The sequence below is a fragment of the Bombina bombina genome, chromosome 6 (genome assembly GCF_027579735.1).
Source record: "Bombina bombina isolate aBomBom1 chromosome 6, aBomBom1.pri, whole genome shotgun sequence".
Lineage (NCBI taxonomy): Eukaryota > Metazoa > Chordata > Amphibia > Anura > Bombinatoridae > Bombina > Bombina bombina.
The window spans coordinates 1057216496-1057360674 of record NC_069504.1 but is presented as its reverse complement, the minus strand read 5'-3'; the positions used below and the strand labels follow the sequence as shown (position 1 = coordinate 1057360674).

The window sequence follows — 144179 nt, the reverse complement described above, 5'->3', positions numbered from 1 at the left end:
TTAATATTTTTATCAATTTTTAAAAAATTAATCTTTAACAATATTTCAAAATATCAATATCAATCTCGAAATATGAACATCAATATTTCAATCTTCAAAAAAAAAATTATTTTCAAAATATTAATTTTGAAATATGAAATTTTTTCTCTTTTATAATTTCTATTTACTAAAAATATATGATATCAATATGATAAATATTAATAAATCTCATGCAAGTGCCTCCATACAATGTCAGTATATTTATAAAAATCTTCAGTAGTGCTCTCCAAATAATATATCAGCCTATGGCAGGGTTATAATACAATGTATTTAATAATTATCCTTTAAAAATATCAACCCTCAGGAAGCTCTAGACATTGCTATAGAGGGTGTAGGGTTAGGGGATCATACCTCCACATGTGGTGGGATTGCCCTAAAGTCCAAAACATATGGCGAGAGTTATCTTTACTGCTGAGCACATTATTAGATGAACAGATCTCGCTCAGCTCGGCTCAAGCATTATTGCATGAGACCGTTCCGAGACTAAACCCACATATAAATACTTTTATCCGAATTCTCTGTACTACCACAAGAATAGCCATAGCTAAATACTGGAAAAAAGAGATACCGACGTGGACAGAGGTTTTTACTAGAATACAGATTGTGTACTCGACGTACTCGACAGCAGCATTTGTACAAGACACAGAGCCTACGTTCCAGAAGATCTGGTTTTATTGGATAATTAAGGGTAGTACAAGAACAAGATAGAAGGGGGGTAGGGAATCCTTAGAGGATGGAGTTTGAGGGTTGATATGATAGTCTAGTCGATAAAGGGAAAAAAGCTGATGAGTGAGCTACTATTAGCCATTTAGACAGAAATTAGGGCAGTATGTACCCTTGATTCCATTAGTTCTATAATTTGTGATTCTTGGTTTGTTGAGTTTTGTTTAGTTGTTTTACTTAAATTAATAATATTGTTAAATCTACAAGAATACTACCCCCCAGGATTAGGTATCTCCGATTTAGACTGTTGTATTCACTGATATATAAAAGGAGTAACCAAGGGAAAAGTATTGAAAATGAGAGGAACCTCCATATATCTAGAGATGGACTGCAACAACTTTAGCAGTTCAGACAGACTGTTGACATCTCAAAGAAAAGAAAGACAAGGAGGACTGTGGGCGGTTTCCCGGAAAACCTTGCTCAGAGAACTGCTCTTAGATGTGAACCATCATCTCTTTAGAATACACTTATGTGAAGAGCACTATGTGTTTAATATTTGATGTTTTTTTCATTGTAAGCTATACGCATTTTTCCTGATGTATACGGAGGAGGTTTGTGGTTAATAAAAGTTATTTTATCTAAAAATATCAACCCTCAATCAATATGCATCTACTAGAAACCATTAAATTAATATAAATATCTGAATTCTTTTTATTAGTTAATATCTATGAGCATATTGGAATATATTTGTAATACTAGAATATGAAACAATATTATACACGTTAAAAAAAAACTATTTAGATATGCTATACTTCTTACAACTCTCATAAGAGTTTACCTTTAAAACCAGCCTAATTTACAAATAGCCTTTCATTCAATATTGCATTTAAAATATCACAATGAGACTTAAGATGGCAGCTACTAATATTCAGCAAAATAATTACAATACTAATTTAAACAATAGTACAATATACACTTCTATTAAAATATCAGAAATTGTAAATATGATTTGTGCCAATAACCTTTGTTTAAAATATTAATAGTTAGAAATCATACATCACCAGTTTGAACCAAATTGTAATTCAATCTTTTCCAAATATCTTTAGATCTCCTCATTTGAAGGAAAGTTATTTTGCATAGATCAAGGTTAGTTTCAGCTCCTTGCTTAAGTGACTGTGTTCCAAGTATGGCCGCCAGTTATCAATCACCAGTCTAAGCAAATCACAAAAAACTGTCTTCTTTTACATTTAACTTTCCTGTTATATAATCATTGGAGATCTGGTTTGGTTACGCCCACGTGCTGGTCCCTTCTCATTGGTTCACCCTGTGAATGTATGTTGCCAAGGAGATGCATCCTTGCAACAACCAATCATTTCTTGGTTGCAATTTTCACATCATAACACCGGGGGCAGCGTGACAAAACAACACAGCTTCATTCTTAACCTTTCTAGCATTTAAAATATTTCTTTAAAATGTGTAATAACTGTCATAATTTCCTTACATTAATAAGTTATATGTTTATATGTATTGTATTATATCACATTATTTATTCTGATCAATTTGACATGAAACACAGTATGCTCTCAAATTATTTTTAATATTACTTTTTAATATTACTTTAAATTAAAAGAATTATGCTGCTAATTATTAGCTTAAAGTCCATTACAATTTTTATCAGTATCCTGGCATTTATACATCTGTTATATGTATGTATCTACACAGATACAGCCTGTTCTACATCTCCAACAAGTTCTGCCTGCATGAATTCCTCTATGGTCCATCTGAAAAATAGAAAAATTATGTTATATATATGCACATACATGTATTAATTTCTATGCTGTCTTTAACAATGGGTTTATTGTAATTTCCATTTAATCTATTACAGATTTGAATTTATTTATTCATATATCTATTCACTGCAGCAATTATTCATTTAATATAATATGTATATATATATATATATATATATATATATATATATATATATATATATATATATATATATATATATATATATATACATATTATATTAAATGAATATATATGGGTTATTTGAATTATTTCAAACACACATGAAATTACTGGCATTATTTCTTTTTCAAAATGTATTTAATTTTACTTATGCCATATAGGGACAGCAAATGTTGACTTGTTTGCTTCCTGCACATAGAGACTTCACAGGAGATAATTTACACATAGCTGTGAACAGTTATTTCTTCGCCCGACATTGCTCCTTCCCCCAAATCTCATCCAACCTTAAAGAAAGTTCCCAGACACTTTGTCTTCATTCACTGAATGGGGTAAAGAGTGCTATGAAATTTGCACTTCCAACTAAAGAGCAAATGCTTTAGTGTCAAAGTCTCTGGAGACATCCTGACTGCAATTTAGTCCTGAAATGTTTATTCAACTCATGGGGCCCTGAATCAATCCTGACATCAGAATTGCAGCCCTTACTTTAGTAATATCTGACAAAAAGATGGTTTCATACATAAACACATTCCCTTGTCCTATTTACATATATATATATAATATATATGTCATTTACCTGTACCCTGACAAGGCTCTGTGGGGAGCAGCAGAGTATGGGCCTTGAATTTAGCAACCGTAGGGAAAACCATGAGCCAGGGTTGTTGGTAGGCACGGCGGCACTCACATTAAGTGTGTGTCCCTTTATTAATGCCCCAGCCCTCCTGAGCCCTACATGTTCTGAGTCCACCTACGTCTGCTCCTTCCCTCAAGGTAGGATCTGTGGTTGCAGTTCCTATCCGGGGAGGCAACAGTGGAGCACAGTAACACTTGTTTGGAGTCTGTAGTGGACCATATACTGTAACTCTGCAACCAGCACTATATGCAAATGCCGCCTGTGACTCTGGGGACAGCACAGCTTCCTGTGAGTGCCAGTGAGCACCCAGGGCTGAGCATGTCGCAGGGTCATTGGATGTGTAACAGACGTGGACTCCTTGCTCAGTGTGCTTAGAGGAATATGGCTACATCTCACTGACGAGGCCCAATGAAGGTCAAAACGATCGTCTGGGGTTGCTGTGTTCCTTGCTCAGAGAGGAATTGCCTGGTATTTCGGCGCTGGACTTACCGTAATAGTTGGGATCAGACTGATATACTACAGGAAAGTTCTACTCTGTGAAAAGCATTACTGGGCTAAAAGAAGTTGCACGCAAGTGGTAAATCGCCAGAGAATAGGCTAACAATGGTATTGAGCTGGTTGTTCGTTCCTGTGAGTGTGCTTCTCTCTGTATGTATATATATATATATATATATATATATATATATATATATATATATATATATATATATATATATATATATATATAAAAAACACCTGAGACCTCATATCATTGAGCCCTTATAACTTTTTTGTGCAATTTTTTAAATTTTGTTATTATGAGTGTAACTGTACTTTGTCATGTATTTTTGATGTGTTTTATGACACTTATGTTTCACGTTTACTTTCCAAATATATAAATAGGGGGCACCCTTGAATAGTGTTTAACCCCTTAACGACTGAGGACGTGCAGGGTACGTCCTCTAAAGGATGTCAGTTAACGACCAAGGACGTACCCTGCACGTCCTCAGTCTGGAAAGCAGCTGGAAGCGATCCTGCTCGTTTCCAGCTGCTTTCCGGTTATTGCAGTGATGCCTCGACATCGAGGCATCCTGCAATAACACTTTCTGGCCATCCGATGCAGAGAGAGCCACTCTGTGGCCCTCTCTGCACCGGACATCGATGGCCGGTATCGTTGGTGGGTGGGAGCCGACTTGGGAGGCGGTGGGCGGCCATCGGTGAGATCTGGAAGGTGGAGGGGGCGGGATCGGGGGCGGAGCCTTCGGGGGCACGCACGGGCGCGCGCGCGTGCACGGGGGTGGCGGGCGGGCGCGTGCACGGGGCGGGAGCGGGTGGGAACCGCTACACTACAGAAAAAAAGTTAAAAGTAAAATGTCAAATAAAATTAAATACACTTATTTTTTCAAAAGCATCTAAGGGATCTGGAAGGGGTGGGGGGTTGGTATTGGGGGGGGGAAGCTACACTACAGAAAAGGGACATTTTTTAATAAAAAAAAGCATATTATTCACTAAAATGGGTACTGGCAGACAGCTGCCAGTACCCAAGATGGCGCACATTAAGTCAGAGGGGGAGGGTTAGAGAGCTGTTTGGTGGGGGATCAGTGAGGTTGGGGGCTAAGGGGGATCCTACACAGAAGCATATGTAAATATGCACACAAAAAATGCACAAAAAAGCCCAAATTTTCCTTTTATTTTAGTACTGGCAGAGTTTCTGCCAGTACTTAAGATGGCGGGGACATTTGTGGGATAGGGGAGGGAAGAGAGATGTTTGGGAGGGATCAGGGGGTCTGATGTTTCAGGTGGGAGGCTGATCTTTACACTAAAGCTAAAATTAACCCTGCAAGCTCCCTACAAGCTACCTAATTAACCCCTTCACTGCTAGCCATAATACACGTGTGATGCGCAGCGCCATTTAGCAGCATTCTAATTACCAAAAAGCAACGCCAAAGTCATATATGTCTGCTATTTCTGAACAAAGGGGATCCCAGAGAAGCATTTACAACCATTTGTGCCATAATTGCACAAGCTGTTTGTAAATGATTTCAGTGAGAAACCTAAAATTGTGAAAAATTTAACGTTTTTTTTTAATTTGATCGCATTTGGCGGTGAAATGGTTGCATGAAATATACCAAAATGGGCCTAGATCAATACTTGGGGTTGTCTACTACACTACACTAAAGCTAAAATTAACCCTAGAAGCTCCCTACATGCTCCCTAATTAACCCCTTCACTGCTGGGCATAATACACGCGTGGTGCGCAGTGGCATTTAGCGGCCTTCTAATTACCAAAAAGCAATGCCAAAGCCATATATGTCTAATATTTCTGAACAAAGGGGATCCCAGAGAAGAATTTACAACCATTTATGCCATAATTGCACAAGCAGTTTGTAAATAATTTCAGTGAGAAACTGAAAGTTTGTGAAAAAATTTGTGAAAAAGTGAACGATTTTTTGTATTTGATCGCATTTGGCGGTGAAATGGTGGCATGAAATATACCAAAATGGGCCTAGATCAATACTTTGGGATGTCTTCTAAAAAAAAATATATACATGTCAATGGATATTCATGGATTCCTGAAAGATATCAGTGTCCCAATGTAACTAGCGCTAATTTTGAAAAAAAAAAATGGTTTGAAAATAGCAAAGTGCTACTTGTATTTATGGCCCTATAAGTTACAAAAAAGCAAAGAACATGTTAACATTTGGTATTTCTAAACTCAGGACAAAATTTAGAAACTATTTAGCATGGGTGTTTTTTGGTGGTTGTAGATATGTAACAGATTTTGGGGTTCAAAGTTAGAAAAAGTGTGTTTTTTTTCCATTTTTCCTCATATTTTATAATTTTTTTATAGTAAATGATAAGATATGATGAAAATAATGGTATTTTTAGAAAGTCCATTTAATGGCGAGAAAAACGGTATATAATATGTGTGGGTACAGTAAATGAGGAAGAGGAAAATTTCAGCTAAACACAAACACCGCAGAAATGTAAAAATAGCCTTGGTCGCAAACGGACAGAAAATGGAAAAGTGCTCTGGTCACTAAGGGGTTAAAGGGACACTGAACCCAAATTTTTTCTTTCATGATTCAGATAGAGCATGCAATTTTAAGTAACTTTATAATTTACTCCTATGATCAATTTTTCTTTGTTCTCTTGGTATCTTAATTTGAAAAAGAAGACATCTAAGCTTTTTTTTGGTACAGAACTATGGACAGCACTTTTTTATTGGTGGATTCATTTATCCACCAATCAGCATGAACAACCCCATGTTGTTCACCAAAAATGGGCCAGCATCTAAACTTACATTCTTGCATTTCAAATAAAGATACCAAGAGAATGAAGAAAATTTGATAATTGGAGTCAATTATAAGATTGCTTAAAATTTCATGCTCTATCTGAATCACGAAAGAAAAAAATTTGGGTTCAAGTGTCCCTTTAACCAATATATAATGGGCAATAATTATTATATCATGTAGGAAAATATCAAAGATATAAATAGGAAATAAATGCAAATCTGAGAACAGTAATTGTGTGACCAAAGAAAATGCAAATAATTTATGGTATATAGTTACACCGTTATATTAAAGTCCCGCATGATGATAATATCGATATTCGTGGGTATGTGAATACTCCTAAGGCACAGTATGTAGTTGTAGGTCCAGGCAGCTATCTGTGAAGGATCAGGTCACGATCCAGGTTCAGCAATCTGTGAATGATATAGGAGAACAGAAGCACCACATGGTCTAGTATTGTCTAACTGAATGGCAAATACTAATGTGATACATTACACTCACATTTGATGAAGCACCTTGGTAGTGCAAATAAAGCAGGCTGGAATCAAACAGTCACCCAGCAGACTAGCCACTGGCAAATATTCAGTGGTCTTTAGATGAGGTTAAAGCAAAAATAGTGCCGATATGGCCTAGTATTGTTTGGCTCAATGATTAATAATAATACAAATAGAGTTGCACTCATGTGTAACAAAGCACCTCCCTTGGTGCAATTGTAGCAGACTGGGATTAAAAACAGTCACCCAGCAGACTGTCCTCCGGTCTATCGGGTTACCAAAACACACCATGTCTGTTTTAGTAGCTGTACTGGCGATCGTAATAGCTGGGTGACAACAAGGCATCATTATGTACCTTATAGTGTGGAAGTCGTGGCAGCGTTTCAGGCCCTGATTACATATGACATATGCTACAGTGAAGTTTGTGCGGTGAACGTCTCAATAGGTGTTCAGTACGTATGGAGCTAAAAGAAGGCGGGGTCTAATAATGTGATAAGTCCGTATGATAGGAGGAATTAACCGACGCATCATTATCGTTAGATGTGAAGACGCCCACCAAAGGTCTGTCACAGTGACGAGAATGGCATAGGCGATAGGGGAGGTAATTGTAAACTACAATATACGCCCAAAAACAAATGTCAATTTGACGAAAATTGTATAATATAAAAGAGGAAATAAAATTATTAACAACCTATCAAAAATTATGACAGTAATCATGCTAGCCTAATCGGTCACTATGAAAGAGAGTTAACCAGTATAATAATAGAGGCGCTAATGATAAAAGAGAGCATGCCGATAATATAGGTACTTTAACAGACATAACAATGTTTAATGTGTGAATCAAATGCTCACATGAAATAATGAATGTGTACTATACAATAGTGGCGATTGACACTGTACTAAGTGAAAGGAGTTCAAATAACTAATAAGGTTTACTTTTATCAAATACTAAACGCAATCGTTAAGGATATATATATATATGTGTGCTCTGTGGGTACTATAAAGGATGCAATACTAGGTAAAGTAGTAGAATAGACCTAGTGGGACAAGACACCTAAGTGACAAAATATATATGAAATCATAATTAATTAGTGATTGTGCTATTCAGTAGTAACGAATAACATAGAAATATGACGGGTTACAATGATGGAGCATATTCCTTTATCTTGTACAATACCCAAAATACTAAGGGTATATATATATATATATATATATATATATATATATATATATATATATATATATATATATATATATATATACACTGTGGGTACTAAAGAGAGGCCACTAGAAAATAAGTGAGTAGGAGAAGAAATACAATGATGTGAAATCTAAGTGGAGTGGAGATGATATGTAATGTTAGAACCCTAACTCGTATTAATATCTAAGTTACTAAATTAAAAAATGTGAGGTTAACAAAATCTTTACCTGCCAGCAAGTACAGCCCATCATTAAGCATATCACTAAGTAATAATACATGTGAATATGTGGATAGTGTATATAATAATAATAATAATAATAATAATAATAATAATAATAATAATAATAAAAAATATAATATAGATTATAATAGATCTAATAACTAAACAAAAAATAAAAAATATCAGAGATCAAATGCTGCTAAATCCACACAGTCATTAAGACCTTCAGGGGTTAGTGTGTGTAGTTTGTGGATCCAATATGTTTCCCTACGTCTGAGTTGTAGCATGTGTGTGTTCCTTGGGATTTGCTCAATAGTGAATATGGACAATGTTTTAGTGCTCCCTTTATAGACATGAGTACAGTGTCTTGATACACTATGTTTTGGGAATTTCTTTTTCGCATTACGGACATGTTCACTCCAGCGTCTTTTTTCATTTTGCAACACGTGTGCCCAACATATTGGGTTCCACAGATACATTAGATTAAATATATAACATAAGTTGATTTGCATGTTAGGCACTTTTTTTTTTTTTTTTTGAGTTTTAAATTTCTTTTATTGAAATAACAAATACTATACAGAAAAAAGTTACTCCACATTGTGATACATTAAACAATGAATATTTCGGTTATAGCCATATTAGATGTGAGTCCAGTCTGTCATCTGCTCCCCGTCCTAAAAAAGTTAAGGTCCATGAATCCGGACAAGGCAAGGAGTTTGCCTCAAGCCTCCCTTATCGGTTGATCCTGTTTGGGGGAGTCTATATGTTATGACAATAAGGGGAGACGGATGTATGGCATCTTTAGGTCTTCAAATACATGGGTAATTATATTAATGTTCAGCACTGATGAAAGTGTGTGTCAGGGTGGTTGGAACCTCTCAATTTCTTCCATATGGAGAGGTCTTGTTGGCATACTCATACACTTCAACACCCAGTCTGACTTATCAATGTTGTCATCGTTGTCGGGCGCGAGCGGGCAGAGGAGTGAAGGGGTTTGTGAACAGGGGAAGTGTAGATCAGGCATGAGGTAGGAGGTCAGAGATTTTTGTGATAAGGGTTACTGCACTGGTCTGTCAGTCAGTCTTTATGGTTTTGGAGGCGTTCCATCTCATAAGCATTAATTCATGTGTAGTTATCTTTCCTATCCTAAGGTAATGGTATCTTTCGAGTGCTAATAACGTGTTTACTTGGTCCATCCACATATTCAAGGTAGGCATATTTTGTGTTTTCCATCTTTGTGGAATTAAATTTTTTGCACTGCTTATCATTATGTACAATAGGGACGTTTTAGCGTCGTCCTTGAGGTTTGGCAAATCAAGTAAGAGTAGGATGCACGGATCCTGTGGGATTTGTGAGGAAAGTGTTTTGTTCATGTGTGTAATGACCTGGATCCAGAAGGAGTCTAGTCTGGGACATGCCCACCATATATGTAGAAGGTCAGCAGTCTCCCCACATTTTCGCCAACACTTATTGCTGGCGTGTTTGAATATTTTGTGTAGCCTCTGTAGTGTAAGGTACTATCTGGACAGGAACTTATGGTTCATTTCCAGAATTTTTGCCAAAACTGAGGATCTTTTGTGGTGCCTGAATGCCTTTCCCCAATCTTTATTATCTATTTCAGTACCCAAATCCCTGTGCCATTTATGACAGTATGCAGGAAGGTCATCCGGCCCTGTATTTGATAGCATTCTGTATATGGAGGAAATTGTGTGGCGAGGTATGAAAGGAAGTACACACAAGGATTCAAACTCTGTGAGAGGCCTAATAAGATTGCTTTTTTGCTAATGGGAGCTAAAATAATGGGATAGTTGTGTGTAGGAGTACCAAGAAGAGGGAAACCAGGGTTCTCTTTCATTTAGTTCATGCCTTGAATTGAGTTTTCCATTCTTAGTAATATTTTTCCAGGTGTGTATAGGGATTTTAGGAGCGTAAAGCGATGTGTGTTGGATAGGGGGAAGGAATGGAAGCTCAGGGTTATTAAATAGTGGAGTCAGTGGTGACGGTTTGGATGTAACATGGGTACTGGTTGCCATCAGTTTGTCCCATTGAGAAAAGAATTCTAGGAGGAGAGGGTAACTATGTATCACCTTAGGTCTGTCAGCGGCCTGAAGCCAGCACAACCAGCCTGCGTTAGAAACTTTAAGTATCTCTCTGTCTAATTGTATCCATTGTTTGTGATTAGAATTGTGGCACTAGTCTGTGAGTCTTTGTTTTATTGTTGTAAGTCTATATCTCTCTAGATTTGGTACGCCTAGCCCTCCCTTGTCTCTAGACATATATAAGGTCTTTCTAGGGATTCTCGGTTTAATAGGACCCCATATAAACTGTTCTATGTTTCCTTGCAGTTGTGATATGTAGTTTTTGGGTAGAGGATTTGGTAGAGTTTGCAAAAGATATAGAATTCTAGGTAAAATGTTTATTTTTACTACGTGGATTCTACCAATCCACAAAAGTGTCTTATTTTTCAAGCAGGAAAGGTCCCTAGTGATATCTGTTAGTAGTAGTTTATAATTTGTTGAGAATGAGGCCTGTGCATCTGCCGTCAAATAAATACCTAAATATTTTAGTTGAGAACTCTGAACGCGAAGGGGGCATGATTCTTTCAGTTTTTCCATGGCGTGGGCTGGGGTATTTATGTTTAATATTTCTGATTTGCTCAGATTGAGGTGGAAATTAAGAGTGCTGACCATAATCCCTAAACTCTTCCATCAGAGGGGGTAACAAGCTTTCTAATTCTGTGATAGTGAGGAGGATATCGTCAGCATACATTGCCAATTTGTAATCTGTATGTGTCGTGTGGATACCTTTCATAAGAGGATTTGATCTAATTTTATGTGCTAAGATCTCAATCGACAATGCAAATAGGAAAGGTGATAATGGGCAACCCTGGCGAGTGCCATTTCTAATGTTAAAGGGTTCTGACAAGATTGAATTAACTTTAATTCTAGCCGTGGGATCCGAATATAAAGAAAATATTTAGTTTATGAATATCTGGCCGACATTAAATTTGGACAGGGTGGCCCTGAGAAAATCCCAGTCAAATGCTTTTTCAGTGTCAGTGGAAATTAGAGAAATTGGGATATGATTGGCTTGGGCATATGCTCCGAGCTGAGTAACCTTCAAGGTGTTGTCCCTAGCCTCTCTATTGGGAATGAAGCCTACTTGATCTGGGGATATAATTTGGTTAAGAATTGGGTTTAGTCTATCAGCTAGGATTTTGGCGAAAATTTTGATGTTGTGTTCAGGAGGGAGATGGGACGGAAATTCTGTGGAGCATTTGGGGATTTTCCCGGTTTTGGTATTACGGTAATGTGGGCTTCTAGCATGGTTTTTGGGAAGCCACCACCTCCCTCTAAAGCACCGAATGTTTGAGTTGTTTCCTACGGATTGTTCTAGCTAAGAGTTTACTGATCTATTCCCTTGTTCAAAGTATTTTTGCTGGAGAGTGAACGCTTGTTTCTGATATTCATATTGCATGTACTCATTAAGTTCTAACCTAGTTGCTTTTAACTCCATCAGTAGTATGTAATTTTTAGGGGAATGTTTATGTGCCAGTTCCAATGTGCGTGTTTTGTCCAATAGGCATTCAAGTCTGAGCCTATGTTGTTTAGCAAGGTTGGCTTTGTGCTTTATGAACGCGCCTCTCAGGACGCACTTATGCGTTTCCAATATATTAAAGTAGGGAGTGTCAGTGTCATCATTATGGAGGAAATATTCTTTTATAGCTTTTTCTATTTCTTGGCTAATAATCGGATGATCTAGGAGGGTATCATCCAGTTTCCATTGAAAAGGAGTTACTGGTTTTTCAGGCCAATTGATTGTGCAGGAGACTGGGGCATGGTCTGACCATGTGATTGAGTGTATGCGGACACTTTTAACCAGGGATAATGCAAGTGCATCCGTTAGTATATAATCGATGCGCGAGTATGAGTTATGTGGGTGCGAATAAAAAGTATAGTCAGATGTGGTGGGGTGGAAGGTGCGCCAGACGTCATGTAGAGCTAGAGTATGTAGTTGATTGTTGATATTTTTAATGTCTCTTTGTGGAATGTGTGAGTAGCCTATCTGTGTATCTATGTTTGGGTCTAATGGAATATTTAGGTCGCCCCCAACAAGTAGCATCCCTTTTTTGTGATCAAGGATTTTGTTAGATAAGTGTCTCATAAAGGTTTTTTGTGTCCGATTAGGGAAATAGGCATTGACTATTGTGAGAGGTCTATTGTATAATAGTCCCGTCAGGATCATTAACCTACCGCCTGTGTCTTGTTCTAGCTGCAGTTTTTGGAAAGGTATATCTTTTCTGAAGAGAATGTCTACTCCGTTTCTTTTTGTTGGACCGGAGGTGATAAATGTGATAGAATATTTATGGTGGAGCCAGCGCGGCTCTTTACCTTTTTTAAAATGAGTTTCTTGGAGGAGTATAATTGCGCAATTTTGTTTATGTAAATCTGTGAGTACTATGCTTCTTTTTGTGGGGAATTAAATCCTTTGACATTAAAAGTGGTGAAGGTGATGGATTGAGCTCTGCTTGTATTAGGCATTTTGTAAGCCCAGGTATGCAATATTAGATTAATACCAATAAATGTCCAGATGGGGTATAGGATATACTTAGCGGTCATGCCTGTCGTATTAATAGGGGAGAGGGGGAGGGAGAAAGGGTGTGAAGGGTAAGTAAGGGGATAGAGTTCCGCTCGCGCCCAACTCAGCCAACAATGCTATACTAGTAAGGTATACGTACAATGCAGTGGTGAGGTTAAAACGTCAGAAGCAGAGGGTCTTTTCACTCTCTGATGAAAGATATTTAGTTAACAGGCCCAACCGGGCTAGAAAGGTACAATAACAACAGTATAACAATTAAATTGCTAACAATAAGTTGTGGGAAATGAGACCTTGTGTTGCCTATTTGTTCAGTAGTATAGTGTCATGTGGTCGTTTAATATGATATTATATTGTATTTTAGGTATATCCATTTGCTAATATAGGGGGGAGGGGGTCGTGTGTGTCACGAGGGGGGATTGTAGCTAGTAGTAGGGGCAAGTCAGTAAAGAGGTCCTAGTCTGTCCTGGCGTTACCCGTAGGCACAGAATGCAGTGTCTTAATGTTGGGTTGTTTGATTCCTGTTAGAATCTTTATGGAGTGGTCTGAGCTAAGACCTGGGTTTACTATATGTCTTGAGATTTTGGTTTCAGACTTGTGAGTTGCAGTTTTGGGGTCATTTGCCAGCCCTATTAGTTCTTTGTCCTGCAGGAGTGTAATGGAACTAAATGATTGTTATTTAAGTGTCATAGATAAGTGTAATCCGTTTAGCATGTAGATAATGAGGTATATGGTCATTCAGTTTCGGAACACATGTGTCTCCTTGTCTGAGTAATGGAACACTCAATGCATAGTAAAACAGTAACCTAACATGCGGGATACATAACAATATAAACAAGTTAAACTAATATATTATACTCATCTGATTGCTGCTATCTCCCGTATGTCCCATAGAATTGACATATTTATTCAATAGAGTCTTCTCTTAATGTTCTCCCGGGAGTACATAGGCTGGAAATGTCACAATATACAATACTAAAGATACTGCAAGTGTTCATTCTGTACAGTAGCTATCAGAGTTTGGAGAACTCCAGGTCACTTTCATTGCATTATTTTCCTTCCGCCGAGTCTTGTCCTGTTAGATCTTCTGACCATCGCATAGAGCCGACACCTGCGGCAGGGGTAATTTCTCCTTCTGGATTGGGGTTCTCAGGATGATGCTGGTTGTTGTCTTGAAGTGATCGGGTCTGGGATGGTGGTTCTGGGTTAGGTGCTCTGTTCTGTGTGATGCCCAATGCTTTAAAGAAGCTTGGGAGGTCTTGTTCCGTTCTGTAGACAGCCGTTTGTCCGTTGTGATTCACTATTATACTTAGAAGAAACCCCCAGCGGTATGATATTTTATGGGTTCTGAGAGCTTCTGTAATGTGTCTAAGTTCTCTTCTTTTTTGTAATGTTGCAGGCGATAGGTCTGAGAAGATATGAAGTTATATTCCCGCATGTGTTAGTGGACCTTTGGTTCTAGCTCCTCTAGTGATGTCTTCCTTGTCCACATAACTTAGGAAGCGAATTATCACATCCCTAGGGGGTGCTTTGGCGTTGGGTTTGGGACGAAGTGATCTGTGGGCTCTCTCTATTGGGATATCTGGAGAGGAGGGGGTGTTTTTAATTGCTCAAAATAGGTTTTGAAGATAGCTAGTTAGTGCCACAGAGGTTACGGATTCAGGGATGCCTCTAATATGTAGGTTGTTCCTCCTGTTGCGATTATCTAGATCTTCAATTTTATCCAAGAGGAAATTGATAGCATCATTTTGCTGTGTTATGGTCTGGGAGTTGCTTCTCACTTCCAAATGTATTGTGGTTTGTGATTGTTCTATTGAATATACTCTGGTATTAAGCTGAGATACATCCTTTTTAAGTTCTCCAAAAAGACCCCTAACCTCAGATAGAACTTCTTTAATATCTTCCTTAGAAGAAAGTAGTTTCAAATCTTCTCTGGTGATAATTGAGGCTCCTGCTTGCTCCATATCTTGATGTGTATTCCTATTATTTGGTTCAGAGGACTGTGTACTCTGATCAGTTGGCTGATCTGTTGTAGGTGTATGGGGTTTCAAGTATTGGCTCATAAGTAGTGAGGAAGCCTGTTTATCTGTTTTTAGGGCACTTTTTCAGGGCATGCCCGTGGGTATATCACCTCAAGTAGTGCCTTTTACTATGAGTAGCCGGTAACCCTGTGTCCTCAGCAGAGAGTATATCGTTAGGGCTTAAAAAGTGAGTCTCTTATGCCTAGTCAGCTAGTGCTGGCCAATAGATGTCTTGGGCCTAAAGGGAGGTGTGATAGTTGGATCGCTATTGCTACCGGTTCTGCTAGTATGAACAGGGAAGATTCCTGCAGGAACCCACGTGGTTGGCTTATTGGGGCCTTTAATGTATCGCCTTTAGCGTGTGCTCTTACCCCCTCAGGCTGTTTGCGCTCCGCTGTTTTGTCGCCTTGCCCTCTGGTTGCATCCAGCAGAGTCTGCAGGCCGTAGTAGGTATAACACTCCTGGGACGCTGCAACACCAGGGTCCGGCGTGTATATGCCACGGCTTGTGACCGGCCCCTGTAGACCTGGAATTCTCTGTGCTGTTCTCACTTACGCATTTATGTGTCAGCAGGTTTATATCTGACTGTAGTGTGTTCCGGTCCTATATGTGTAGCTCCGGTTCTACGATGCTCTGTGGAAGTAGCGTTTAGTTTCCTCTTCTTTAGTGCGCAGTAGTAATAACGCAGTTCCGTGAGGTTTCTTGATTAGCTTAGTTTTGTTCAGGTCACGCTGGTATCAAGGCTCCAAGATATTGCCAATCTGTTTTATACCGTTTCCCCCTCCAACCCCAAGCGAATGTCAGCTAGCAATATATCATATATCTCAGCAGCTTTTGTGTGCCATTAACCTGGGCTGCTAGACTCCGCCCCCCGTTAGGCACTTTTTAATAACAAATTGTTCTCCTGTCACATTAGACTGGAATGTCTTAGTACCATTTTTTACAGCTTTACACATATTGCATCTAGATTTAAGACATTTGTAAATGCCATATTTGGGTATCAAATTACCCCAAAAAAATCTTATTAATGGCTACATTTGTGTTGTTAGGAAGTACTTTATCTCTGACTATAGTTTAATCACTGCTTAGTGTTACCAGTATGTTTTAATACATTTACAAGCTGATTACTGATTTTTGTTATTACAATTAATTCATAATAAGCACTGTTATTATTCTACTGCATTTGTACGTCAGTTCCCTTTTTCATTACTATAGTGATATCTAGTTTGCGCTTTCTCCAGTGCCAGGATAAAACACCAGCTAACTAATTTTAGGGAATTTCAGAAGTGTGGTGCACAGATGCAATTAGTAGCCTTCTAATTAACAAAAAAAAAAATGGCACAGTCACTCAGCAGACTAGCCTCTGGCAAATATTCAGTGGTCTTTAGATGAGGTTAAAGCAAAAATAGTGCCAATATGGCCTAGTATTGTTTGGCTCAATGATTAACAATGATACAAATAGAGTTGCACTCACGTGTAACAAAGGACCTCCCTTGGTGCAATTGTAGCAGACTGGGATTAAAAACAGTCACCCAGCAGACTGGCCTCCGGTCTATCGGGTTACCCAAACATACCATGTCTGTTTTAGTAGCTGTACTGGTGATCGTAATAGCTGGGTGACAACAAGGCATCATCATGTACCTTATAGTGTGGAATTCGTGGCAGCATTTCAGGCCCTGATTGTTTACATATGCTACAGTGAAGTTTGTGCGGTGAACGTCTCAATAAGTGTTCAGTATGTACGGAGCTAAAAGAAGGCGGGGTCTAATAATGTGATAAGTCCGTATGATAGGAGGAATTAACCGAAGCATCATTATCGTCAGATGTGAAGACGCCCACCAAAGTCCTGTCACAGTGACGAGAACGGCATAGGCGATAAGGGAGGTAATTGTAAACTACAATATACGCCCAAAAACTCATCAATTTGATGAAAATTGTGTAATATAAAAGAGGAAATAAAATTATTAACAACCTATCAAAAAAATAAACAATGGCACAGTCACCCAGCAGAACTGACGTACAAATGCAGTAGAATAATAACAGTGCTTATTATGAAGCCATATATGTCTGCTATTTCTGAACAAAGGGGACCCCAGAGAAACTTTTACAACCATTTGTGTCATGATTGCACAAGCTGTTTGTAAATAACTTCAGTTAGAAACTCAAAGTTTGTGAAAAAGTTAGCAATGCTTTTTATATGATCTCATTTGGTGGCGAAATGATGGTCTAAAATATACTAAAAGGGGCCTAGATCAATACCTTGGGTTGTCTACTAAAAATAAAAACAGAAATAGAGCCTTGTTTTGTTTTTTTATTGAGTGATAGCAAAAATGCTAAAAATTCTCTGGTACTTTTAGCAAGTTTTTCTCTGAAACTCTTTTAACGGATTTATGTTGTATACAGTTCTTTGACGATGTAGTATTTAACTGCTTATAAATATTATGCATACATAAAAAATACTTTACTCTCCCTTTACATACACTCCTTTGAAACTGAGCATTTGAGATTTGTTCTGTCCTACACTGAAATTAATAGTTACAGTTAGGGTTGCCTACTGTGTGCCATAAAAATACCAGATGACTGACACTGGTGGCAGATGAGATCACACAACGTACACTCAAAACCTTGACCCCCCACCCCCACCCCTTGATCCTACATGTATATTGTTCACAACTGAACAGTCATTTTATACCCCTGGTTGACATTAACACACATACACAGTAGTGATTTGACTGCCCGGAGTATACACACAGCAATGATTTTACACCTCCACGGCTGCCTGTACACATATAATAGTTAACGCATATCGTTACTTCTTATTGGGCAGTATTTTTAATGCATAGAGGCAAAGGAAGCCCTTTAGCTGACACTTATGGGACTTTAAAAATACTGGACATTTAAGTGCCCATTATATTGGTATAGATTCTCTGGACAGCCTGCTAAAATACTGGACTATCCAGTTGAATACTGGACACAAGTTAACCCTAGTTAAAGTATATTGCAGCTCTCTAACTTGGCCCTAGCAGTGCAAAAAGTTCTGTCTTTGCCTCCCTCTGCTGGTAGATTTAGGAAGCTCACTCAAGACAGCTCAGTAATCTAGGAACTGTTTGCTTTTTATAGGTTGGTCAAGAAGATGCAGGAAACTCCCTATACCAACTAAAGGATGCGCTTAACATTCCCAGCACATTGGGGACCAAGCTGCCATACTTTTTTCATGCTGGAGAGACCAGTAAGTGGGAAGGAGTGTTTTGGAGTAAAATGTGTGTTGATTTAATATAGTTGCTTTCCTTACAGCTTTTCACAATGTAACACTGAAGCGAGGATTATGCAGACAAACACAGGCCTAGTTTCCATTGAGGTGGTAAAGTTTGGAAACCGGTGGTAACATAGACTCTAATGGAGATAAATGTTTTTACCACCAGTTTCCACAATACAAGCTCAGTGGAAACTAAGCCTTGGGGTCAAGCAATCATTTATATAAAAGAGTATCTAATTATTTATCTATAAAAAGAATCCCCATAGAGTTTAGTGGTGAATTTTGTAGGATTGTAATTGACCCCTGGAAAAGTAATGCATAATTTGTATCATACATAATTGGGAAGTTGCTTTTCAGGACACCTCAGGTGACACCAGACAATAATACAGGAGGTTCCCTGTTTCTCCAAGATGATGTCACATTTAAATCGCTGTATTGATTGAATGTGGATCTGTGACTCCTGCTGCTCTGGTCCCTATGATCAGACCGATAAGGAGCTACTGATCCCAGGTGCCATAACGCTGGTATTTAGGTAACAATGTTAAAGAGTTGTAGTCAATGTGGCTCACCCAGCAGGCCAGTGTAAACAGTTTCATTATTGTAATAAAAAGCACTAAGCAGTGAGTTATACTTACTTGAAACCATTGAAATATGTATCATTCATAACTTTAAATGGATTTTACCTTTTATTTTATTTTTTAACTTAATTTGTGCAGGGTCTGTTACTTCCTGTCACAGCCTCACAAGGGGGCTGTGGTCTCTAACATATTTTTTGTTACTAAAGGAACATTGTTTCATATCCCTTCACATGTGTCCTATCCCTTAAAGGGACACTGAACCCAATTTTTTTCTTTCGTGATTCAGATAGAGCATGCAATTTTAAGCAACTTTCTAATTTACTCCTATTATAAAATGTTCTTCATTCTCTTGGTATCTTTATTTGAAAAGCAAGAATGTAAGTTTAGATGCCGGCCCATTTTTGGTGAACCACCTGGGTTGTTCTTGCTGATTGGTGGATTAATTTAACCGACCAATAAACAAGTGCTGTACAATGTCTGAACCAAAAATTGCTTAGATGCCTTCTTTTTCAAATAAATATAGTAAGAGAATGAAGAAAAATTGATAAGAGGAGTAAATTAGAAAGTTGCTTAAAATTGCATGCTCTATCTGAATCACAAAAGAAAAAAATTGGGTTCAGTGTCCCTTTAACCCCTTAACAACGCATGTCGAACAGGGTACGTCGCACACAACCTGGTCTTTAAAGACCAGCGACGTACCCTGTACGACATTAGGGTTTAAAGCAGGTTTTAACCCTAGAAGCTCCCTACATGCTCCCTAATTAACCCCTTCACTGCTGGGCATAATACACGTGTGGTGCGTAGCTGCATTTAGCGGACTTCTAATTACCAAGAAGCAACGCCAAAGCCATATATGTCTGCTATTTCTGAACAAAGGGGATCACAGAGAAGCTTTTACAACCATTTGTGCCATAATTGAACAAGCTGTTTGTAAATAATTTCAGTGAGAAACCTAAAATTGTGAAAAATTTAACGTTTCTTTTCCATTTGATCGCATTTGGAGGTGAAATGGTGGCATGAAATATACCAAGATGGGCCTAGATCAATACTTGGGGTTGTCTACTACACTACACTAAAGCTAAAATTAACCCTAGAAGCTCCCTACATGCGCCCTAATTAACCCCTTCACTGCTGGGCATAATACACGTGTGGTGCGCAGCAGTATTTAGCGGCCTTCTAATTACCAAAAAGCAACGCCAAAGCCATATATGTCTGCTATTTCTGAACAAAGGGGATCCCAGAGAAGTGTTTACAACCATTTATACCATAATTGCACAAGTTGTTTGAAAATAATTTCAGTGAGAAACCTAAAGTTTGTGAAACAAATTGTGAAAAAGTGAACAATTTTTTTTTTTAAATCTCATTTGGAGATGAAAGGGTGTGATGAAATATACCAAAATGGGCCTAGATCAATACTTTGGGATGTCTCCTAAAAAAAAATATATACCTGTCAAGGGATATTCAGAGATTCCTGAAAGATATCAGTGTCCCAATGTAACTAGCGCTAATTTTGAAAAAAAGTGGTTTGGAAATAGCAAAGTGCTACTTGTATTTATTGCCCTATAACTTGCAAAAAAAGCAAAGAACATGTGAACATTGGGTATTTCCAAACTCAGGACAAAATTTAGAAACTATTTAGCATGGGTGTTTTTTGGTGGTTGTAGATTTGTAACAGATTTTGGGGGTCAAAGTTAGAAAAAGTGTGTTTTTTTCCATTTTTACCTCATATTTTATAATTTTTTTATAGTAAATTATAAGATATGATGAAAATAATGGTATCTCTAGAAAGTCCATTTAATGGCGAGAAAAACGGTATATAATATGTATGGGTACAGTAAATGAGTAAGAGGAAAATTACAGCTAAACACAAACACAGCAGAAATGTAAAAATAGCCCTGGTCCTTAAAGGGACACTGTACCCACATTTTTTCTTTTGTAATTCAGAAAGAGCATGCAATTTTAAGCAACTTTCTAATTTACTCCTATTATCAATTTTTCTTCGTTCTCTTGCTATCATTATTTGAAAAAGAAGGCATCTAAACTTTTTTTTGGTTTCAGTACTCTGGACAGCACTTTTTTATTGGTGGATGGATTTATCCACCAATCAGCAAGGACAACCTAGGTTGTTCACATAAAATGGGCCGGCATCTAAACTTACATTCTTGCATTTCAAATAAAGATACCAAGAGAATGAAGAAAATTTGATAATAGGAGTAAATTAGAAAGTTGCTTAAAATTTAATGCTCAATCTGAATCACGAAAGAAATTTTTTGGGTACAGTGTCCCTTTAAGGGAAAGAAATTGAAAAATGGCCTTGTCCTTAAGGGGTTAAGGGATAGGACAAATGTGAAAGGATATGAAACAATGTTCAAATTTTTTTTTGGGTTCAGTGTCCCTTTAATTCTTTAAACTCCTTCTACATGATCCTACATTACAAATTCTCCCACTTAAATTAAATCCCATCTTTGAAATTGACCCCCATAGCAAACTGATTAAACACCCAACCTCACCAAGATACTAAACGTACCTTTAACTAAATAGGACCTTAAAAAATAAACGGCTAAATTACGAGTTGTGCGTTAGGGTTAAAAAGCAGTGTTAAGGGGTCCTAACGCTGCTTTTAAAGCCCGCTGGTATTACGAGTCAGGCAGGTACAGGTGTAACGCTCACTTTTTTCCCCGCGATTTTAGCATACCGCAAATCCCCTTACGTCAATTGCGTATCCTATCTTTTTAATGGGATTTGCCTAACGCTGGTATTACAATCGCTTTAAAACGTGAGCGGTACACCCTCTACCTCCAAGACTCCTACCGCATTTTAAAGTCAGTAGTTAAGAGTTTTATGGTCTAACGCCGTAACATAAAACTCCTAATTAAAGTGCTATAAAGTACACTAACACCCATAAACTATCTATTAACCCCTAAACTGAGCCCCCCCCACATCGCAAACACTATAATAAAATTATTTAACCCCTAATCTGCCGACCAGACATCGCCGCCACTGTAATAAATGTATTAACTCCTAAACTGCCGCAAACACTAGTTAAGTTTTATTAACCCCTAATCTGCCCCCCCCAGCGTTGCCGCAACTATATTAAATTTATTAACCCCTAATCTGCCTCCGCCAACGTCGCCGCCACTATAATAAATTTATTAACCCTTAAACCTAAGTCTAACCTTAACCCCCCCAACTTAAATATAATTTAAATACATCTAAATAAATTATTCCTATTTAAAACTAAATACTTACCTGTAAAATAAACCCTAAGATAGCTACAATATAACTAATAATTACATTGTAGCTATCTCAGGATTTATTTTTATTTTACAGGCAACTTTGTATTTATTTTAACTAGGTACAATAGTTATTAATAGTTATTAACTATTTAATAACTACCTTGCTAAAATAAGTACAAATTTACCTGTAAAATAAACCCTAACCTAAGTTACAATTACACCTAACACTACACTAACATTAAATTAATTACATAAAATACCTACAATTAATTACAATTAAATTAAATAAACTAAATTACGAAAAACAACAAACACTAAATTACAGGAAAAAAAAAAGAAATTACAGATATTTTAAACTAATTACAACCTTATCTAATCCCCCTAACAAAATAAAAAAGCCCCCCAAAATAAAAAAAAATCCCTACCCTATACTAAATTACAAATAGCCCTTAAAAGGGCCTTTTTGCGGGGCATTGCCTCAAAGTAATCAGCTCTTTTACCTGTAAAAAAAATACAACCCCCCAACATTAAAACCCACCACCCAACCTAATCTAAAACCTACCCAATCCCCCCTTAATAAAACCTAACACTAACCCCCTGAAGATCACCCTACCTTGAGCCGTCTTCACCCAGCCGGGCACAAGTGTACCTCCAGACCGGCAGAAGTCTTCATCCGATCTGGCCAGAAGAGGACATCCAGACCAGGCGGCATCTTCTATCTTCTTCCATCCGGAGCGGAGCGGGTCCATCTTGAAGACATCCGACGCTGAGCATACTCTTCCATCCGACGGCGACTGAAGAATGAAGGTTCCTTTAAGTGACGTCATCCAAGATGGCGTCCCTTCAATTCCGATTGGCTGATAGAATCCTATCAGCCAATCGGAATTAAGGTAGGAAAAATCCTATTGGCTGATGCAATCAGCCAATAGAATTGAGCTCGTATTCTATTGGCTGATTGGAACAGCCAATAGAATGCGAGCTCAATCCTATTGGCTGATTGGATCAGCCAATAGGATTGAACTTCAATTCTATTAGCTGATTGCATCAGCCAATAGGATTTTTCCTACCTTAATTCCGATTGGCTGATAGGATTCTATCAGCCAATCGGAATTGAAGGGACGCCATCTTGGATGACGTCACTTAAAGGAACCTTCATTCTTCAGTCGCCGTCGGATGGAAGAGGATGCTCCGCGTCGGATGTCTTCAAGATGGACCCGCTCCGCTCCGGATGGAAGAAGATAGAAGATGCCGCCTGGATGAAGACTTCTGCTGGTCTGGATGTCCTCTTCTGGCCGGATCGGATGAAGACTTCTGCCGGTCTGGAGGTCCACTTGTGCCCGGCTGGGTGAAGACGGCTCAAGGTAGGGTGATCTTCAGGGGGTTAGTGTTAGGTTTTATTAAGGGGGATTGGGTGGGTTTTAGAGTAGGGTTGGGTGTGTGGGTGGTGGGTTTTAATGTTGGGGGGGGTATTGTATTTTTTTTTACAGGTAAAAGAGCTGATTACTTTGGGGCAATGCCCCGCAAAAGACCTTTTTAAGGGCTATTTGTAATTTAGTATAGGGTTAGTTAAAATAAATACAAAATTGCCTGTAAAATAAAAATAAATCCTGCGATAGCTACAATGTAATTATTAGTTATATTGTAGCTATCTTAGGGTTTATTTTACAGGTAAGTATTTAGTTTTAAATAGGAATAATTTATTTAGATGTATTTAAATTATATTTAAGTTAGGGGGGGTTAGGGTTAGACTTAGGTTTAAGGGTTAATAAATTTATTATAGTGGTGGCGGCGGCAGATTAGGGGTTAATAAATTTAATATAGTTGCGGTGAAGTTGGGGGGGCAGATTAGGGGTTAATAAATATAATGTAGGGTTTGGCGATGTTGGGGGCAGTAGATTAGGGGTTCATAAGTATAATGTAGGTGGAGGCGGTGTCCGGAGCGGCAGATTAGGGGTTAATATTATTATGCAGGTGGCAACGATGTCGGGGGCGGCAGATTAGGGGTTAATAAGTGTAAGATTAGGGGTGTTTAGACTCGGGGTTCATGTTAGGGTGTTAGGTGCAGACGTAAAAAGTATTTCCCCATAGGAAACAATGGGGCTGCATTAGGAGCTGAACGCTGCTTTTTTGCAGGTGTTTTTTTCAGCCGGCTCAGCCTCATTGTTTCCTATGGGGAAATCGTGCACGTTCAGCCAGCTTACCGCTGACTTAAGCAACGCTGGTATTGAGGTGAGATGTGGAGCTAAATTTTGCTCAACGCTCACTTTTCTGAGGCTAACGACAGGTTGCAGAAAACTCGTAATACCAGCGTTGTCTTAAGTGAGCGGTGAGAAAAAAAGGAGCGTTAGCACCGCACACCATTACCGACAAAAACTCGTAATCTAGCCGAGTGTCTGTCTGAATAATTGTCTTTCCTCATCTACTTTATTGCCATCAGCTACAAATCCTTCAGTCCTTCACCATGTGTGTTACAATTAATTATGATTAGCTAATATATTTAGCCATGTACAGGGCATGTGCATTATCTCTTCCCTGACCGTAATGGCTAGGGAGCTACAACCTCTGATTAGCTATTGTACCCACAGCCCTTTTTAAAAAATAAATAAAAAAATGTTGCATAACTAGAGGCAGGCTAGACACTGCAAAACAGGGTGAGATTAATGTGAAATATACACATTTTATTCATTCTTCTTCAAATATGATGGGAGTGATAAAGGTGATAAAAAACTGTATAACTTTTTTTATCATTTCTAGCTAAGTTGGATTAATACTATAAGCTGTCATTTAACCTGAAGAAAGTTATCTTATTATCAAGCCCTTTATATATACAGTGTTTGTATTTAATTCAATAGTATGGATAAATATGAGATCCGTTAAATGGACAGTAAACAAGGATTTTATTTTGTTTAAAGGGACAGTAAATTCATAATTAGACATTCATGATTTAGACAAAACATACATTTATAAACAACTTTCCAGTTTACTTATTTTATTTAATTTGCTTCCTTCTCTTGTTATCCTTTGCTGAAAGGTTTATCTAGATAAGCTCAGGAGCAGCAAAGAACCTAGGTTCTAGCTGCTGATTGGTGGCTTCATATATATATATGCCTATTGTTATTGGCTCACCCATGTGTTCAGTTAGTAACCAGTAGTTCATTGCTGCTCCTTCAACAAATAACACCAAGAGAATTAAACAAATTTGCTAATAGAAGTAAACTGGAAAGTTGTTTAAAATTGTATGTTCTACCTAAATCATGAGAGAAAATTTTTGGGTTTCTTGTCTCTTTAATTACATAGTCTGCACATTTAAGTTTTTGCTAAACAAAGGAACACTAAGCAGAATGATGATTTTATTAATTACATTTATCTTAACCCCTTAACAACCACGATATACCCTGTATTTAGCTGTTTCTTGGTTATAATAGCATGGGTCCCACTGTGAGTGGCCGGACCACAGTATTATAGCCGCCTACCTGCTGGCCATTGAAAATAGCTGCTGGCTGCAAGACCACACTATAAAAAATGCAGTCCCCATAGAAAAAACAGTCATTCAGGGGTTAATCTCACTGCCAACTTCAACCATTGAGAAATCCACACTATCTGTGCTATACATTTACTATTGAAAGCACTGAGTACTGTCTGCCTAGCTGACACTGCGCTCATGTTCAATCCTTATGTCCCACCTTGCACCTGGGAATGCAAACAATAGCAAGTGAATGGTGTGGGCAGTATTGCTCCTAATTGGCTGTACCACAGAAAATTAAAAAAAATGTCCAGAGGCAGAGTCCAGAGACAGACAAGTTTAAAGGTAAATTAAAAACATTGCTCTGCTTAGTTGTCCTCTGTTCAGGAACAACTTAAAGACATCCTATGTAATTAACCTTGTTAACAAATCCACATTACTGTCCCTTTAATTTGTGGAAAATGGATGCTTTTGAATAAAATCCTGTATCATTCACTGAACTAATTATTGCACTTTCTCGTGCAGGCTGGCAGGGTATAGATGTGGATCAAAATGTAATGGATGCTCTGCTCCTGAATACCTCACGGATAGGTCATGGATATGCCCTACTAAAGCATCCTGTGGCCCGGGAATTGTCCTTAAAAATGGATGTCCCTTTAGAGATCTGTCCTGTGTCCAACCAGGTAACATAAAAAAGTGCTTGAAGATTAAGAGTATTGCACACTATTTTGGTATATATATATATATATATATATATATATATATATATATATATATATATATATATATATATATATATATATATATATATATATATATATATATATATATATATATATATATATATATCTATATCTATATCTATATATATATATATATATATATATATATATATATATATACAAAACACGGAAGGGGACTGCATTCCTAGACCGCACCGGGTACACATCCCATGACCCTGCAACATGCTCAGCCCTGGATGCTTAGTGGCACTTACAAGAAGCTGTGCTGTCACCAGAGTCACAGGCAGTTATCCCCAGACAGGTCTGGGTGCAAGAACCATAGGGAAATTACAAAACAAATTAATACAACACACAGAGAAAGTCCAGCACTCACTAGCAAGCTCTCAGCTAAGATTTAAAAGCATTTTTGCTTTTGTTTTTAAATATTAGCTGTGAGCTTGCTAGTGAGTGCAGGGTTTACTCTGTGTGTTGTATTTATTTGTTTTGTAATTCCCCTATGGTTCTTGCACCCAGACCTGTCTGGGGTTAACTGCCTGTGACTCTGGTGACAGCACAGCTTCTTGCGAGTGCCACTAAGCACCTAGGGCTGAGCATGTTGCAGGGTCATGGGATGTGTACCCGGTCCGGTCTAGGAGTGCAGTCCCCTTCCGTGTTTTGCATAATCATTTATAGTTGACTATATTTAAAGTAACCATAAAGTCAAATTAAACTTTCATGGTTCAGAAAGATAAACAACCTTCCAATTTACTTCTATAAACAAAACAGTTTTGTTATCTTGGAATCTTTTTAGCAGAGTATACCCAGGGTCCCAGGTAGGCCCAGAAGCATCTGTGCACTAAAGGAAGCTTTATGGTGATTTTTGGATTCACATATATGCCTTTTGTCATTGGCTTATCATATGTGTTTAGCTAATAGGAATGCATTGTGGCAACTGAGCCTAGTCATCAACGTTTAATAATAAAAGTAAATTAAAAAGTTCTTTAAAGTTGCATACTCTATCTGAATCAGGAAAGTTTAATTGTGACTGTACTGTCCCTTCAATATTTTAGTACGCATGTTGCATTCCTCTCAGTGGTGGTATTTATTTATTTATTTATTTATTTATTTATTTATTTTTTAAAGGTTTTGTTGCTTGTGTCTGACCTCCGGAATCACCCTGCAGCTGCCCTGCTAGCTGATGGGCATCCCATGGTAGTCAGCTCGGATGACCCATCTATTTTTGGAGCTCAAGGAGTGTCTTATGACTTTTATGAGGTATTCATGGGAATTGGAGGAATAAAGGCTGATTTGAGGACTTTAAAACAGCTGGTACTGAATTCTATCAGGTAAGACCATTTTATAGGGCAACTAGCTGAGGCAGCTTGTGCCCAATAAATTATTGAATATGTTCCATTAATATAAAAGCCCCCCAGGCATCATATATCAATACATCCTATTTCATAACAAGAGAGAGAGGGGGAGACAGAGAGAGGGGGGGACAGAGAGAGGGGGGAGGGGGGGAGAGGGAGAGAGAGGGGAGTGAGGGGGGAGAGGGAGAGAGAGGGAAGGGAGGGGGGGAGAGGGAGGGGAGGGGGGGGAGGGAGGAGGGGAGAGGGAGGGAGAGTGGGGGGAGGGAGAGCGGGGGGAGAGGGAGAGTGGGGGGAGAGGGAGAGTGGGGGGAGAGAGGGGGGAGAGGGAAACTAGGGATGGGCGAATGTTTCGCAACATTCGAAAAATGAAGCATATTTTAACACATTCGTTCATTTGAATCGAATTTTGAATGCTTACATAATATTCTAATATTCGATTTTCGAATGTTGGGTTTCAAATTTTATGATTACATTCGAAATTATTTGTTTTGAAAAATTTGAATGTATATATTTGTAATAGTATTTCTAATGCTTTCTTTAAATGTAATATTCAAATTATGCAATATTCGATCGAAATAGAAACATTCAAATTGATATATTTGTATCTATTTGAATTTCGGTAATAACATTCGTTCTAACATTCGAATTTGGAAATTTACACATTCGCCCATCCCTAGCTGAAACCACTATCTATACTAATAATTTTAGTACAGCAGTCTGAAGAAAAGCTTTGTAAACAAGATAAATCACACCCCCACTAGGGGTGGAAGAAATGGGTACTAAATGTTCATTTTCAATTGCTCTAATTACTGAGAGATAAGATAATGAGGCTTGTGCAAAGAGAAAAAAGATAAGAGGTCAGGTCTCACTGAGAGCACCCCCCTCAGATAGTTCATATACAAAAATAAACCTATTTGGAAACACATTAAAGGACCAGTAAACACAGTAGATTTGCATAATCAAAAAAGCAAGGTAACAAGACAATACAATAGCATTTACTCTGAATTTAAAATAAGTAGTAGATTTTTTTTCTAACAAATTTCAGTTATGTATATTTCCATTCCTCCTGTAGCATGTGATATCAATCAGCCAATCACAAATGCATATACGTATAGTCTGTGAATTGTTGCACATGCTCAGTAGTAGCTGGTGACTCAAAAAGTGTAAATATAAAAGACTGTGCACATTTTTTTTAATGGAACTAAATTGGAAAGTTGTTTAAAATTACATGCTGTATCTGAGTCATGAAAATTTAATTTGACCTGAGTGTCCCTTTAAGAGGAAACAAATTTTACAGTACACTGTCTCTTTAAGTAGGTAATATAACAGCTGTAAATATTTCTAAACAATCACTATATGAGTACATGAATTTATTAGCACACTAACATTTCTTTGTGACTTTTCTGTTCAGTTACAGTGCTTTTTGTCCAGACGGGAAAGCCAAAGCCATTACAATCTGGCAGAAGAAATGGGACAAGTTCATAGAAGACTTAGCCAATGAGACGGAGCCATAGGTGATGAAGATTGGAAACTGCTCGCACAGGGCCCTTATTCCCTATAATATGAAGCTGTTGGAGGGCACTAAATGGTCACATCAAGTTTAACAGCTTCACATAATAGTGAATAAGGGCCAGCAAGAGACAGACTGAAACTTTGTAAATGAATGGGAAAAGTGTGCATGTTTTAGGAGTGAAAGGGAAATGTGGCCATAAAAAGATAGGATTGAAAAGCAAAAAAAAAGGAGGGGTAAACAGAAGGAACAAAATTACAGCAGGCAAAAAAGAGAAGGGAAAGAGAGGAGGAGAAATAGATATAGTGAAGGAAGTGCTGAGTATGCTGTAAATAGAGAAGGCATTGCGCAGACAAAAAAACAGGAAGGAATAATGGAACAATACAAATATAGTTTCAGATGCAATGAGCTAAAGCGATTTAGTATAGAACTTAAAGGGATCCTAAACCCAATTTTTTTTCTTTCATAATTCAGATAGAGCATGCAATTTTAAGCAACTTTCTAATTTACTCCTGTTATCAATTTTTCTTTGTTCTTTTGCTATCTTTATTTAAAAAGCAGGAATGTGATGCATAGGAGCCGGCCCATTTTTGGTTGAGAACCTGAGTTATGCTTGCTTATTGGTGGGTAAATGTAGGCCTCCAATAAGCAAGCGCTATCCATGGAGCTGAACCTAAAATGGACTGGCTGCTAGGATTTACATTCCTGCTTTTAAAATAAAGATAGCAAGAGAACGAAGAAAAATTGATAATAGGAGAAAATTAAAAAGTTGCTTAAAATGTCATGCTCTATCTGAATCATGAAAGAAAAAATATGGGTTCAGTGTCCCTTTAAGGGGGGGGGGAACAGAAACTGTGAGACAGAGTTCCCTCTTCAATATGTTGAGTAGACACTGCACTTAAAGGGATGTTAAACACTTTGAGATTGTAATTAAAATTGTTTAGTTACTGTATATGTAGTTAAACTACTTTGCAATATGCTTTAATTATTTAGTTTGTCCCCTTTTATCGTAATTTAATTATGTAAATGGTGGGCTATCCATTTCCAGTTAAAAGTGGAAACTCATACATAACACTGCTTTATTCCACACAGTCATTGGCTGCACACTCTAGTGACCTAATTATAACTGACCCTAATTGGCCTCAGCAGAGAAGAAAACCTAGGTTACAACATGGCAACGCCCATTGCTTTATGGTCAATAAAACGTTATACTTTACTTTTCTCCAATATGTAAACTACTAATATAAATTTTAAAAGTATATCTACATATTATCATCAGACTAATCTATACTTTAAATACATCATTTTATTTAGCATTTATAAGTGTTTAATATTCCTTTAACAATGGGTCTTTTCCAAGTTATAAATGAGTTAATTTGTCAAATTTGTAATTAATATTTTACTACAATAAAGATTAGACTGCTATTGTAGACATTAAAAGGGATAATCAGCTACCTCAGAAACTAGAAGTGATACAGAGTGCAGGGTCACAGTCTAAAAAGCCAAGTGAGAACCTACTCATTTTGCCAAGAAGAAACTTTAATTTTTCCCACTGTATGGGTATCAACCCTGTACTTTCTATGCCACTCCAAGGCTATTCAGACAGTCTTGTGAGAAGAGGATATTGAGAGGTTACAGTATAGATAAATCTTACTTGTACCACTGTGGAAATCAACTGCATAAAATTGTGACATTTAAAAGTAGATTTGAGAAAATAAAATGTATTTACTGGAGTATAGCTACATGCAGTGCTGAAGCCAATAGCATAGCAGTAAAGAGAATGCATATATATTCCTTACTCCAGTTAAAAAATGCTTTTATCACAAAAATCCTCACATGAATAATTATGCTGATAAGCTTTTCAGCTGGAGGCTGGAGTAAAACTTACCTATATAGCAAATGATAGCCACAACATAGAATATAAGCATATAGGGAAGTCCAGCAAGGTATGACATAGACTTGATATTTATGTAAAAGAAACCACTATGTACATATTAAGGGCAATTTGTTTTCAAGCTCACTAAAAACAAACTGCTTTACAGAGTGGTTTGTTTGAATAAGATGGCAATCAGATCAGATACCATTTGTACCCAATCTGAATGTAAGAAAAGTAGGGCTAGATTTCAAGTTGCAAACTAACTAAATGTTTCGCTTGCACGCTGTGCTCAAAGTAAAATTTGAACACGTGGGAGTGGAAGTCTGATGCACACTAACTTCAAGACTTCGGATATTGCAATCGCGCTAACTTCTTCTTCCCATAGACTTTTATAGGGCACGCTGTTAAAAAAAACCTAATACTTATCACTTGCTCACTAAACCAACACCGCGCTAGACCAACTGCGCTAAACCTTGAAGATATTTATGAATACTTTAAATGTCAATGTTCTTTACATAGAAGAAAATGTTCTTTTTATTTAAAAAATAAATAAATAAAACAAATATATATATAAAAAATTAATTATAGATCTATATGAATAAATATGTATATATATATATATATATATATATATATATATATATATATATTGTATATACACATATATATTTACATATATTAAAATAAAAAAGATTTTTTCTATATTAAGAACATTGGAATTTCAAGTATTTCTATTCAAAACACATTAAAAATTAATAAAAACTGATATTGCATGTTTAAAGGTATTTGCCTGGAAAGGGCTCAAAAGTGTATAAATGTGTATACATTTTATTTTATTATTATTACTATCAGGTATTTGTAGAGCGCCAACAGATTCCGCAGCGCTACATGTGTATTTATATGTTTGTTTGTTTCCTATTGTGAGGACAAAATAAATAATACCTATATACCAAGTATCAAATATTCAGATAGATTATATCCACTAGTAGTGGAGCATCGGCTTGCCTCTGCATATAATGACCTCAATCGCTAGCCCAAAATTTAAAAGACTGTGGCTTACCTTGTTCTCCCAAAATGCTGTCCTGTGGCGTGTCTGGAATTTTTGCAGCGGTAACTCAGCCTTGCCAAGCCTACTCATGGATCTGCATCCATTAGATTCTGGCATCCATTTAGAGTATTCCGTCCACTGCTACCACACGCTAACACCATGCAGCTTCCTTGATCGTCACTACTTCTGGTGACTGAGAGGTCACATGCAGCCTGGGCTCCAATTGGAGGCAGGCCAGCTATCCCTTTAAACAGACCAATCACTGGTTAATAGCATAGAATGAATAATGATGAAAAGCGAAAAAGGTCCGTGAATAAAACAAAATCCGTTGTTCCAATTCTTTAAAAGAGTCCATAAAGGTGCAAAGGGGTGCTGTGTGTCAGATTGGCTATATATATATGTGTGTGCATATACATATTTACACATATAAACACTTAAATAAACATGTATTATACACTTATACATATACACACACATATATATATAAATATTTAAAAATAAAAAGAACATTTTCTTCTATGTGAAGAACATAGGAATTTGAAGTATTCCTAACACATCTTTGGCTTTAGAGCTGTTGGTCTATTGTATTTCCGGGTTAACACGCGAGCGATAAAAAGAAAAGGCCTTTTTAATATGCCCCAAAGAAGTCTATAGGAATATGGAGTTAGCGTTGTCACGATATCCGTCCTCCAGAAATTAGCCCACCTGAGTCTTTTGCTCATGCGCTAATTTCTTACTTTCAACTTGTAATACCAGCGCAAACTTAGAACCTCTATTGTTTTACCTTGAGCACAGTTAGTACTCAAGAGCCATAAAAAAATATCGCTCCACTTGCAATCTAGCCCTTAGTAATTACTTAACTGTTCGAAAACAGTTACTCCGATGGATAGGCTTGATGAAATAATATCAGTTTTTCCAATCTCTGGTATTATGTCTCTAAGCAGTGGTCTTGATTCATTTTAGTCGAAGATCTGGAGTTGATTTGTTTGCTTGGAGCAAAGGTGTACTACTGCAACAATAAATCAACTTTATAGTAAGTGTATTCTACTTACCAAACTCTTATGTAGTGCACCACCAGTTTATTTCTGATGACATAAGACTTAAAATCCTTATATGGTTGACTGTGTACAAAGCTACTCAAATTAGCATAACAGACTTTGATGTGTTTCCTGCTACTACACAATGATTCTAAACTGTGCATTTAATGTTAACAATCCTCGCTATACAACACAAAGAATGCAAGCCTACACTACAGGTGGCTGCAATTTATCGTTGTAAAGGAAAGTGTAAGTTGCTGATAAACCTGAACTATCATATAAGAAAAAGCCTTGGCAAAGCCTTGGCAAATAGCAGTAATACTTCAAATACAAAGAGAGAAAGTTGTTTTGCTTTGCTTAACTAGAATAAGCACAACAAATTATGAAAATTATACTTAAAGGGGGCTACTAGCTTCCTCTTCCACCCCTTTCCTACTATTGCCTCCATGGTAATCCCAGTGCCACTTCTTATGCCTATTAGTAGGTATCACTCATTGTGGGAACCATTAATGTCAAGTATGCTTCAAAGGGGAGTGCACCTTCTATTACGTATCTAAAAGCTGTTACACAGTTTGCTTAGAATTTTAGAATGATGAGCCACATTTATTTACAGTTATCCTACAGAAGATTACTGTCTGGAAGGATTATGTTGCCAAGGTGATCTTTCAAAATCAGTGAAAACTATTTTCATGTTTACTTTCACATTTAAATAAACACAATCATTTCCGGGTTTACCACACTTTTAAATTATGAATGTTGTACACAACTAAAATGTGACTATAAAAAAAGTTAATTCTTGGTGGCAATTATGTATGTGAATTGAATTAAAGGGACACTGAACCCAAATTTTTTCTTCCGTGATTCAGATAGAGCATGCAATTTTAAGCAACTTTCTAATTTACTCCTATTATCAAATTTTCTTCATTCTCTAGCTTTTTTTATTTGAAAAAGAAGGCATCTAAGCTATTTTTTGGTTCGGACCCATGGAAAGCACTTGTTTATTGGTGGGTGAATTTATCCACCAATCAGCAAGAACAACACAGTGTGTTCACCAAAAAATGGGCCGGCATCTAAACTTACATTCTTGTATTTCAAATAAAGATACCAAGAGAATGAAGAGAATTTGATAATAGGAGTAAATTAGAAAGTTGCTTATAATTGCATGATCTATCTGAATCACGAAAGGAAAGAAATTGGGTTCAGTGTCCCTTTAAAAAAAATGTTAATGATAAAATTGCATATTAAATTAATTGCACATGTAATACATTTATATTATTGGTTAATTGATAAACCTGCAGTCAAATGCATTATACAGAGAATCAGCTAAATCCAATTGTTTCTTCTTTTGCTTATGTGAAGGTCTTTGAAAAAAGAAAAAACTGTGAAAACTATCAACAACAACAAAAACATTTTTCTAATAGTTTTTAACATTTGTACCCAATCTGAAAGCAAAAATAATAATAATCATAATTAAAAAAATTAAAAAGTACAAACAAAAATAAATAGGTGTTCTGCATATCTGCATATATAGCCTACATAATTTGGATGGTTTACCTAATATGTTTATAATGGATTGGAATGGCACAGAAGCTATTAGACAGCCCTTTCAAGATTGAGTTCTTGTGTTCATGAATGCAGTCAGCATAGTGTGATTATTGGCAGGCAAATTAACACTCCATCCCTTGCCAAACTCAAGACAATTGTTCCTATTTACTGTTAAATTGTGTGTGTGTGTGTGTGTGTGTGTATGTGCATGAGTGTGCATGCTCCCCAAGACTGCTCATGCCTCAAGTGATACTGAATAGAAATGAGAGGAAACTTTTATTTTCATTAAATAGTAATTAAACCCTAATATTTTCTTTCATGCATATGAAAGTGCAGCTATTAAACCTGGGGTATCTTTTTCCATGTAAACGCTTAATCTATCTCTGTTTAAACTGATATTGAAACGGGCAGAACAAGTCATCTCTTGGGACTATTTGTTCACTGTCTTTTATGTATGAATCTTACATTTCTATTGGTGGACAGGAGCAAGTCACCTGACTCATGAAAACAAAATGTGGTTCCAAAGCACAGGAACATCTTGGTACCCTGCAGTGGCATTCAGAGCTCACCTGTTATAAAAGGGGTTTGACTTCAAATGGCATCAGCCCTACTGGGAAAAAGTGTCTTTTGCCAAATAATGACAAAGTGAATCTCCCTCTGTTATGAAAGAGGATAGTGACAGATATTGCACCAACCAATGATTTTTCTTGATGCTCTATTTTCATGTTATGTATATTTTGTTGCATCAGCTTATTGCAATACTAGTTTGCAAATTACTACTCTCTCTGCCTTGCTGCATTATAAATAGATAGCACTTCCCACGCTAATTATCTTCTCCATAAACTGTAAACTCTTTGTTTAAGGGGCTATAAAAACAGATTTGTATAATGTAAACTTTTAAAACCAAATGAATATAATATATGATTTTAACTGTTATTTATTTTATATTGTTTAGTTGTGTAAATAAATATAATCAAACACAATAATAAGAGTAACCTGATAGTAAAATATATGTATCTTCTTATATATTTTGTGTTTTTTCTATTTTCTATTAATTCTGATCATAGTGACTAAAAGATAAATAGTTGTGGTTTCCTAGAGCAATGTTTCTCAATTCCAGTCTTTAGGGCACACCAACAGGGCAGATTTTCAGTATTACCTTGGATGAGAGCAGGTAAATAAGCATGGTTACGGATGAGCTGATTATTTTACCTGTTCTCTAGTTCAGATATCCTAAAACCTGACTTGTTAGTATGCCCTGAGGACTGGGATTGAGAAAAACTGTCCTAAAATATGAACTGACTGACTTCCTATAGGAAAATTATTGAATATTGTAAAATTTTCTGTGTACACAGCAAATGAGATAATAAACAATGCTAAAGAGAATCTTCAAGAGTTATGTCCCTGGAATGCAAAACATTGAACATTTTGTAACAAAATAACAGTTTTAAATGCTTTTTAACAAACATTTATCTTATATGTTGACTTTTTGCTATGCAATACCGTGATATACTCTGCATAAATAACAATGACTTTAGCCTACAGGTTTTTAGTGACATAATGTAATAATAATTCTTTTTAATTCTATAGCTTTGTATTACCCCACGGACACCCTTCAGGTATAATACAAATATAAAAAATAAAATTAAATAAGCTTTGCCACGTAAGAGGGCAAAAGAGGTTCAGAAACACTGCTATAGGGCTCTCATGCAGAAAACAATCTATTTGCACTTTACTATTTGATAAAATATTTGTTTAGTGTATAATTTCTGTGCTCAAATAAAAAATGATTAAAACAGATACACAGATCGAGTTGCAAATGTTACATATAGTATATATATAACCAGTCCTGTAGACTGTAAGCTCCTCAGAGCAGGGTGCCAATCTATATTGTCAAGTCTCATGTAATTATTTTTTACTGTGTATAAGTGTTATGTATTGTCTATGCCCCTTGGTCATATGTTGCGGAATATGGAATAAATGATGATAAACATAATTTGGAACCTTTGCTATTTTTTAAATCAATTTAATGTTAAATCTAATAATGAATGTGTAAGATGTAGCAAATGTAATTAAATCATGTATTATACACAAGAAAAAAAACAGGATATGCTCACTGGACCCCAAACTATTATTACACTAGCTCAAAGAGGCTAATAACCCTAGGTATACTGCCCCATGCAACTGCTATTAAACATAAGCACTATAAATTCTGCCTTCCCAAGCTCTATTAACCATATTCTGCCCACACTCCCACCTCAGTTAACCCATTATCACCAGATCCATTTACCACTATTAACCCTATACCGTCCAGACCTATACTTTAATTAAACCTCCAGTAATTAAAAGGATGTTATTTTGTTTTAAAAACATTAAGACTTTGCTGATGTTATTCTATAGTAACAAAACAAAAATGTCTTGTAACTACAAGGTGTTTATTGTCCCTTTAAAGGGACATAATACTTATATGGTAAATCACTTGAAAGTGATGCAGCATAACTGTAAAAAGCTGACAGGAAAATATCACCTGAACATCTCTATGTAAAAAAAGGAAGATATTTTACCTCACATTTTCCTCAGCTCCCCAGAGTAAGTGCTCTATAAACAGTTATACTTCAGCTGCTGTCCAGCTGCAGGTAAAAAAATAAAAAAAGGAAGAAATGAATAAATGAACAGCAGCCAATCAGCATCAGCAGTGCTGAGGTCATGAACTCTTTTACTGTGATCTCATGAGATTTCATAGTAAACTTAATTAAACTGAATAGGGAAATAACATGAGGGTGCATGAGGCATGCTCCCCTGCAAGTCCCAGGACAAGCATACTGATTTGCTGCTTAAAGTCCTTTACAATGGGGTGTGAATACTTAGGACATTTTGAGGTCTTTCTTTTTTACATAGAGATGTTCAGGTGATATTTTCTAGTCAGCTTTTTACAGCTTTGCTGCATCACTTTCAAGTGTTTCAACATTTGGGTATTGTGTCCTGTTTCTGTACATAGTTCCATAACACATAAATTATACCATGAGAACAGAAATCATATGTATTTCTTATTTACAAGATGCTGAGGATGTGCTTAGCCGTTTCAAGTTCCCTTTTCAAATGAGGAATCCCAGTTTTGTAAAAGACAAGCCACCCTTTTTCTAGTAAGGGGTATTATGTCTGTCATTCTTAAGTGATTGTAAGGAATCATCTATTTAATGTATTTTTTATATGGGGAGTTAATTGAAAAGAAAATTCTACTCTTTCAAATACCAGGTTGTGTGTACAGCTACCCAATCACCCCTTTCTTTCATATGAGGTGTATTTTGTATGTGGGGTGTATGCTCTGTTCAGAAGATAGGGTTTCCTTAGGAGGTGCTATTTCCTAACAGATTCAATATATTAGGTAGGTGTCTGATTGTTCCCATGCAAGGTATAGGAAGGGTTATCGATTTACAAATAGTAGCTGTTCTACTAAGCAAGGGGTGGCAAACCCAGAGTTCCCAGCATTTTGTGGCATTGTCATGCTGTTCCCATATGTCTCCACGTCCATTTAAAAGCCCTGGGTTGCTGAAGATATGCCCACAATCTGCCCATACTTCACACAATGCCCACGCAAATTTGCTCAGTTTTCTGCACAACTCTGCCCCCTGATGTGTCTACAGCCATTGTTGTGTCCTACAGAATGTTTTCTTAAACAATACAACAAACGTATTAGTTCAGCACTCATTGAAGGTATTATTGATAATACAGAGTTTAAATTCCTGGAGACTAAACAACCTAAAATAGCAACTCTATACCTATTACCCAAGATTCACAAAAACTTGGCATGTCCTCCGGGACGACCAATTGTCTCGGGAATAGGGTCTTTAACAGAGAAGGCAAGCAAGTACATTGATGCCAGACTCCGTTATGTGGTTGAATCGTTGCCATCATACACTCGAGACACCATGCACGTATTAAATAAAATTGATAAAATCTCTATGACCCCCAATTCGATCTTGGTCACCTGTGATGTAGAATCACTCTACACCAGTATAGACACTGTATGGGGATGCAAGGCAGTATCACACTTCCTGTTAAAAAATGAGTCCATGTCCAATGAAACTAAAAACTTCATAATTGAACTATTGGAATTCATATTAAGACACAACTATTTTGTCTTTGATGAGAGGTTTTATTTACAGACGTGTGGAACAGTGATGGGGACGTCCTGTGCCCCAACGTATGCTAATATATACCTGGGCTGGTGGGAGGAAACCATAGTATTTCATGATACATGTAAATGGTTTACCCAACACATCTCCCACTGGTCCAGGTATATTGACGATATCTTCTTTGTATGGGAAGGAACGAATGAACTCTTACAGGAATTTATCTCTAATTTGAACACTAATCCTCTAGGATTATATCTCACTATGACAACTGATAAACATAAGGTGGAATTTTTGGATTTAACTATCAGAAAAGTTGATGATTATTTAGAAACTGACACATACAGGAAACCTACATCAACAAATAATATACTAAGAGCTGATAGTTATCATCATCCAAATACCATACATAGTTTGTCTGTAGGTGAATATTTGAGGATCCGTAGAAATTGTTCTACTGTAGAATCGTTCAATTTAGCAGCACAAGAGCAAGATTACTTCAGAGAGGATATTCTAAAAAAGCTTTAGCTAGAGCCTATATCAAGGCCCTTAGCAGAAACAGATCTGAACTTTTAATGCCTAAAAGTACCCAATCGACTAATCCCTTAAGGTTTATTTCCACATATACAAGTCAAAGTCATTCGGTTTCTAACATAATCCAGAAACACTGGCACGTCTTGAAAGCTGATGATGTATTACAAACAGTTATTCCTGAGAAACCACTATTCACATACAGAAGGGCCAATAATCTTAGTGACAGCCTTACATCAAGCCACTTCAACAGAAATGCTCATAAGACTCCTCTATACAAAGGATCTATTGCATGTGGCAACTGTAATGTGTGTACACATATGATTAAAGAAGACCATATTGGATAGGTTTAACAAGAAATGGGTTATTAAGAACCATATAAACTGTAAGAGTACCAACGTGATTTACTGTGTTTCTTGTGAATGTAATTTAATCTACGTAGGAATGACTACCAGGTGTCTGGGTACTAGAATGACCGAGCACCTAAGCAACATCAGGTTAGCTAAAAGAGATGTTGAGAAAGGTAGGAAAATAACAAGTGTAGCGAGACACTTCCTACTAAACCACAATGGGAAAACTCAAGGCTTCAAATGTTGGGGCCTTGAGTCTATTAAACCAGGGATTAGAGGTGGTGAGACTGAACAGGCTCTATTAAAAAAGGAAGCCAGGTGGATTTTCAGATTAAATTCTGTAATGCCATTTGGTATGAATGAGAATAACAATTTTTGGGTATATCTTTAAAATTGCTGATCATCTTATCAATGGGAATTTTCATATATAGTATGGTTAAGATTACAGACTAAATTTGCATCAAATAAAACAGATATAGTTCTTTGAATTTTATGCCAACTATATTAAACTGTTAGGGACCCACAATGAACAAACTGTGGGGTATATGGCCTAAATCAGATTATAATTATTATTCCCTCAATATTATACAGTGGGGCAAAAAAGTATTTAGTCAGCCACCAATTGTGCAAGTTCTCCCACTTAAGAAGATGAGAGAGGCCTGTAATTTTCATCATAGGTATACCTCAATTATGAGAGACAAAATGTGGAAACAAATCCAGACAATCACATTGTCTGATTTGGAAAGAATTTATTTGCAAATTATGGTGGAAAATAAGTATTTGGTCAATATCAAAAGTTAATCTCAATACTTTGTTATATATCCTTTTTTGGCAATGACAGAGGTCAAACGTTTTCTGTAAGTCTTCACAAGGTTGTCACACACTGCTACTGATATGTTGGCCCATTCCTGCATGCAGATCTCCAATAGAGCAGTGATGTTTTGGGGCTGTCGCTGGGCAACACGGACTTTCAACTCCCTCCAAAGGTTTTCTATGGGGTTGAGATCTGGAGACTGGCTAGGCCACTCCAGGACCTTGAAATGCTTCTTACGAAGCCATTCCTTCGTTGCCCGGGCGGTGTGTTTGGGATCATTGTCATGCTGAAAGACCCAGCCACGTTTCATCTTCAATGCCCTTGCTGATGGAAGGAGGTTTGCACTCAAAATCTCACGATACATGGCCCCATTCATTCTTTCATGTACATGGATCAGTCGTCCTGTTCCCTTTGCAGAGAAACAATCCCAAAGCATGATGTTGCCACCCCCATGCTTCACAGTAGGTATAGTGTTCTTTGGTTGCAACTCAGCATTCTCTCTCCTCCAAACACAACGAGTTGTGTTTCTACCAAACAGTCCTACTTTCAGTGGCGACTCTAGGAACAATATATAGGGGGGGCACATAAGATACCACAGTCAAAACTGGGGGGGCACTGATAATTTTCACCACTTAATCATACCACTGAAAAAACACACACACCCAAATACATACATAGACAGACACACACATATACATACGCTCACACAGACAGACACATACACACACACACAAATACACACACGCGCATACATACACACATATGTACATACACACATACGTATATACACACAAAGATGACAACAAAACAATTACAACAGTCTATATTTTTTTCATAAGAAGATAAAACACAGATATAAATGGAAAAGGAACGCAAGTATTAAAAATACAACAGTAATGCATCTTATGTCTTCCTTTATAACATAAAATGCATGGACATATATAGAAGATAGACATACCTACACACACAGACAACACACACACAGACACATATACATACCTACACACACACAAACATACATACACACACAAACACACACACAGACACATATACATACCTACACACACACAAACATACAACACATACACAGACACATATACATACCTACACACACACAAACATACATACACACAAATACATACACAGACACATACACACACAGACACATACATACACAGACACATACATACACATATACATAACTACACACACAAACATACATAAATACACACATACATACACACAGACACACACAAATACATACACACAGACGCACACACACACACAAACATACATACACACAAATATATACATAAATACACACATACATACATACACACACACACACACACAAAGATGATAAAACAATTACAACAGTACACACACATATACATACACAGTTACAGACGCAGACATACATAAGCTTTAGTTATCTAACCTTTTCAGCTGAAGACAATTAAGAATAAAGTGTGCATAGAAAACTATAATGAAGACATCTAATAATCAATTGTCCACTTATCTCCCCATTTGTTTGATTTTTCTCAATTTCTTTTACTGCACATTTGATGCACTATATCCTTTTGGAAAGCTGAGTAACTGGAAAAAAACAGATATACACATACAAGAACTGAGAAGCAACTTTACTATTCCACCTTAAGGAGAACAAAAGGGTGAAGGCTGTGATTTAGGGTAAGGGCAGGAGGTTGAAGGTGAATTCTGGTGCTAGAGAAAGGAACATCTGCTAGAGAAACAAATTTCCAAGATTTTAAAATAAATGTTTGCCCTGCATTTGCCTGTACATACAGATCACATAAACAAAGCAAAAAAAGTACTACACTTTAAACCCTCACTTCTCTGAGAACTTAACACTATTTGCTGTGCACACAGATTAATAAATGTATAGGGTTAAGTTCTCAGAGCAGTGTGTAAATGTCAGCTGCCAGTGTCTCTGCAGCTCCTAATTTATTACTGAGGCAAACCAACCCGTGCAGGAAGTTCTAATAACGGCTGTTGTGCTAATGGGGCAGCCGTGCTGGCTGACCTCATTGCAGGCTGTGTGTGACCATAAACAGTATAAATTAACCCTGTGACTTACATTTACCACAAATCTTCATCTTTGCTGCTAGTGTCACTGCCTGCTGGTGCTCTTCCTTCCCGCGCTCTGTAGCTCATCTGTTCTGCACACTGGTGCTGAGTCTGACTCCTCCCTCTTCCTCTCCAGTCTCCGGTCATGTTCCTTGTACTGTGTAGGAACATGACCTGGCTGGAACTGAAGTAGAGGAGGCTAGAATATAGCAGCAGCCAGCATGGGTATTGGAGTGGTGCTGCAGCACCTCAAACAGTAAAACTAATATTTACATAACATAAATATCAGTTTATGCTGCATGATTGCGCCTCCCTGCTGGGGCACATAGCTAGGATTATGCAAGTGCCGGCGCTGGTGGGGGGGCCACAGGGGGGGCAAAGAAAAATTTTGGAGGGGCGTTTGCCCCCCCTAGCCCCCCTGTAGTGACGCCTATGCCTACTTTGGTTTCATCTGACCATATGACATTCTCCCAATCCACTTCTGGATCATCCAAATGCTCTCTAGCATACTTCAGATGGGCCCGGACATGTACTGGCTTAAGCAGGGGAACACGTCTGGCACTGCAGGATCTGAGTCCCTGGCGGCGTAGTGTGTTACTGATGGTAGCCTTTGTTACGTTGGTCCCAGCTCTCTGCAGGTCATTCACTAGGTCCCCCTGTGTGGTTCTGGGATGTTTGCTCACCGTTCTTGTGATCATTTTGACCCCACGGGTGAGATCTTGCTTGGAGCCCCAGATTGAGGGAGATTATCAGTGGTCTTGTATGTCTTCCATTTTCTAATTATTGCTCCCACAGTTGATTTCTTCACACCAAGCTGCTTGCCTATTGCAGATTCAGTCTTCCCAGCCTGGTGCAGGTCTACAATTTTGTTTCTGGTGTCCTTCTACAGCTCTTTGGTCTTCACCATAGTGGAGTTTAGAGTGTGACTGTTTGAGGTTGTGGACAGGTGTCTTTTATACTGATAACAAGTTTAAACAGGTGCCATTAATACAGGTAATGAGTGGAGGACAGAGGAGCCTCTTAAAGAAGAAGATACAGGTCTTTGAGAGCCAGAAATCTTGCTTGTTTGAGGTGACCAAATACTTATTTTCCACCATAATATGCAAATAAATTCTTTCCAAATCAGACAATGTGATTGTCTGGATTTGTTTCCACATTTGTCTCTCATAGTTGAGGTATACCTATGATGAAAATTACAGGCCGCTCTCATCTTCTTAAGTGGGAGAACTTGCACAACTGGTGGCTGACTTAATACTTTTTTGCCCCACTGTAGATGTAGCAATATATTTTACCCAATTTAAGATATGCACCCCGAATATGGTGATCTTACTGTATATTTCTACCAGGTTTCCATGACAAATATGATATAGTTATGATTTAAATCTAAAACTGTTTGGAATCTGGGGATTATGTAAGACCCCCTGTATGTGTTAGAAATAGGTGTTATACCAAACTCTATATCACAAATATACTGGCTATTTAATAAGATGTGAACAGTATTAATATGTGAATATCATTACTAATACATAATAGTTTTATTTGGGAGGTGCACGTCTTATAACAAATTGTGTGAACCATTCTACATATAATTATTTTCCTTTATTTTGTCTTCTATTTGCTGTCCTCATTACCTACGATATCACAATTTCCTTTTGTGTTAAATATAAGCAACCCCTTGATCATGTTGGCTGTATGTTAATAAACAACCATAATACATGTCACAGTGATAATGCTGTGATGACAGGCTAATCGGATGCAATAACATCTGGTGTTTCCTGTATGTATGTGCAATTATACGATACATAGTTAAAAGTTGAGACCGCATTGAAGTATAGATGTGTCATGTCATTATATTCCAAGTATAACTACTGACATTTTAGTCGCTCGCAGTAGTGTATTTTCTAAGAACGTAGCTGAGGGGTTTGTCTCCCAAAACGTGTCTGATTGGACAACCGGCTTTCTCACTCCAACCAATCCGCAGTTACATTACACCGTTCTACAATGAGTATCACTGCAACTTTGCACTATTGGCTAAAATAGGGGATTGCTGAATTAAACGCTCAGGATTGGTGTTACCATTTTATGACAGGTATAAAAAGAACCTGCAGCAAACATTTGGCTTGTCATTTTTGAACCATATTCACATTTAGAAAGGCTGTATAACGGCCGAAACTCGTTTGTGTGGTTAGAATAATTTTTAGCACCTTAGTTATCACCTTAGTAGCTGCGTGTAAATTAGCACCTTGTGTTACCCCTGACACCTGAAGTCGAGGAATCCTGTTATCGGCCAGGAATACAGGGGGGTGTCACTTTGTGTACTTGTGCAGCTTCCTTGGTGGTTGGTGTTTGTTCTTAGTTAGTTCTATTAGTGGAGTATGATTTAGTGATTTTTATCACAATTATTTAACTTTATAATTTTTAAATGTAGAAATAAAGTTTATGAATTTTAATACCTACATGATTGCTTACACTTAGCTGTTTGGATACAGCTTTTTCCAATCATAGGAGTAAGAGTGCTACTAATCCCCTCTTAGTCTCTTCTTATCCCCCATCCTGTTTTATACAGCCATTGTTTGTCACAATGTCACCCCAGAATTTTCCTAAGCTATCGGTCTCTCCATTCCAGATTGTCTCCAGGAAATGTTTGGAGGTAAAACTTTTAAAAATTCTTAGATAGGTTTTATGGTGCTAGTAGTGAGCAGTATGGCAGAAGCCCAGCAAAAGTAATGCAACATTTATTTTTAGAAGACAATTTTGCATTCCTGCAACATACACATGTGTCAACAGCCATGGTCGTGTGTGATTAAAGTAATTATACTATCAGTGATAAGCAGTGGCGACTCTAGGAAAAATATATAGGGGGGGCACATAGGATACCACAGTCAAACTGGGGGGGCACTAATAATTTTTACCACTAAGTCATACCACTGAAAATAAACTAAATAAAAATACATAAATGGGATTCCAAAATACCAGAGTAATGCGGTATGCAATGATACCTTTTTATTGTACTAACCTAATACTTCTGGGGGTTTTTTAATGATTTTTTTAATGATTTTTTTTATGCTATTGCTTTTGTTTTAATGATTGTTGACCTGACCTGTTTCTGAAGTCAACTTGCAGACAGACCCAATTACCAAGCAGGAAGTAGCTAGATAAAAAAAAAGTTGGTGATTCATATCATGGTATGGTATTACTAAATAATCCCTTAATTACCCATTTCCTAATTTTGCATAACCAACACAGTTATAATAATACACATTTTACCTCTGTAATTACTTTGTATCTAAGCCTCTGCAGACTGTCCCCTTATCTCAGTGCTTTTGACAGGCATGCAGTTTAGCCAACCAGTGCAGACTCCTAAATAATTCCACGGGAATCGCAACCCAGGTTCTGAACCAAAAATAGGCTAGCTCCTAAGCTTACATTCCTTTTTCAAATAAAAATACCAAGAGAACAAAGAAAAATTGATAATAGGAGTAAATTAGAAAGTTGCTTAAAATTGCATGCTCTATCTGAATTATGAAAGTTTAATTTTGACTTTAGTGTCCCTTTTAATTAGTCATGAAACCCCTGGTTCCTAGCATTTATATGAATACAAGAATATCTGTCTCCTAATTTTCATATACATTTGTCAAGCCTTATAAACATCAGATGTATATGGATATGCATTAAAACGGTACAGCAAACTAATGACAGCTAGAGATAACATGTTACCCCTCAGTCAAAGGAGATTCTTAAAAAAACATGTTTCAGACACACACACACACACTCATACATATAGACACACACACAGACATACATATATACACACACAGACATATACACACACACACACACACACACACACGCAGACATATACACACACAGACATACATACACACACACAGACATACACACACACAGACATACACACACACACACATTAACACACAAACAGATAGACACATACATAACATATCTACACACACACACATACACATACATAGATAAACACACACACACAAACACACATATCTATGATGGGTGTCAAAAGGTTCTATTTTTTAGGAAATGTGCTGTGGTTTAGCAGTGAGGGGAGAGGACAGAATAGTATGTTACTCTCTAAGGTCAAATTACAGTTTTTTTATGAGGGGGGATAGGGGGCTGTGTGCAGAGATCTGGATTGTGCAAGCCCCTCAAGGTATTTAGTAAGATTTATGAAAAGGGCACAAGTTACATATGTATTTTAAAATAGCAAGTACATTAATTAATAATTTTGCATCTTATTCTACAAACTTTGTGTGCAACATCAAGACCTCTGAAGAGAATGGGTTAACTAATGACTGCACTAGCAATACCCGTTTAAATCATTTTAACGGTGCAGTCAGCTATCTGCATTCCAATCTATCCTAACATCATTTACAGCCCATAAACATTAGGAACTCCCCACAGCAAGTAAGAGGGAAATGTTTAACTAAACACTCTGCTGGTGTTACCCTCCTGATTCCAGCAAGGACTGTAACTGTCAGAGGTCTTTCCCGGGCTCACATTTCTGATAGAGAGCGAGGCAGATCAGGCAGTTACAGATCAATGAGCATGCTGGCTGCTCAAACATGCTATTTACTCAGATTTATTTGCAGAGGTGCTGGAATCAGGAGGGTTAACTCACTAGTCTGACAGAGGTCGTTCCCGGGCTCACAGTTCTGTTAGGAGAGTGAGGCAGCTCAGACAGGCACAGATCCATGCACACGCTGCTCAAACATGCTACTTAGATTTATTTGCAGAGGTGCTGGAATCGGAGGGTTAACTCACTAGTCTGACAGAGGTCGTTCCCAGGCTCACAGTTCTGTTAGGAGACTAAGGAGAGTGAGGCAGCTCAGACAGGCACAGATCCATGCACACGCTGCTCAAACATGCTACCTAGATTTATTTGCCGATGTGTCAGCAGCTTTGTTTTGCTGTTTCGCCACCAGTCACTCAGTCTCACTGCCGGCTGCCATTGGCTGTGTCACAGTCCAGAGACTCACAGTTGCTGCTTGTCACCTCCACCTCACAAATTGACTGTTGTTGTCAATGTCACACTCACCACCCACGAGCACTGAGTCACCGACCATGCATATTTTCTGCCGTGCCAGCCAGGCTGCCCTCAGAGAGACTCCCGCCATGTCACCATTCCTCCTAAGTTTGTTACCTACCTCACGCTCTCTGTGTACTTAACTCGTGTGCGGTCTCGCCATCTATTATCTCCTCCATTTCGCTGGGTGGGCATCCTCACTCTCCTCTCCTCTCCCACCTAATGTAGCATGGCTAATTTTCACAGTGGTGTCAAATGTGAGTCTCAATCACGCGGTGGAGCCAGGAAATTCATACCGCATTCCCTCTCAGGCCAGGCAGCGCAGCTGCGCAAGTGTGCTCCGCCTCCTCACCGACATACATTCCCATAGGCTAACTAACACTTCTCCTCCTGACTGTCATCCTCCTGGTCCTCCAGAATTAAAAAGTGCCGGGGCTGGCGGGGGGGGGGGGGCATGCAGGGGGGCAAGCCATTTTTTTAGGGGGCAAATGCCCCCCCTAGCCCCCCTGTAGTGACGCCACTGGTGATAAGTGTAGTGTAAAATTCAAACAAAATGTATTTTAATTTCACTGCTGTTCATTTCTAATACGTCTTTTATGCCCCTTTATATTCAATGTAGAGAATTTTCTTTAACCACACCCTTTGGATTTTAAATACAGGTAGAAAACCCTTTAGCCAAACTGCTTGGGACTGGAAAAGGTTTGGATTTTGGAATACTTTAATTTTTAAAATAGGACAGTTTGGAGAGGGGATGGGACCAAGTGTAAACAATAATATCTTATGTCCTTTAGTCAATATTTGCATGCCATTATACAGCTTATACATGTAACTTAAAGGTAGTTTTATATCATTTTTAATACGTTTGTATACATAGTATCATCAGAAAGATAAAGTACTGTAATACGAAAGGAAATATTTGTTGTTTTAAATAAATATAGACTATTCTTTGCATTTTACACAAAAAAACAAACAAACCAAAAACACAGGCAGAGAAGATTGTGTCTTACAGGCAGGGAAAATAGTCATTTTTGATCATTTTATTATTTAAACAATATTAACTAAAACTTTTGGATTTTGGAATTTCATATTTGGGAATTTGTACCTGTATTTTGAATTTCCAAGTGTATGAAGTAATTAGCATTTCAAATAAATGAATATTGTGACTGTAAAGTTGAAATGGTTACATTTTATATGCCAATCATCACAGCCTCGAAAACAGAAAGATTTAGTTTATAATAAGAGATTTTGTTATACTGGTATTTAAACTTTACAAGTTCTAACAGTAAGAAGACTGGTGATGTAAGGAAGAAAAAACACCAACAGTAAATAATGCCATCTTTTGGACTTACCTAATGATATCCAATTTTCTGAAGTTTTGATGAGCCCACGTGATCTCTACAAGATATTACATAATTGTGAAAATAAGGGATGATAAAGGACACCCTTGCTGAGTATCAATAGTGATTAGAAACTGGTTCAAAGAAAATCTAACTCTCACCACTTATGTTAAAACTACACAATTAGTTATTTTCATTATATTTTGTGCTTAGTGGAGGATTTTAAACTCACTTTTCACCGCCCCATTATTTAAAAAGTTCATGTAATTTCGCCCAGAAATCAACTTCACCCAGCAGTGATACACCTACTTTCAACTGATGAGAGGCAAAAACCACGAAACAGCTGTCCTGGGATGGTCTGGATCACTGCACTAACCCTAGCTAAGCTTAAAAGATGTGTATACAGTGATGCTATGGTGTAAAGGGAGTCTGCGTAAAAGCAGACTAAAGTAAAAAAGTGAGTCATTGTGAACCTCATTTGCATATCTTATCCAGAGTCCTTTGCTGCATTGGAAACAGTGTATCCAGAGGTTTTCTGGGAAAACCAAGCCTCCTAACTTGTTTAGATTTGTTAAATGAACTACACAATGAGTTATTTTCTTTATATTTTGTGCTTAGTGGAGGATTTTAAACTCCCTTTTCACCTCCCCATAATTTAAAAAGTTGTATTTCACCACTTATGTTGAAAGATAAAAAGTTCTACTATGCCTGTCAAATAAGGTACTATAAATCCATCACTTCAGACAAAAAACTCTATAGCAAGAGTTCCTAATCTTTAGCTGAACAAAAAACAGATGGTTCAGCAGCCAAAATATAACTTGAATAGTCAAAGTTTCCAAAGTTAAAATAAGTAGGTAACCTCCAGCGGCTACCGTGTTTTGGTGTTAGCCGTATTCATAGACAATTACTAGTGGCTAAAATTGCCAGTTAAATACATCCTCAGGTTAACCTCTGCAATGGCTACATCTTAAAGTGCCCCCACACATAATTTAGTCCAGTGTGTCATATTGTCAGTATGGGAAGTTATTAAATCTGTTGAAAAGGCTAGAATATGCCTTAAATAAACATAAATGAATAATCCAAAATATATACATTTCTTTAAATTAACTCACTACAAAAACCTCATCATATATATCAATATGTACATATGCATACATTGTATCACAACATCATCAAATATTGGACACAGAAGTCATAATGGATCCCAACTTACAGAAAATGCTCAGGAGTCAGATTTATATATTAGTTAAAAATAATTAAGCACAGAGGACAAAGTGTGCACCCACCGGCGTCAGGTGGGAGTATGTCTGGAAACAAGGCAAGAAATATGTCACATGGAACATATACTGTACAGTAACAGGAGACATGATTAAAGGGACACTGTACACTAGATTTTTCTTTGCATGTTTTGTAGATGATCTTAAGGCTTAGATGGTCCATTTAACTTCCCTTGACCAACACTTTCACCCAGTACCTTAGTCACCATATCCCTTACCCTTTGTTCCCCCTTAATACCTGAAATAAATACACAACAACAGGGTTTGCCAATAAAAAATGGAAAGGTCACTTTATTTAAGCTGATTTTGCATTGTAGCCAAAATCAGACAAGAGAGCCATAAATCAATTATTGCCATTTCAATACCATCAATCAACATAAATGCCCGAGCATTTCAACTGAACATGGGTCTACGTTTCCGGTGGGGGGGGGGTGACCACAAAACACCCCCCTGTGGCGCGGCACGAGGAATTGCCCGACAGAACCCACTGCACAGCCTGCCCAGCAGCTAGACCACCGGATCACGGCCCCAAGCCGAATGTGCAGCGGGATCCTCCCGCGTCCTCGATGCCCCGCCCACGTGTGAGACCCGTTTTCACCGCTCTGCACCTTATCTCTTTTCCGGCTCCTAGTAGCTGCTGAATCTTAATGCCTCTGGTTAGCATAGACCGATTTGCGTCACCCGCTTAACCTCAGCTGCAGCTATCTCTTTCCTTAAGGGAACACAGGCGGTCTTATAAAGATCCAACCAATTGGTCAGCATCCTGCCCATATCTGCGTCTGATTGCTCTCTTCTTCCTTTTGTGACCTCTCCGATTATGATTCGATCTCTCTTAATGAACCTAATGCAGGGTGGGTGGGAGGGAAACAAGAAAAAGGTTAGTGTGGCTTACTTCCTGTTCTATTCCTTATGTTACCTATCTTTTCTCAGTACCTCCCCTTTTCCTAATCTCCCTTTCCTTTGTCTCCCCTCTCACCTCCCCCTATCTTTCTAACCTAAACCTGTATCCTCCTTCCCCCTACCTAGGAACAACACCCAGTTAACCCCTTGCGCTCTGTTTTCAGGAGCCCCTAGCCTTAATTGCGCTCCTGTCGCATCCGCTCATTCCGCTATGCATAAGGCTTAGATGGTCCATTTAACTTCCCTTGACCAACACTTTCACCCAGTACCTTAGTCACCATATCCCTTACCCTTTGTTCCCCCTTAATACCTGAAATAAATACACAACAACAGGGTTTGCCAATAAAAAATGGAAAGGTCACTTTATTTAAGCTGATTTTGCATTGTAGCCAAAATCAGACAAGAGAGCCATAAATCAATTATTGCCATTTCAATACCATCAATCAACATAAATGCCCAAGCATTTCAACTGAACATGGGTCTACGTTTCCGGGGGGGATGACCACAAAACACCCCCCCCATGGTGCGGCACGAGGAATTGCCCGAGAGAACCCGCTGCACAGTCTGCCCAGCAGCTAGACCACTGGATCACGGCCCCAAGCCGAATGTGCAGCGGGATCCTCCCGCATCCTCGATGCCCCGCCCACGTGTGAGACCCGTTTTCACCGCCACTAAAAAGGCTCCCTTTTCCGCCACCCCCACCTAGTGACCTTTCCTCACCTGTACCAGCTCTGCTACCAATATCCTTATGTCCTCCAGAAACTGATCATTCCCAACCTCATTCAGGTGCACTCCATCCGCCCGAAACAGCTCTTCACGTTTTGCTGCGATCAAGGGGTGCTCCAGCACCCTTTCTCCTGTCTCCCTAACTATCTTCGCTGCTACCTGATTAACTCGCCTCCGTGACCTATATCCTGCCCTTTGCGTATCTGTGTTGCGCCATCGTATCCTGGATATTATATTTGACCATATAACCTGCACCTGTGGCCAAGCAACTTTTAACCAGCTAATTACCTCCTTTATGCTGTCCTCCAATTCTTTTAAAGGGGATGTGCCTATATCGTTACCTCCCAAGTGTATCAGCAGCGCGTCGGGTGGGCCCCACCTTTTTCTTGCCTGCTGTATGGTAGCTAACTCGCTCCAGCGCATTCCCCTTTTCCCTATCCATCTTATGCTTGCTACTCTGTGCGCAAAGCCTAAATGCTCTCCTAACCCTGACGCCATCACCCTTGCCCGGGCCCAGTGTACGTACGAGTGGCCAACCACTCATACCTGTAATGCTCTGCCTGAAATGAAAAAACAAATAGTCATTAACCTCAAATCAACTCAACACAATCCTTTGACATCACTCTACTTCAAGTACCTGCCGTCTCCACCCCCCCCCCTCCTCTGCTTCTATTCCCCTTTTATCCGAATGCATGTTCTAAAAGCTCGCGATTTCCATCTACCCAAATTTTTTGTCCTCTCTTCAGAATACCCTTTTTCGGCCGCGCTAATTGCAGCCCCAATCCGGAAAGAATGTGGCGCGAACCGCAGGTGCCCCCACCCCATTTTTTTCGTGACCATTTCCAATACCCTTTTAAATTGATACACAGTTAAGTTAGACCCGTCTATGTGCCTTAAAAACAACCTGCCTTCCTTGCGCCTTCCCCCTAACGACTCTTTTACCCCCCGCTACTGGGCATGTGCTGCTCCCCATTTCCTTCATTGACACCCATACTCCTTTTCATTGTCTGTCCGTTTTTGATTTTCTTAACAGCACCATTATGTTATTATCATAAACTTTCACATTGGTTACCCCTAACCGATTTACCTTATCCGTTTTATTTCCTGCTATTAATTGCCCTATCCTGAATGCCCCCCAGAAAGCCATAACAAATGCTGTTTTAAACAAAATAGCTTCCTCCCTGTTCTTGCAGACCTCACCCAATACTGGTACCATCTTCTCTAACCGATCTTCCGTAATCGGTTCCCTGTCGTCCAACTCCTTGACTTCGCCCGCCTGCCATGCTTTTAAAACCTTTCTAACTATGAATGATTTGTTACGTCCTCCCTATCTCTTAATTTTTCAAAGAAAGACACCCCTGCTACCGCTATGCCGACCTGCCCTTTCTTCATGCCTTTCATTTTTAATGACCAAGCCATTCCAGGAACCTACTCCTCTCTCCCCTTATTGCATCACCCTTAAACTGCAGCCACTGCTTCCAATAGGTGTTGTATGCCCTCCACGTTCTTGGCGCCAATGATTTTTCCACCATTTTCTTTATCCCCTCTATACGCTCCCAATCTGCCAAAGAAAGATGGGGCACCTTTCACTTTCCTTTCTAGCTGCAGGCGCGGCCTCCCTAAATACCTCCCACTTAAATCTAGACAGGGCGTCCGCTATGACATTTTTGTATCCTGGGATATGTTTCACTTTAAAACAGATGTTTAATTGCAGGCATTTCAGAACCAGGTATCGCAAATATTTTATTACTGGCATTGAGGACGCTGTAAGGTTATTAACTGCGTCTACTATTCCTTGATTATCTGACCAGAATGTAATACTTTTATTTGCTAGCAAATTGCCCCACAGTTCTACTACTACCACTATTGGGAATAACTCCAGCAACGCTATGTTTTTCCACCCAACCGCTGGTTTCCCATACCACTGGCCACTTGCCCGCGCACCATCTACCTTGCATGTACGCACCGAAACCCGCACTCCCAGCTGCATCTGTGTAAAGCTCTAATTCACTTGCTGCCGTTACTTTAGGCCATATTCTTACCCCATTGAAGTCCACTAAAAAAGTATCCCATACCCTCATATCCTCTTTCATCTCCCCTGTCAGCCTAATCAGGTGCTCCGGTTTTTTTACTCCTGCTGTTCCCAACTCTAACCTTCTCTTAAATATTCTTCCTACCGGTATTACCCTACATGCGAAATTAAGCACGCCCAGCAACTTCTGCATTTCTCTTAGCGCTACTTTCTTTCTCCCTAGCATTTCCTTTATTAACTGTCGCACCTTCTCTATCTTTTCTTCTGGCAGCTCGCACTGTTCTCTCACTGTATCTATTGTTATACCTAAAAATGACAACCGCTGACTAGGTCCCTCTGATTTTTCGGCTGCTACTGGGACTCCAAGTTCCCCCAGCATATTGACTAGCGAGTTCTTTAGCCTTGCGCATGCTCTGTCCCCTGCTGGGCCCACTACCATAAAATCGTCCAAGTAATGCACGATTCTATCTGAGCCTGTCCTTGCTACCAACAACCAATGGAGGAATGCACTAAATTTCTCAAATATGGAGCATGATACCGAGCAGCCCATCGGCAAGCATTTATCCACATAAAATTTCTTGTTAAATCTACACCCCATTAGCCTGAAACTGGCCGGATTTAATGGTAACAGCCTAAACGCGGATTCTATGTCTATTTTTGACATTAATGCGCCCTTCCCTGCCTCTTTCACCATCTTTACTGCTGAATTAAATGACTGATACTGTACTGACGCGTCTGCCTTATCTATTGCATCATTTACCGACCTCCCTCTCGGATATGACAGGTGTTGTATCATGCAAAATTTACCTTTTTCTTTCTTGGGTACCACCCCTAACAGTGAAATGACTAAACCCTGTATAGGTATTTCCTTAAATGGTCCCGCCATCCTCCCCAATTTTAACTCTTTGTTTCATTTTTCCTGCAGTACCGCCGGGTACTCTGTTGCAGATTTTAAATTCTTAAATTTGCCCGCCCCACTCACCTCATTTCTTACCGGTACTACAAATCCCTCCGTTAACCCTTTTTCCAGCAGTGTCCTATCGTCTTTATTATCATAATTTGCTAATTCCTTTATCAACCTATCTACCTTCAACAGTGTTCTGGCCATTCCCCATTGCTCCTCCGCTACCGCTTCCCCCTGAACCACGAAAAAACTGCTTGTTATTTCTCCCGCCATTTTTCCTACAGTCCGCCCCCGCATGGAAACCCCCACAATACCTGCATATGTGCCTAAATTTACACCCATTACCCCTATCACACCGCTTCTCATTATAGGCCCAACATTCCTTCCCTTCTGCTTTCCCCGGCCTCGCTGATCCTAATGCTAGCGGTCTTTGCCCCATGCTATCTGCTGGCTTTATTAAGCGCGTCCACATATCCAATATTTTTATACCGAATTCTTTCCTCCCTTTTTACCCTAACTGCATGTTCCCTCTTCTAAATTTGCCATCATAATCCTTCCACCCAAAACCCCCATAAGTTGTATAGCATTCTGCTATCAGGTGTATATATCTCAGCATCCCTTTTACCTTTCCCGGGTTTTCAGATAAAAAACACTCAGCGTATATCACCATCCATTTCACCCATTCTGGAAATGATTGCTTCAGTTTCTTACCTTTCCCCTCATCACTTCTAGATTTTAACGCCACTGCTTCCCTTGTAATCTCAAACACATCTACATACCTTCCTTTCTGCGCTTTCACTATAACTTTTGCTTTTAAATGAGTCGTTAATGGCATTAGCTTTGTCCCTGTAACCTCGTCATCCGCGTCAAATTCTCCTTCGCTACCATCCCCACCTGCTGGGGCTTCACTCATCACCTTTTTTCCCTGCTTAGCGTATATCTTCTTTATAAACTTCAAAATTCAACTATTACCTTCACCTTGCACTTTATCATCATCTGAGTCCCATTCAGATGAACTGTCTGACCCCTTATCTATGCAATACATTATTTTCTTACCTTGTTTTGGTTGAACGTTCTGCTCCCTCCTCTTGTCCTTTGTGCTCCCCTCTCTTCTCTCATTTGCTCTGACGGGGTTTCCATCCCTTCAGTCTTTTCCCATTGCGCATCTTGCTGTGCCGCTCTCCAATTCCTTCTGAAATGTATTCAAATTTGTATTAGTATATGTGTATGCCTCTTCTTCTGATCCCTCCTTTTTCCCTCTTCCCCGCCAGCTATGCCTCCCTGCTACTTGTCCCAGCACATACCTTGTCATGTCCGACCACATCAGCTGGCTTCACCTGCTCCACCAGCCCTTCCAACTGCAGCAGTCCATTCTCCTTTCTTTCTTTTAATCCCTCCGTCTGTTTCTTCTCTTTTTCCAGCTTCTTCAACCTCCGCTGAGCCTGGATCGCCCTGGTCCTCCATATCGTGTCGTCGCCATCAAGAAATTTCCTTGGTATCCTACGATTCCTGGTTGACATATTCTGCTCGATACAAACACGTCCTCCTGTGGAAACAAGAAAAAAGGTTAGTGTGGCTTACTTCCTGTTCTATTCCTTATATTACCTATCTTTTCTCAGTACCTCCCCTTTTCCTAATCTCCCTTTACTTTGTCTCCCCTCTCACCTCCCCCTATCTTTCTAACCTAAACCTGTCCCCTCCTTCCCCCTACCTAGGAACAACACCCAGTTAACCCCTTGCTCTCTGTTTTCAGGAGCCCCTAGCATTAATTGCGCTCCTGTTGCATCCGCTCATTCCGCTATGCAATATATATATATATAGTGTCAAAAAACAAGAAGATGCACTATACACAGCTAAACGGTTAACAGTATGTAAAATCAAATTATATTACATTAATAAATTAGTTACATAAAATGTTTATTCCACATATGCATTCAATATTACAATCGCCACCGCTGGTATTAAAAACACAAACAATAACGATACAAAACACCAAAGAAACAACATATATACTTAAAAGCAATAGTCCCACTTTATAAGTACAGTATTGATAACAAACCCACGTTATGCTTAAGAGGATGTTTTTATTGTCAACATACTCTGGTGTATGAAATTCCCAAGGGGCAACTATGGAGATCTAGTAGCCAACCCATGGATCACATGCAGACACTCACACCCACTACCTTGTATTCTTCTGCTGGGCCGCCCGGTATACCTCACCACTCAGGACCTTAACGGTTGCACTTATGCGCTGGTATGCTTAGCTGGTATTCCCTGCTATCCTTTCCGTGCTTTGATTAGGGTAATGCTTAAACTATCCTCGGTCACGGTCACGTGTATACTCTCCTCCAATCAGGTGTGGTATTTTTTGCGTGTCTTTCAGACTCCTTCAGAGCTGATCCGTGTCTTCACAGCTGTTATAGCAGAGTGCTCTGCATCTCCTTACTAGATACTCATCTACACGTTTCCGCCTAAGATTGGCCTTTATCAAGATGTATCCTTTTCACAGAGATTGCCTTTTTATACTGATCTCAATAGTTGTCTCCATTAATCCCAAGCTCCACATTTTAAAGGGATTTAGTAGTAAAAATACATGTTATGGTACAATTACAATTCAATTCAGTAATAAATAAGTAACAATATACATATTCAGATTAAGATACATAAAAACAAACACTAATTATGATCTATTTGTATAGCCCATATGGGAGTGTTTTTGTAACAATGTAAAGTTTTGCTTATTTTTTAATAAGATTGTGTTGATTTTCAGACTCCCAATCAAGCCTCAAAGAATCGGATGTAGACCCCAAGTCTACAGACTCCTGCTGCTCTTGTTTGTGTAATGGGTCTTTTCATATGCAGGAGAAGGTCTGCTCTTCCTGCTTTCTCAGCCCTTTTCAGTGGGTGTCTCAGCCTAACCTCCTCAACAGTGCTAAACAGGGAGCTTCTAAGTAAGTTTTTCAAAGGTTTTATACTGGATTTTTAGATCAGTATCCGTGCATATTCTTCTTTATAGTAGTGTTTGTTACATGCAGTTATATGGAAATTGGTCTATACTGTCCCTTTAAAGGGACACTGAACCCACATTTTTTTCTTTCGTGATTCAGATAGAGCATGACATTTTAAGCAACTTTCTAATTTAATCCTATTATCAAATTTTCTTCATTCTCTTGGTATCTTTATTAGAAATGCAAGAATGTAAGTTTAGATGCCGGCCCATTTTTGGTGAACAGCCTGGGTTCTTCTTGCTGATTGGTGGATAAATTCATCCACCAATAAAAAAGTGCTGTCCAGAGTTCTGAACCCAAAAAAACAGCTTAGATGCATTCTTTTTCAAATAAAGCTAGCAAGAGAACGAAGAAAAATTGATAATAGGAGTAAATTAGAAAGTTGCTTAAAATTGCATGCTCTCTCTGAATCACAAAAGAAAAAAATTTGGGTTCAGTGTCTCTTTAAGCTTGCATTCATACAATTTTAGGAAATACATTCTGAAAAGTATGGCGATTTTACATTTTGTCTATGCACCCCCATCAAAACAGAGCTGAGTGTATGTTAATGGATGTAAATAAACAGTATTAACAAACAATATTAATGAAAGTCACATAAATAGACCTGTCTGACATTATGTTTTTGTAAATATTGTTTATGAATATTATGTGAAAATAAGCCAAATTATACCGTACCATTTTGAACAAATTTGTTTAACCTACTGAAACACAAATTCTTCTGTGTATAAACAGCCAACCTGTCAAGCTTATTCTGGCTCTCAAATCAGTTAGGACATACAGGAATAAGAGGAGAAAATGACATAATGGACATAATGGAAAGCCTTTAGACTTTAAAGAAAGGGAAATTAAAAGTGGTATGAAGGCAAAATTACAAGCCATATCCCAAAGATCTCTGGCAAATGTACTCACCAAGTAAAGTTGTAGGTTCTAAATGTGAGATTAAATTGATATGAAACTCAAAATATTTATGTCTTACAATTTAGAAAAAAAAAAAGTTTTCTGTTTAGTTCTTTTTAAAATTTGATTCGCTCTCATGGTATTCTTACAAGGATTTTTGTTTTTAATTGTATGCTCCTCTATATGAATTATGAAAAAGGTTGGTTTTATGTCCCTTTAAGTGGGGTTATAGTTTTTTTTTTATGTTTTATGGAATGATAATAAAGTATTGCAGAATGGGATTTGATTTTCTTACACTTTATTACTTTAGAAGGGCAAATTGAGGGAGGATTAAATTGGATCATTGCTGTGTTGTATTGGACCAAAAGGGTGAATAACATAATGATATAAGTCTTTTGAGTTCCATACAGTAAAAACATTTGTAATCCCATTTATCCCCACTTGCAAACAATGGTAAGGTGTCTGGGGAAACATTTATATAATAAAGCTTAGAGTACTGTCAGCAAATATTTTCCCTCTACTATTAATCTGCAGACAATTCTCTTGTCATATGATAAATCCCAAATTAAAACCCAAATGTTGTGTTATATGGTTCAGATAGAGCTTACAACTTTAAGCAACTTTCATGATAAAGTGATGGTAAAGTTTCACGTATTACACTTTTTCCCCTGTAAATACTATTAAAATAAATGGGAGTTTAAGTCATCAAAATTTTACAATCGCTATATTTATTGATTTATTACCGTTTCTTGATCCGAATCCGAACACTTTTAAAACAACCCGTTTTTTTTTTTTTTCATAAGCCCGGTCACGTTTTTTGACTATCCAATTGAAACACTGGCCGTTAGGCGGCCGTCATATTACGTCACCGCCTTATTGTTCTATATGCGCATGCGTGGCCTTCATTTCCTTTCCTTTCTTCTCACTGCTCGTTCCAGTTTAGCGCATGCGCTTTTTTGATTTCATAAGGCGACGTCTTGTCTATTTATAAGTATTGACGCCTGCGCTTTAGGTCTAAGATTTTTTCTGTCACGCAGGCGCAAATCGAATGTGCGGCATATGCTGAGCATGCGCAAGTGAGCCGTCAATCGTTTTTGAAGTACGTACAGAGCGGGTGGGACCGCTCTGTATGTAATATAGTGAAAAATCAGGAAATGAAAGGAGGGAGGAGCTAAGAACGGCAGAGACTGTAAATATAAACGGTTAAAAATACAATAATATATATACAATTATGAACATAAAAAATTAGCGATCAGAGTATATACTAGATGACTAATAGAATACAGGCTACAAAAACGCAAAACTTTACCTTCACTTTAAATTCTATTATCTAATTTGTTTAATTCTCTTGCTATCCTTTGTTGAAGGAGCAGCTACGTACTACTGGGAGCTAGCTGAACACATTGGGTGAGCCAAAGACAACAGGCATATAGTGCAGCCACCAATCAGCAGCTAGCTGCCAGTAGTGCCTTGTTGCTCCCGAGCCTACCTAGATATGCTTTTCAACAAATGATACCAAGAGAATAAAACAAATTAGATAATATAAGTAAATTAGAAAGCTGTTTACTATTACATGCTATATCTGAATCCCAAGATTTTAATTTTAAATTTAAAGGGACAGTCAACACAAGAATGTTTGTTGTTTAAAAAGAAAGATAATCCCTTTATTACCCATTCCCCAGTTTTGCATATCCAACACAGTTATAATAATACATGTTTTACCTCTGTAATTATATTGTATCTAAGCCTCTGCTGACTGCCCCCTTATTTCAGTTCTTTTGACAGACATGCAGTTTAGCCAATCAGTGCTCACTCCTAGGTCACTTTACGTGCATGAGCTCAATGTTATCTATATGAAAAATGTGAACTAATGCCCTCTAGTGGTCAAAATGTATTCAGATTAGAGGCAGTCTTCAAGGTCTAAGAAATTAGCATATGAACCTCCTAGGTTTAGCTTTCAACTAAGAATACCAATGGAACAAAGCAAAATTGGTGATAAAAGTAAATTGGGAAGTTGTTTAAAATTGCATGCCCTATTTAAATCATTAAAGTTTTTTTGGACTTGACTGTTCCTTTAAGATCACTGGGGTATTTGGCACAAGTTGGTACTACCTAAATACGGTTGCAATTTCAATGTAATATGCCTGTATTAGGTAAAAAGATAACATACAATAAAACACACACAAAGCAGAGGTCCCTGTGCAATGCAATCTAACAATACCTCAAAAGCATTGTTAAAAATAATTTGTATTGCATACTTGCCAACTGTCCCGTTTTTGCCGGGACAGTCCCGGAATTTGAGACCCAGTCCCGGCCATTTAAATGTCCCGGGCTGTCCCGGGAAGTACTAGAAGTAGAGGCTGCACTGAGTTAAGATAGCTGCGCTGCTAGCGTGTTCATGTGTCACTCCTCCTCCCAATCTGACAATGAACATGCTAGTAGCTTTAGAGGTTGCACTGCCACTAGCTAGGTTAGCGCGATTATGTGTCACTGAGTCCTCCTCCCTATCTAACAACCTCTATCTTGCGATCCGGTCGCACGGTCAGGCAGTGACGTCAGCACGGACGTCACCATCACGTGACCCCGCGTTGCCGCTCAGGCCCTTCTCACACGCTGCAAGTGCGACAGGAGGACACACACCCTAAACTAACTCTGCAGAGCCGATCAGTGAGAGCCAGAGGTGAGAGTCAGATGCGGGTGTTTCCATCCAGGAGGCAAGGTAGGACAATCATTGGTTGTTCTAATCTTTCAATATTACTGAACCGGCTCTGCTGCAAAATATGTGCTGCTCAGGTGACCGAAGGAATCATTAAAGAAAAAAAAAAACTGTGACTTTCTTGACTTTTTTGCTGCTAGTGTGAGAAGCATTTCTAATTAACAAAATACTTATTGCTTCTATCTTATCAACCATAAACTATAGATGCATGTGACTTCCAAATAGCTTCAAAATAAATAGCTTTACTTTTAAAGGGACAGTAAAGCATGTGAGGCTTATCACATCATTTATGCTTCAAGCATTAAACACCATTTACTAAATTGTAATAATGTATTCACACTAAAGAAAAGCCTGAGGATAATGGGCTCACATGTTTGTTTGTTTTTTTAATTATTTGCAGTTTAACTGAAGATATAGGTGTAAAGTTTTAGTTTAATGGGCACTGCCATGACTGTTGTAACCTAGGTTTAAATGCTTTCTCTCCAGTTAGAGACACTCATGATGTGATAAGCCTCACATGCTTTACTGTCCCTTTAAAGGTAAAGCTATTTATTTTGAAGCTATTTGGAAGTCACATGCACCTATAGTTTATGGGATAGAAGCAAGAAGTATTTTGCTAATTATGTCTTGCTTGACAACTGCTAGTAACATTCTTAGAGACTTGTTACTTCCAGTTTTACAGCTAGAATGTTATCTAGTGATATATAGTGTAGAGTAGTATTCAAATTAAATATAATAAACGTGTGCCCTGTTTGCACTACTTGCTGTAGGACTCTGTTTAATGGCCACAGTGGGTTAAACACATAGGTAAAATTACAATGGGCAGAGCAAATAGACGGAGCTACATTATGCTAATTATGTGGGTTTGGCAAAGTGGGCGGGGCTTTAGGACAGGGAGTTTGGTAAAATTTTTCATGCAGGTAATTGATAGCTGCAAAGTGTCCCTGGAAAAAAATTTCAAATGTTGGCAACTATGGTATTGCCCCTTTAAAACTATTATCTCTTTTGTCAGTCCTTATAGCCTCTAGGAAATAGGTTTAACCTAAATTAAAATAAGAAAAAAAACAACATCATTTTCCATAAGGTAAGTTTTCCTAAAATAAAAAAGCATACCATAAATACAGCGCGAATTTTTGTTTTGCCCGTTTTTGGTAGCAAGTAATGTGTGCTGCAGCAATACAAACTACGTGCCCCAAAAGGCTCTGCGCGTATAAAAAAAAATCATTCTAAACACACAGCACGGCATCCTGGGACTTGTAGTATTTTGTATACGGGATAAGGAAGCTGTCACCTGTTTCAGAGGGATGTAGCTGCTGTTCATTGGGTGATATCGTGCCAGTTCGTCCTGTTTAGTTGTTTACTGTAGGACAAGATAATAGATATAGTGCCAAGCTCTGCGTGAGAAGGGCAGTGGCAGGCTTGATATAGGGGGGTTTCTCAACGTAAAGTTGTAGAATAAGGACACTTTTAGTGCCAAACTTTATGTCATGCACAATTACAGTGATGAGGTGGCATTTAGTGACAATTTTTGCGTATGGTACAAAACTTTCTGTGATATTAGTATTTCCATACTTGCTGTGGCTTGAGCAGGAATTGTGCAGAAAATAGTGTCAGCATAACGTTGTTTGGCTTAGGCACGAGCACAACGCCGTGTATGGAGCAGAGAAGTTAAATAAAGTAGTGTGTATGGTATAGCGCCATATTTACTGTGGCTGTGCTTGTGTCATTTATATTGGTACAGGATAGTGTAAGGCTTTGTATAAGACTTGTGGGCCAGAAGTGGTGTCATGGCTCTGTGGCTCCGCACTTGTTCCCATCTGGTCCGGAGGAACTGTATTCGTTTGACTCAGGAGCCTCACGTCAGGCCGCTAGCAGTGTGTAGTGGGCATAGGGGCTTCGCTGTATTAGCTTCTCAGGTGAGTATTGGGTACAGTTCACCATATGCCATGCGTGATAATAATGCTGTTTGAATAATGCCAAAATAGTCACACAAAAATATTTTTAAATTCTACATACTGAAATAAATATATAAGATATTGCTTTTAAAAAAAAATCATATTGAACTTATTTTGTCAGTTAAAAAATTCAATGCCCCCTGCCTTGAAAAGCAAGAGGCCTTTTAAACTCTGTCACTCTTGCACCTGCCCTGTGAGTGCCAGTGATATCACATTGTGTGAAGTCTGATGTTGAGTGAAACTCACCAAGCTAAAAACTAAACTGATACAAAACCCACAATTTCTTTCTTTTATGATTCAGATAGAGCATGCAATTTTAAGTAACTTTCTAATTTACTCCTATTATCAAATTTTCTTCGATCTCTTGATATCTTTGAAAAACAGGAATATAAAGCTTAGGTCCATTTTAGGTTCAGGACCTTGGATAGCGCTTGCTTATTATAACCCCTTAAGGACAAGGCCATTTTTCAATTTCTTTCCCTTAAAGGGACACTGAACCCAAATTTTTTCTTTCGTGATTCAGATAGAACATGCAATTTTAAGCAACTTTCTAATTTACTCCTATTATCAATTTTTCTTCATTTTCTTGCTATCTTTATTTGAAAAAGAAGGCATCTAAGCTTTTTTGGGGATTCAGAACTCTGGACAGCACTTTTTTATTGGTGGATGAATTTATCCACCAATCAGCAAGGACAACCCAGGTTGTTCACTAAAAATGGGCCGGCATCTAAACTTAAATTCTTGCATTTAAAATAAAGATACCAAGAGAATGAAGAACATTCTCGGTTCAGTGTCCCTTTAAAGGGACAGTATAGACCAATTTCCATATAACTGCATGTAACAAACACTACTATAAAGAAGAATATGCACAGATACTGATCTAAAAATCCAGTATAAAACCTTTGAAAAACTTACTTAGAAGCTCCCTGTTTAGCACTGTTGAAGAAGTTAGGCTGAGACACCAACTCAAAGGGGCTGAGAAAGCAGGAAGAGCACACCTTCTCCTGCATATGAAAAGACCTATTACACAAACAAGAGCAGCAGGAGTCTGTAGACTTGGGGTCTACATCCAATTCTTTGAGGCTTGGTTGGGAGTCTGAAAATCAACACAATCTTATTAAAAAATAAGCAAAACTTTACATTGTTTTATGTATCTTAATCTGAATATGTATATTGTTACTTATTTATTACTGAATTGAATTGTAAATGTACCATAACATGTATTTTTACTACTAAATCCCTTTAAAATGTGGAGCTTGTGATTAATGGAGACAACTATTGAGATCAGTATAAAAAGGCAATCTCCGTGAAAAGGATACATCTTGATAAAGGCCAATCTTAGGCTGAAACGTGGAGATGAGTATCTAGTAAGGAGATGCAGAGCACTCTGCTATAACAGCTGTGAAGACACGGATCAGCTCTGAAGGAGTCTGAAAGACACACAAAAAATACCACACCTGATTGGAGGAGAGTATACACGTGACCGTGGCCGAGGATAGTGTAAGCATTACCCTAATCAAAGCACGGAAAGGATAGCAGGGAATACCAGCTAAGCATACCAGCGCATAAGTGCAACCGCAACCGTTAAGGTCCTGAGTGGTGAGGTATACCGGGCGGCCCAGCAGAAGAATACAAGGTAGTGGGTGTGAGTGTCTGCATGTGATCCATGGGTTGGCTACTAGATCTCCATAGTTGCCCCTTGGGAATTTCACACACCAGAGTATGTTGACAATAAAAACATCCTCTTAAGCATAACGTAGGTTTGTTATCAATACTGTACTTATAAAGTGGGACTATTGCTTTTAAGTATTTATGTTGTTTCTTTGGTGTTTTGTATCGTTATTGTTTGTGTTTTTAAAAAGAAGGCATCTAAGCTTTTTTGGGGATTCAGAACTCTGGACAGCACTTTTTTATTGGTGGATGAATTTATCCACCAATCAGCAAGGACAACCCAGGTTGTTCACTAAAAATGGGCCGGCATCTAAACTTAAATTCTTGCATTTAAAATAAAGATACCAAGAGAATAAAGAAAATTTGATAATAGGAGTAAATTAGAAAGTTGCTTAAAATGTCATGCTCTATCTGAATCATGAAAGAAAAAATTTGGGTACAGTGTCCCTTTAAGGACCAGGGCTATTTTTACATTTCTGCGGTGTTTGTGTTTAGCTGTAATTTTCCTCTTACTCATTTACTGTACCCACACATATTATATACCGTTTTTCTCGCCATTAAATGGACTTTCTAAAGATACCATTATTTTCATCATATTTTATAATTTACTATAAAAAAAATATAAAATATGAGGAAAAAATGGAAAAAAACACACTTTTTCTAACTTTGACCCCCAAAATCTGTTACACATCTACAACCACCAAAAAACACCCATGCTAAATAGTTTATAAATTTTGTCCTGAGTTTAGAAATACCCAATATTTACATGTTCTTTGCTTTTTTTGCAAGTTATAGGGCAATAAATACAAGTAGCACTTTGCTATTTCCAAACCACTTTTTTTCAAAATTAGCGCTAGTTACATTGGGACACTGATATCTTTCAGGAATCCCTGAATATCCCTTGACATGTATATTTTTTATTTAGAAGACATCCCAAAGTAATGATCTAGGCCCATTTTGGTGTATTTCATGCCACCATTTCACCGCCAAATGAGATCAAATAAAGAAAACATTCACTTTTTCATAATTTTTTCACAAACTTTAGGTTTCTCACTGAAATTATTTGCAAACAACTTGTGCAATTATGGCATAAATGGTTATAAACGCTTCTCTGGGATCCCCTTTGTTCATAAATAGCAGACCTATATGGCTTTGGCATTGCTTTTTGGTAATTAGAAGGCCGCTAAATGCCACTGCGCACCACACATGTATTATGCCCAGCAGTGAAGGGGTTAATTAGGGAGCATGTAGGGAGCTTGTAGGGTTAATTTTAGTGTAGTGTAGTAGACAACCCCAAGTATTGATCTAGGCCCACCTTGGTATATTTCATGCCAAATGCGATCAAATAAAAAAAAAAGTTAAATTTTTTACAATTTTAGGTTTCTCACTGAAATTATTTACAAACAACTTGTGCAATTATGGCATAAATGGTTGTAAATGCTTCTCTAGGATCCCCTTTGTTCAGAAATAGCAGACATTTATGGCTTTTGTGTTGCTTTTTGGTAATTAGAAGGCTGCTAAATGCTAAACATATCACACGTGTATTATGCCCAGCAGTGCAGGGGTTAATTAGATAGCTTGTAGGGAGCTTGCAGGGTTAATTTTAGCTTTAGTGTAGAGATTAGCCTCCCACCTGAGAGATCCCACCCCCTGATCCCTCCCAAACATCTCTCTTCCCTCCCCCACCCCACAATTGTCCCCGCCATCTTAAGTACTGGCAGAAAGTCTGCCAGTACTAAAATAAAAGGCTTTATTTTATGATTTAAAAAAAAAATAAAAAAAAAAATATCTGTTTAGCTGTGATGGACCCCCCCCCCCCCTTAGCCCCCAAACTCTCTGATCCCCCCCAAACAGCTCTATAACTCTTGCCTACATCCTATTTGCTGCCATCTTGGGTACTACTAAAGATACCAAGAGAACTAAGAAAAATTGATAATAGGAGTAAGTAAGAAAGTTGCTTAAAATTGCATGATCTATCTGAATTATGAAAGAAAACATTTGGGTTTCATATCCCTTTAAACTTTCATGATTCAGACAGAGCATGTCATTTAACACTATTCTAAAGGGATAGTATATTCAAAATGATACACATAGAACATGCAGTTTCTAAACAAATTTCCTATTTACTTATTTTACCTAATTTGCTTGGTTCTCTTAGTATCCTTTTTTAAAGAGCATACATAGATAGGCTTAGGAGTAGCAATGCACTGATGGACACTAGCTGCTGATTTGTGGCTGCACATATATGCCTCTTGTCATTGGCTCACCAGATTTATTTAGTAACCCCCCTGTAGTGCATTGCTGCACCTTTAAAAAAGGATGCCAACAGAATGAAGCAAATTTGATAATAGAAGTAAACTGGAAAGTTGTTTAAAATTGTATGTTCTGAATCATAAAAGGACAATTTGGGGTTTCATTCCCTTTAAACTAACTTCTAGTATAAATTTTACCTTGACAGTCTTCCATTGTTCGTTAAAAGCATATGCACATATGCTCAGCAACAACAGTGCACTACTGGGAGCTAGCTGGTGATTGTTCACTGCTCACATTAGTTTCTTGTCATTGGCTCACCAGATGTGTTCAGCTAGTTCCCAGTAGTGCATTGTTGCTTTGGAGCTGACTAACTATTTGTTTGTTCCTTATCAGGGGTTAAACACATAGTTATATGGGAGCAACAGTGCTATAATAAAATGTTCTGATTAATTTCCTGTTTCTTTAAAAGGACATAATAAGTCAACAGCTGCAAACAAAATACAAAAATAAACAGGTAAAAACATTGTCTTTCGTGATTCAGATAGAGCATACCATTTTAAACAACTTTCCAATTTACTTCTATTATACATTTTGCTTCACTCTCTTGTTATCCTTTATTGAAGGAGCAGCAATACACTACTAGGAGCTAGCTGAACATATCTGTAAGTCCATGGCAAGATGATCAACCAGCAATCCACAGCTAGCTCCCAGCTCCTGAGCCTTATCTAAGTATTCTTTTCAACAAAGGATACCAAGAGAACAAAGCAAATTAGATAACAAAAGTCAGTTGAAAAGCTGTTCAAAATTGTATGCTCTATCTGAATTGTGAAAGAAAAATGTTAGGTTTCAAGTCCTTTAAATTAATTTAAGGACTTATTTTAGCTTAAAGAGAGAGAGCAAAATTGAAATGTGTTTTTTTGTGCATTTCAGAAGCATTTTTGTAATATACTTCCATTAGCAACTATGTTTCCAATCAAAGTTCTTATTGTTTTTCAGCAACATACGCACTTATGTTGTAAGGGCCTGTGCACCAGGGTACGTCGCTGGTCTTTCTATGTTGTAAGGGCCTGTGCACCAGGGTACGTCGCTGGTCTTTCTATGTTGTAAGGGCCTGTGCACCAGGGTACGTCTCTGGCCTTTCTATGTTGTAAGGGCCTGTGCACCAGGGTACGTCGCTGGTCTTTCTATGTTGTAAGGGCCTGTGCACCAGGGTACGTCGCCGGTCTTTCTATGTTGTAAGGGCCTGTGCACTAGGGTACGTCACTGGTCTTTCTATGTTGTAAGGGCATGTGCACCAGGGTACGTCTCTGGTCTTTCTATGCTGTAAGGGCCTGTGCTCCAGGGTACGTCGCTGGTCTTTCTATGTTGTAAGGGCCTGTGCACCAGGGTACGTCACTGGTCTTTCTATGTTGTAAGGGCATGTGCACCAGGGTACGTCTCTGGTCTTTCTATGCTGTAAGGGCCTGTGCTCCAGGGTACGTCGCTGGTCTTTCTATGCTGTAAGGGCCTGTGCACCAGGGTACGTCGCTGGTCTTTCTATGTTGTAAGGGCCTGTGCACCAGGGTACGTCCCTGGTCTTTCTATGTTGTAAGGGCCTGTGCACCAGGGTACGTCCCTGGTCTTTCTATGTTGTAAGGGCCTGTGCACCAGGGTACGTCGCTGGTCTTTCTATGTTGTAAGGGCCTGTGCACCAGGGTACGTCGCTGGTCTTTCTATGCTGTAAGGGCCTGTGCACCAGGGTACGTCGCTGGTCTTTCTATGCTGTAAGGGCCTGTGCACCAGGGTACGTCGCTGGTCTTTCTATGCTGTAAGGGCCTGTGCACCAGGGTACGTCGCTGGTCTTTCTATGCTGTAAGGGCCTGTGCACCAGGGTACGTCGCTGGTCTTTCTATGTTGTAAGGGCCTGTGCACCAGGGTACGTCGCTGGTCTTTCTATGTTGTAAGGGCCTGTGCACCAGGGTACGTCTCTGGTCTTTCTATGTTGTAAGGGCCTGTGCACCAGGGTACGTCTCTGGTCTTTCTATGTTGTAAGGGCCTGTGCACCAGGGTACGTCGCTGGTCTTTCTATGCTGTAAGGGCCTGTGCACCAGGGTACGTCTCTGGTCTTTCTATGTTGTAAGGGCCTGTGCACCAGGGTACGTTGCTGGTCTTTCTATGTTGTAAGGGCCTGTGCACCAGGGTACGTCTCTGGCCTTTCTATGTTGTAAGGGCCTGTGCACCAGGGTACGTCGCTGGTCTTTCTATGTTGTAAGGGCCTGTGCACCAGGGTACGTCTCTGGTCTTTCTATGTTGTAAGGGCCTGTGCACCAGGGTACGTCGCTGGTCTTTCTATGCTGTAAGGGCCTGTGCACCAGGGTACGTCGCTGGTCTTTCTATGTTGTAAGGGCCTGTGCACCAGGGTACGTCGCTGGTCTTTCTATGTTGTAAGGGCCTGTGCACCAGGGTACGTCTCTGGTCTTTCTATGTTGTAAGGGCCTGTGCACCAGGGTACGTCGCTGGCCTTTGTATGTTTTAAGGGCCTGTGCACCAGGGTACGTCGCTGGCCTTTCTATGTTGTAAGGGCCTGTGCACCAGGGTACGTCTCTGGTCTTTCTATGTTGTAAGGGCCTGTGCACCAGGGTACGTCTCTGGTCTTTCTATGTTGTAAGGGCATGTGCACCAGGGTACGTCGCTGGCCTTTCTATGTTGTAAGGGCCTGAGCACCAGGGTACGTCGCTGGTCTTTCTATGTTGTAAGGGCCTGTGCACCAGGGTACGTCGCTGGTCTTTCTATGTTGTAAGGGCCTGTGCACCAGGGTACGTCGCTGGTCTTTCTATGTTGTAAGGGCCTGTGCACCAGGGTACGTCACTGGTCTTTCTATGGGGCTTTATTTTGTGATAGCGCTTTCTTGCTACCAGCGACGACACTACGCTATTTCAGGAGGCCTGCAGGAGGGAGGGATGTCATAAAAGCTTGGTCTTGCTGCTGGTTGCGAGAACAGTGCCATTATGAGCTAACAAACCCTTAACAACCAGCGACTTACAATGTACATTGTGGTAGTTAAGGGGTTAATGACATGCAACATATGGGTACATCGTGTGAACAGATAAGGGGAGCTAATATATTTCTTATAGGGTGTAAAAATACAAATAAAAATAAAAATGAAAAATATAGTGACACTGTGTGTGTTGATAATAAGGAAAACATATTTTGTTAGTGTAAGTATTAGTTCAATATGACAAAAAAACGGGATATATATTTATAGAATCACATTTAGTTGTTCTAATACCACCTATGTGTAATTGTATATGTATATAAGAGAAGTCCTCTTGAAATAAGCATGTGTGTACGAGAACGTAAAAGGATATCTTATACCTTTATATACACAAACAACCTTATATCATTTATGCATTAAAATTGCACTTTTATACATTGTATTGTTTACCTCGTATTATTTTTTAACATAATTTGTTCCCTATTTATACCAGAGGAAGTTTAACCCTATAGGTTAATTTCTAATCTCTTATTATTAATCTTTTTTGTTTTGCCTTAGGCAGCTTAGTTGTAAAAGTCATACATTAGATTTTTCATCACATTTTTTGTTTGTGTATATAAAGGTATAAGATATCCTTTTACGTTCTCGTACACACACGCTTATTTCGAGAGGACTTCTCTTATATACATATACAATTACACATAGGTGGTATTAGAACAACTAAATGTGATTCTATAAATATATATCCCGTTTTTTTTGTCATATTGAACTAATACTTACACTCACAAAATATGTTTTCCTTATTATCAACACACACAGTGTATATTTTTCATTTTTATTTGTATTTTTACACCCTATAAGAAATATATTAGCTCCCCTTATCTGTTCACACTATTTTCTACATTTGACAGTTGTTTGGAGGAACATTTGTCGTTTTAAGGTTTGAGCATTTCTTTTTATGTTGCAACACTTGCTAGGTGCACTCACTCTAATTTGCTTTTTACATGCAACATATGGGTACATTAAGGGGGACATGAAACCCCCAAAAAATATTTCATGATTCACACAGTGCATACAGTTTTAAACAACTTTCTCATTTACTTCTATTTTATAATTAGCTTTGTTTTCTTGGTATCCTTCATTGAAAAGCATACCTAGGTAGGCTTAGGAGCTAGCTGCTAATTAGAGGCTGCACGTATATACTGCTTTTTATTGGCTTATTAATGTGTTCAGCTAGCTCCCGGTAGTGCATTGTTGCACCTTTAATAAAGGATAGCAAGAGAATGAAGCAAAATTGGTAATAGAAGTAAATTAATAATTAAAGAAAAATGTTGGGTTTCATGTGCCTTTAAGTCCATACATACACCACATTGTACACAGGGAAATATTTTAGTGGGATGTTAAACAAGCACTTAAACACACATGGGGATTAGTTGCATACATAAATATGAGATATAGGAAAACTGGAGAGAACTAGATCTGTTGCACCAGGGATCATATATTTATAGAGAATGTGCAAACACTAAAATGAGAAACACAAGCAGTTTAAGGCCATAAGGGATAGATACATTGGGGTCGATTTATCAAGCCACGGCGGACTGGCGTACATATGCGCCCCTGTCTGCCGAAGCTCGCCTTTGGTGGACTGAATTCCGTTGGTGGAATTTATCATTGCAGAAGAACGCAATTTTGCCTTCTTGTGCAACTCTGCCCCTGCCCGTACACAGCAAATCATGTGTGGCGGGCAGGAGCTGTCAATCTCCCCAGTAGGACGAGACCGGGGAGATTGAAATTTGCCACCTAAGAGGTGGAGGAGAGTTAGGGAAGCAGCGGTCTGATGACCGCTGCTTCATAAATACCGACTGCAGGTTCTCGTAGGAACGTGCAGTCGTAGGGTGCGAAGGCATGCAAAGCCTTTGATAAATTGACCCCATTATATTGTTATGTAGGGGTCTCTCATTTACATCCAGAGCCCGGATGTATAACTAGAAAAACAGCTGTCAAGCTAAAATTTAACGTAAAAATGATTTGAGGGACCTTACTGACGAGACTTCTTAGATAATCTCACCAGACAGAAAATCTTTAGATCATCAGGCCCTGAGAGAGACAGAGGCATGGTATCTAGTATATAATGTTGATCAAACAAATGCAGGCATACAGTGTATTAGGATCAAATGTACTTTTACAGGCATTCCGTTTAAAGGGACATTAAAGTGAAGGTAAAGTTTGAGATTAAGCAATACAATTTAGCATGTCTCCATATGACCCTAATCTAGTCACTACGTTTTTTTTTTTTACACTACTTAAATATTTTCTAATAAAAATTATATATAAAAATCCCTACCGCTTAGAGAACGACTCCTCCCATGCCCTACTTCCGTCTTCGGTCCCTGTGTCTTTCAAATTTGCGTTCTTGCTGCAGTCTCTAACTGCGCATGCTGCGAACCACTGCGCATGCAGCTAATGGGTGATCATTATTTCCAAACGCATACAGGAGCGCGCATGTTTTCTCATCTTCTGATCATTTCAAAAGCGCATGCTCTTACTACTAAAGGAGCGGATGACGTGAAGTGACGGCCGCCTAACGGCCGACATTTCAATTGAATTACTCAAAAACGTGACCCACCGGTAAAACCCCCCCCAGAAAAATGGGTTGAATTTGTGGACGTTCGGGAATGGATTTTTAAAGGTAATAACTTGATTAATGCAGACTAATTTTTTGCGAGCCATTTTCATTTAGCTGATATTACAAGTGGAGCGAAATCGCGATTGGGCTAGTGCAATCGCCCTTTATGCTTCAATCGGAAATCTCAGAGCTCTGGTTAACTGTTTTCCAAAACAAAAAAATTGCACAAAACAATTTAAAAATACATTACAAAGTACAGTTACACTCATGTTAACACTGTCTAATGAAAATGATTTAAAAATATTGCACAAAAATGTTATAGGGGCTTAAAGATATGAGATCTCGGGTGTTAGAAGAAAAAAAAGCAGGCAAATGGCTTTAACATTGAGACACATACTGTACATATACATGTCTAAACATGTATTTGTTCGTATATCCTATATTATAAAAGGCCAGGTATGTTTGTCTGATGTAGTCATGCGCAGTAGAGACTGCAGCGCGAGACAAACATATAAGGAAGGCAGGATCAGTCAGTGACTGCGCGAGACTTCAAAAGGCCGTGAGAATCAGAGAGCAAAAAGGGCGTGGGGACGGCGGGAGCAAGCATGGGCGAGCGGGAAGGTAAGTGAGCGGGGGGGGGGGGGAGCGTTGCACTGCAGAAAAAAAATGTTGAGAGCAGCAGAGGAGGGAGAGGAGGGGATCCAAGTGGACAGGGATTTTGGCCCATGTACACAGGCTTTAGGACGTGTGTGTATATATATATATATATATATGTATGTGTGTATCACTGTGTGTGTGTGTATATATATATATATATATATGTCAATATGAAAAAAGGAAAATGGATAGTGAACAGATAAAAGACGTTATAGAAAAGGAAAAGGATTCCCTAGCCAGCACTTCTCGTTATTATACCATAAAAAATATAACAGATATGGTGTGTCTAGTAGTCCAGGAGTCAAACTCAGACAAGACAAAGAATCAAATTACTCAAATTAGGTACAATGAAATTAACAATTTATTAACTAAGCAAAATAACTCTTATAAATTAAATACCCACAGTGATATAAAAAACCATGGCCATGGCAATAAAACTATCTATTTGTCAAATTAATGTTGCACATTAGAAACCCAGGGATAAAAGATAACAATTGAATATACAGTATACCCCTAATAAGCAATCTCAATAGGGCATGCTAAGTGCAAATTGATAGTGACAATATAATAGCAGCAAGACTGGAGTAAAGACCAAATTGACAATAATAAAGATGCTAAAGTGCAGTTCGTGCATCCAGCAATAATTCAAACAAAAATTAACAAGCAGGTTAATAGCGTAGCAGCCTTTGCAAAGCGTTAGTTGTAATCCAGCAAAAAGTTCCATGCAATGTTAGTGTTGCAGTAATACAAGGATTGTTGCAATTATTGTGATCACAGTGCAGAGCAAAGCAAGAGGTTGTTAAAACTTGTGCTGAGTTAATGCACGGCGGCATCCATTAATCATTGATAAGCCAGTTGAAATATAACAATGTTCCAGAAAGTTATATCGATAGGTGAACAAACAGGTAAAGGCTGAATCCTACAGAGAGATATACTCTAATCTAAGGGGCCTTCCGTGTAATCTCACCACTCCGTCGTACGGAACAGACTTATCTGAAACAAAGTGCAGACGATCGGTCAAACTTCTCCGTTAGCCAGCTATGACTGGTGCCAGGTCATGGATAAGGCAGCGCTTCCTCCTTTACTCGGGCGGCCTCTCCCGAGACATGTACAAACACGCAACACGTGTTTCGCCGCTAGGAACTTCCGGTGCGGCTTCTTCACAGCGTATCAGTGCTACTGGTATCATCTTCCTCCCAGGAGGAAGATGATACCAGTTTTTTATATATCTGTGTTTTATATCACTGTGGGTATTTAATTTATAAGAGTTATTTTGCTTAGTTAATAAATTGTTCATTTCATTGTACCTAATTTGAGTAATTTGATTCTTTGTCTTGTCTGAGTTTGACTACTAGACACACCATATCTGTTATATTTTTTATGGTATAATAACGAGAAGTGCTGGCTAGGGAATCAATATTTGTGTACATATATATTAATGTGTGTATATATGTATTTACAGTCATAAATACACATATAAAAACATTAATATATATATATATATATATATATATATATATATATATATATATATGTGTATGTACACATATATTTAAACATGTATATAAGTGCATTATAGCCCTCTGCCATTAAGCAGAAAAAAACACGATAAAACATATTAATGCAATATTCATATTTAATAAAGATTTTAACAATATATTTACTGTAAATATTTCACATTTGCTAATGCGAATATGCTATGTTGTTTGCACGATGGGTGTTTGTTTTTTCAACAATTTTTTTTTCTCTATTGACTTCTATGGGTAATGCAAAAAGGTGATGGCGTTTGCATAATCTCCTGTGTTAGGTTTTTTTTTCCACTTTTTTTTTCTCTATTTATCTCTGTGGGGGAATACATGCACACGCACGCAAAAACTTAAATTAGTTTTTCACGCTATTCTGGTTAACCCTAGCGCGAAATATGTTTTTTGTTTAATACGAACGCAAACCCTGACAAGCGCAAAAATGAGAAGCCAGGCGGAGTTTTCTCTTACTAGTGTTTAGTGTCCCTTTAATTAGATCAGAAGTATTTGCAGAAGTATCGACTGGAGATCACACAGATATATAACCTTTCTTCACACTGTTAGTCTCACTAAACACAGGGATTGCCAGTCAAAAGGAGACAGAGAAAAGGAGATGTGAAGAGTATCATAACATTTTATGCGTACATTTTTTTTTTTATTAAAAAGTATTATATATTAGATGTGCAGTTCTGAATATTCAATTTTTTTTCTTTCATGATTCAGATAGAGCATGCAATTTTAACAACGCATGTCGTACAGGGTACGTCGCACACAACCTGGTCTTTAAAGGCCAGCGACGTACCCTGTACGACATCAGGGTTTAAAGCGGCTGGAAGCGATCCTGATCGCTTCCAGCCGCTTTCAAGGTATTGCTGTGATGCTTCGATATTGAGGCATCACTGCAATACCATTTTTCCAAAACTGATGCAGAGAGAGCCACTCTGTTGCCCTCTCTGCACCGGTAGCAATGGGCCCGATCATTGGTGGGTGGGCGGCCCATCGCTACCCGGCATCCGGTTCCTGAATGTGCAATGTGCACGCCGGGTGCCGGGAGCCTGCAGGGAGCGCGCGTGCGCACGATTGCGTAACAGCCACTGCCACCAATGAATGAATGGGGGAGAGGGAGGGGGAAAATAACTGTCAAACGGATCTGGGAGGGGGAGAGGGAGGAGGGTATTGAGGGGGCAGCTACACTACAGAAAAAAATGTAATTACATAAAAAAAAAAAAAAAAAAAAAAAAAATTTTGGGAGGCAAATTGGGTACTGGCAGACAGCTACCAGTACCCAAGATGGCAACAAATAGGTTGTGGGCAAGGGTTATAGAGCTGTTTGGGGGGGGATCAGAGAGGTTGGGGGCTAAGGGGGGGGTCCATCACAGCTAAACAGATATTTAAAAAAAAAAAAAATTCATAAAAAAAAAGCCTTTTATTTTAGTACTGGCAGACTTTCTGCCAGTACTTAAGATGGCGGGGACAATTGTGGGGTGGGGGAGGGAAGAGAGATGTTTGGGATGGATCAGGGGGTGGGATGTCTCAGATGGGAGGCTGATCTCTACACTAAAGCTAAAATTAACCCTGCAAGCTCCCTACAAGCTATCTAATTAACCCCTGCACTGCTGGGCATAATACACGTGTGATGCACAGCAGCATTTAGCGGCCTTCTAATTACCAAAAAGCAACAAAAAGCAATGTCTGCTATTTATGAACATAGGGGATCCCAGAGAAGGATTTACAACCATTTATGCCATAATTGGACAAGTTGTTTGTAAATAATTTCAGTGAGAAACCTAAAATTGTGGAAAATTTTATATTTTTTTTTATTTAATCGCATTTGGCGGTGAAATGGTGGCATGAAGTATACCAAGATGGGCCTAGATCAATACTTGGGGTTGTCTACTACACTAAAGCTAAAATTAACCCTAGAAGCTCCCTACATGCTCCCTAATTAACCCCTTCACTGCTGGGCATAATACATTTTTTCCTCATATTTTATAAAAAAAAATTATAGTAAATTATAAGATATGATGAAAATAATGGTATCTTTAGAAAGTCCATTTAATGGCGAGAAAAACGGTATATAATATGTGTGGGTACAGTAAATGAGTAAGAGGAAAGTTACAGCTAAACACAAACACCGCAGAAATGTAAAAAATAGCCCTGGTCCTTAAGGGAAAGAAATTGAAAAATGGCCTTGTCCTTAAGGGGTTAAGCAATTTTCTAATTTACTCCTATTATCAATGTTTCTTCATTCTTTTGATATCTTTATTTGAAATGCAGGAATGTAAGCTTAGGAGCCAACCCATCTTTGGTTCAGCACCTAGGTAGCGCTTATTGATTAGCAAGCGCAACCCAGGTGCTGAACCAAAAATAGGCTTGCTCCTAAGCTTACATTCCTCCTTTTTAAATAAAGAGACCAAGAGAACGAGGACAAATTGATAATCTCTAAATTTTGCCCATGCCTAGTTTAAAAGTTACCTAACAAATAGAATATGGCTGCAGGCAGCGGCATTGGGTTCATTTCGACACTGGATATATCAGTGTGAAAGAGCAACGCAGAGATCTGCGCAAATCCAGATCTTTGTGTTGCACTTTCATGCTGATATATCCGGGACCGAAATTAACGGAATGTGCTGCCTGCAGCCATATTCGGCATTTGTTTAGCAAACAGATGCTGAATCCCAAACATTTCACCCATGCCTATTTTAAATGCCCTATATTGTGTAATCTAATCCAAAGTACAAGGTACAGCTGCCAGAAAGCTAGCAATGTCTCGTCACAAGGTGCAACAATACGCACATACCAAGATGGCAGCGCTCAGTACAAAAATGCAGAGTTTAAAGGGATATGAACCCCCACATTTTTCCTTTATGATTCAGATAGAGTATGATATTTTAAACAACTTTCTAATTTACTTTTATGTATCTTTTGTTGAAAAGCAGGGACGTATGATTAGGAGACTGACCATTTCTAGAGCGCTATATGGCAGCAGTTTTGCAAGAATGTGCTCCAGATGTCTACCTAGGTATCCCTTCAACAGAATATAATGGAAACTAAGCAGATTTGATAATAGAAGTAAATTGGAAACTTTTTTTAAATTGTATACTCTGTCTGAATAACAAAAGAAAAGTTTTGGGTTTCCTTTACCCAACAGGATTCTGCAGTCGATTAAAATAAATGAATGGCTTTAAAGAGAGCTGCAGGTACAAACGGGTAGTAATCATTCTCCTGTAGTTGTACTAAGCAGTTTAATGTCCCTTTATCCCCTGAAAATTGATAAAGAAATAGCTAAAGTCCGTTACAGAGTGGCAATTCACTACTGGGAGCTAGCTGAACACATTTGATGCGCCAATGACAAGAGGCATATGTGTGCAGCCAACAATCACCAGCTAGCTCCCAGTAGTGCATTGCTGTTCCTGATCCTACCTAGGTATGCTTTTCAACAAAGGCTACCAAGAGTGTGAAGTAAATTTGATAATAGAAGTAAATTGAAAAATCTCTTACAATTGAATGCTTTATTTCAATCATGAAAGTTTAATGTACTATAAAGTTGTGTTCCCTTTTTGTGTTTACACTGTACAAAGCTAAGAAGAAAATATCACCTGAACATCAAAATGTAAAAAAAGGAAGATATTTTGTCTCACAATTTCTTCAGCTCACTAGAGTAAGTTCTCTGTGAAGTTATGTTTCAGCTACTGTCAGCTGCATGCTGAAGAGAAAAACAACAGCAGTCAATCAGCTTCATCAGTGATGATGCCACACTTTGCTTTACGGTATTTTCCTGAGAGAGGGAAATAACGCATGCTTCCTTGCAAGTCTTGGGACTTGCATCCTGATTGGCTGATTCAAATCCCTTTGCAATGGGATGCGGACACTGAGGACATTTTAAGGAAAAATAGCTTTCTTTTTTACATAGAGATATTCAGGTGATAATTTCTAGTCATCTTTTTACAGCTGTGCTGCATCACTTTCAAATGCTGCAACATTTGGGTATCATGTCCATTTAATAACACATTTTTGCATATGTTTTATTTCCCCTGGTTTCTTCTAGTCTGATCCAAGCTTTGGTTTTCTGTTTGATATTGATGGAGTCCTAGTAAGGGGCAGAAACCCCATCCCAGGGGCAGCTGAAGCTTTTGGGAGACTGTTGGGTCATGATGGAAAGCTGTCCGTGCCTGTTGTATTTGTGACCAATGCAAGTAATTGTCTGCGCCATGAAAGAGCTGCAGAGCTAAGTACGGTGCTTGGAATCGAGGTGAGTGTTGTCTTTCTATTTTAAAAAAAAAAACACCTTTTCTTTAACAAATTGTAAACTATGAAATAAAAAAATAAGACTTGCCTTTATAATAACAGTTCTTTTGATAAATTTTATTGTATCATCATGCTAAGCAAAATCCATTTTACATTGTTTTTCCGAACTTTATGTTCACTCAAGCATTTTAGACAAATGCTCTTCAGCAGATTTTTTTTTTTTTTTTTTTTAATTTTCTGTATAGTTTTGGAAACTAGGACTGGTGTTTTAGTAAGCAGTTTTGGATGACAAGTCATAGGGGGTGGAGTTCATTATAGATGACTAGTCTAGGGGGTGGAGTTAATCATAGAGGACTAGTCTAGGAGGTGGAACCCACCCTGGTTGACAAGTCTCGGGGGTGGAACCCACAATGGGTGACCAGTCTAGGAGGTGGAGCTCAACCTCAGCAGTGTGGCAGCTTAGTAACAAACATACAAGGCGGTGGTACACTGGTCATATATTGGGAGTAATCTGTGGAATGTGGGACATTAAAGGGACAGTCAACACCAGATTATTTTTGTTGTTTAAAAAGAAAGATAATCCCTTTATTACCCATTCCCCAGTTTTGCATAACCAACACTGTTATAGAAATACACTTTTTACCTCTGTGATTATTTTGTATCTAAGCCTCTGCAAACTGCCCCCTTATTTCAATCCTTTTGACAAACTTGCATTTTAGCCAATCAGTGCTCACTCCAGGGTAACTTCACATGCATGAGCTCAATGTTATCTATATGAAACACATGAGCTAATGTCCTCTAGTGATCAAAATGCATTCAGATTAGAGGCAGTCTTCAAGGTCTAAGAAATTAGCATATAAACCTCCTAGAATTATCTTTCAACTAAGAATGCCAAGAGAACAAAGCAAAATTGGTGATAAAAGTAAATTGGAAAGTTGTTTAAAATTACATTCCCTATTTAAATCATGAAAGGTTTTTTTGGACTTGACTGTCCGTTTAAGGGCAATTTTATTACCTTACTTGTAACCAGTTAAATCATTACTAACATGAAAGTGAGTCTGTGCTATTGTAACCAACCGTAAAAAAAATTAAAAAAAATTACACAATATCTTGAAACATACAGAATTATATTTTAACTATTTTTAATGCACAATTTTAAGCTATGTAACTATTTTAATCATAGAAATAATTTATGCTTTTATTTATTTTGTACGAATCACTGCAGATGACCTAATTGATCATGTTTACAAATATGCAGTATGAGCTGTGAGTTATAAGGCTCAGTCTATTGCTAACATTTTTGTGTCATATTGCCAGGTTTCATCAGATCAGATTATTCTGTCTCACAGCCCACTGAGGATGTTTCAGCAGTTTCATGACAAGTGTGTTCTGATGTCTGGCCAAGGTCCTTTAGAACAGAATGCCAGAGAGTATCCTTTCACCCAGTCATTTCTTATTTATATTATTTTTTATATATAATATATATATTAATATTTAGTGGAAATAAATATAACATTGCCTGGTGTTAGTTACTGTATCAATAATTTAGTAATTTGTATTACCATATTTTTCTCATAAGCAAAAAATCTTCTACCATGTGTGTAAATTTAAGGAAGTTTTTGCAAATATCTGCTTGAACACCAATATCTGTACCTCCAGTTAGGATTAGGATGGGTACGTAATAACAGAAAGACAAAAATCTGAAAAGAAGCAGTAAACAAGACATTTATGTTATGTTGCAATAGAATTATATATCTGCCAAGTCTAAACATTTTTAAAACAGATTAACTAATATCTTGTTTGCTGCAATTGTTTTTCAATAGCCAAACGCCACCTACCATTTGACTTATTTGGAGGCGCTAATCTGGGCTTGAGTCTGCAGACAAGGCTAGTCATGATCATATTGTTAGTATTAAGTGCATTGTTTTGCAGTCTGTTGTCGGCTAAAGACAATTATGGAAATATATGCAGCAGGGTTAGCCTTGAGACGCCTGCAGTGTGCATTTCCAGCTTTGAGTGTTAAAAAAAAAAATACAGTTTTCAGAGCTAAATTATATGGAAAGGGGGCAAAATATGCACAACTAAATACTTTATATTCAAATTTTAAGGTGTTTACTGTCTTTTTAACCCTATTCAACCCATTTATTTACCCAATATCTTTGCCATTTTAATAAATATTTTTGTGGTTTCAAATTTATAATCTTATTTTCTGAAAGAGAAATATTCTTTCCTTTCATGAAGCGTTTGGAGTTACTGCCAGCAAATCCTGATTTAGTTTAAACTTGGCAATAAACATAGCCGAGGGATAATGGTTTGGGTTCCTTGCTTCATATACACTATATGAGATGATAACAAGTAATCACATTGGGAGGGCAATGAAAATATGCTATTGCAGGTGGATTATTAATGCTGTATAGACCAGGATGCACTTTGGAAAAACACATTCAGTTATTATTATACTTAATAAAGAGACAACACATTCTGCAGCACTATCCATGGGTACAATTGATGCAATACTTGTAAGAGACAAGACAAAAGTTGTCACTCAATTTTTCTTCTCTGACTCTAAAGGGACCTTAAACACTGTGGCCTAGATTACAAGTGGACCGCTAATTTATTGCTCGCCTATAAATGGGCAAATTCATTCGTTTACAGGTGCACATTAAATAACCAGCCATTACAAGTGGCTAGTTATTTGCTACCACAAGCTTGTGGTAGAAATTAGTGCTTAAAAAATTAACCAGAGGTCAGACCTCTGGTTACTTTTTAAAATGTCCCCCAACTACCCCCAAAATAAAGTGTGTAGTGCCTTTTTGAAAATAAAAAATAGTAATGCAAAGCAGTTTTTAGTGCTTGAAATGTGCAGGAGTGGTGTTTCAAAAAAAAAAAAATGGCACTGAAAAGTGCCTTTACATAGCGGTCTATGGGGACTGTGTGTTCCCTGTAAATATATATGTTTATGCTTTATATATATATATATATATATATATATATATATATATATATATATATATATACAGGGAGTGCAGAATTATTAGGCAAGTTGTATATTTGAGGATTAATTTTATTATTGAACAACAACCATGTTCTCAATGAACCCAAAAAACTCATTAATATCAAAGCTGAATAGTTTTGGAAGTAGTTTTTAGTTTGTTTTTAGTTATAGCTATTTTAGGGGGATATCTGTGTGTGCAGGTGACTATTACTGTGCATAATTATTAGGCAACTTAACAAAAAACAAATATATACCCATTTCAATTATTTATTTTTACCAGTGAAACCAATATAACATCTCAACATTCACAAATATACATTTCTGACATTCAAAAACAAAACAAAAACAAATCAGTGACCAATATAGCCACCTTTCTTTGCAAGGACACTCAAAAGCCTGCCATCCATGAATTCTGTCAGTGTTTTGATCTGTTCACCATCAACATTGCGTGCAGCAGCAACCACAGCCTCCCAGACACTGTTCAGAGAGGTGTACTGTTTTCCCTCCTTGTAAATCTCACATTTGATGATGGACCACAGGTTCTCAATGGGGTTCAGATCAGGTGAACAAGGAGGCCATGTCATTAGATTTTCTTCTTTTATACCCTTTCTTGCCAGCCACGCTGTGGAGTACTTGGACGCGTGTGATGGAGCATTGTCCTGCATGAAAATCATGTTTTTCTTGAAGGATGCAAACTTCTTCCTGTACCACTGCTTGAAGAAGGTGTCTTCCAGAAACTGGCAGTAGGACTGGGAGTTGAGCTTGACTCCATCCTCAACCCGAAAAGGCCCCACAAGCTCATCTTTGATGATACCAGCCCAAACCAGTACTCCACCTCCACCTTGCTGGCGTCTGAGTCGGACTGGAGCTCTCTGCCCTTTACCAATCCAGCCACGGGCCCATCCATCTGGCCCATCAAGACTCACTCTCATTTCATCAGTCCATAAAACCTTAGAAAAATCAGTCTTGAGATATTTCTTGGCCCAGTCTTGATGTTTCAGCTTGTGTGTCTTGTTCAGTGGTGGTCGTCTTTCAGCCTTTCTTACCTTGTCCATGTCTCTGAGTATTGCACACCTTGTGCTTTTGGGCACTCCAGTGATGTTGCAGCTCTGAAATATGGCCAAACTGGTGGCAAGTGGCATCTTGGCAGCTGCACGCTTGACTTTTCTCAGTTCATGGGCAGTTATTTTGCGCCTTGGTTTTTCCACACGCTTCTTGCGACCCTGTTGACTATTTTGAATGAAACGCTTGATTGTTCGATGATCACGCTTCAGAAGCTTTGCAATTTTAAGAGTGCTGCATCCCTCTGCAAGATATCTCACTATTTTTGACTTTTCTGAGCCTGTCAAGTCCTTCTTTTGACCCATTTTGCCAAAGGAAAGGAAGTTGCCTAATAATTATGCACACCTGATATAGGGTGTTGATGTCATTAGACCACACCCCTTCTCATTACAGAGATGCACATCACCTAATATGCTTAATTGGTAGTAGGCTTTCGAGCCTATACAGCTTGGAGTAAGACAACATGCATAAAGAGGATGATGTGGTCAAAATACTCATTTGCCTAATAATTCTGCACTCCCTGTATATAATGTGTGTGTGTTAATATTTGTATATACACATATAAACACATAAATATATATGTATATGCTTATATACAGTATATATGTGTTAATATTTGTATATACACATATAAACACATAAATATATATATGTATATGCTTATATACAGTATATATGTGTTAATATTTGTATATACACATATAAACACTAAATATATATGTATATATTCATATACATGTGTATTTCAATTTGCTGCCCATCGCTGCACAACTTACCCCCTTCACTGCACTAGGTAATCATGCCACGTCTCACAGTATGAAAACGAGGCTCCCATTGGAGCCTGTGGAAGCACGTTCTTGTGATTGCAAAGCTTCCATTGCGCTTTACTTGTAATACCAGTGCACATTTGCGTGCACTGGTATTACAGAGTGGAGCGGAAATATTGCGTTTCCCGTAAGCAATATTTAGCGCTCCACTAGTAATCTGGCCCCCGTATAGATTTTATGCACCTCCCTCTAGTAATGGGTGCCTGCATTTTGGAACCTAGATTTCATTGCAAGTTTCTGACACGTAAGCCCTGGAATGCAGTAAATGCTAGATTTCAACATGTCAGCACCCATTACTAGACGAGGGAGGGTAATATTCTCAGTACTATGCTTATAAAATGTATTTAGTGCATGTAATTTTAGTGTTTAGAGCATGTCATTTTATGACTATCAACCTTGTGCTACTGTGAGTTTAAACACACAGTAGAAGTGCCACTCAGAACCTGCAGAGCACTGCTGGTCCTCTGCGGAAACCGCCGCTGATGTAATCAGCAGCGCTAGTTGCACACCTGAGTTTTTGCAACTAGCACTGCTGATTAGATCCGTGGCAGTTTCCTCTCTTGACCAGTAGTGTTCCACAGTTCCTGAGCGGCAAGGGGTTAAACACACAGTAGCGTAGGTTCGATAGTCTCAAAATTACACACTGTAGCGAATCGGCACAAGTAATTTTTCGACTATTATGGCCCTTTACAGATCCTAGGCATGAGGCAGAATGTGTTCATCTGTTTATTGTCCTTCACCAGCTCTTTAAAGTCTGGGATTCAGGAATGTGGTTACTATTGATGACCTGAGGTCGGCATACCCCATGCTGGACATGGTGGATCACAGTCGCCGGCCTAAGAAACTGGTAAATGCAAAAAAATACATAATGTGATGAAACATTGATATTAATGTTTACAATTTTCTTTGCTAAATTTAGCAAGCTGTTATAGATCTGTACAAGTATCAAACATTTCCTTCCTTCCTTTTTTTTTTTTTTACATAAATTACAAGACGGTGCAATGTGACAATAATAGTAACGATTCTCTTCTCATTTTCAGTTAGTATTTTTGTTTGAACAACATAGGTATAAAATCCTAAATGTTAGTGTTTTGGGAAGGTGACATTAATGTGGAAATATTTATTAAATAATTATTCTCATGTTGTTGATGTAGTGTAGAAAATAACAGATTTATTTTTACATTTCATATGGAAGTGTGGCTGTATATTGCAAGTTATTTAACCCCTTCACTTCCTAACTTTAGCTGCGTCATGCTTCCTTCTGTGTACAAACGCTGATTGACCCAACTGGGGGACGTGTCTAGTAACTCAGACAGTCCCCCAGGAACCAATCAGCACCATTTTTGAAGCACACGATCGCAGTGATGATCATTTGCTTCCTTTTTTGTTTACTATCCGAACTTGGACGGATGCGTCCCTCCATAAGGGGTTAAAAGTGATCTGTTGAAATAAACCAAGGCATGTTTTGTGTGAGAACCAAATAGAAAAAGTACTAATAAGACTGCAGCACATAGCTTATCGTCTGTTTTCTCTGCTTGTGTATTTTGTACAGCCTCCTGTCAGCCCAGACTTTCCTGCAATAGAAGGTAAGGTTGTGAGGAAGAACTGTATTAAACAGGATGACACTCAGAATGGGTTTGATTTCTGCTGCACTTGTTTTACCTTATTTCATTTATGGTGTTCTATGTTTTTTATGCATTTACTTTTGCATTATATCTATAATTGCTGTGAGAACGGATCATGTGAGTCAGAGAGCATGTGCAGTAGGGGCAGTCACTGTGAAACCCTAGTGGGAGTTGGGATAGAAGAGAAACCTACATGATTTATAGTTAAAACACACCACTGCCTCAGAAAGATATAGTACATTGAGATCTTGAAACACTCTCACACTACAGCTGCAGACACCCAGCTCTCTGGTTCATTCATGGTTATGAAAGTCACCAATCACGTCCCACAAGGTGCGAACCAACCAGGCCGGACTATTTTCACAGACCATAAAGGGACGATAAACACCTTTTGATTAAAGACATTTCTGATGTTTGCTATAGATTATATCAGCCAAGTCTAAACATTTAAAAAGCAAATTAAATCTAATTAAGGAAAACTATATCTATAAGGTTAGTCTACAGAGTGCTTTTTCACTTCTGAAAGGGTGAAAAAATAAATAACGAATATGCATTGCAATGTTGTTTTAATATGCATAACTAAACATTTTATGATAAAATTTTAAGGTGTTTACTGTCCCTTTAAAAGAAGCAACATATATGCAGCTAAAGCAAAGCATGGTAGCTTAATAATTTATGTAATGATGATGACTTCATAATGCTGCTTTTTTCCCAAAAAATGATGTCATTTATTGGGATTTTGAGCTGCTGGAAAATTATTTTGTAATAAATTGGAATGCTGCTGTATATTTTTTCCCTTGGTAATTATTAAAGGAACATAGTAGTCTGGTTCAAATAGAAAATGTAATTTTAAGAGACTTCAATTTGCTTCTATGTATCAAATTGACTACGTTCCCTTGGTATTCTTTGATGAAAAATATACATAGGTAGGCTCAGGACCAGCTATGCACTACTGGAAGCTAGCTGGTGATTGTAGGCTACACATCAATGGAACATGTCACAGCCCCCACTAGATACGTTATTTCAGCAAAAGCTTCTTGTTTACATATTTTTTTTTTTTTTTAACCATTTCTTAAATACACATGTTTTTAGTATAGGTGGGGATACAACAGACAAAACCCACTATTTAAAATAAGAAAATAAAGGAAAAGGATCCATTTGTAAATAATATAATACACTCCAGTAGGTAGAATGGATCAATGGGAACACATTAACTCCTCTGCCAAAATGTACTTAGATCTACGTCATGTGGTGCATAGCCCATCATACCGCATAATGTAAATCTATGCCCATAATGCTGAAAGCCCAAGCAACCGAGACTTGCAGTTTGTGTGCTTCCAGCATTTGCCTTCACATGGTAACAGAGTACAATCAGTCCCAGATCGTTACAGACAGTGGTGCCTGTAAACGATGTGGGAGGGAAGGTGCGTGGGCGGCCCAGCGGAGGAGGGGGAGAGAGGGGCAGGTCCCTACACTATGGAAACAAAGTTTTGAAGGGAGAGTTATGGGTCACTACATTACAGAAAAAAAGGCACATCAGAGGGGGCCCTGCATAATGATCACAGGGAGGGTGAAGGGGAACCACTACACTTCCGGGGAAAAATACAATAAATAACACTCAAAAAAAATGCTATAAACTGGGTACTGGCAGACAGCTGTAGTAGGGTTAGAGAGCTGTTTGGGAAGGATCAGGTAGAGTTGAGGAGGAATTCCTACACTGCAGAAAAAAATAAATAAAAAAATAAAAAAAATCGATTCAGTGAGAAACCCAAAGTTTGTGAAAAAGTTAATGATTTTTGTTATGTGATTGCATTGGGTGGCGAGATGATGGCTTGAAATATACCAAAATCGGCCTAGATCAATACCCTGGGTTGTCTACTTAAGCAAAACATATACAGCCATATTACGAGTTTTGCGTTATGAGCTGTGCGGTGCTAATGTGCAGTTTTTTCTCACCGCTCACTTACCTGCAGCGCTGGTATTACGGGTTTTTACAAACCCGGCGTTAAAAGGCAAGAAGTGAGCGTAGAGCAAAATTGAGCTCCACACTGCACTCCAATACCAGCGCTGCTTAAGTCAGCGGTGAGCTGGTCGTACAAGCTCGTGCACGATTTCAATGAGGAGAGCCGGCTGAGAAAAAGTCTAACACCTGCAATAAAGCAGCGTAAAGCTCAGTAACGCAGCCCCATTGATTCCTATGGGGAAACGAAAGTTATGCTTACACCTAACACCCTAACATGAACCCCGAGTCTAAACACCCCTAATCTTACACTTATTAACCCCTAATCTGCCGACCCCGACATCGCCGCCACCTACATTATATTTATTAACCTCTAATCTGCTGCCCCAACATCGCCGACACCTACATTTATATTTATTAACCCCTAATCTGCCGCCGCAACCTACCTACATTTATTAACCCCCTAATCTGCTGCCCCCGACATCGCCGCAACCTACCTACATTTATTAACCCCTAATCTGCTGCCCCCGACATCGCCGCAACCTACCTACATTTATTAACCCCTAATCTGCTGCCCCCGACATCGCCGCCACCTATATTATATTTATTAACCCCTAATCTGCTGCCCCCAACATCGCCAACACCTACATTATATTTATTAACCCCTAATCTGCCACCCCCGTCGCAGCCACTATTCTAAATTTATTAACCCCTAAACCTGTCTAACCCTAACACCCTAACTTAAATATAATTTAAATAAATCTAAATAAAACCTACAATTATTACCTAAATAATTCCTATTTAAAACTAAATACTTTACCTATAAAATAAACCCTAAGCTAGCTACAATATAACTAATAGTTAAATTGTAGCTAGCTTAGGGTTTATTTTTATTTTACAGGCAAGTTTGTATTTATTTTAACTAGGTAGAATAGTTATTAAATAGTTATTAACTATTTACTAACTACCTAGCTAAAATAAATACAAATTTACCTGTAAAATAAAACCTAATCTAAGTTACACTAGCACCTAACACTACACTACAATTAAATAACTTACCTACATTAAATACAATTAATTAAATTAGCTAAATCACACAAAAAAAACAAACACTAAATTACAGAAAATAAAAAACAAATTACAAGATATGTAAACTAATTACACCTAATCTAATAGCCCTGTCAAAATAAAAAAAAAAATCCCCCCCCCCCAAAAAAAAACAACCTTAGCCTAAACTAAACTATCAATAGCCCTTTAAAAGGGCCTTTTGTGGGGCATTGCCCCAAAGAAATCAGCTCTTTTACCTGTAAAAAAAAAATAATACAAACAACCCCCCCAACAGTAAAACCCACCACCCACACAACCAACCCCCCAAATAAAATACTAACTAAAAAAAAACCTAAGCTCCCCATTGCCCTGATCGGAACAGCCAATAGAATGCAAGCTCAATCTGATTGGCTGATTGGATCAGCCAATCGGATTGAACTTGAATCTGATTAGCTGATTCAATCAGCCAATCAGATTTTCTTACCTTAATTCCGATTGGCTGAAAGAATCCTATCAGCCAATCGGAATTCGAGGGACGCCATCTTGGATGACGTCATTTAAAGGAAACTTCATTTGTCGTTCAGTCGGGCCAGATGGATTTTCCACGTCGGAGGGCTGAAGAAAGAAGAATGAAGATTCCGCTTGGAAGAAAACTTTGCCCCGATGGAGGACCTCTTCTTTGCCGCTTGGATGAAGACATCGCCGGATGGAAGACTTCTTCTTTGCCGCTTGGATGAAGACATCGCCCGGATTGGAAGAAGAGTTCGGCCCGGCTGGGTGAAGACGACTCAAGGTAGGGAGATCTTCTGGGGCTTAGTGTTAGGTTTGTTTAAGGGGGGTTTGGGTGGGTTTAGAGTAGGGGTATGTGGGTGGTGGGTTGTAATGTTGGGGGGTGGTATTGTGGTTTTTTTTTACAGGCAAAAGAGCCCTTTTAAGGGCTGGTAAGGTAATAGAGCTGTTAACTTTTTTAATTTAGATTAGGGTAGGGAATTTTTTTTATTTTGGGGGGCTTTGTTATTTTATTAGGGGGCTTAGAATAGGTGTAATTAGCTTAAAATTCTTGTAATCTTTTTTTATTTTTTGTAGTTTAGTGTTTGTTTGTTTTTGTAATTTAGTTTAGTTTATTTAATTGTATTTTAGTTTAGACATTTGTAGTTTATTTAATTTATTGATAGTGTATGTGTATTTGTAACTTAGGTTAGGATTTATTTTACAGGTAAATTGGTAATTATTTTAACAAGGTAGCTATTAAATAGTTATTAACTATTTATTAGCTATTGCACCTAGTTAAAATAAATACCAAGTTACCTGTAAAATAAATATAAACCCTAAAATAGCTACAATGTAATTATTAATTACATTGTAGCTATCTTAGGGTTTATTTTATATGTAAGTATTTAGATTTAAGTAGGAATATTTTAATTAATAATATTAATATTAATTAGATTTATTTTAATAAGAATTTAGTTAGGGGTGTTAGAGTTAGATAGGGTTATTATACTTAATATATATAATATAATAACGATATTAACCCTAATATAATTAGGGTTAATATAGTTAATATATATAATATAATAACTATATTAACTATATTAACCCTAATATAATTAGGGTTAATATAGCTGGCGGCGGTGTAGGGGGATTAGATTAGGGGTTAATCAATTTAATATAGGTGGCGGCGGTGTAGGGGGATTAGATTAGGGATTAATCTATTTAATATAGGTGGTGGCAGTGTAGGGGGATTAGATTAGGGGGTAATACATTTATTATAGGTGGCGGCGGTGTAGGGGGATTTAGATTAGATGCAAAAGAGCTGATTACTTTGTGACAATGCCCTGCAAAAAGCCCTTTTAAGGGCTGGTAAAAGAGCTGATTACTTTGGGGAAATGCCCCGCAAAAAGCCCTTTTAAGGGCTGGCAATAGAGCTGTTACTTTGGGGCAATGTCACGGAAAAGGCCCTTTCTCCAACATAGGTGTGTCCGGTCCACGGCGTCATCCTTACTTGTGGGATATTCTCTTCCCCAACAGGAAATGGCAAAGAGCCCAGCAAAGCTGGTCACATGATCCCTCCTAGGCTCCGCCTACCCCAGTCATTCTCTTTGCCGTTGTACAGGCAACATCTCCACGGAGATGGCTTAGAGTTTTTTAGTGTTTAACTGTAGTTTTTATTATTCAATCAAGAGTTTGTTATTTTCAAATAGTGCTGGTATGTACTATTTACTCAGAAACAGAAAAGAGATGAAGATTTCTGTTTGTATGAGGAAAATGATTTTAGCAACCGTCACTAAAATCCATGGCTGTTCCACACAGGACTGTTGAGAGCAATTAACTTCAGTTGGGGGAACAGTGAGCAGTCTCTTGCTGCTTGAGGTATGACACATTCTAACAAGACGATGTAATGCTGGAAGCTGTCATTTTCCCTATGGGATCCGGTAAGCCATGTTTATTACGATCGTAAATAAGGGCTTCACAAGGGCTTATTAAGACTGTAGACTTTTTCTGGGCTAAATCGATCATATTTACACATATTTAGCCTTGAGGAATCATTTAACCTGGGTATTTTTTGTAAAATAATATCGGCAGGCACTGTTTTAGACACTTTATTCTATAGGGGCTTTCCCTAATCATAGTCAGAGCCTCATTTTCGCGCCGGTATGGCGCACTTGTTTTTGAGAACAGCATGGCATGCAGCTGCATGTGTGTGGAGCTCTGATACATAGAAAAGTCTTTCTGAAGGCATCATTTGGTATCGTATTCCCCTTTGGGCTTGGTTGGGTCTCAGCAAAGCAGATTCCAGGGACTGTAAAGGGGTTAAATATAAAAACGGCTCCGGTTCCGTTATTTTAAGGGTTAAAGCTTCCAAATTTGGTGTGCAATACTTTTAAGGCTTTAAGACACTGTGGTGAAAATTTGGTGAATTTTGAACAATTCCTTCATGTTTTTTCGCAATTGCAGTAATAAAGTGTGTTCAGTTTAAAATTTAAAGTGACAGTAACGGTTTTATTTTAAAACGTTTTTTGTACTTGGTTATCAAGTGTATGCCTGTTTAACATGTCTGAACTACCAGATAGACTGTGTTCTGAATGTGGGGAAGCCAGAATTCCCATTCATTTAAATAAATGTGATTTATGTGACAATGACAATGATGCCCAAGATGATTCCTCAAGTGAGGGGAGTAAGCATGGTACTGCATCATTCCCTCCTTCGTCTACACGAGTCTTGCCCACTCAGGAGGCCCCTAGTACATCTAGCGCGCCAATACTCCTTACTATGCAACAATTAACGGCTGTAATGGATTATTCTGTCAAAAACATTTTAGCCAAAATGAACACTTATCAGCGTAAGCGCGACTGCTCTGTTTTAGATACTGAAGAGCATGACGACGCTGATAATAATATTTCTGAAGGGCCCATAACCCAGTCTGATGGGGCCAGGGAGGTTTTGTCTGAGGGAGAAATTACTGATTCAGGGAACATTTCTCAACAAGCTGAACCTGATGTGATTACATTTAAATTTAAGTTGGAACATCTCCGCATTCTGCTTAAGGAGGTATTATCCACTCTGGATGATTGTGACAAGTTGGTCATCCCAGAGAAACTATGTAAAATGGACAAGTTCCTAGAGGTGCCGGGGCTCCCAGAAGCTTTTCCTATACCCAAGCGGGTGGCGGACATTGTTAATAAAGAATGGGAAAGGCCCGGTATTCCTTTCGTCCCTCCCCCCATATTTAAAAAATTGTTTCCTATGGTCGACCCCAGAAAGGACTTATGGCAGACAGTCCCCAAGGTCGAGGGAGCGGTTTCCACTGTAAACAAACGCACCACTATACCCATAGAGGATAGTTGTGCTTTCAAAGATCCTATGGATAAAAAATTAGAAGGTTTGCTTAAAAAGATGTTTGTTCAGCAGGGTTGCCTTCTACAACCAATTTCATGCATTGTCCCTGTCGCTACAGCCGCATGTTTCTGGTTCGATGAGCTAATGAAGGCGGTCGATAGTGATTCTCCTCCTTATGAGGAGATTATGGACAGAATCAATGCTCTCAAATTGGCTAATTCTTTCACCCTAGACGCCACTTTGCAATTGGCGAGGTTAGCGGCTAAGAATTCTGGGTTTGCTATTGTGGCGCGCAGAGCGCTTTGGTTAAAATCTTGGTCGGCTGCTGCATCTTCCAAGAACAAGCTACTTAACATTCCTTTCAAGGGGAAAACGCTGTTTGGCCCTGACTTGAAAGAGATTATCTCTGATATCACTGGGGGTAGGGCCACGCCCTTCCTCAGGATCGGCCTTTCAAGGCAAAAAATAAACCTAATTTTCGTCCCTTTCGTAGAAACGGACCAGCCCAAAGTGCTACGTCCTCTAAGCAAGAGGGTAATACTTCTCAAGCCAAGCCAGCTTGGAGACCAATGCATGGCTGGAACAAGGGAAAGCAGGCCAAGAAACCTGCCACTGCTACCAAGACAGCATGAAATGTTGGTCCCCGATCCGGGATCGGATCTAGTGGGGGGCAGTCTCTCTCTCTTCGCTTAGGCTTGGGCAAGAGATGTTCTGGATCCTTGGGCGCTAGAAATAGTCTCCCAAGGTTATCTTCTGGAATTCAAGGGACTTCCCCCGAGGGGGAGATTCCACAGGTCTCAGTTGTCTTCAGACCACATAAAAAGACAGGCATTCTTACATTGTGTAGAAGACCTGTTAAAAATGGGAGTGATTCATCCTGTTCCATTAAGAGAACAAGAGATGGGGTTCTACTCCATTCTGTTCATAGTTCCCAAAAAAGAGGGAACGTTCAGACCAATCTTAGATCTCAAGATCTTAAACAAGTTTCTCAAGGTTCCATCGTTCAAGATGGAAACCATTCGAACTATTCTTCCTTCCATCCAGGAAGGTCAATTCATGACCACGGTGGATTTAAAGTATGCGTATCTACATATTCCTATCCACAAGGAACATCATCGGTTCCTAAGGTTCGCATTCCTGGACAAGCATTACCAGTTCGTGGCGCTTCCTTTCGGATTAGCCACTGCTCCAAGGATTTTCACAAAGGTACTAGGGTCCCTTCTAGCTGTGCTAAGACCAAGGGGCATTGCTGTAGTGCCTTACTTGGACGACATTCTGATTCAAGCGTCGTCCCTTCCTCAAGCAAAGGCTCACAGGACATTGTCCTGGCCTTTCTCAGATGAACGTGGAAAAGAGTTCTCTATCTGTCAATAAGGGTTCCCTTCTTGGGAACAATAATAGACTCCTTAGAAATGAGGATTTTTCTGACAGAGGCCAGAAAAACAAAACTTCTAGACTCTTGTCGGATACTTCATTCTGTTCCTCTTCCTTCCATAGCTCAGTGCATGGAAGTAATCGGGTTGATGGTAGCGGCAATGGACATAGTTCCTTTTGCGCGCATTCATCTAAGACCATTACAACTGTGCATGCTCAGTCAGTGGAATGGGGACTATACAGACTTGTCTCCGAAGATACAAGTAAATCAGAGGACCAGAGACTCACTCCGTTGGTGGCTGTCCCTGGACAACCTGTCACAAGGGATGACATTCCACAGACCAGAGTGGGTCATTGTCACGACCGACGCCAGTCTGATGGGCTGGGGCGCGGTCTGGGGATCCCTGAAAGCTCAGGGTCTTTGGTCTCGGGAAGAATCTCTTCTACCGATAAATACTCTGGAACTGAGAGCGATATTCAATGCTCTCAAGGCTTGGCCTCAGCTAGCGAGGGCCAAGTTCATACGGTTTCAATCAGACAACATGACAACTGTTGCGTACATCAACCATCATGGGGGAACAAGGAGTTCCCTAGCGATGGAAGAAGTGACCAGAATCATTCTATGGGCGGAGTCTCACTCCTGCCACCTGTCTGCTATCCACATCCCAGGAGTGGAATATTGGGAAGCGGATTTTCTGAGTCGTCAGACATTGCATCCGGGGGAGTGGGAACTCCATCCGGAAATCTTTGCCCAAGTCACTCAGCTGTGGGGCATTCCAGACATGGATCTGATGGCCTCTCGTCAGAACTTCAAAGTTCCTTGCTACGGGTCCAGATCCAGGGATCCCAAGGCGGCTCTAGTGGATGCACTAGTAGCACCTTGGACCTTCAAACTAGCTTATGTGTTCCCGCCGTTTCCTCTCATCCCCAGGCTGGTAGCCAGGATCAATCAGGAGAGGGCGTCGGTGATCTTGATAGCTCCTGCGTGGCCACGCAGGACTTGGTATGCAGATCTGGTGAATATGTCATCGGCTCCACCTTGGAAGCTACCTTTGAGACGAGACCTGCTTGTTCAGGGTCCGTTCGAACATCCGAATCTGGTTTCACTCCAGCTGACTGCTTGGAGATTGAACGCTTGATCTTATCGAAGCGAGGATTCTCAGATTCTGTTATCGATACTCTTGTCCAGGCCAGAAAGCCTGTAACTAGAAAGATTTACCACAAAATTTGGAAAAAATATATCTGTTGGTGTGAATCTAAAGGATTCCCTTGGGACAAGGTTAAGATTCCTAAGATTCTATCCTTCCTTCTAGAAGGATTGGAAAAAGGATTATCTGCAAGTTCCCTGAAGGGACAGATTTCTGCCTTGTCTGTGTTACTTCACAAAAAGCTGGCAGCTGTGCCAGATGTTCAAGCCTTTGTTCAGGCTCTGGTTAGAATTAAGCCTGTTTACAAACCTTTGACTCCTCCTTGGAGTCTCAATTTAGTTCTTTCAGTTCTTCAGGGGGTTCCGTTTGAACCCTTACATTCCGTTGATATTAAGTTATTATCTTGGAAAGTTTTGTTTTTAGTTGCAATTTCTTCTGCTAGAAGAGTTTCAGAATTATCTGCTCTGCAGTGTTCTCCTCCTTATCTGGTGTTCCATGCAGATAAGGTGGTTTTACGTACTAAACCTGGTTTTCTTCCGAAAGTTGTTTCTAACAAAAACATTAACCAGGAGCTTATCGTACCTTCTCTGTGTCCGAAACCAGTTTCAAAGAAGGAACGTTTGTTGCACAATTTGGATGTTGTTCGCGCTCTAAAATTCTATTTAGATGCTACAAAGGATTTTAGACAAACATCTTCCTTGTTTGTTGTTTATTCCGGTAAAAGGAGAGGTCAAAAAGCAACTTCTACCTCTCTCTCTTTTTGGATTAAAAGCATCATCAGATTGGCTTACGAGACTGCCGGACGGCAGCCTCCCGAAAGAATCACAGCTCATTCCACTAGGGCTGTGGCTTCCACATGGGCCTTCAAGAACGAGGCTTCTGATGATCAGATATGTGGGGCAGCGACTTGGTCTTCACTGCACACTTTTACCAAATTTTACAAGTTTGATACTTTTGCTTCTTCTGAGGCTATTTTCTCCAACATAGGTGTGTCCGGTCCACGGCGTCATCCTTACTTGTGGGATATTCTCCTCCCCAACAGGAAATGGCAAAGAGCCCAGCAAAGCTGGTCACATGATCCCTCCTAGGCTCCGCCTACCCCAGTCATTCTCTTTGCCGTTGTACAGGCAACATCTCCACGGAGATGGCTTAGAGTTTTTTAGTGTTTAACTGTAGTTTTTATTATTCAATCAAGAGTTTGTTATTTTAAAATAGTGCTGGTATGTACTATTTACTCAGAAACAGAAAAGAGATGAAGATTTCTGTTTGTATGAGGAAAATGATTTTAGCACCGTAACTAAAATCCATGGCTGTTCCACACAGGACTGTTGAGAGCAATTAACTTCAGTTGGGGGAACAGTGTGCAGTCTCTTACTGCTTGAGGTATGACACATTCTAACAAGACGATGTAATGCTGGAAGCTGTCATTTTCCCTATGGGATCCGGTAAGCCATGTTTATTAAGATAGTAAATAAGGGCTTCACAAGGGCTTATTAAGACTGTAGACTTTTTCTGGGCTAAATCGATTCATTATTAACACATATTTAGCCTTGAGGAATCATTTATTCTGGGTATTTTGATATGATTATATCGGCAGGCACTGTTTTTGACACCTTATTCTTTAGGGGCTTTCCCTAATCATAGTCAGAGCCTCATTTTCGCGCCGGTATGGCGCACTTGTTTTTGAGGACAGCATGGCATGCAGCTGCATGTGTGTGGAGCTCTGATACACAGAAAAGTCTTTCTGAAGGCATCATTTGGTATCGTATTCCCCTTTGGGCTTGGTTGGGTCTCAGCAAAGCAGATTCCAGGGACTGTAAAGGGGTTAAATATAAAAACGGCTCCGGTTCCGTTATTTTAAGGGTTAAAGCTTCCAAATTTGGTGTGCAATACTTTTAAGGCTTTAAGACACTGTGGTGAAATTTTGGTGAATTTTGAACAATTCCTTCATACTTTTTCGCAATTGCAGTAATAAAGTGTGTTTAGTTTAAAATTTAAAGTGACAGTAACGGTTTTATTTTAAAACGTTTTTTGTGCTTTGTTATCAAGTTTATGCCTGTTTACAATGTCTGAACTACCAGATAGATTGTGTTCTGACTGTGGGGAAACCAAGGTTCCTTCTCATTTAACTATATGTATTTTATGTCATAAAAAAATTTAGTAAAAATGATGCCCAAGATGATTCCTCAAGTGAGGGGAGTAAGCATGGTACTGCATCATCCCCTCCTTCGTCTACACCAGTCTTGCCCATACAGGAGGCCCCTAGTACATCTAGTGCGCCAATACTCCTTACTATGCAACATTTAACGGCTGTAATGGATAATTCTATCAAAAACATTTTAGCCAATATGCCCACTTATCAGTGAAAGCGCGACTGCTCTGTTTTAGAAAATTCTGTAGAGCATGAGAACGCTGATGATATGGTTTCTGAAGGGCCCCTACACCAGTCTGAGGGGGCCAGGGAGGTTTTGTCTGAGGGAGAAATTTCAGATTCAGGAAACATTTCTCAATAAGCTGAACCTGATGTGATTACTTTTAAATTTAAGTTGGAACATCTCCGCGCTCTGCTTAAGGAGGTGTTATCCAATTTGGATGATTGTGATTATCTGGTCATTCCAGAACCACTATGTAAAATGGAAAAGTTCTTAGAGGCCCCGGGGCCCCCCGAAGCTTTTCCTATATCCAAGCGGGTGGCGTACATTGTTAGTAAAGAATGGGACAGGCCCGGTATACCTTTAGTACCTCCCCCCATATTTATAAAATTGTTTTCCTATAGTCGACCCCAGAAAGGACTGATGGCAGACAGTCCCCAAGGTCGAGGGGGCGGTTTCTACTCTACACAAGCGCGCCACTATACCCATAGAAGATAGTTGTGCTTTCCAAGATCCTATGGATAAAAAATTAGAAGGTCTGCTAAAGATGTTTGTTCAGCAAGGTTCCCTTCTACAACCAATTGCATGCATTGTCCCTGTCACTGCAGCCGCGTGTTTCTAGTTTGATGAGCTAGGAAAGGCGATTATTAGTAATTCTTCTTCTTATGAGGAGATTATGGACAGAATTCGTGCTCTTAAATTGGCTAATTCTTTCACCCTAGACGCCACCTTGCAATAGGCTAGGTTAGCGGCGAAAAAATTCTGGGTTTGCTATTGTGGCGCAGAGCGCTTTGGTTAAAATCTTGGGCAGCGGATGCGTCTTCCAAGAACAAATTGCTTGACATTCCTTTCAAGGGGAAAACACTCTTTGGCCCTGACTTGAAAGAGATTATCTCTGATATCACTGGGGGCAAGGGCCACGCCCTTCCTCAGGATAGGTCTTTTCAAGACCAAAAATAAACCTAAGTTTCGTCCCTTTCGCAGAAACGGATCAGCCCCAAGGGCTATGTCCTTTAAGCAGGAAGGTAATACTTCTCAAGCCAATCCAGCCTGGAGACCTATGCAAGGCTGGAACAAAAGAGAGCAGGCCAGGAAACCTGCCACTGCTACCAAGACAGCATGAAATGCGGGCCCCCGATCCGGGACCGGATCTGGTGGGGGGCAGACTCTCTCTCTTCGCTCAGGCTGGGGCAAGAGATGTTCTGGATCCTTGGGCGCTAGAAATAGTCTCCCAAGGTTATTCTCTGGAGTTCAAGGGGCTTCCTCCAAGGGGGAGGTTCCACAGGTCTCAGTTGTCTTCAGATCACATAAGAAGACAGGCATTCTTACATTGGGTAGAAGACCTGCTAAAAATGGGAGTGATTCATCCTGTTCCATTAGGAGAACAAGGGATGGGGTCCTACTCCAATCTGTTCATAGTTCCCAAAAAAGAGGGAACGTTCAGACCAATCTTAGATCTCAAGATCTTGAACAAGTTTCTCAAGGTTCCATCGTTCAAGATGGAAACCATTCGAACACTCCTTCCTTTCATCCAGGAAGGTCAATTCATGACCAAGGTGGATTTCAAGGATGCGTATCTACATATTCCTATCCACAAGGAACATCATCGGTTCCTAAGGTTTGAATTCCTGGACAAGCATTTCCAGTTCGTGGCGCTTTCTTTCGGATTAGCCACTGCTCCTAGGATTTTCTCATAGGTACTAGGGTCCCTTCTGGCGGTGCTAAGACCAAGGGGCATTGCTGTAGTACCTTACTTGGACGACATTCTGATTCTAGCGTCGTCCCTTCCTCAAGTAAAGGCTCACACGGACATTGTCCTGGCCTTTCTCAGATCTCACGGATGGAAAGTGAACGTGGAAAAGAGTTCTCTATCTCCGTCAACGAGGGTTCCCTTCTTGGGAACTATAATAGACTCCTTAGAAATGAGGATTTTTCTGACAGAAGCCAGAAAAACAAAACTTCTAGACTCTTGTCGGATACTTCATTCCGTTCCTCTTCCTTCCATAGCGCAGTGCATGGAAGTGATAGGTTTGATGGTTGCGGCAATGGACATAGTTCCTTTTGTGCGCATTCATCTAAGACCATTACAACTGTTCATGCTCAGTCAGTGGAATGGGGACTATTCAGACTTGTCTCCGAAGATACAAGTAAATCAGAGGACCAGAGACTCATTCCGTTGGTGGCTGTCCCTGGACAACCTGTCACAAGGGATGACCTTCCGCAGACCAGAGTGGGTCCTTGTCACGACCGACGCCAGTCTGATGGGCTGGGGCGCGGTCTGGGGATCCCTGAAAGCTCAGGGTCTTTGGTCTCGGGTAGAATCTCTTCTACCGATAAATATTCTGGAACTGAGAGCGATATTCAATGCTCTCAAAGCTTGGCCTCAGCTAGCGAGGGCCAAGTTCATACATCAACCATCAGGGGGGAACAAGGAGTTCCCTAGCGATGGAAGAAGTGACCAAAATCATTCTATGGGCGGAGTCTCACTCCCGCCACCTGTCTGCTATCCACATCCCAGGAGTGGAAAATTGGGAAGCGGATTTTCTGAGTCGTCAGACATTGCATCCGGGGGAGTGGGAACTCCATCCGGAAATCTTTGCCCAAGTCACTCAACCGTGGGGCATTCCAGACATGGATCTGATGGCCTCTCGTCAGAACTTCAGAGTTCCTTACTACGGGTACAGATCCAGGGATCCCAAGGCGGCTCTAGTGGATGCACTAGTAGCACCTTGGACCTTCAAACTAGCTTATGTGTTCCCGCCGTTTCCTCTCATCCCCAGGCTGGTAGCCAGGATCAATCAGGAGAGGGCGTCGGTGATTTTGATAGCTCCTGCGTGGCCACGCAGGACTTGGTATGCAGATCTGGTGAATATGTCATCGGCTCCACCATGGAAGCTACCTTTGAGACGAGACCTTCTTGTTCTAGGTCCGTTCGACCCACTCCAGCTGACTGCTTGGAGATTGAACGCTTGATCTTATCAAAGCGAGGGTTCTCAGATTCTGTTATTAATACTCTTGTTCAGGCCTGAAAGCCTGTAACCAGAAAAATTACCACATAATTTGGTATATCTGTTGGTGTGAATCTGCAGGATTCCCTTGGGACAAGGTTAAGATTCCTAAGAGTCTATCCTTCCTTCGAGAAGGATTGGAAAAAGGATTATCTGCAAGTTCCTTGATGGGACAGATTTCTGCCTTGTCTGTGTTACTTCACAAAAAGCTGGCAGCTGTGCCAGATGTTCTAGCCTTTGTTCAGGCTCTGGTTAGAATCAAGCCTGTTTACAAAATTTTGACTCCTCCTTGGAGTCTCAACCTAGTTCTTTCAGTTCTTTAGGGGGTTCCGTTTGAACCCTTACATTCCGTTGATATTAAGTTATTATCTTGGAAAGTTTTGTTTTTGGTTGCAATTTCTTCTGCTAGAAGAGTTTCAGAATTATCTGCTCTGCAGTGTTCTTCTCCTTATCTGGTGTTCCATGCAGATAAGGTGGTTTTGCGTACTAAACCTGGTTTTCTTCCAAAAGTTGTTTCTAACAAAAACATTAACCAGGAGATAGTTGTGCCTTCTTTGTGTCCTAATCCAGTTTCAAAGAAGGAACGTTTGTTGCACAACTTGGATGTAGTTCGTGCTCTCAAATTTTACTTAGCAGCTACTAAGGATTTCAGACAAACTTTGTCTTTGTTTGTTGTTTATTCTGGTAAACGGAGAGGTCAAAAAGCAACTTCTACCTCTCTCTCCTTCTGGATTAAAAGCATTATCCGATTGGCTTATGAGACTGCCGGACGGCAGCCTCCTGAAAGAATCACAGCTCACTCCACTAGGGCTGTGGCTTCCACATGGGCCTTCAAGAACGAGGCTTCTGTTGATCAGATATGTAAGGCAGTGACTTGGTCTTCACTGCACACTTTTTCTAAATTTTACAAATTTGATACTTTTGCTTCTTCTGAGGCTATTTTTGGGAGAAAGGTTTTGCAAGCCGTGGTGCCTTCCATTTAGGTGACCTGATTTGCTCCCTCCCTTCATCCGTGTCCTAAAGCTTTGGTATTGGTTCCCACAAGTAAGGATGACGCCGTGGACCGGACACACCTATGTTGGAGAAAACAGAATTTATGTTTACCTGATAAATTACTTTCTCCAACGGTGTGTCCGGTCCACGGCCCGCCCTGGTTTTTTTAATCAGGTCTGATAATTTATTTTCTTTAACTACAGTCACCACGGTAACATATGGTTTCTCCTATGCAAATATTCCTCCTTAACGTCGGTCGAATGACTGGGGTAGGCGGAGCCTAGGAGGGATCATGTGACCAGCTTTGCTGGGCTCTTTGCCATTTCCTGTTGGGGAGGAGAATATCCCACAAGTAAGGATGACGCCGTGGACCGGACACACCGTTGGAGAAAGTAATTTATCAGGTAAACATAAATTCTGTTTTTGGGAGAAAGGTTTTGCAAGCCGTGGTGCCTTCCATTTAGGTGACCTGATTTGCTCCCTCCCTTCATCCGTGTCCTAAAGCTTTGGTATTGGTTCCCACAAGTAAGGATGACGCCGTGGACCGGACACACCTATGTTGGAGAAAACAGAATTTATGTTTACCTGATAAATTACTTTCTCCAACGGTGTGTCCGGTCCACGGCCCGCCCTGGTTTTTTTTTAATCAGGTCTGATAATTTATTTTCTTTAACTACAGTCACCACGGTACCATATGGTTTCTCCTATGCAAATATTCCTCCTTAACGTCGGTCGAATGACTGGGGTAGGCGGAGCCTAGGAGGGATCATGTGACCAGCTTTGCTGGGCTCTTTGCCATTTCCTGTTGGGGAAGAGAATATCCCACAAGTAAGGATGACGCCGTGGACCGGACACACCGTTGGAGAAAGTAATTTATCAGGTAAACATAAATTCTGTTTTTAAGGGCTGGTAATAGAGGTGATTACTTTAGGGGGATTAGATTAGGGGTTAATGTATTTAATATAACTGGCGGCGGTGTAGGGGGATTAAATTAGGGGTTAATAATTTTAATATAGCTGGCGGCGGTGTAGGGGGATTAGATTAGGGGTTAATAATTTTAATATAGCTGGCGGCGGGGTAGGGGGATTAGATTAGGGGTTAATAATTTAATATAGCTGGCGGCGGGGTAGGGGGATTAGATTAGGGGTTAATAATTTAATATAGCTGGCGGTGGGGTAGGAGCTCACATTAAGGGGGTAGGTAATGTAGATGGCGGCGGTGTAGGGGGATCACATTAGAGGGTTATACATTTAATGTAGGTGGCGGCGGGGTCCGGGAGTGGCGGTTTAGGGGTTAAATACTTTATTAGGCATTGCGGCGGGGGATCGCGGTTGACAGGTAGATAGACTTTGCGCATGCATTAGGTGTTAGGTTTTATTTAGCAGTTTGCGGTTGACAGGTAGATAGACATTGCGCATGCTTTAGGTGTTAGGTTTTATTTGGCAGGTAGTTTAGGGAGTTACGGGCTCCAATACACAGCGTAAGGCTTACTACGGCTGCATTTTGTGGCGAGGTGAAAATGGAGTAGGATTTCTCCATTTTCGCCACGTAAGTCCTTACGCTGTATATTGGATACCAAACTGCGCGGGTTTGGTATACCTGTCTATGGCCCAAAAAACTACGGGCGAAGGCAGAAATATAAGAGCGTAACTTCTAGGTTACGCTGTATATAGGATACCAAATCCGCGCAAAATTTCGGCGTCGCCGGCTTTTGCGGACGACGCTGCATATCGGATCGGGCCCTTGAGTGCTAATGATGCATTCTAATGCCAAAATGAAATGCTCTGACTTGTAAGAGCATGCTATTTTTTAGTTTGTATAAAACAAATACTACAACACATTGCAGCTTCTGAGCAGGACACGGCCAATGATTGCTGGCTATATGAGTATGCTGCTTGTAATTGACTCACCAGCCGTGCCTTGCTCAAGAGTTGTGGCTTCCGTTATTGCATTATGTCGTCTGTATTTGAGTTTTAATGATAATTGGGTCATTAATTGTGCCTTTTGTATTCAGTTGTGCTTTCTACATACTCAGATACACACATCGCTAGCAGCTGCATGATTCACTAACTACTGCTGTTGTTGCTAAGCAGCAGTTTATCTCTGAACGCCTCTTTACATACTGCAGCATCTTTCTCCCCACATCCTCACAGTGAGTCAGATAAAACACTGCAGAGCCTAGAGTGATAACTCATGTCATAGAGGCCAAATACAGTCCAACATTCTCCCTATATACTGCTGTTCCTGGCCCAAGGGTGTTTTGTCCTTATCTGTTTGTTTTTTATCATTTCTTAAAGGGATACTAAACCCAATTTTTTCTTTTGTGACTCAGATAGAGCAGATCATTTTAAACATATTTCTAATTTACTCCTATTATCACATTTTCTTAGTTCTCTTGCTATCTTTATTTAAAAAGCAGGAATGTAAAGCTTAAGAGAACCTGGGTTATGCTTGCCTATTGGTTTGCTAAATGTAGCCACCAATTAGCAAGCACTATCCATTGTGCTGAACCTAAAATGGGCTGGCTCCTAAACTTTAAATTCCTGCTTTTTAAACAAAAATAGCAAAAGAAAAATGAAAAATTGATAGTAGGAGTAAATTGGAAAACGGCTTAAAATTACATACTCTATCTGAATCATTAAAGAAAAATTTGGGTTTATTATCTCTTTAAGGGAAATGAAACCATAAAATATATAAATATATGAGAACATTTTCTCCATGTCTACTATAATAGGTTTTCAAAATGTATTTCTGTGCTTTGTTGTTTTTTGTTTTGTTTTTTTAATTATATGTTCCTGTGTGAACTAAATCAAACTTTTTCTCTCTGGGTTGTCCCTATTAGCCAATGAGCAGTAGAGTCTCTGTACAAAATCATGACTTCCAGTTAGTTTGACATTAAATTTAAACAGCTTTTAATTTACCTTTTTTTCTTGCAAAAAAAGTTTACCTGCTTCCCTTTAAAGGGACACTGAACCCAAAATTTTTCTTTTGTGATTCAGATAGAGCATGACATTTTAAGCAACTTTCTAATTTACTCATATTATCAAATTGTCTTCATTCTCTTAGTATCTTTATTTGAAATGCAAGAATGTAAGTTTAGATGCCGGCCCATTTTTGGTGAACAACCTGGATTGTCCTTGCTGATTGGTGGACAAATCCATCCACCAATAAAAACGTTCTGTCCATTGTTCTGAAACAAAAAAAGCTTAGATGCCATCTTTTTCAAATAAAGATAACAAGAGAACGAAGAAAAATTGATAATAGGAGTAAATTAGAAAGTTGCTTAAAATTGCATGCGCTATCTGAATCACGGGAAAAAAATTGGGTTCAGTGTCCCTTTAAGTATATTAATTTACTTCACAAAATACTTTCAGTTATTATTTTACCCTCTTTTTCCTGTAATTTATCATTAAAAAAATAATTTCCCCCAATGTCCATGAGAGATTGAAGTGTATACAATGGACTTCAGAAACCTAACCCTATTCAGTGATTTGATTGATTTATCAGTGCAGAAGCTCATTCATAGCTGTATTTAAATGACCACAGCAGAGAGGAGATTAGAAAAATATACCCAATAGGCTTTTTAAGGGGTATGTCCCTCCACTTCAAACCAGGGTTTATATATATATATATATATATATATATATATATATATATATATATATATATATATATATATATATATATATATATAATAATAAAATATATATATATATATATATATATATATATATATATATATATATATATATATATATATATTAAAGGGACAGTAAAGTCAAAATTAAACTTTCATGATTCAGATAGAACATGCCATTTTAAACAACTTTCATATGTACTTCTAGTATCAAATCTGCTTTGTTCTTTTGGTATCTTTTGTTGAAGACTAAATCTAGGTAGGCTGTTAAGAGCTCAGGAGCGAGCACGTGTCTTTTGTTGTCTGTGGCAGCAGTATTTGCAATTATGTATATCATTGCTATAAATAATGTTGCAAACACTTCTACCAGGTGGCTAGATATTTTCACACTCCTGAGATCACCTAGAAATTGAATTACTCTTTAACCCTTTGAGTGCTAATGACGGCTCTGAGCCGTCACAGAGTTTCCCACTCTGGTGCTAATGACGGCTCAGAGCCGTCACTAGCACTCTCCCACCTTGAGGGAGATCTGGGGGCTCCCACCCGCTCCTACCCCGGCGATCGTGCCTGTAAAGTGACAGGCATCGCCGGGGCTTCCCGTTTTGCGTGGTCACGTCACGCGCAATAACGTGATGACGTCACCGCGCAACTTTATTTATATTTAACAATGTTAAGTATAGGAGCAGGGGTCATGCTGCTTAGAAGCCTGTATCTCAGGCATTTAAGCAGCTACAGACCCCCAAGACCATTGCAAAGGTAATCGCCTCACCTTTCCAACAGTGTAAGTCTTGGGGGTCTGAAAAAAATAATAAAAAAGTTAAAAAAAAAAAAAAATGTTTAAAAAATAGAAAAATAAAAAAAACATTAAAAAAATCTTAGCACCCAAGTGGGAAATTGCTTAGCACTCAAAGGGTTAAGGAAGTATACCAAGAAAACTAAACAAAACTGATAATATAACTAAATTGGAAAGTTTTTAAAAACTTCCTGCTCTATCAAATCTATTTAAAGTGAAGGTCAATTTTCATGTGAAAGTGCCCGTTTTTTTAAAAAAATCTATTAAAAACAGGGGCACGTTCATTGAAAAATTGACATTGCACCGTATTTTAAAAATACTTACCTTTTTCTTCTGAAACGCCGGATCGCCGTTCTGAAAACGATGCCCCGTCTGCTTCTTCCTGGTTTACTTACCCAGCAATGACGAAACCAGCTCCCTCCAATCACGGCGTTGCCTCAGGCAATGATTCCCCCGGGGGGAAGCCGTGATTGGAGGATGCCGGAATCGTCATTGCTGACGTATGCAGAGGCTTGCGACAGGCTGGTAAATCACTGGAGCGGCTTCAAGAAGAAAAGGTAAGTATATTTTAAGAAAACCAGGGAAATGTCAATTTTCATGAATGAAAGTGCCCTGTTTTTAATAGTTTTTTTAAAAAACGGGCATTTTCACATGAAAATTGACCTTCACTTTGAGTTTAATTTTGACTTTACTGTTCCTTTAACAAAAGTAGTTTGCACACAGATATTTTGTAATTCTATGTTTATTTGCTGATATATATATATATATATATATATATGTATATGTGTGTGTGTGTGAGGAAGGGGAAAGGTTCACCATATATTAAAGTGGCAGTTGTAGATTAGAGGTGAGAGTGTACTATCATTAATCTAATTAATAAATATATATATATACAGTGTGTGTGTGTATATATATATATATATATATATATATATATATATATATATATATATATATATATATATATATATATATATATATATATATATATTTCTATTATCTGAAATGAATAAACCCTAATATTTTAATCTTACTACTCCTCCCCTTTAGTGTGCTACTCTGATCTGTAGTGATGTAGATAGCAGTTACACCTGCTCGCTACATAGACTTCAGTGCATGCTTCTGATTCTCTACCTAATGCCTCCCAAGCCTCTACAAAGTAAATAATGAATCACAAGATTAATTGTTTACTTGGAGAGCTGCAAGCTGTTTTGTAAAGAGTGTTATTCCCCTTTCTAACATGCATAAAATAAACCATAATAAGCAAAAATATTTTTGTCAATAGACTAATACTCTTCTGCTGGCCTCAGTGGTATTAATAACAAACAATAGGCATCTAGCACACACCAATAATGCAGTCAGCACTGTAAACTCCCCAGCACTTACAATAAAGAGCTTTGTGCAGCTGTATGGTTAGAAAGATGATTGGCCGAGTGGTGAAAACGCAAGCAGTATATAGACGGAGGCCAGCAAGTGTGTGTGTGTGTGTGGGGGGGGGTTAAAGTAAAAAACTTTGGAATGATTTTAGCTAGGGATGCACCGAAATTTCGGCCGCAGAAAGTTTCGGACGGAAATTGCATTTTTGGTTATTTCGTTTTTCGTTTTTTTTGCCTTTTATTTTCGGTAAAATTATTGTGTAGCATATTTCAAATTTGGTGCCAGCCTAGAGCTGCTGTTTGAGTTCATTACTTGACTTACTGTTTTGCATATAATAATAGTTTTCTAGGACTATACTTTATTTTGATAATTAGTAAAAAAAAAAAAAAAAAAAAGAAAACGGTTAAATCTGATTCTGTTACACAGAACTAAATAAAGAATAATACTTGATTCTGTTACACAGAACTAAATAAAGAATAATACTAACGATGCACCAAAATTTGGGCCGCCGAAAATGTGCAATTCCAATTTCGGCCCAAAGAGGACCAAAATGGCTAAAAATGTACAGCCCTCCCCTGTTCTATTGAGTTACATGTGTATCCTTAGCATAAGGTGAGCAGCACAGCACTGGCATTGTACACAGAGCACACACATAAGTACCATGACCTAATGATATTTGAAACCAGCAGTGCCCTTTTTTATTTAGAAGGAAACCAAAGTTCTGAATACAATATTTAAAGGGGGATAAGTAACATGTTTATAAACACTTGATATTATCGTACACAGCCCTAAGCACACACAGTGAATATGTATAAGCCTTATATACAGTGCATATACATCAGCCTCTTGTGCGTAGACATTCTATTCGCTTGAGTCAAATATGCGTGCACACTATATATGCATAAGCCCCAAGCTCGCACCCAGTTGGTACAAATTAGCACCCACCAGACAGTGTATACAAAAAAAGCACAGTAACTTTCTATAACCACCTTGCACGTAAGGTCATAGCCATAGTCCGGTGGTCCTGGTGATAGGTGACAGGCAGACTCCATTTGGGGCTCAGGACATATAATCTGACGGGTCAGTGTAAGACCCAAACCAGGAACTAGGCAGAGATACGATGAGAGACGATCATGTGCAGCCACGCCTATCGCACGGATAACTACACCCAAAAACAAAACACATGTCCACCTCGTATTGTTGTCTGGCTATAACCACGCTCTCCCTTGTAGAGCTCCACCAGTTTCACTGCAGATCACGCCCTACGGTACAAGTGACCACGCCCATTTATTGGAGCTTTCCCGCCTACAAGCTCTCTCAGCTACACACACACACACACTGTAGTTAAAAAAGAAAAAACAAATTCGGTTTCGTTTTGGTTTTTGGTCAGGGGCATCCTGAATTTCCGGTATCGGTTTCGGTCCAGAATTTTCATTTCGGTGCGCATCCCATATATATATATATATATATATATATATATATATATATATATATATATATATATATATAATGTATATATATATATGTATATATGTGTGTGCGTGTTATTGTAATCTTGATTGATTGTAACCTGATAGAAATATCTTGCAACTAATGTCTCTAAAACAAGCAACATAAATCATCTCATTCTTAGTGGTTAGAAAATGTATAATTAGACTTCAGTGTGATAAATGTAATGGTTATAGTTATCCTCAGTTGCTGTCACTGAAGTTAATTCTGCTTTGTCACAGAAGCGCAGATAGTGTCGCCACCTTTTCTAAAAAATAAAAATACCAGCAGTATTCATTAACAAAATTTTGTATAAGTAATTAAGCATAAATCTGGAAATAAACCTGATAGGATTGATTTTAAATAATCATGTGTTTATAATTAGATTCTAATACAATTACATTTGTTTGACCATCATTGCATGCTTATTTCTATATTTAATCTTAATTTTCAACAAAATAAATCCAAGTCAATGTGGCTAAATAAAAATGTGTTAAAGGGTCTAGACAAAAAATAAACTTTCATGATTCAGATAGGGCATGTCATTTTAAAACTTTCCAATGTACTTTTTTCATCAATTTTGCTTTTGTTCTCTTGGTATTCTTAGTAGAAAGTTAAACCTAGGAGGCTCATATGCTAATTTCTTAGTCCTCGAAGGCCGCCTCTTTTCCGAATGCATTTTGACATTTTTTTTCACAACTAGAGGGTGTTAGTTAATGTGTGCCATATTGATAACATTGTGCTTGCACACTTGGAGTTACCTGGGAGTCAGCACTGATTGAGTAAAATGCAAGTCTCTCAGAAGAACTGAAATAAGGGGGCAGTCTGCATAGACACAGAGGTAAAAAGTATAATTAATATAACCGTGTTGGTTATGCAAAACTGGGGAATGGGTAATAAAGGTACAGGTAGCCCTCAGTTTGCGTCGGGGTTAGGTTCCAGAAGGAATGGTTGTAAATTGAAACCGTTGTAAATTGAAACCCAGTTTATAATGTAAGTCAATGGGAAGTGAGGGAGTTAGGTTCCAGGCCCCTCTCAAAATTGTCTTAAGTAACACCTAATACATTATTTTTAAAGCTTTGAAATGAAGACTTTACTTACTAAACAGCATTATAAACCTAATAAAATAATCACACAACACAGACTTTACTTGCATTTTTCTGCAAACAGTTCTTTCTTCTATAAAGGTAAGACGAGTCCACGGATTCATCCTTTACTTGTGGGATATTATCCTTCCCTACAGGAAGTGGCAAAGAGCACCACAGCAGAGCTGTCTATATAGCTCCTCACTTAGCTCCACCCCCCAGTCATTCTCTTTGCCTACTCTAAGTACTAGGAAGGGTAAAGTGAAAGAGGTGATAAAATATTAGTTTTTAATTTCTTCAAGCAAGAGTTTGTTATTTTAAATGGTACCGGTTTGTACTATTTACTCTCAGGCAGCAGATGGATGAAGACTGCTGATGCCGCAGTTATGAATACAACCCTCACAGAGGTTTTATCTAAGCTGCCCGGTCCCGGATCGGGGGCTACCCCTTCATGCTGTCTTGGTGGCAGCAGCGGGCTTCTTGGCCTGTGTACCCTTGATCCAAGTCTGGTTAGGTCTCCAGACTGACTTGGATTGAGCAAGATTCCCCTCTTGCTTTGCGGCAGGGGAAGAGGAAGAGGAACCACCTTTGAAGTTTCGAAAGGAACGAAAATTATTTTGTTTGGTCCTCATCTTATTCGTCTTATCTTGAGGAAGGGCATGGCCTTTCCCTCCAGTGATGTCTGAAATGATCTCTTTCAGTTCAGGCCCGAATAGGGTCTTACCCTTGAAAGGGATGGCTAAAAGCTTAGCTTTTGATGACACATCAGCAGACCAGGACTTAAGCCATAACGCTCTACGCGCTAAAATGGCAAAACCTGAATTCTTCGCCGCTAATTTAGCCAATTGAAAAGCGGCATCTGTAATGAAAGAATTAGCTAGCTTGAGAGCCCTAATTCTAATGCACGCTATAGGTTGGAGAAGAAAACCTTGATGAACAAATATTTTCTTCAGGAGACCCTCTAGTTTTTTTTATCCATAGGATCTTTGAAAGCACAACTGTCCTCAATAGGTATAGTTGTACGTTTTGCCAGGGTAGAAATAGCTCCCTCCACCTTAGGGACCGTCTGCCACGAGTCCCGCACGGCATCTGATATGGGAAACATTTTCTTAAAAGTAGGAGGGGGAGCGAACCTGGTCTATCCCACTCCTTAGTAACAATTTCCAAAATCCTCTTAGGGACCGGAAAAACATCAGTGTAGGCAGGAACCTCTAGGAATTTGTCCATTTTACACAATTTCTCTGGAACTACAATAGGGTCACAATCATCCAGAGTCGCTAAAACCTCCCTGAGCAATAAGCGGAGGTGTTCTAGTTTAAATTTAAAAGCTGTCATATCTGAATCTGTCTGAGGGAACATATTTCCTAAGTCAGAAATCTCTCCCTCAGCCAGCAAATCCCTCACTTCAGAACATTGTGAGGGTACATCGGATATTGTTAATAAAGCGTCAAAGGGCTCAGCGTTTGTTCTCACACCAGACCTGCTGTGCTTCCCCTGCAACCCAGGCAGCTTAGATAAAACCTCTGTGAGGGTAGTATTCATAACTGCGGCCATATCTTGCAGGGTGAAAGAATTAGATGCACTAGAAGTACCTGGCTTCGCTTGTGCGGGCGTTAATGGTTGTGACACTTGGGGAGAATTAGATGGCATAACCTGATTCTCTTCTGACTGAGAATCATCCTGCAACATACTTTTAGTAGCTAAAATATGTTCTTTGCAATTTATTGACCTTTCAGTGCATGAGGGACACATTCTAAGTGGAGGTTCCACAATGGCTTCTAAACATATTGAACATTGACTTTCCTCAATGTCAGACATGTTGAACAGGCTAGTAATGACTACAAACAAGCATGAAAACACTTTATTTAGTGAAAAAAATAACAATCTTAAAAAACGGTACTGCGTCTTTAAGAGAAAAAAAGCCCTCTAGTAGGGGGCAGACTTTCTCTCTTCGCTCAGGCTTGGGCAAGAGACGTTCAGGACTCCTGGGCTTTAGAATTAGTAACCCAGGGGTATCTTCTAGATTTCAAAGATTCTCCCCCAAGGGGGAGATTCCATCTTTCTCAATTGTCTGTAAACCAGACAAAAAGAGAGGCGTTCTTACGCTGTGTAGAAGACCTATATTCCATGGGAGTGATCTGCCCAGTTCCGGAAACAGAACAGGGGCAAGGGTTCTACTCCAATCTGTTTGTGGTTCCCAAAAAAGAGGGAACTTTCAGACCAATTTTGGATCTCAAGATCCTAAACAAATTCCTCAGAGTCCCATCCTTCAAGATGGAGACCATTCAGACTATTTTGCCAATGATCCAGGAGGGTCAATATATGACCACTGTGGACTTAAAGGATGCATATCTACACATTCCTATCCACAAAGATCATCACCAGTTCCTCAGGTTTCTCCTTTCTGGACAAGCATTACCAGTTTGTGGCTCTTGCCTTCAAGTTGGCCACGGCTCCCAGAATTTTCACAAAGGTGCTAGGGTCCCTTCTGGCGGTTCTAAGACCGCGGGGCATAGCTGTGGCGCCTTATCTGGACGATATCTTAATCCAGGCGTCAACTTACAAACTAGCCAAGTCTCACACGGACATCGTGATCTCACGGATGGAAAGTGAACGTAAAAAAGAGTTCACTTATCCCTCTCACAAGAGTTCCATTCCTGGGAACTCTGATAGATTCGGTGGACATGAAAATTTTTCTGACGGAGGTCAGGAAATCTAAGATTTTATCCATCTGCCGAGCTCTTCATTCCATTCCTCGGCCGTCAGTGGCTCAGTGTATGGAGGTAATCTGTTTAATGGTAGCGGCAATGGACATAGTTCCGTTTGCTCGCTTGCATCTCAGACCACTGCAACTTTGCATGCTCAGTGGAATGGGGATTATGCAGATTTATCTCCTCAGATAAATCTGGACCAAGAGACCAGAAACTCTCTTCTTTGGTGGTTGTCACAGGATCATCTGTCCAAGGGAATGTGTTTCCGCAGGCCAGCGTGGGTCATAGTGACGACGGACGCCAGCCTATTGGGCTGGGGTGCAGTCTGGAATTCCCTGAAAACACAGGGTTTGTGGACTCAGGAGGAGACTCTCCTCCCAATAAATATTCTAGAACTGAGAGCGATATTCAACGCACTTCAGGCGTGGCCTCAGCTGGCGTCTGCCAGATTCGTAAGATTTCAGTAGGACAATATCACGACTGTAGCATATATCAATCATCGGGGGGAACAAAGAGTTCTCTAGCGATGATAGAGGTTACCAAAATAATTTGATGGGCAGAGACTCACTCTTGCCATCTATCAGCAATCTATTTCCCAGGAGTGGAGAACTGGGAAGCGGATTTTCTAAGTCGCCAGACTTTTCATCCGGGGGAGTGGGAACTCCATCCGGAGGTGTTTGCACAATTGATTCAGCAATGGGGCACACCAGAGTTGGATCTGATGGCGTCTCGTCAGAATGACAAACTTCCTCGTTACGGGTCCAGGTCAAGGGATCCTCAGGCAGTACTGATAGATTCTCTGGCAGTACCCTGGTCGTTCAACCTGGCTTATGTGTTTCCACCATTTCCTCTCCTTCCTCGTTTGATTGCCAGAATCAAACAGGAGAGAGCTTCAGTGATTTTGATAGCACCTGCGTTGCCACGCAGGACTTGGTATGCAGACCTGCTGGAAATATCATCTCTTCCACTATGGACTCTGCCACTGAGACAGGACCTTCTGATTCAAGGTCCATTCCAGCATCCAAATCTTGTTTCTCTGCGACTGACTGCTTGGAGCTCGAACGCTTGATCTTATCCAAGCGGGGGTTCTCTGGGTCTGTCATAGATACCTTGATTCAGGCTCGAAAGCCTGTCACCAGGAAAATTTATCATAAGATATGGCGTAAATATCTTTATTGGTGCGAATCCAAAGGCTACTCATGGAGTAAGATCAGGATTCCTAGGATTTTGTCCTTTCTCCAAGAAGGATTGGAGAAGGGGCTATCAGCTAGTTCCTTAAAGGGACAGATATCTGCTTTATCAATTCTACTGCACAAACGTCTGGCAGATGTTCCAGACGTTCAGTCGTTCTGTCAGGCTTTAGTTAGAATCAAGCCTGTGTTTAAACCTGTTGCTCCGCCATGGAGTTTGAATTTGGTTCTTAAAGTTCTTCAAGGGGTTCCGTTTGAACCTATGCATTCCATAGATATTAAGCTTCTATCTTGGAAAGTTCTGTTTTTAGTTGCTATCTCTTCGGCTCGAAGGGTTTCTGAACTATCTGCATTGCAATGCGACTCGCCTTATCTTGTTTTCCATGCTGATAAGGTGGTTCTGCGTACCAAACCTGGATTCCTTCCTAAGGTTGTTACTAATAAGAATATTAATCAGGAAATTGTTGTTCCTTCTCTCTAATCCTTCCTCTAAGAAGGAGCGTCTATTGCACAACTTGGACGTGGTTCGTGCTTTAAAGTTTTACTTGCAAGCGACCAAAGATTTTCATCAAACATCTTCTTTGTTTGTTGTCTATTCTTGAAAACGTAGAGGTCAAAAAGCTACGGCTACCTCTCTTGCCTTTTGGCTAAAAAGCATCATCCGTTTGGCATACGAGACTGCTGGACAGCAGCCTCCTGAAAGAATTACAGCTCACTCTACTAGAGCCGGGGCTTCCAGATGGGCTTTTAAAAATTATGCTTCTGTTGAACAGATTTGTAAGGCTGCGACTTGGTCTTCGCTTCATACCTTTTCCAAATTTTACAAATTTGATACCTTTGCTTCTTCGGAGGCTGTTTTTGGGAGAAAAGTTCTTCAAGCAGTTGTGCCTTCTGTTTAACCATCTTTCTTGTCCCTCCCGTTCATCCGTGTCCTGTAGCTTTGGTATTGTATCCCACAAGTAAAGGATGAATCCGTGGACTCGTCTTACCTTTATAGAAGAAAACTAAATTTATGCTTACCTGATAAATTGATTTCTTCTATGGTAAGACGAGTCCACGGCCCGCCCTGTCATTTTAAGACAGATTATATTTTTTTTATTTAAATTCAGTCACCTCTGCACCTTGTAGTTTCTCCTTTTTCTTCCTGTACCTTCGGTCAAATGACTGGGGGGTGGATCTATATAGACAGCTCTGCTGTGGTACTCTTTGCCACTTCCTGTAGGGAAGGATAATATCCCACAAGTAAAGGATGAATCCGTGGTCTCGTCTTACCATAGAAGAAATCAATTTATCAGGTAAGCATAAATTTAGTTTTCTATGCATTCCAATCTGGACTGATTTATAGACAGGAAGATCTTGTTCCTTTGAAATCTGCTTGATAGCTCAGGTCTGGTTAAACTGATTAATTCCAGATTGCTTGGCTTGCATATCTTTGCTGCAACACAAGCGGACAGCTCCACCTACTGGCTTTTTTAATCAATGCATTGCTTCTCAATGCTTTTCAATAGCAGTCACATGACTGAAAAAAAAGTTTGTTATTCTGAAACGGTGCAAATTGAACCGTTGTAAACCGAGGGCCACCTGTATTATCTATCTTTTTAAACAATAACAATTATGGTGTAGACTGTCCCTTTAACAGAAAATAGGAAACAACATAAGGAATTGTTTTAATTATTCAAAAGAAAATAGTAGACACTCAACATTCCAAATATATAAGGAATGTATCAAAACATGCAAAAAGCAATAAAATTAGCCACAATTGAAAACAAAAGATTAATTGCAAAGCATTCTAAGTCAAATCCTAAGAGTTTTTTTAAGTACATAAATGGCAAAAAATCTAAGAAGGAAAATATAGGTACAATAAAATGTGTGAAGGGTAGCATGATTGACAGGGAGAAAGAAGGCTGAGGTACAAAACCAATTATTTTCTTCAGTATACACAAGAGAGAAACTAATGGAATATACTTTTGAAACAAAATAGAACATACAAGCCCATATTATTAACTGAGTTATCTTTAGAGGATATCAGGAAAAAAATGGATAATATTAAGGTAAATGAAACTCCAGGCCCAGATGGAATACACCCAATGGTTTTACAGGAGCTTAGCACTGTTATAGCCAAACCTCTACTCTTAATTTTTCAAGACTCATTATCTTCAGGCATAGTACCCCAGGATTGGCATAAAGCTGATGTGCCACTTTTTAACCCATTAAGGACTGGGCACTTCAGACAAAAACTTCCCCAAAAGACCAGAGCATTTATAGCATTTTTGCCATCACTACATCACTAAACAATAGAGTATTTTTTTTTTGTTTCCTATCTAAGCTATATATAATTTTTTTTTTTTTTAGTAGACAACCCAAAGTAGTGATCTAGGCCTATTTTTATATATTTCATGCCACCATTTCACCGCCAAATGCGATCAAATAAAAACAATCGTTAACTTTTTCAAAATTTTAGGTTTCTCACTGAAATGATTTACAAACAGCTTGTGCAATCATGGCACAACTTGTTGTAAATGCTTCTCTGGGATCCCCTTTGTTCAGAAATAGCAGACATATATGGTTTTGGCATTTCTTTAAGGTAATTCGAAGGCCCCTAAATGCCGCTGCGCACCACACTTGTATTATACCCAGCTGTGAAGGGGTCAATTAGGTAGCTTGTAGGGTTAATTTTAGCTTTAGTGTAGATATCAGCCTCCCACCTGACACATCCCACCCCTGATCCCTCCCTGAAAGTCTGCCAGTATAAAAATAAAAGGTTTTTACATATTTGTTTTTTAAATTATATATTTTCTGCAGGGTAGTATCCCCCCTTACCTCCCTGATCCCGCTCCAAACAGCTCTCTAACCCTCCCCCTTCTACCTATTTGCGACCATCTCAGGTACTGGCAGCTGTTTGCCAGTACCCAGTTTGCTGCAAAATAGGCAATTAAAAAATAAATAAATATATATTTATATAAAATACCCATTTTTCTGTAGTGTAGCTGCCCCCCTCAATACCCAAACCCACTCCCAGATCCCTTTTCTCAAGTAATCTCACATATGATCCCCCTCATTGCCCCTCCTTCCTCAATGACACAGCTTTAAGTTTTTAGTTTTTTTAGTCCCGACCACTCCTGCCCTCCTCCCGCGTCCTCCAGAGATGGGCCGCCCACCCGCCTCCATCCTTACCCTCCCACCCACCAACGATTGGTCCCACTGCTGCCCTCTCTGCTTCGGTAACTCTACAGCTTTACTTCTGCAGTGCCCCACTTGTGGGGCATGCAGAAATAGCGCAATCTTGCCATTTTGAGCGAGATCGTGACATGGAGAAGCCCAGGACTGCAGCGACGTACAGGGTATGCCCTTGTTTCCGGCAAGGCTTCAGACTGCTTCTCCATAACATGTCCGCCAGCTCTGAGGCAGCGGACAGAAATCAACCTGATCGAATGCGATCGGGTTGATCGACGACCCCTGTTAGCGGCATTGCACCAGAACTCCTGGTGCAAAGATAAATGCCGACGGCGTATGATGTCAGCATTTATCGATGTGCAGCGGACCTGATACGCTACATTGTATCATGTCCGATCGCACTATGATAAATATACCCCTATGAGTTCAAATCATCATGGTTTTATGAGAAATAGATCATGTCATACTAATATATATTAGTTTCTATGAGAAAGTAAGTAAAAATATAGATAAAGGTGAATCAGGTTATGTGATATACTTGGATTTTGCAAAGCGTTTGATACAGTTCCACATAAGAGATTAATGTACAAAATTAAGGGACTGGAAATAGCTGAAAAATATTAGCTCATGGATAAATTACTGGATAAAAGACAGGGAGCAACGAGTAGTTTATAAACAGATCATACTCAGATTGGACAAAGGTAATCAGTGGAATTTCCCAGGGATCAGTAATGTGCCCTGTTCTTTTTATTAATGAATTGGAGCAAGGAATAAATAGCAAACTCTCTATTTTTACAGATGATACAAAGTTGTGTAAGGTCATTAGGGCAGTGCAAGATGAAATTGCTTTACAAGAGGATTTACAAAAATAAGAAGAATGGGCAGGTAAATGGAAAATGAGATTTAATACTGGAAAATGCAACATTCTACATTTTGAAATTAAAAAGGAGCAGGCAATCTATTATTTAAATTGGACTAGACTTGGCGATACAGAGGAGGAAAGAGATTTGGGAGTACTTATAGATAACAAGCTAAAGATGGGTGCAAAATGCAGTGCAGCGGCTTCTAAGGCTAATAAGATACTAGCGAGGCATTGATGCAACAGAGGAAAACATAATTATGTCACTATATAAATCCATGGTAAAACATCGCTTTGAGAATGGTGTGCAGTTCTGGGGACTAATTTAAAAAGATACATTGCAGACTTATATAATAAAATATATTCAAGGCCCATATACAGAGATGGCGGAAGCTCTATACATTCCAAGAAAATTGTTTGTGAAAAGAGGTCACAATTTAAGGCTAGATACATTTCTGGCTAGAAACAGAATTCAGGGATATTATTGCTTGTGTTAAATGGGTCACCTTTGTTAATGGGATCAATTTAAGCTCAACTTGCTCTTTTATTGTAAGTATATTAAGATTTGTATAGGTTGAACTTGATGGACTTCTGTTTTTTTTTTCAGCCTATGTTATGTTAGTTATGTAACACTGACCTTAAAGGGACAGTATACACTCATTTTCATATAACTGCATGTAATAGACACTACTATAAAGAACAAGATGCCCACATACTGATATAAAAATCCATGATAAAACGGTTTAAAGACTTACTTAGAAACTCTCAGTTTAGCTATGTTGAAAAGTTAGCTGGAAAGCCCATTGCAAGTGGGAAATAAGACACTCCCCACTCCCCCTTCTTTTGCATATGAAAAGACCCTTTACACAAACAGGAGCAAGCTGGAGAAGGTAGCTGACGGTATTCACATCAAACTTTGGAGCTTGGTTAGGAGTCAGAAAATTAGAGCAATGTTTTTTAAAAATAAGCAAAACTATACATTTAAAAATAAATAAATTGTGGGATATATAAATAGATCATCTACAAAACATTTATGCTAAGAAAAAATGAGTATATAATGTCCCTTTAACTTAAAAATACCAGCCATGTCGGTAAAATACTGGCTGGGTGGCAGCTCTAAGACCAGATCGTATATCATGCTGACTCTTAACATGTGGATAAATTATTTGCCTGATGATCCAAGGGGCTTATTTCTCTGCTTTTGCCCCATGCATATATGGTAAAGTATCTTGCATATGTCTCTCCAAAGGTGTTGCTAATGTCAAGCAGTCTGTCATGTGGAGATTTATGCTATCCTGTACGTTGTGGTGTTTGCTGTGATGTGGTGTCGGGAAGCTCAGTTCTAAGTTATTTGCTCAATTATTAGCAGCTATGTGCTGTAAAATGCTCATAACCCAAGCTTGAAAGGATTTTGTTTTATTAATTAATTCAGCATCACATTTGCTTATGGGACATAAACATTATTTGGTCTTTATACCATTTTAACACTCTACATGGATTTGGTTAGGTTCAGTCTCAGATCCATGGGGTCATCTAGATTCTCATAACTGATATCTAATTTCAGGGTACCAAAAGATCATATGAAATTAAACCCTTTTACTCAGGATTTACACTTGGAGTTGCTATGACAAAAAATCTAGTTGCCCCCGTTTGCAAACTAATAGAATCTTCTCTCCAGTACTATGCTGGTATTATTTAGCGACAGTCTGTTGGTTGCTATGACCAGCCACTAGGGAGCCTCTGACAATATTAACTATAACACTTCTAACTATGTTACACAATTGCCTAAACTGTGATCTTCCTAGCTGATATTAAAGGGACAATGTACTCAAATATTTTCTCTGTTTCCAACGATCCATTTACCTACTGGAGTTTATAACATTGTCTACAAATAGCTCTTTTACCTTTATTTTCTCGTTTCAAGTAGCTTATTTTGCCTGCTGTATCTACACCTATACTGAAAATTTCTGTACTTAAGTATTGGTTACAAAAACGTATGTAAATAAGAAAATTTAGATGAAATAATGGTTCTAGTGGCAGTTCATTTTCCATTGTTCTTTCAAAATATTGACTTTTGAGTAAACAGTGATAAATAAGATAAGAAAGACTTTGTGTAAATAATTAGACAGATGAGATAGAAGTTTGTTTTTCCTACAAGCTCAACCCATTGTATTGGGTTGCGGTTTCAATTAGCAGAAACACCTATTTAATATACAAAAACAAACCAAAAGAAACAATTTCCCTTAAATTTTAGACTCTGCACTGGAATAACAAATCAATGAAAACATATTAAAGTGAAACCAATTGTACAGTACACTGTCTCTTTAACCTAATCCACCCTTCCTCTGCATTCTATCCTATCTATCGCTCTTCTGATTCCCCCCCCCCCCCTCAATTAACTTTAAGCACTGTCTAAGCACAATTTAATGCCTAAACCTGTCAAATTCAATTTCATTTAATATTCCACTTAATCTTACCCTCCACATACACACCCCTCATTAGTAACTGTTTTTTCTTTTTGTGATGCAATGTACAAGCTGCATAAGCCCTATTTGTGATCTATAATATTGTGTTCATATGTTTTCTACTGATACATTGTGCTTTCTGCCTTCATTCTTGAGTTTTACCTATTAGGTTGACCGTGGGCTATCTGGATAAATTATGTTTCAGACCAATACGTTTTTCCTTTGCAGCTGTAGTACTCCTGGGTGAGCCAGTCCGATGGGAAACCAGCCTGCAGCTAATTCTGGACGTACTGCTGAGTTGTGGGAAGCCCATAGAATGGATGCCCCAGGCTCCCTATCCACATATCCCAGTCCTGGCCTGCAACATGGACCTTCTGTGGATGGCTGAGGCTAAGATACCTAGGTTAATAGACAATTATTTTACCTGTCGCATGCCATTTGTTTTAACACTTTTTTTTTTTACATAACTGTTTTGTTTTCATGGATAGGGTTTGGCTACCGTTGTTAGATATTTTAATTATTCCGTGGACAAAACCTTTCCTTTGCTTATTACCATGGATGTCCACAGAACTCCCCTGAGTATAGTATATATAATGTATCCGTTGCACTAGGGAAGAGTTGCTTATTATATATATATATATATATATATATATATATATATCTTTATGATATAATATGATGGCTGGTTGTAGGCATCTAAAGAATGACTCAAGGGAGTGCTTTTGCTCAGACATAGGGAGTAATATTCCAGGCATTTGTCATCCTCACCCTTGACACCGTTGCTTGTAACTCTCGGTTACCGTATTTCTGGTCCTTCCAGCAGTAATAGAATCTTCTCTCCTGTACTGATCAGATTTGGTCACGGCACGTTCCTTGTCTGCCTGGAGACTTTATATCACAAGCTCACTGGGAGGGAGCTCAAATATGAATTCCTGATCGGGAAACCCAGTACAGTGACATACTGCTTTGCTGAGCATCGTATCCTGAAACAGGCAATGGAGAAAGGATGGAAGAAACATATCCGGACCCTGTATGCTGTAGGGTAAGACCCCCATTGCACTGTATATATATATATATATATATATATATATATATATATATATATATATATATATATATATATATATATATATATATATATATATATATATATATAAATAAATAAACAGAAGGTGATAGAGAAATAACACACTTATATTTAAACAATATTTAAACTGAGAGTTACAGAGCACTCACACACTTTCACTAAATATCTGAAATGAGTGAAATACTACTAATTCCCATACATTTTTATAGCCGAACTAAGAGTGATAAGAGTACTGACCCATATACACTGTATATCCCAGCTGAGTGATAGAGAACCAATCGCCATACACTGTATATCCCAGCTGAGAGTAATAGAGCACCAATCGCCATACACTGTATATCCCAGCTGAGAGTGATAGAGCACCAATCGCCATACACTCTATATCCCAGCTGAGAGTAATAAACCATCACCATACACTGTATATCCCAGCTGTGAGTGATAGAGCACCAATCACCATACACTGTATATCCCAGTTGAGAGTGATAGAGCACCATACACTGTATATCCAAACTGAGAGTCATAGAGCACCAATCACCATACACTGTATATCCCTGCTGAAAATGATAGAGCACCAATCACCATACACTGTATATCCCAGCTGTGAGTGATAGAGCACCAATCACCATACACTGTATATCCCAGCTGAAAATGATAGAGCACCAATCACCATACACTGTATATCCTAGCTTAGAGTGATAGAGCACCAATCACCATACACTGTATATCCTAGCTTAGAGTGATAGAGAACCAATCACCATACACTGTATATCCTAGCTTAGAGTGATAGAGAACCAATCACCATACACTGTATATCCCAGCTGTGAGTGATAGAGCACCAATCACCATACACTGTATATCCCAGCTGAAAATGATAGAGCACCAATCACCATACACTGTATATCCTAGCTTAGAGTGATAGAGAACCAATCACCATACACTGTATATCCTAGCTTAGAGTGATAGAGAACCAATCACCATACACTGTATATCCCTGCTGAAAGTCATAGAGCACCAATCACCATACACTGTATATCCTAGCTTAGAGTGATAGAGCACCAATCACCATACACTGTATATCCAAACTGAAAGTGATAGAGCACCAATCACCATACAGTGTATATCCAAACTAACGGCTAGATTACGAGTTTTGCGTTAGGCTTAAAAAGCAGCGTTAGCCGGTCCTAACGCTGCTTTTTAACGCCCGCTGGTATTACGAGTCTTGCAGGTACAGGTGTACCGCTCACTTTTTTGGCCAGACTTGGAAATACCACAAATCCACTTACGTAAATTGCATATCCTCTTTTTTCAATGGGACTTGCATAGCGCCGGTATTACGAGTCTGCCAAAAAGTGAGCGGTACACCCTCTCCTGTCAAGAGTGGTACCGCATTTTAAAGTCAGTAGTTAAGAGTTTTACACTATAACGCCGTAGCATAAAACTCTTAACTAAAGTGATAAAAAGTACACTAACCCATAAACTAACTATTAACCCCTAAACCAAGGCCCTCCCACATCGCAAACACTAAAATAAATTTTTTAACCCCTAATCTGCCAAACCGGACATCGCCGCCACTATAATAAATATATTAACCCCTAAACCGCCGCACACCTACCTCCCAAACATTAGTTAAATATTATTAACCCCTAATCTGCCGTCCCTAACATTGCCACCACCTACCTACATTTATTAACCCCTAATCTGCCGAACCCTATTTAAAACTAAATACCTGTAAAATAAACCCTAAGATAGCTACATTATAACTAATAGTTACATTGTAGCTAGCTTAGTATTTATTTTTATTTTACAGGCAAGTTTGTATTTATTTTAACTAGGTAAAATAGTTATTAAATAGTTATTAACTATTTAATAACTACCTAGCTAAAATAAATACAAAAGTACCTGTAAAATAAAACCTAACCTAAGTTACAATTACACCTAACACTACACTATAATTAAATAAATGAACTAAATTAAATACAATTAAATAATTTACATACCTAAATTAAATTAGCTAAAGTACAAAAAAACAAAACACTAGATGTGATATCCCTTTAAGACTTTCTGACTATCAGCACTTCCTCCTATTTAAGGAAGTGCTTTTCCATTACTCAGTGCCTGAAAATTAAAGTGGATTCTCTCATCCTGTGCTACTGCTCTTTCCAAGCAGTTTACTTTTCCCTTTCAGGTCATAAGGATGTTATTTTTTGAAGGCTGTTTGTATCTCAAAGTTTGCTGCACTTCTTTCCTGATTCTTTTGGACTGATACTTCTAATCGTATCCCTACGCTACCGGAACTCTATCACACGCGGCTGAAGCCGCACTCACACAAGCTGCTACCGGAACGCCGCTCTCTACTAATCTCCGGTTTAGCACTTACTCTGCTGCTATTACCGCTCTCCACGCTACACCATCTCTCCTGGGAAAATCTGGTCTTGTCACCACGCTGGTTTGGGTATCGTATTGTATACAAATCATAAGGTTCCCAAAAATAACGCTAAGTGTTTTTACTTACCTGAGGTGCATTACACTGAATTAACCTCCTCCTTGCTGGTCTATATTGCGTGTGTGCTGGAACTTTGTATATATATTTTAGAGTGTTTGTGTGAGTGCGTGAATCTAAAGGAAAGATATATTACCATTACTTTATCTAGAGTTGAACTCTATCACTTCGTTTCTTATCCTGAATATAAAGGATTTTTTCTCAAATTTTTCTTTTTTTTGACAATATTAATGAATCATTGCTTATATAAAAGAGACTTAATAAGTATCTCTCATAAGATTTATTATTATCATTCATAGAGGTTTAATCCATACTTTTCATTTCAATTACTAAAAGTAAATGCTCACCTTGAACATGCTAGTAGAACAAGTTATGTTTATTAGCTGTTTACAAGAATAGAGCAACATTCCATTTATTTTATTTTTTATTAAATACTCTCTGAAGTTTGGTGAGACAAAATTATCACAGAATTTTCAGGCCACAAAAATAAAGTTTATTTTTTTATTATTTGGAAGATGGATCCAAATGAAATTAAAAATAAATTTTCTAATATTCATCAAAAACTTGAATATCTTGCTAGAGCCTTAATAGAGGTACAAACTGAAAATAAAGCTCTCAAAACCTTAATAAAAGATTGTATGTCAGGGAAAGAAGCAGGAATTGCTGAACCTCACATACAATACCCACAACCCTTCTCTGGCAAGCGCAGCGATTTCAGGGATTTTAAAAGTGCATGTAAACTTCTTTTCTCACTTAGACCTAAAACATACCATAGTGAAAGGATAAAGGTCTGTACCACTATTTCCTTCCTCCAGGGGGAGCCACGCTCCTGGGCCAATAGATTCTTTGAAAGTGAACATCCAATATTAGATTCGCTTGAAGAATTTTTTTTAGCTATGACTGCCTTGTATGAGGATTCCCACACTCAAATAACAGCTGAAAATAAATTAAGATCTATGAGACAGGGGAAAAGAAACATTGAAGAATATATTACTGAATTTCAAATGTGGATAGATGACTCTCAATGGAACGAGATCAGCTTAAAGAACCAATTCAGATTGGGTCTCTCTGAATCCCTTAAAGATGAATTGTCACGATTAGAGATGCCTGACACACTAAATGGGTTGATGAAATTAAGCACCACTTTGGACCGAAGGTTACGTGAAAGAAAGGCTGAAAGAGCTTCCTATGAAGTTGTGCCCAGACGTTCCTATCCCTGTTCTACAACCATGGAAAAAGCTGTTTCAAACCAGGTTCCTATGGAGATTGGAACTATAAGGGGTCCTCTAACCCCAGAAGAAAAAACCAGACGCAGATTAGAAAATCTCTGTCTTTATTGTGGACAAAAAGACCACTCCGTCACAAATTGTCCATCTCTATTGAGACAGAAAAAGGGTAAGGGTAGCTTCAATCACAAAATTTTTCACATTACCCAAAATCCACATCTCACTCTCACCTTTTCTTTACAATGGGATCAGAAAAACGTGCGATCTAACGCTTTGATTGATTCAGGGGCGTCAGGAAATTATATAGATATAGCATATGTTAAGCTCAATAAAATTCCAACTGTTGTCAAAACACAACCTGTTTCAGTTAAACTTATTGATGGTTCTATTATACAACAGGGCCCCATTACCCATCAGACAATCCCTTTACTCATAACAACTGACCAAGGACATTCTGAATATATTACTTTTGACCTCATACCTATCTACATGCATACTATCATTTTAGGATTTAGCTGGTTACAAATACATAATCCTCATATTGACTGGTCATCATCACAAGTAAACTTTAACTCTGACTATTGTATAAAAACTTGTTTTCCATATCAGGTAATCTCTACTATAGAACATGAGCTGCCTCAAATTTATCAGGACCTGGCAGAGGTGTTTGACCTCAAGGAGGCAGAAAACCTCCCACCACATAGGGAATTTGACTGTCCCATTGATTTATTACCGGGATCTCAAATACCACATGGAAAGATTTACCCCCTTTCACAAGAAGAATTAGTATATCTAAGATCATATTTAGATGAAAACTTGCGAAAAGGGTTCATCTCACACTCAACATCCCCTGCTGCTGCAGGACTGTTTTTAGTACGCAACAAAGATGGAACAATAAGACCTATTATTGACTACAGGGCATTGAATGAAATAACAATTAAAAATAGGTATCCTCTACCTCTCATACCAGAGTTACTAGAAAGATTAAATGGGGCCACGATCTACTCAAAATTAGATCTAAAGGGCGCTTATAATCTTATTCGCATAAAGGAAGGACACGAATGGAAAACCGCGTTCAGAACCCGTTATGGTCTTTTCCAGTATAACGTAATGCCCTTTGGTCTAAGCAATGCTCCCGCAACCTTCCAACATTTTATCAACGAGATTTTTCATGATCTAATGGATATCTGTGTCATCATATATCTAGATGATATTCTGATTTATTCGAAATCTTCCATAGAACATGAAAAACATGTTAGGTGGGTTCTTACTCGTCTCAAGGAGCATAAGTTATATGCAAAGCTGGAAAAATGTGTTTTCCATGTCTCTAAAATAAAGTTTTTGGGTTATATAATTACCCCAAACAAGATAGAAATGGATCCTGAAAAAGTAGCCGCAATTAAAGACTGGCCTACACCCACTACAGTAAAAGCATTACAGCGATTTATTGGTTTCGCAAACTATTACCGTAAATTTATTAAAAACTTCTCCTCAGTAATAAGACCATTAACACAATTAACTAGTATAAAACATCGCTTTAAGTGGTCTGAACAAGCCCAGAAGACTTTTGATAGTCTTAAGGAAATGTTCACAACAGCTCCAATACTAACACTGCCTAAATTTGATCAACAATTCCTGTTGGAAGTTGATGCATCGAACACAGGCATTGGGGCTATTCTTTCCCAACAAAATAAGGAGACAGGTGAAGTTCATCCCATTGCGTTCTATTCAAGAACTTTGACTTGTGCTGAAGCTAACTATAGTGTTGGAGATAAAGAACTCCTTGCTATTAAGTGTTCACTAGAACAATGGAGACACCTACTAGAAGGATCAGTAATTCCATTCCTTATTTATACTGATCATAAAAACTTAGAATACTTAAAGAAGAATAAGACTTTAACAGCTAGACAAGCAAGGTGGTCACTTTTTCTAGATCGCTTTAACTTTTTAATAACTTATAAACCAGGGAGTCAAAACACAAAGGCAGATGCACTTTCTCGTATTCATGAGTTACTTCCTCATGAACAACCTAACTTCACTATCCCTCCAGAAAAGATAATAGGTACCTTAACACCCTTAGAAGAAGAGATTTACACTGCTCTAAAACATGATTCAATACCACTACAGAATTGTTCAAAAGATCCTACTACAGGTCTTTTTTTATCATGAGGAAAAGTTATACGTACCTGAGAAAATAAGATCTTCCATTCTCACACACACCCATGATGACACCTTATCTGGTCACCCAGGGATACAGAAAACCATTGAACTTACCCGTCGTAAGTTTTGGTGGCCAGGGATGAATAAATATATTTATGATTACGTCTCTAGGTGTGAGAATTGCGCTAGAAATAAAATTGAACATAAAAAACCCATAGGGTTACTCAGACCTCTGCCCATTCCAGATAAACCATGGAGTACTATTGCCATGGATTTTATAGTGGAGTTACCTGCATCACAACAATATAACACTATCATGGTAGTAGTCGACCATTTAACAAGACTGGCTCATTTTATTCCACTCAAGGGATTACCAACTGCCATGACTACAGCTAAAGTATTTCTTGATCAGGTTGTAAGACTACACGGTTTACCCTCTAATATTATTACTGATAGGGGTACCCAATTCACCTCTTCCTTCTGGAGATCTTTGTGTAAGCTACTGAAAATTGATCATCGCTACACTACTGCTTTCCATCCACAGACAAATGGATTGACAGAAAGACTGAACCAGACCATTGAACACTTTTTACGTTGTTATATTTCACATTTGCAAGATGACTGGCTAATTTACCTCCCTATGGCAGAATTTACTCATAATAATTCATTGTGTTCCTCAACCAAAACATCCCCCTTTTTCGCAACTTATGGGTACCATCCTAACACTATAACCTTGTCCCACAAAACAGTGAATTCCCCTTCAGCTTTAGATTTTTCTTCCAAACTTCAAGATCGATTGAAAGTATTGAAAACACATCTAGCTGAGGCTAAGGAATACCAAAAGAAATACTATGATCGGAAACATTCGATTGGACCTGACTATAAAATAGGTGACTTAGTGTTACTCTCTACTAAAAACCTCAAACTTCAGGTCCCTAGCAAGAAATTGGCTAACCAGTTCCTGGGACCTTACCCTATAGAGCAGATAATAAATCCCAATGTGGTCAAGCTCACATTACCCAAGGATTACAAGTTTCATCCCACCTTCCATATTTCATTATTGAAACCTTTTCATTCAATGACACGCACGGCAGTTGATCTTCCGCCTCCTATCTCAGTGGATCTTCAAGAGGAATTTGAAGTTGAATCAATACTGGATTCTAGGATTCGACGACAAAGATTGGAATATCTCATCAGATGGAAGGGTTATGGTCCAGAGGATGATTCCTGGCATCTTCATTCAGAAGTTCATGCCCCTCGTCTGGTGAAGTCATTTCATCATCGTTACCCCCTTAAACCTGGTCTGGAATCCACGGGGGTGATTCCCTGAGAAGGGGGGGATGTGATATCCCTTTAAGACTTTCTGACTATCAGCACTTCCTCCTATTTAAGGAAGTGCTTTTCCATTACTCAGTGCCTGAAAATTAAAGTGGATTCTCTCATCCTGTGCTACTGCTCTTTCCAAGCAGTTTACTTTTCCCTTTCAGGTCATAAGGATGTTATTTTTTGAAGGCTGTTTGTATCTCAAAGTTTGCTGCACTTCTTTCCTGATTCTTTTGGACTGATACTTCTAATCGTATCCCTACGCTACCGGAACTCTATCACACGCGGCTGAAGCCACACTCACACAAGCTGCTACCGGAACGCCGCTCTCTACTAATCTCCGGTTTAGCACTTACTCTGCTGCTATTACCGCTCTCCACGCTACACCATCTCTCCTGGGAAAATCTGGTCTTGTCACCACGCTGGTTTGGGTATCGTATTGTATACAAATCATAAGGTTCCCAAAAATAACGCTAAGTGTTTTTACTTACCTGAGGTGCATTACACTGAATTAACCTCCTCCTTGCTGGTCTATATTGCGTGTGTGCTGGAACTTTGTATATATATTTTAGAGTGTTTGTGTGAGTGCGTGAATCTAAAGGAAAGATATATTACCATTACTTTATCTAGAGTTGAACTCTATCACTTCGTTTCTTATCCTGAATATAAAGGATTTTTTCTCAAATTTTTCTTTTTTTTGACAATATTAATGAATCATTGCTTATATAAAAGAGACTTAATAAGTATCTCTCATAAGATTTATTATTATCATTCATAGAGGTTTAATCCATACTTTTCATTTCAATTACTAAAAGTAAATGCTCACCTTGAACATGCTAGTAGAACAAGTTATGTTTATTAGCTGTTTACAAGAATAGAGCAACATTCCATTTATTTTATTTTTTATTAAATACTCTCTGAAGTTTGGTGAGACAAAATTATCACACTAAATTACAGAAAATAAACAAATTACAGAAATTTAAACTAGTTACACCTAATCTAATAGCCCTATTAAAATAACCCCCCCCCCCCCCCAAATAAAAAAAAACACCTAGCCTAAACTAAACTACCAATAGCCCTTAAAAGGGCCTTTTGCGGGGCATTGCCCCAAAGTAATCAGCTCTTTTACCTGTAAAAAAAAATACAAACAACCCCCAACAGTAAAACCCACCACCCACACAACCAACCCCCCCCCAAATAAAAACCTAAGCTCCCCATTGCCCTGAAAAGGGCATTTGGATGGGCATTGCCCTTAAAAGGGCAGTTGGCTCTTTTGCCGCCCAAAGTCCCTAACCTAAAAATAAAACCCACCCAATACACCCTTAAAAAACCTAACACTAACCCACTGAAGATCGACTTACCGGGAGACTTCTTCATCCAAGCCGGGCGAAGTGGTCCTCCAGACGGGCAGAAGTCTTCATCCAGACGGCATCTTCTATCTTCATCCATCCAGCATGGAGCGGGGTCCATCTTCAAGACATCAGACGTGGAGCATCCTCTTCATCCAACGACTAACACAGAATGAAGGTACCTTTAAGTGACGTCATCCAAGATGGTGTCCCTTAGATTCCGATTGGCTGATAGAATTCTGATTGGAACAGCCAATAGAATGCAATCTCAATCCTATTGGCTGATTGGATCAGCCAATAGGATTGAACTTCAATCCCGGTAAGTCGATCTTCAGGGGGTTAGTGTTAGTTTTTTTTTTAAGGGTGCATTGGGTGGGTTTTATTTTTAGGTTAGGGACTTTGGCCGGCAAATGAGCTAACTGCCCTTTTAAGGGCAATGCCCATCCAAATGCCCTTTTCAGGGCAATGGGGAGCTTAGGTTTTTTTAGATAGGTTTTTATTTGGGGGGTTGGTTGTGTGGGTGGTGGGTTTTACTGTGGGGGGGTTGTTTGTATTTTTTTTTTACAGGTAAAAGAGCTGATTACTTTGGGGCAATGCCCCGCAAAAGGCCCTTTTAAGGGCTATTGGTAGTTTAGTTTAGGCTAGGGTTTTTTTTATTTTGGGTGGGGCTTTTTTATTTTAATAGGGCTATTAGATTAGGTGTAATTAGTTTAAATATCTGTAATTTGTTAATTATTTTCTGTAATTTAGTGTTTGTGTTTTTTTGTACTTTAGCTAATTTAATTTAGGTAATTGTAGTTAATTTATTTAATTATAGTGTAGTGTTAGTGTAACTTAGGTTAGGTTTTATTTCACAGGTCTTTTTTGTCTTTATTTTGTCTTTATTTTAACTAGGTAGTTATTAAATAGTTAATAACTATTTAATAACTATTCTACCTAGTTATTGTAGCTATCTCAGGGTTTATTTTACAGGTAAGTATTTAGTTTTAAATAGGAATAATTTAGTTAATGATAGTAATATTTATTTTGATTTATTTAAATTATATTTAAGTTAGGGGGTTTTAGGTTTAGGGATTAATAACTTTAATATAGTGGCACCGACGTTGGGGGTAGCAGATTAGGGGTTAATAAGTGTAGGTAGGTGGCGGCAACATTGGGGGCAGCAGAGTAGGGGTTAATAAATATAATGTAGGGTTCGGCGATGTTGGGGGCAGCAGATTAGGGGTTCATAAGTATAATGTAGGTGGCGGCGGTGTCCGGAGTGGCAGATTAGGGGTTAATAATTATAATTTTGGTGGCGGCGATGTCGGGGACGGCAGATTAGGGGTTAATAAGTGTAAGATTAGGGGTGTTTAGACTCGGGGTTCGTATTAGGTGTAGACATAAATCTTTTCCCGTAGGAATCAATGGGGCTGCGTTAAGGAGCTTTACGCTGCTTTTTTGCAGGTGTTAGACTTTTTTTCAGCCGGCTCTCCCTGTTGATTCCTATGGGGAAATCGTGCACGAGCACGTTACACCAGCTCAACGCTGACTTAAGCAGCGCTGGTATTGGAGTGCGGTAATAAGCAAAATTTTGCTCAACGTTCACTTCTTGCCTTTTAACAACGGGTTTTTGAAAACTTGTAATACCATCGCTGTAGGTAAGTGAGCGGTGAGAGAAAACTGCTCGTTAGCACCGCAAAGCCTCTAACGCAAAACTCGTAATCTGGGCCTAAGAGTGATAGAGCACCAATCACCATACACTGTATATCCCAGCTGAGAGTGATAGAGCACCAATCACCATACACTGTATATCCCAGCTGAGAGTGATAGAGCACCAATCACCATACACTGTATATCCCAGCTGAGAGTGATAGAGAACCAATCACCATATACTGTATATCCCAGCTGAGAGTGATAGAGCACCAATCACCATACACTGTATATCCCAGCTGAGAGTGATAGAGCACCAATCACCATACACTGTATATCCCAGCTGAGAGTGATAGAGCACCAATCACCATACACTGTATATCCCAGCTGAGAGTGATAGAGCACCAATCACCATACACTGTATATCCCCGCTGAGAGTGATAGAGCACCAATCACCATACACTGTATATCCCAGCTGAGAGTGATAGAGCACCAATCACCATACACTGTATATCCCAGCTGAGAGTGATAGAGCACCAATCACCATACACTGTATATCCCAGCTGAGAGTGATAGACCACCAATCACCATACACTGTATATCCCAGCTGAGAGTGATAGAGAACCAATCACCATACACTGTATATCCCAGCTGAGAGTGATAGAGCACCAATCACCATACACTGTATATCCCAGCTGAGAGTGATAGAGCACCAATCACCATACACTGTATATCCCAGCTGAGAGTGATAGAGCACCAATCACCATACACTGTATATCCCAGCTGAGAGTGATAGAGAACCAATCACCATACACTGTATATCCCAGCTGAGAGTGATAGAGCACCAATCACCATACACTGTATATCCCAGCTGAGAGTGATAGAGCACCAATCACCATACACTGTATATCCCAGCTGAGAGTGATAGAGCACCAATCACCATACACTGTATATCCCAGCTGAGAGTGATAGAGCACCAATCACCATACACTGTATATCCCAGCTGAGAGTGATAGAGAACCAATCACCATACACTGTATATCCCAGCTGAGAGTGATAGAGCACCAATCACCATACACTGTATATCCCAGCTGAGAGTGATAGAGAACCAATCACCATACACTGTATATCCCAGCTGAGAGTGATAGAGAACCAATCACCATACACTGTATATCCCAGCTGAGAGTGATAGAGCACCAATCACCATACACTGTATATCCCAGCTGAGAGTGATAGAGCACCAATCACCATACACTGTATATCCCAGCTGAGAGTGATAGAGCACCAATCACCATACACTGTATATCCCAGCTGAGAGTGATAGAGCACCAATCACCATACACTGTATATCCCAGCTGAGAGTGATAGAGCACCAATCACCATACACTGTATATCCCAGCTGAGAGTGATAGAGCACCAATCACCATACACTGTATATCCCAGCTGAGAGTGATAGAGCACCAATCACCATACACTGTATATCCCAGCTGAGAGTGATAGAGCACCAATCACCATACACTGTATATCCCAGCTGAGAGTGATAGAGCACCAATCACCATACACTGTATATCCCAGCTGAGAGTGATAGAGCACCAATCACCATACACTGTATATCCCAGCTGAGAGTGATAGAGCACCAATCATCATACACTGTTTTTTTTTAGTTTGTTTTATTTTAATCATACACCCTTTAAAAATTGAACATAGAACTACAATGTTTCCTTCTAATCTGTTCATGCTTTTATTTTAGGGATAATCCAATGACTGATATATATGGTGCTAACCTATACAATCAGTACTTGCAGAGTGCACCTTCTAAGGCTGGGCAGCCACAGAGTTGCAGTTCTATCCTAGTGTGTACGGGAGTGTATGGAAATCAAGGAACAGTGCCCCAAGACTCACAAGAGAGTGTCAAGGAGACTGTTTTTCATGGGCACCGAGACGTCCGACTTGATCCCAGCCTGGTCGAGGCATCATATGTAGTGCAAGATGTGGGTCAGGCTATAGATCTGGTGCTAAGAAAAGAGAACTGGATTTCTAACGGTGAAATAGTTGATAGCACAATTCCAGGAGTTAGAAAATGAGTTGCATATAGAGGCTGGTCCTTAAAAAGAAAACAGTGGAGCCCATGAGCGCGGGTGTGAATGCTGCCATAAGAATACAGAATTGGGACTTGTTCTGTTTTACTGGAGCAGGGGATAGCTTGCTACCAGGACTAACGGTAGAGTTTACAGATTCTAATCTACCCATTGTCAGGGAAACAAAACGTGAAGCGTTAAAGGGACATTGTACACTAGATTTTTCTTTGCATAAATGTTTTGTAGATGATCCATTTATATATCCCATCTGGGAATGTTTTGTAACAATTTATAGTTTTGCTTATTTTTAAATAACATTGTGCTGATTTTCAGACTCCTAAGCAAGCCCCAAAGTTTTAGATGTATATTGATGTTTGCAGACTCTTGTTTGTGTAATGGGTCTTTTCATATGCAGGGAAGGGAGTGTCTGCCTTTCTTGCTTTCCCAGCCCATTTTTATGGGTGTTCCAACCTAACCTCATCAACGGTGCTAAACTGGGAGCTTCTAAGTACGTTTTTAAAAGGTTTTATACTGGACTTTTATATCAGTATCTGTGCATATTCTTCTTTATAGTACTGGCTATTACATGCAGTTATATGAAAATTAGTGTAAACTGTCCCTTTAACTAAATACTGGGATTTTTATACATTTTAAACATTTTATTATGTTTTTCTAGATAGATGTTTCAAATGTTTTTTGAACTTTTGTTTGGAAAACAATGGCTATTTTACTGTAATTTTATTTTAATACATGTGAGAATTTGAGCACATATTAATGGGACATTAAACACTTTGAGATAGTAATACAAAATTTATAATTTCATTATTTATTTTGTCCCCTTTTCCTTTAATTCCATTATGAAATTGTGAGCTTTTTAGCTCTGGTTGGAAAAGGAGGTGCAGAACACTGTTATATTTTACACAACCATTGGCTGTACACTCTAGTGACCTATTTATAACTGTCCCTAATTGGCCACAGCAGAGATGGTAACCTAAGTTACAACATGGCAGCTCCCATTGTTTTATAGACACTAAAACTTTACACTTATTTTGTCAATATTTTAACATGTAACTTTAAAAAATACATCAACATGTTAGTCATAGACTAATCTTTTCTTTAAATGAATCATTCTATCAAGCATTTATTTAGCTTTTAATGTCCCTTTAAAGCATCTAAATTATATATTTATTTATCAGGATTCATTGATAGAGTAGCTATATATCTTCACAGTTAACATAGTAATTATCTGTCATCATGTTGCACCAATTGTGAATCGACTTATGCTAAAAATCCTCAAATCAGCTATTCACAAATTGCAAGTTGGACAGCGAATGGCTAAGGTTCTCAGGCAGGGAACTTGACTGTCTGCATTTGAGGCAAGGTGCCATCCGCTGCCCACAACTTGGACCACCCCTTACCCTGCTGTTGTGCAGCCCACTGAGGGAGAGCAGGGCATGTCAAATCAGTCAGGGAGTGAGAGAGAGCATAAGAAGCAGACTGTTTTTTTCTAAGCAAGCCTGCACCCCAAGGGCTGAAAATCTGACTTTGTCAGCTTAAGAGCATGTCACTTTAAAGGGACAGTCTACAATATAATTTTTATTGTTTTAAAAAATAGATAATCCTTTTATTACCCATTCCCCAGTTTTGCATAACCAACACAGTTATATTAATATACTTTTTACCTCTGTGTTTACCTTGTATCTAAGAATCTTTTGACTGCTCCCTGATCACATGACTGTAACTGTTTATTATCTATTGTCTTAAATTTAGCATTGTGTTGTGCTAAATCTTAAATAACCCCCCGTGTCTGAACACAGTGTTATCTATATGGCCCACATGAACTAACAAGTCTCTTGTTGTGAAAAGCAATTTAAAAAGCATGTGATAAGAGGCTGCCTTCAAGGGCTTAGAAATTAGCATATGAGCCTATCTAGGTTTAGTTTCAAGGGAACAAAGCAAAATTGATGATAAAAGTAAACTGGAAAGTTGATTAAAATTACCTATCTGAATAATGAAGATTTAATTTTAACTAGATTGTCCCTTTAAAATTAAAGTGCAATTCTCTGTGTTTACTTGTACAAGTACCACTCGAGATCTGCAGAGCACTGCTGGTACAGAGAGAAAACTGACCTAATCAGCAGTGCTAGTTGCATGACAAAGCTGATTAGGGGGTGCAGGGTCGCTAATCTTACAATGACATTCTCTATTGAATTAGAGTATGTCATTTTTCAACTATAATGACCCTTTAATAAATTGAGGCCACAAAGCCATTCTTCACAGACTAGCACAGCCCAAGTCAGTTTTTTAAGAATATCTGCCAATTTGCTCATTTTAATAAGTGTTCACAAGGAACTAACTAACCTATCATGTGGATCTCAAAATGCATAATCTTCATTTACCAACTTGTTAGACCTAACCTTAGCAAGCTTCAGGTGTGAAGATACTTTACAAATACAGAAAAAGGAGGACCAATTAAAGGGACACTGAACCCAAATTTTTCTTTCATGATTCAGATAGAGCATGAAATTTTAAGCAACTTTCTATCTTACTCCTATTATAAATTTTTCTTCGTTCACTTTATATCTTTTTTTTTTTTTTAAAAGCAGGAATGTAAATCTTAGCAGCCAGCCCATTTTAGGTTCAGCACCATGGATAGCGCTTGCTTATTGGAGGCTTACATTTACCCAACAATAGGCAAGCATAACCCAGGTTCTCAACCAAAAATGGGCCGACTCCTGTGCATCACATTCCTGCTTTTTAAATAAAGATAGCAAGAGAACGAAGAAAAAATTATAATAGGAGTAAATTAGAAAGTTGCTTAAAATCGCAAGCTCTATCTGAATCCTGAAAGAAAAAAATGTGGGTTTAGTGTCCCTTTAAATAAAATTAGAAAAATGCAAATCCCTGAAATTGTTGTAGATATATTACAACAATTCAATATAGTTGATGTATTAAATAAAATACAATGCAAGTGTATTGAAATACAGTGGGGTAAAAAAGTATTTAGTCAGCCACCAATTGTGCAAGTTCTCCCACTTAAGAAGATGAGAGAGGCCTGTAATTTTCATCATAGGTATACCTCAACTATGAGAGGCAAAATGGGGAAACAAATCCAGACAATCACATTGTCTGATTTGGAAAGAATTTATTTGCATATTATGGTGGAAAATAAGTATTTGGTCAATATCAAAAGTTCATCTCAATACTTTGTTATATATCCTTTGTTGGCAATGACAGAGGTCAAACGTTTTCTGTAAGTCTTCACAAGGTTACCACACACTGTTGCTGGTATGTTGGCCCATTCCTGCATGCAGATCTCCTCTAGAACAGTGATGTTTTGGGGCTGTCGCTGGGCAACACAGACTTTCAACTCCCTCCAAAGGTTTTCTATGGGGTTGAGATCTGGAGACTGGCTAGGCCACTCCAGGACCTTGAAATACTTCTTACGAAGTCACTCCTTCGTTGCCCGGGCGGTGTGTTTGGGATCATTGTCATGCTGAAAGACCCAGCCACGTTTCATCTTCAATGCCCTTGCTGATGGAAGGAGGTTTGCACTCAAAATCTCACGATACATGGCCCCATTCATTCTTTCATGTACACGGATCAGTCGTCCTGTTCCCTTTGCAGAGAAACAGCCCCAAAGCATGAGGTTGCCACCCCCATGCTTCACAGTAGGTATGGTGTTCTTTGGTTTCAACTCAGCATTCTCTCTCCTCCAAACACGACGAGTTGTGTTTCTACCAAACAGTTCTACTTTGGTTTCATCTGACCATATGACATTCTCCCAATCCGCTTCTGGATCATCCAAATACTTCAGACGGGCCCGGACATGTACTGGTTTAAGCAGGGGGACACGTCTGGCACTGCAGGATCTGAGTCCCTGGTGGCATAGTGTGTTACTGATGGTAGCCTTTGTTACGTTGGTCTCAGCTCTCTGCAGGTCATTCACTAGGTCCCCCCGTGTGGTTCTGGGATGTTTGCTCACCGTTCTTGTGATCATTTTGACCCCACGGGGTGAGATCTTGCATGGAGCCCTAGAACAAGGGAGATTATCAGTGGTCTTGTATGTCTTCCATTTTCTAATTATTGCTCCCACAGTTGATTTCTTTACACCAAGCTGCTTGCCTATTGCAGATTCAGTCTTCCCAGCCTGGTGCAGGTCTACAATTTTGTTTCTGGTGTCCTTCGACAGCTCTTTGGTCTTCACCATAGTGGAGTTTGGAGTATGACTGTTTGAGGTTGTGGACAGGTGTCTTTTATACTGATAACAAGTTCAAACAGGTGCCATTAATACAGGTAATGAGTGGAGGACAGAGGAGCCTCTTAAAGAAGAAGATACAGGTCTGTGAGAGCCAGAAATCTTGCTTGTTTTTAGGTGACCAAATACTTATTTTCCACCGTAATATGCATATAAATTCTTTCCAAATCAGACAATGTGATTGTCTGGATTTGTTTCCACATTTTGTCTCTCATAGTTGAGGTATACCTATGATGAAAATTACAGGACTCTCTCATCTTCTTAAAGTGATGGTAAATTTTCAATATTTGGGAAATATATTATTAATCCTCAGTTCTTTCTAACCGAAGTCACTCTGTTTATTCCTTATTTATTTGATTATTTTCTATAATAAATCATGTATTACTCACAGAGCGTTATCGCTCCTTCCTCCGCCCCTGTCATTACTTCCTGTTATTTTCTATAGCCGGACAGAAAGCAGAACCACCCGTCGCGACGTCATAGTATTGGAATCCAAATCTTCAACTTTAGCTATGTGCATGCGTTTCAAATACATTATTCTACGGTCTCATCGATCCAATGTATAGCGCATGCCCATTGTTAACTTAGGGCGTGTTTGATTATATCAGTGTCGCCGACTGGCCTGGGCTGTTATTGGTATGTTAAAATACGTGGGATTAATAAATAAATGGCGGCCGTGGTACGGGAGGAGGAAAATATGTTAAAATTCTGCTATTTCGGACAAAAAATTAAATAGAACGAGCGGTTTGCATGTTTTCATGAATGAAAGTCTACTTATTTTTTTAATTTGCATAAGAATACAAGTTTGAAGTTTAAGTGGGAGAACTTGCACAATTGGTGGCTGACTAAATACTTTTTTGCCCCACTGTACAATTTGAAATTGAATAACATTAACTTATAAATTAATTTGAAATAAAATATTTAAATTTAATTCATTAGATTTTTAATTTCAGAATATATTTCTATAATGTAATATCATTACATTTTAATATTATTATTATTATTATTATTACATTTGTAATAAATTATTTTACTTCAGTTTAATACATGTATTTGAGTGTCTACTGTGTTACTAAGTTGGCTGCAAAGGACTTTGCTAAAGTTTTAGCAATTTGATCCAAGGAAATGCTTTACAGCTATAAAAAACAGTTGAAGCAAGTCAGACAAGAAGTTGGTTTAAAGTCAGACAAGGTTGCTTTAATTTTTTGACAGCTTGAATTTATATGGATAGTTTGGAGTTTAAATCAACTTCATATAGCCAAGTTAAACCAATCTTTTTCCAACCAGCAAGTTGGTTGACGGATTACAGTTTTGTGGATAAACCTCTAAGATTTGCTAACGATTTAAGACGGTTAAAGGGACACTAGAATAAATGCTAGCTATAAAGATGTATTAAAAGCAATTATTAACCTGAGAATTATATGTAGATGTATTTTTTTAAATTATATTAGTTTTAATATTAAAGAATTAAGTGTAATATATTAGTTTCCTTAAAATAATCAGTACTGCAATGTAGCTAGTTAGGGACAGTTACAAATTAAAGGGACATTCAGGTCAAAATGTAAATGCACATAGATTTTTCTGTGCATGTGAAGCATAGCTAGATATTCTCAGTGCACCAACATTTTAAATACTGCAGCTGCTCAGAGCTCCAATGGGTCTTGTATTGTGTTGGCAATTAACATACTGAGTCATTACCAGAGAAGCACATTGGGTTCTCTGAGCAAGTGCTTTGTTTAAAATGCTGGTGCACGGTGCATACTTAAATACACTTTTCAAAGAGCTATAGCTTTTATTAGAAGCATTTTTGCTAATATATGTATATTACAAAAATGCTTCTATTCAAAACAAATACATCCATTTGGCTGGAATGTCCCTTTAACTACTGGAAGATGCCATGGACAATATAATGGAGTCACAAAAATAAGATGCCACTAAGGAAATCGTAAAATAAGTGCCTTGATAAACATAAAATGATAGTTTGAAATATAAAACGTATGGCACCTTACATTTAAACTAGACGCATCAATCACAGTTTAAAATTAAGTGATTTAAATGTGTAAATACTAGGGTTGCACCGATACCGACACTAGTATCGGTATCGATGCCGATATAAAGTATTTGCATGAGTATTTGTACTTGTGCAAATGCACCGATACTTAAGCCGATACCTCCACTTCATACCCATATGCCATCTTGTGGCATTTTTCAAACCGCATGTTCCCATTATATTTTAAGCTAGAGTGGAGACTTAACTATAAATCATTCACTTCTGCCAATACAAATTGCTGTTATTTGTATTATTGTACGTCAGAGCAGTGCTCCAAAAGCTACTATACAGCTGGAAGCCTACCTGGGAGAGATCACTGTACCTCATTCAAACAAACCCCTGAAGTACTGGGCAGTTAATAAACTGAGATTTAATGGCCCCAAAATATCTTTCTGCCCCATGCAGTAGTGTGGAAAGTGAAAGACTGTTCAGCTTAGCGTCAAACGTCCTTACTGATAGCAGAAACAGACTTATAGCTGAACATGCAGAGATGCTTGTGTTCCTTGCCACTAACTTTTGAAAAAAATATTCTAATTGCTAGATTGCCTGTTATACTGCTAGTTCTCATATTGCACAATTATGCTCAAAACATACTGTACTCTGAGGAACATCCTTAGCCAGGGCTGGACTGGGAATAAAAAGAAGCCCTGGAAAAATATGAAGACCAGCCCTATTTTATATTGAGTCAGTAGAATGCAAATACCCCATTTTTCTCAAAGGGGATTACTGGGACACTCCCCAATATTTTTTTCAGAATTAAATTATATTACTTTGTATTAAGTACAAATGTCAGATTGATGTTATATAGGCACCCTACAACCCAATTGCATCCAGTAATCACCCCTTTTAATTGTAGCTTTACAGCCCCAGCTGCTGCAGCTGTTATTTATTGTTGTTATTATTAATATATTGTATTGTAATAATTTTATTTATAAACATGTTCGGTGAGTATTTGAAAAAAAGTACAGGTATACCTCACTTTACAGCGCTTCACTTTACAGCGCTTCGCTAATACAGCGCTCTGTGGAGCTGAAGTTCAACCTCCAAGGATTTTGAAACAGTGCTGTAATCATCGTGAAATTGTGAGAAAAGTGACTGGCACCATTTTGTTATGCGCAGATCACTCTGTTTACAGCATTACAGTGCAATCTGTGTCTCAGTGCTATAGTCTGGCAAATTGTACTATACAGTAATTGTCACTATTTTACAGGTACAGTATTTATTGAATAGTGTGCTGTGCTAGTGTTAAAATAAACATAGCACTACTGCACCCCTAATATATGTTAGTTCAAACATGTTTTCAAGTTTTTAAAACACACTGGCAAGTGAAAAGAAAGCTAAAACTGCCTTGTTTCACTTTAAGGCGGTTTTCACTTTACAGCGGGGCTCCGGTCCCTAACCCGCTGTATGAGCGGGGTATACCTGTATTGGTACTTGTACTCGGTCTTTAAAAATGGTATCGGTGCAACCCTAGTAAATACACATAAATATCTTGGATAATATATTTTTCTTCCTCAAGAGTGAACGTAAATTCATGTTAGAATCATGAAGGTCTAATCTAGGGCGAGATTACATATGCGGCGCAGGCTTCAGCGCAACTGCTGAAACCCGCTTCACCCATAAATTCACCTTGCACATCGGGGAATCACATATACGGCGCTGGCAGTTCATAACCTGCCGTAAGTCGGATAAACTGGCAATGTAATTTTAGATGTATTTTAATGTAATGTTAGGCATTTTTATTTTAATTTAGTATTTTTTTATTTTATGTATTTGGGGTTAATTTAGGGGGTGTTAGGTTAGGGAGCTTAGTGATTAAATTAGTTATTTGCGTTGTGGGGGATGGCGGTTTAGGAGTTAATAGGTTAATTAGGTTTATTGCGATGTGGGGGATGGTGGTTTAGGGATTAATAGTTTAATTAGCTTTATTGCGTTGTGGGGGGTGACGGTTTAGGGGTTAATAGTGTAATTAGGTTTATTGCATTGTGGGGGGGGTGGATTAGGGGTTAATACATTTATTAAGTAGTTTGCATTGTGAGGGATGGCGGTTTAGGATTTAATCACTTTATTAGGTATATTGCGTTATGGGAGTTATTGGTTTAGAGGTTAACAGGTTAATTAGATATTTTGTGATGTGGGGGTTGGCGGATTAGGGGTCAATAGATTTTATTTAGTTATTGTGGTGGGGGGATGACGGTTGACAGGTAGATATTGTGCATACATTAGGTGTTGGTTAGAACTTCCAGGGAGTTACGGTGCTCATATATTCAGCGCAAGGCTTTCTGTGCCTCCCTATGTGTGGCGAGGTGAAAATGTAGTAAAATTTCTCCATTTTCGCCGCGTAAGTCCTTATGCTGAATATATGATACCGACTTATGACGCGGTTCTATGTTAGTTTATGGATGTAAAATTAGCGGGCGATGGCTGAAATATACCTACCGCATTTATATACGGCACCATGTATGTGATAGCAATACCAGACTAAAAACTGGCGTCACCGGCTTTTGTGGGTGACGCCGCATATGTAATCTCGCCCCTAAAGTTTCAGATCATGATAGTCACGGAAGATGCTCACACTCCGCTTGTCTGAGATATGACTTTATCCCCATATTATTATACTACAATATATTGCTCGTTTATTTATGTGTGTTATGAAAGAGATTATTTGAATGAAGTTTTGAGGAACACAACTGCAGAATTAATTAGATATGTTGTTTGTTTGCACAAAATCAAATGAACTCTCTATGGGATGAGAGAATTCTGTAGATCAGTGAAAGTTATTCAGTGGTTAGTACTTTTAGTCTGTATATAAAAATTACACAGAGGGTACTGAACTATCAAGTTTTGTTGGCAATGATAATGTATGATAAAGTCCCAAGGTAATTCTAGCTATTGTATGAGAATGATAGCTTGAATAAATCCCAAATGGTTTTTGATAAGCAGCTGTAACCCTTTGCATACAAGTCTATTCACAATTGTAATCCAGATGCAGAAATTTAGATGTTAAGTAATACCAAGATTAATAACTCAGCACATACCTGTGAACCTTTAATTCTGTTTATCTGAAGAGAGCTGCGGTGGTGATTTAGTTAAATTGAGGAACCGGTGAGATGAGAATGGCGTCCATATGCAGGGAGACTGATTTCAGCTACTGTGTTCCGTGATCGGAACAAACAGGAAGTGACGTAACGGCTACCCGGTGTTGTGAGAAACTGCTACTCCAATTCAGCAGTGAAAAGATATCGGAGCAGGTAAAAATTAACACAGTCACAGGTATTTGAAATAAGTGTCTTTACCATACAGGGCTGTATGCAGGGTGAGACTTTGCCACAAAAGTTATTTGGTAGATCCGGAAAGGAGCTGCTGGTTAGTTGAATCTTCTGGGTTAATTATAAGTGTTTTCAGTCTTAAAAAGTTAACCTCTGTGATTCCAAGATGATTTGTTCAGTCTGCAAATTACTAACATAGAAGGGTTAGCAAATACGTCTGATCTCTGCAAAGAATCCAAATTACTGAGCAAGGTGCTTTGTTAATTCACCTGCTTTAAAGGAGGAGCAACCAATTAGGTAAAGACACTGAGTGAACTTAAAGGTACAGTGAGACTTAAAGGTGTAGTAAGAAAATCCTAACATGACCCCCCACTCAAGGACGCTGTTCCACAGCGGTAGGACGAGGACGATCCGGATGTCTACGATGATATAAAGACAGCAACCTAGGAGCATTGATATTTGAGAGTGGTTCCCAGGTGTCATCATCAGCTGAGTAATTTTTCCATCTGACTAGATATTGAAGAACCCCCATATGATATCTTGAGTCCAAAATGGATTCCACCTCAAATTCATCCTCCTGAAGTTCTGGAGCCGTTGGAGGTAGAAGAACTTGTTCGTCTCTGGTCCTAATGTAGGGTTTTAATAGAGAGACATGTATTGTTGGATGAATCTTGATAGTTTTAGGTAAAGACAATCTAACAGCATTGTCATTAATAATTCTTTCTATAGGAAATGGTCCAATGAAAAGACTAGCCAATTTTTTTGAAGGTATTTGGAGTTTCAGATTTTTTGTGGAAA

The 144179-nt window shown here is 38.8% G+C and overlaps 2 protein-coding genes and 1 long non-coding RNA gene across 12 annotated transcripts in view; 2 read left to right on the top strand and 1 right to left on the bottom strand.

Moving 5' to 3' along the window:
• Positions 1-29964, top strand: part of ADA2 (adenosine deaminase 2) — a 295590-nt gene extending 265626 nt beyond the window's left edge. For all 10 annotated transcript variants that reach the window (XM_053718860.1, XM_053718863.1, XM_053718865.1 and 7 more), the window contains exons 7-10: positions 18229-18337; positions 26167-26324; positions 27507-27709; positions 29145-29964. In XM_053718860.1, coding sequence (XP_053574835.1) covers positions 18229-18337; positions 26167-26324; positions 27507-27709; positions 29145-29247 — 573 coding nt within the window. In that variant the 3' untranslated portion in view covers positions 29248-29964. The remainder of the gene's footprint in view (positions 1-18228; positions 18338-26166; positions 26325-27506; positions 27710-29144) is intronic.
• LOC128664149 (uncharacterized) lies at positions 2460-42890 on the bottom strand. The gene is made up of 3 exons (XR_008402925.1): positions 42673-42890; positions 37314-37379; positions 2460-2483 (listed from the first exon to the last, which is right to left on the bottom strand). It is a non-coding gene; the product is annotated as an uncharacterized LOC128664149 (long non-coding RNA).
• Positions 42891-62859: 19969 nt separating this feature from the next.
• Positions 62860-136085, top strand: HDHD5 (haloacid dehalogenase like hydrolase domain containing 5). Its single transcript, XM_053718858.1, has 8 exons — positions 62860-63431; positions 79223-79426; positions 80740-80852; positions 85060-85153; positions 85859-85892; positions 120678-120852; positions 121303-121491; positions 133477-136085. The coding sequence occupies exons 1-8, from the start codon at positions 63303-63305 to the stop codon at positions 133808-133810; spliced, it is 1272 nt and encodes a 423-aa protein (XP_053574833.1). The 5' UTR covers positions 62860-63302; the 3' UTR covers positions 133811-136085.
• The last annotated feature ends 8094 nt before the right edge of the window (positions 136086-144179 follow it).

What these genes read in the sequence shown, in the direction of transcription:
- HDHD5 (XM_053718858.1), top strand. Translation starts at nt 63,303, where the DNA reads ATGGCTCTGTGGCTCCGCACTTGTTCCCATCTGGTCCGGAGGAACTGT. An exon ending in GTACGGTGCTTGGAATCGAG is followed by an intron (nt 79,427 to 80,739) that starts GTGAGTGTTGTC and finishes TCATATTGCCAG; the next exon opens with GTTTCATCAGATCAGATTAT. An exon ending in GTCGCCGGCCTAAGAAACTG is followed by an intron (nt 85,154 to 85,858) that starts GTAAATGCAAAA and finishes TATTTTGTACAG; the next exon opens with CCTCCTGTCAGCCCAGACTT.